The following is a 144,179-nucleotide window of genomic DNA, read 5'->3' on the forward strand; positions in this document are numbered from 1 at the left end:
GCAATAAAAGGCACAAAGGCAGGCAATCCACCTGGACAGTAATGCTTAACAAAAACATGATCCATCAGGAGTAGCAGAAGAAATAATCAACAGCCCATAAGCCAGTCCTCTTCACCTGATATCTGATTTCCAACCCTTCCCCCTGACTTGCATCAAATCAGTATTTTGAAGGGGACCAATGGATGCAGGAGTGAGCTGCAAGCTTTTTTGGTGTCTGCACTTACCACCGAGCCCTAAACAGGACTTGGCTACTGATTGCCCTCTCCTTCTAGGCTCAGTCCAGCTCCCACTGAAGTCAATGGTAAGCTTTCCATGCATTACACTAGTAGCAGGAGCAGACTGTTATTACTAAGCATTGTACATGGTCTGTGGAAGTGGGTATTCACCCACGAAAGCTCATGCTCCAAAACATGTTAGTCTATAAGGTGCCACAGGATTCTTTGCTGCTTTTACAGATCCAGACTAACACGGCTACCCCTCTGATACTAAGCATTATATTACTCAGGATCAGGTTAATACTAAACAGGGTTTGGATCAACAAATGGATCTCACCAACCCATGTATATTTATTTTTGAGCGGAAAGATGGCAGAGATGTAAAAATCAGGGAGCCTCAGGGAAAATGTGGAGTTGAAACTCCATTGGACATTTAAGGGATAAATCTATCATGGTATTTTGGGACTCACCGATCTATTCCATCCTCTTCTAGGAATAGATTCTGCTCCCGTTGATTTCAGTGAGAGTTTTATCATTGACTTCAGTGGTGGTAGGATCGACTGTTGATCCATGGCCGAACATAATCAGATTTAAGATTCTAGCTTCACCTTCCTGTGCTGGTTATAACTTGTTCCAGCTCACACTCTCAGCGGTAAAGACATTTTAATGGAAAACAATATCTGTACATCAGCCCAAGTTTCACAGATGTGATGGACGGACCTGTTTAGACAATTCCTTCATTTTTAATTACATTTTAATATATTTATATATAATGTTCTTTTATTTATATATATATATATAGATAAATTTAACACAGTATTCATCAGTATAGGTATTTTACAATCTAAAGAAAGAAAAGATTAAAAGATTTTGATTGCACTTTTTGGACTCTGGCTGGTAGAAACAGTTGCAAGCTTTGCTGCTAGTGTCTGCTGCAGACCTAACCTCCTCCAGAGCCCTAACATGCTGAAAGGCTGCATCAAAGAAATACTTTACCCTTTGTAAAATGAGCAAATGGGATGGACAGTCTAAGTTAATATAGTTTACAATGTACTGTACAGTCCTAGTTCCTGCTTGTCCCCAAGGACATAACTGCAGCCAGTCCCACACTCATCAATGTCCCTGCCACGGAACCAGGTGACTCTCCCCCTCCCCGCCCCCCCCCCCCCACAAGTCACAAAAGCTCCTCCCTTTCAGCCAGGTGACTCCCACCCACTCAACACCCCTCCCATCCAGCCAGGTAGTCCCTACATCCAGCACCCCTCCCCTTCAGCCAAGTGATCCACACACCACACCACCTATCCAGCTAGGTGAACCCTATCCCCACCTCCCCTTGATACAGGTGACTCCCCACCATCCAACACCACTCCCATTCAGCCAGGAGACCCCCATACCCACCAACATCCTGCAATTAATGGGAGCTGCATGCATCACCTCCTTGTACTCTATAATAGAGTACAAGGAAAGAATGGGAAGTGACCTATCTGGGTATTCCTTGTCTTGTCTTCTAGATCTCATAAACTAAAAGAAGTGCGATGGACAATCTCAGGATTAGGCCTGAGGGTATAAGAGCCCACCTGCAAACCCTAAATGAGAGGCCCTACACTTTTCACCGGATGGGGGGAACTGCAGCCTTGTGATCTAGTTAGGGAAAGTGTTTCCATGCTAATAAAACCAGGCAACAGGCACCTCTCCTACACTCAGGAAGACCCTCAGTTGTGGGATGGACCCGTTTCCCATAAATGCTACTCCAATGAGTGGAGGGCATGCTGCAAATGGACATGGGGCAGATGTGCACCCAAAAATGGGCTGGCTAATGTGAATGTGCTACACTATTACAACTTGCCCTGGTTCAGCTGCAGTGGTGCAAGTTGCAATGGTGCAGTTCTCTACTGTACACACGGTTCTACCAACTGCACCATGACCCGACAGCATAGCTCAGACCTCTTCTCTAGTCTAGTGGCAACAGGTCTGAAACCGATTCCCAGTTCCAAGCCCCATGAATTCTGGGAAAGTTTGTCTCCAGAGCTGAATTTGGTGCCTTGGGCCCAGCTCTACAATCAGCTGACATGGACCATTTAATCTAAATCCTCCCAACTCTGCAGAACTTGATTTCCTGATCCAAACTTTGTGGCACTGGTCCATCTCTAGTTGCTCTCTGGAGCAAATAATTAAGCAATCAATTTGCAAACACCTACAAGATAATAAGGTGATAAGCAACAGTCAGCATGGATTTGTCAAGAAGAAATCATGTCGAACCAATCTGATAGCTTTCTTTGACAGGGTAACAAGTCTTGTGGATGGGAGGAAGCGGTAGACATGGTATATCTGGACTTCAGTATGGCTTTTGATACTGTCTCACAAGACCTTCTCATAAACAAACTGGGGAAATGCAACCTAGATGGAGCTGCTATAAGGTGGGCGAATAACTGGTTGAAAAACCATTCCCAGAGGGTAGTTATCAGTGGTTCATAGTCAAACTGGAAAGTAAAAATGAGTGAGGTCCCACAGGAATCAGTTCTGGATCTAGTTCTCAATATCTTCATCAATTATTTAGATAATGGCATAGAGATCAAGTTGGGAGGAGCTGCAAGTGCTTTGGAGGATAGGATTAAAATTCAAAATGATCTGGACAAACTAGAGAAATGCTTTGAAGTAAATAAGTTGAAATTCAATAAGGACAAATGCAAAGTACTCCACTTAGGAAGAAACAATCAGTTGCACACACATAAAATGGGAAATGACTGCTTAGGAAGGAGTACTAGGAAAGGGATCTGGGGGTCATTGTGGATCACAAGCTAAACATGATTCAAGAGTGTAACACTTGCAAAAAAAAGTGAACATCGTTCTGGGATGTGTTAACGGGAATGTTGTAAGCAAGACACAAGAAATAATTCTTCCACTCTACTCCGCACTGTTTAGGCCTCAGCTGGAGCATTGTGTCCAGCTCTGGGCACCACATTTCAGAAAAAGATGTGGACAAATTGGAGAAAGTCCAGAGAAGAGCAACAAAACATAACGCAAGCAGTGTGATCTTTACAGGTCAGCTTTACCTTCTCACCTTCAGCTATCACCATTCTACTCTGCAGTTTGCTTATGCTATTCAGAGCAGTACAGTAGGGATGGCTGGACAGATGGTCCTGCATCATCGCCCAGTGGTGCAAGGGAGAAAAATGTACCTGTCTGGTCTTACCTCCTTCACATACATATCCATTGGACCATGTTATGTTTTTTCCAGACAGAGGGTGAGACTGAAGAAAACAAACTTCCTTGGGAATTTTTTTTCCATAGAGCAGATAATGTGGGGTTGCCCAAAAAGGAGAGAGACAAAGAGAATGAGAACATCAGTAGCAAAATGCTCTACAGGAGGATATAAAAGATTTGTGTCCCTTTTGCACAGAATATTTATAATCATAACAACAACAACAATAGCACAATTGGTCTCAAGGTGGGCACTCCCTTCTCATCCACCAGGGAAGAAGGGTGAGGTGAGCTGGCGTTATTCTATCTGCCTCCCGCTTCTCCCATCGAGAATCACTGACCTCCTCTGGGGCTGGTAAAAGCAGCTAGTGGAGGTCTCCAGTCTCTGCCCATTTTTGGGGATGGTCATTTTATTCCGCAGAGTGACCCCCTCAGGCGTTGTTTGCAGGTTCCCAGACAGATCGCCACAAATAGGGTTTGGAGAGTTGCTCTGAGAGGGGCTTCTTATGGGTGATAACAACACCCTGGAGTCTGCTGAAGAAGATGAATGGTCCATTATGGGGAAGGGCGGGCTGAAGAGGATAAGGCTCTGGGGCCTTCCTGGTCTGGATCTGTAGGAAGGCTTGGAAAACCCCGATGGCCTCTCCATTTTTGAGGATTGTGGGTTGTCTCCTGTGGTCTCCCCCTCTGAAGTGCGCTTTCGGCGCAGCACGGGCGCCTCCTGGGTGGAATTACGACTGGAAAGGGAGAGATCTGGCAGAGGGTTGAGGTTGCCATGCCTAGAAGAAGTTGAATCCATTTGAGTTGGGTCACTGTTTTCTTTCTCCTTTTTGGCTTTCTTTTCTACCCGAGGGCTCTTTGGGGGCTCCAGCTGTCCCCAAGCTGCTTGGGGGGCCTGCCTGCTGGCAGAGTGGGCTTCTGTTTCCTTCCTTCCCAGCAATGCAGAGATGTCACGGTCAGCATTCTGAGTCTGTAGTGGCTGTGGGACCTGTGTGTACTGGATCTTGGGTGGTATCACTGGCACAGCTCTGGCCTGGCACATCTTAATCATGAAGGAGGTCCTCACCGCCGACACACTCACAGGGGCAGAGTTACGACGGCCGGTGGCAGCGTGGGCCACTGCCATGTAATCCAGGTCTAGCTCTCGGAGATCGAAGCGAGATCCCCAGGAGTCGCCTTTGCTCCTGGCAGGGCAGGCAGCAGGCAATGACAGGACAGAATCGCTGCTCTTCCCTTCCTTCTGCGTACATAAGAGGTTTCCAGGTGAAGTGGGCACCGCCAGTCTCTCAAACTTGAAGAAATTGGGGGCAGGGAGGAGTGAATCCAAGTTAAGAGATGATGGCCTGGTTCTCACTTTACGGGGTGCGTCTTCGCCTTTGTTGTTACTTAGCTGTGACTCGCTGGTGGAACACAGCCCTTTGGTGATAGCTGCTCCAGTGGGGGCAGCATCCTGAGGCCTGGATGGATCTTCATCTATTTTCTTTACCTGCAAGAAACCATCTTGGGTATTACAGTGTGGAAAAGGCAACTCAGGTGTTAAGTCCTGAGGGTTTTCTTTACTGCCATCCACTACCTTCTCCCCTGGCTCTGAAAGAGAGGCAGGGTGCAGTTCCTCATGCCTGGCTAGCAGCCTCTCTGCTGCAGGCTCTGCCTCACTGCTCAGGGCATCACTTGATCCCTCAGGCTCTAAATAGTCCTCTCGAGGACTCAGACAGCTCTCAGCTCGCTCAACATGGTTCGGCCTGGGTGGTGAGGTTGACAGTGTTTCCAACAGGTCCCTGGTCCCTGATCTAGTGCAGCCATGTGGGAGCTCTTCAGCCGCACTTGTGAGAAGTGGCTGGATAGCCCACACACTCAGCACCATGTCTTTGCTATCCAGAGAAAGACTGCGACTGAACCGTGGCCGAGCAGAAAGGCCCCTCTCCACTCCATAGCTTTGTGACTGGAAATCCTGCATTGCCTTTTCCTGGAGGTTCTTGAGGGTGGGGGAATGGAGCGGGCTGGTGACCCACTGGTGATCCTCCCATGGCTCTACCAGCTCAAAGCCCTGGACATTGTCTGTCCATGCATCCTCCTCTTCATGGTCGAAAGAGTCCTGGGCTCTGTTAGCCATGCCGCCCTCTCTGGGTTTCTGGGCTCCAGTTCTACTTGCCCTCTTTGATGAGATCAGGCCATCTCCTGCAGCCTCTCTATCAGGTTTCTCCCTCTGGGTTAGGACTCCATCCTGGCCTACAGCAATGCCATCCTTTTCGCTATGCAGCAGGCCAGGGTTTCCTTTCTCCTTGGTTTGGTCTGGACACAACCCTTTGGTATCTGAGACATCTTCTTTAAAAGGACCCTCAATGAGCTGCTTCTCATCATAAAGCTTCTGGTCTTGGTGGGGAGCTGGAAGATCACTGCTGACGTTGTCCAGCACTAGATGGTTCTTTGGAGAAGCTGTCCCAGACAGGACAGTATCCAGTTCGGGTATGTTAGGAGAGCAGTCACGCTGTGCTACCATTTCAGGTTTACCACCCTGGAGGCTGCCAGGCTCCTTTGAACTTTCTTTGGAGGAGGCACCAAATAAAGGCAACTGTGATGTGGCCTGTGGGGTTCCGGATGGAGTTTCCTGGTCAGTCAGTGTCACAGCAAGCACAGAAACAGAACAGAAGCTGTCTGTCTGTGGTGAAGCAGAGGACGCAGGCTGGAGTGAGCCTGTCTTGGGGACATCTGTAGGCAAGAATGAGAGCTCCTCTTCAGATTCAATAATTTTGAGTTCCTGTTGAATCTCTGGCCACAGTGGTTCCATCAGGGCATTGGCAGCATCATCTTCAGCCTGAAAAACACCAGAAATGTCATAACTTGACAGCAATCACTCCACATGCCCATCTGCCTTCTGCCCATAATTCTGCCTGTAGCAGTCTGCAGGGAATACTATCAGGCTAGTGCAATGGTTCTCAAACTTTTCTACTGGTGACCCCTTTCACATAGCAAGCTTCTGAGGGATACCCCCCTTATAAATTAAAAACACTTTAAAATATATTTAACACCATTATAAATGCTGGCAGCAAATCAGAGTTTGGGATGGAGGCTGACGGCTCGCGACTCCCCACGTAATTACCTTGCAACCCCCTGAGGGGTCCCAACCCCCAGTTTGAGACCCCCTGGGCTAGTGGGAATGCTGGCGCACACACACATGCCACTAGAAATCTGGCTAAATAAAATAAAATAGTAATAATATCTCACTCTAATGTAGCAGTTTCATCAGTGGATCTCAAAGTGTTTTACAAAGGAGCTCAATATCACAATCCCCAGTTTAGAGATGGGGAAACTGAGGCACGGGGTGGTGAAGTGACTTGCCCATGGTTACTCAGCAGGCCATTGACAGAGCCAGGGATAGAATCCAGATCTCCTGAGCTCCAGTCCAGTGCTTTATTCACTAGGCCACACTGCCTCCCTTGCATATGCCTGTAAACAAATGGGTTTACAGGGGAGATCATCAGAGGTGGAGCTAGGACTCAGGTCTGGTGGCAAGTGCCCAAAGTGAATTAGCTGAGAAACAATAGCTACAATTCCTCAGACTGCCTCTCAACCTGCCCCATGAAATAGACTCACCTATCCCAGCAGGGGACACTACAAACCCCATAAAGAAATGTTGCCAAATGCAAGTTCATGCACACTAGAAGGAATAATTGGAACTACTCATACACATCTCTTCGATTCTTCCTGTCAAAGGTAGGGGCCCGGGCAGAGACAGATGCATCATGGAGGTGAATGCCTGGCTGCGAAGATGGTGTTGCCAGGAGGGCTTTGGCTTCCTCGACCATGGGATGCTATTCGAGGAAGGACTGCTAGGGAGATGGCGTTCACCTTTCACGGAGGGGAAAGACCCTATTTGCACACAGACTGGCTAACCTAGTGAGGAGGGCTTTAAACTAGGTTTGACGGGGACAGGTGAGCAAAGCCCACAGGTAAGTGGGGAACATGAAGACCTGGGAGATGGGTCAGAAGCAAGAGGGAGCGTGGGCTATAATGGCAGAGAGAAAGGAGGGTCAGGGCAAAATTGGGAGGCAAGATCAAACCAGTATCTTAGATGCCTATATACAAATGTGAGAAGTATGGATAATAAGCAGGAAGAACTGGAAGTGCTAATAAATAAATACAACTATGACATTGTTGGCATCACTGAAACTTGGTGGGATAATACACACGACTGGAATGTTGGTGTGGATGGGTATAGTTTGCTCAGGAAGGATAGACAGGGGAAAAAGGGAGGAGGTATTGCCTTATATATTAAAAATGTACACACTTGGACTGAGGCGGAGATGGACATAGGAGACAGAAGTGTTGAGAGTCTCTGGGTTAGGATAAAAGGGGGTGAAAAACAAGGGTGATGTCGTGCTAGGAGTCTACTACAGGCCACCTAATCAGGTGAAAGAGGCTTTCTTTAAACAACTAACAAAATCATCCAAAGCCCAAGATTTGGTGGTGATGGGGGACTTCAACTATCCAGATATATGTTGGGAAACTAACACCGCGGGGCACAGACTATCCAATAAGTTCCTGGACTGCATTGCAGACATCTTTTTATTTCAGAAGGTTGAAAAAGCTACTTGGGAGAAGCTGTTCTAGACTTGATTTTAACAAATAGGGAGGAACTCGTTGAGAATTTGAAAGTAGAAGGAAGCTTGGGTGAATGTGATCATGAAATCATAGAGTTTGCAATTCTAAGGAGGGGTAGAAGGGAGTACAGCAAAATAGAGACAATGGATTTCAGGAAGACGGATTTTGGTAAGCTCAGAGAGCTGATAGGTAAGGTCCCATGGGAATCAAGACTGAGGGGAAAAACAACTGAGGAGAGTTGGCAGTTTTTCAAAGGGACACTATTAAGGGCCCAAAAGCAAGCTATTCCGATGGGTAGGAAAGATAGAAAATGTGGCAAAAGACCACCTTGGCTTAACCACAAGGTCTTGCATGACCTACAAAATAAAAAGGAGTCATATAAAAAATGGAAACGAGGTCAGATTACAAAGGATGAATATAGGCAAATAACACAGGAATGCAGGGGCAAGATTAGAAAGGCAAAGGCACAAAAAGAGCTCAAACTAGCTATGGGAATAAAGGGAAACAAGACGACTTTTATCAATACATTAGAAGCAAGAGGAAGACCAAGGACAGGGTAGGCCCACCACTCAGTGAGGAGGGAGAAACAGTAACAGGAAACTTGGAAATGGCAGAGAAGCTCCATGACTTCTTTGTTTCGGTCTTCACTGAGAAGTCTGAAGGAATGTCAGCATGGATTTGTAAAGAACAAATCGTGTCAAACCAATCTGATAGCTTTCTTTGATAGGATAACGAGCCTTACGGATAAGGGAGAAGCGGTGGATGTGGTATACCTAGACTTTAGTAAGGCATTTGATACAGTCTCGCATGGTATCCTTATCGCTAAACTAGGCAAATACAATTTAGATGGGGCTACTATAAGGTGGGTGCATAACTGGCTGGATAACCGTACTCAGAGAGTAGTTATTAATGGCTCCCAATCCTGCTGGAAAGGTATAGCAAGTGGGGTTCCGCAAGGATCTGTTTTGGGACCGGCTCTGTTCAATATCTTCATCAATCACTTAGATGTTGGCATAGAAAGTACGCTTATTAAGTTTGGAGACGATATCAAACTGGGAGGGATTGCAACTGCTTTGGAGGACAGGGTCAAAATTCAAAATGATCTGGACAAATTGGAGAAATGGACTGAGGTAAACTGGATGAAGTTCAATAAAGACAAATTAAAAGTGCTCCACTTAGGAAGGAACAATCAGTTTCACACATACAGAATGGGAAGAGACTGTCTAGGAGTATGGCAGAAAGAGATCTAGGGGTCACAGTGGACCACAAGCTAAATATGAGTCAACAGTGTGATACAGTTGCAAAAAAAACAAACATGATTCTGGGATGCATTAACAGGTGTGTTGTAAACAAGACACGAGAAGTCATTGTTCCGCTCTACTCTGCGCTGGTTACTTCTCAACTGGAGAATTGTGTCCAGTTCTGGGCACGGCATTTCAAGAAAGATGTGGAGAAATTGGAGAGGGTCCAGAGAAGAGCAACAAGAATGATTAAAGGTCTTGACAATATGACCTATGAAGGAAGGCTGAAAGAATTGGGTTTATTTAGTTTGGAAAAGAGAAGACTGAGAGGGGACATGATAACAGTTTTCAGTTATCTAAAAAGGTGTCATCAGGAGGAGGGAGAAAACTTGTTCACCTTAGCCTCTAATGACAGAACAAGAAGCAATGGGCTTAAACTGCAGCAAGGGAGATTTAGGTTGGACATTAGGAAAAAGTTCCTAACTGTCAGGGTAGGTAAACACTGGAATAGATTGCCTAGGGAGGTTGTGGAATCTCCATCTCTGGAGATATTTAAGAGTAGGTTAGATAAATGTCTATCAGGGATGGTCTAGACAGTATTTGGTCCTGCCATGAGGGCAGGGGACTGGACTCAATGACCTCTCAAGGTCCCTTCCAGTCCTAGAGTCTATGAATCTATGAATCTATGAATTCCTGGGCTCCACTCATCTGTAATTACTCAGAGGGGTGACTGAGTGACTCAAATCAAAACTCCGCTCAGAGTGCAGCAGTGACCCTACAAAATGTTCAGATGATCAGGAATGGAATAAAAAAATCAGACTGAGAAAATCACAGTCCTGATAAAGGATGTGGCAGAAATAAGGGTAGAAGGGTCAGAGTTGGAGGGTCAAAGCGATGAGACATATGGAGAGGCTTCCAGAGACAGTACCAAGAGCAGGGTATAGTTAACAGAAGAGAAGAGTGAGAGAGGACATGACAGCTGTATACTGAATAGCGAAGGTCAACTAACACCTGGCCAAGCCTAACCCTGCTTAGCCTATATTCCATGTCAGGATCACAGCTTGAGGTTGCTCGGATGCAGACACACATGCAACAGTTCCCCAGTCCCCCGCAGCAGTCCCCAGCAAGATGGGGATACTTCCACCCCCCTCGGGTCCTTTGAGACAATGGATATTCCTTCTTTTCAAGGCTCCCTCCTTACCAGCTCTCTCGGGAACGAGGCCTCCTCTGCTTTAACCCTTGGTATCTCCTGCTGCTGGCTGCCTCTCTCAGAGGGGTTTTCCTGTGTCACAAGCTGGCCTTGTTCGATCTCACCTGCCGAGTGCAGGCCTCCTAGGCCCTCTGGTGCTGGTGTCTGTTTCAAGCCAGGGCTCTGCTCTGGGGCTTGCCTGCCACTGGTGCTGCTGCCACTGCCTAACAGCTCCCAGTTTTCTGTTGTTGGCTTTGAGGTTTCTGAGGACTCAGGCTTCTTGGCTGCCATCAGTTCCTCAGTGGTAAAACCTATATTAGAAACACGAATCACTCACAACACAGGGCCTGCAGCTGGCCCACAGCATTGAGATAAAGGACCTGTGTAGGTTCAACTCATCCTGATAAAACACAAAATCCTTCACTACACTGCTTGGCGTCTCCACCGTCACGGACAGGGCACTGCTGTCAGGAAGTTCACATGGTTTAAGTCCCCCATTCCCATGCCCCTGTGGAACAACCTTACTTCTCAACATCAATCCAGTGATTGTCCTCTCAATGCCCGCCCGCCCTCCCTCCCAAGGCTCCACTGGGGACCCCTGAGCTTCTCCCTGCCCCTGGTGTGCTCCTGGGAGCCCCTAATCTCTCCACTGCCTTGCACTGGATGGACTGGCCTTATTGGACCTGGGTCCCTAACAGGGGAAATTCCTCAGCCCTGCTTTAGCCCTGTATTCCTGGGGCTGTGCATTGCTCACCTCTACTAGTTTTACCTGGTGCAGCCTCAGCCCTGGGCTGCTTCTCCTCCCTGTCTGTGGCCTGCTCAGTCCTGGGCTGGCCACCCACTTCCGGCGCTGTGGGAGCAGCACCGCCCAGCCCCAGAGCGGATGATTCCTCCAGGCTGGAGAGGCCAGGCTTGTCCTTGACAGGCACACGGCATGGGGTGCTGTTGGTGCTGATGACTGCGGACACCCGAAGGGGCACGGAAACGGCGAAGGGCTCCGAGATATTCAGGACTTTCCGCTGGTGCCGGGGAGAAGCTTCCAGAGGAAAGAGGCTGCTGGGGAAGCCTGATTTGGAGGCTGTGTCGGAGGTGTAGAACATGCGACACGTCTTTGGGGAGGTCTGCTCACTTTCAGTGTCCTCCATGGCCCGGAACACCTTCAACTGCTCAGGGGGTGGCCTCGCCTGGGGGGCCCTAGTGCCAGCTTTATCCCTGCTGAGCTCTGAGCCTCCCTCGGCCCCTGCTGGGGACCCCTCACGGTCCCACTCACTCTCCTTGCTGAGGTCACCCGAGCTGCTTGTGCCTCCTGTCCGCGTTTTCATCACTGGGATGAAAAACCCTCCAGCAGCGACTGTGCGTTTGAACCGGCTTTTCTCATCCTCCCCTGAGGAGAGGAGACAAATGGAGAATTGGCAAAGAGAGCAGTGACAGCGGGAAGCCTTCCTCCATACCCAGGAGACAGGGCGGGCCCTGTTGGACAGCCCCAGCCCTTCAGAGTCTCTGATACAGGGGCAGGGAACAGGACCTACATCCCTCAGGATCCTCCCCAAGGGACTCTACCCAGAGATAGCAGCTCTCACAGGTAGCTGGAGCTAGACAGGATCCTCTCCACTGGAAACTGTGCAGGATCCTTACTGGCTCTGTGTATCGCTGTGTGCCCTTGCCAATCAGCCATGCCTGGGCCTTGCTGGCTTGTTGCAGGCACCAGGCAATGCCTCATCCTCTTCCCAGGCAGCCTTCCCACAAAGAGGGACCTCGTGCCCATTGGAATAATGCAGAGCTGAATGAAGCCCATTGTACTGGTAACAGATATCCGCACAAACACACATATATACATGCCCAGATGCATATGCCAACATACAAGCACACAGACAGAGGGAGAGCAGTGCATATACACAGGTATGGTAATGCATGGACATGTGTAAACATCTGGTGGGAGTACATGAGAACATGCAACACAGAGAGAAAAGTAAACACAGACATAGGTGTGTGAGCATGCACAGAAACAAAAACACCTGCCCACACATATGCACACACTCGTTAGAACTAAGAGCTCACAGCCCCATCCCACAGGTTGGCAGCCCTAGGTACAGGCTGTCAGGGTCTCACCTTCTACAGGCAGGGAGCACAGAGAGTCCATGCTTTTAGCTGGTCGAATAGTTGCTTTTTCTGTGAAAAAATAAGTTTAGAAACCTATGTCAGATCCTGTGACCTGTCAGTTTACAACCAGCTGGAGAGCACAACATAATTAAAGCCAATGCAATGATCGGAGGGTAGGTTAATGCAGTGAAAAGGCATTTAGTGTCCATTATTAACAAGAAACAGCCTGATCTCCCTCAGAACACTGTTTAGCATAGATCTGGGCCCAGAAAGAACCCCAGTCTCCAACACCCCTACATTTTGGGAGAGACCAGGCCTGGAAATGAGCACTGTAGCTCAGGTCCATGACTGGTTTGGGATGGTAGCATGATGAGAGGATTCCTTATCAGAGATGTAGGATGGTTGTGTGGTTAAAAAGGAGGCTATCACAGGCTTCCTGTGTGACCTCGCACTGCATATGCAAATCACATGGGTGGGTGTGATTGCAGGTGCGCAAGTACACTATCAGAGATGGGCTGGAGACACAAAGCTTGGATCAGGATCTCAACTCTCCCAGAATTAAAGGGGATTTGGCTCCAGGATTTTCATCCAACCTCGCCTCTAATTATTATACAGTACCAACCATACAAGTGATAATGCAATGTTGCCAACTCTAATGAGTTTATTGATATTTTTGTGGTATTAAGGTTTTTCTCGTAAAGTCTCAGCTCCTGGATTCATGAGATTATGTGACTCAATCCCATCTTTTTTAAAAAAAAGAAGAAGAAAAAGTAAGTTTCCAGCCCTCATGATTGCAGAGAAAAACTTGAACACATGAACCCTAAAGTCTCCAACACCAGAGAGCTAATTAAAAAAACCCCAAATGTACTTTTTTAGAGCTGTCAAGCGATTAAAAAAAATTAATCACGATTAATCACACAATAAAAAAATTAATTGTGATTAATTGTGCTGTTAATAATAGAATACCATTTATTTAAATAGTTTTGGATGTTTTCTACATTTTCAAATATATTGATTTCAGTTACAATACAGAATATAAAGTTTACAGTGCTCAATTTATATTTATTTTTTATTACAAATATATGCACTGTAAAAAACAAAAGAAATAGTATCTCTCAGTTCACATAACACAAGTACTGTAGCACATCATCAGCATGAAAGCATGTCTTCTGGAATGGTGGCCAAAGCTTGAAAGGGAATACAAACGTTTAGCATATCTGGCATGTAAATACCTTGCAACACCGGCTACAAAAGTGCCGTGTGAACACCTGTTCTCACTTTCAGGTGATGTAAATAAGAAGCAGGCAGCAATATCTCCCGTAAATGTAAACAAACTTGTTTGTCTTAGCAATTGGCTGAACAAGAAGTAGGACTGAGTGGACCTGTAGGCTCTAAACTTTTACATTGTTTTGTTTTTGAATGCAGTTACGGTAAGAAAAAAAAATCTACATTTGTAAGTTACACTTTCACAAAAACTGTACTACAGAACTTGTATGAAATGATTTGAAAAATACTATTTCTTTTGTTTATCATTTTTACAGTGCAAATATTTGTAATAAAAACAATAATATAAAGTGAGCACTGTTGTAATAGAAATCAATATATTTGAAAATGTAAAAAAAATCCAAATATATGTAATAAATTTCAGTTGGTATTCTATTGCTTAACAGTGTGATTAATCACAATTTTTTTGAGTTGAGTGAGTTAACTGCGATTAATTGACAGCCTTATTTTTTTTAAATCTCCTTATTTTTAAATCAAACTCATCGTTGGGGGTGGGCTGACTCATGATTTTTGAACCCAGAGGCTTGGCAATGCTCCTAGGAAGCAAAGCAATTGTTAGATTTCAATGCAGGAGAATCTAGAGTTTGGGATGCTGGCCATTAGGAAAAACATCTTTTTGCCTGTAAATTCTGCAGATGTGATCTTATTTATCCAAACACCAAGAGACAATAAACATGGGAACACATGATGCCAGTTTATATGACGACACTTTGGTTCTTTAATGCCCTGGAGGCATAGACCAGTTTCTGACTCAGTACCACATAGAGAGCGTTAACCTGGCCATGCACCATTTCCTATGAGGCATAATACTTCCAGGAGCGCAGCTTCCCTTAAACCCACTCTGGGTTAGCCAAACTATCAAATTCAAATACAACATGTAAGGCCCAAATCCTCTATGGTATTTAGGCTCCTAAGCCTAAAAAGCTTTGCAGAACTGGGGCTTAGTGCTTCCTAAACCCAGGGTAGGGTGCTGGGCAATGAAGCATATTCAACCCAACACCACAATGGATGTTCTGACTGCCTCTCATTGCCCACGTCCAGACTAACCCGCGGCATCGGCGGGTTAAAATCGATTGCTTGGGGATCGATATATTGCGTCTAGTCTGGACGCGATGTATCGATCCCCGAGCGCGCTTACATCGATTCCGGAACTCCATCAACCCGAACGGAGTTCTGGAATCGACACGGAGAGCAGTAGACATCGATGCCGCGCCGTCCAGACGGGTGAGTACCTCGATTTTAGAAATTCGACTTCAGCTACGTTATTCACGTAGCTGAAGTTGCGTTTCTAAAATCGATTTTAATACCCTAGTCTGGACGTGGCCATTGCCATACTCAAGTGAAAGGCCCATGATGGAAGGAGTTAACTATGTGACTCCTCCTGCCTCCCAACTCTAGAAGCCTAATCTGACTTTCATCCCAGATCTGAACTCTTGCAGCACTAACATCAACAGGATATCTGTTGTACCATTGCCATACCAGAGAGGGGTGATTAGGGGAAGCTGGCTGAGAGAGGAAATTAACTGACAAGCTGGTTCTTACCAGAGAGTTTCTGTCCTCTCACAAACACACTCCCATTTCGACTCAATTTTGATTTTGAATCTGATCCAGACCGGCCCAGGTTAAATATTGACTTCCATTTCTTGGATTTGGTGGACAATTTTCTCCTGGAAGAGAAAATGCACAGGAGATTAGCGCCAAGTACCTGGGGCTGAACACTAGTCCTGGTGTGCCACAGAAACATGTCTCCCCCACCCTCCTCAGCCTCTGTTCTTCTTTTACTCTCTCTCTCTCTCTCTTTAATTCTGGGGTTTGCAATGCAAACATTACAATAACCTTAAGGCAGAGGTTTTTAAAGAGTCTCAGGGGTTCAGGCCCACAAATCCCAGTGACTTTCAGTGGGAGTTGGGCGCTAACTCCTTTGAGCCCCTTTGAAAAGCTCTGTGTAAAACTGCAGGAGAAGCACCACATCTTTGTATACTGTATTGTGTGGATTTTTGTCTTCAACTCCCTGCCTCACTCCCTCTGTTCATCTAGCATCAGACTGGTCTTCTCCCTTCCCACACTCTCGCCTCTCTTGGTGCAAGAACCTTTTCTGCAGCTCCTGCTTTTGGACACAGTCTCCCTGCATCTCTGCCTTGCCCTCAACAACCCTTCCTATCAGTCTGGTACAGAGAAGAGGATGTTAGAGGTACAGAGTCCCCTCTCATTGTGTTACAGAGGGACCAGGGGATTAGAATAGGCCCGTTCTCCTGAAAGTGTGAGGAAAAGGACACTCTGGGGGTGGGGGGGAGGTGAGGTATCCTATTCTGGGAGTAGGCTGCCTCTGTACCTCTTCCCTTTGGTGTATAGTCCTTTGCTGTTACTATATGAAGTGTGTAGATACATCACTGCTAAGGTTCCTTATGGGTCACTAGTAAGTCTCCAGCTGTACAGGCTATTATCTCTGAGCCAGGGCAATTCAGTGCCCATATTTTACTTAGATTAGATTAGAATTCGATAGATATTACTATGTATCTATCTATCTATCTATCTAATCTATCTAGATATACACCTACCTGGCAAGTGCAGCAAGGTCATCTGATTTCGCACTCGTCTTCTCAGAACACGTGCCCTCTTGTCAATATCTTTTCAGCTATACCTACACTACTGACAGTGCTGGTGCACAGGGTACATGTAGATACACACGGCAGTGAAAGGCAGGCTGTGTCCACACTGTGGTATGTAGCTACACACATCAGCGAAAGGTTCTGGCAGGGAAGAGGCAATGGGGAAAGGCTTCTGCAGCTCTACGCTCTCTCCCCCCTTCAGAGCCTTTCCCTTTCTTACCATCTACACTGCTATTTATACCTATGCTTAGTGGGGTGTGCAGGGTATGTACTCTACACACTGCCATGAGGAGTGTGCAGTGCAGATGTACTCTTAGTGATACAGCAGGAGTGATATTTGCTCTAGTGGCTCTTCTCTCTGCATGAAGGAACACAGTGAATTATACAACTAAGTTAGGGCTTTTAAATGCTTTTTTCATTTGCAGGCTGCTAAAAATTTTCAAATGGAGCTGTGGAACCCGTTGGAAATCTTAGTCCGCAGACCAGAGGTTGAAAACTACTGAACTAGCCAGATGGATACCTCACTCTGCAGTTCAGGACAGCCACCAGCAGGTGGAGCTCTTACAACAAATGATTTCAAGATCTGTTTGACATTCAACCAGGTTGGGCGATTCAGGGAAGCCAAGGCAGCTGCCTTACAGCATGGGCCTGCCTGGTTCTGAGCAGGGCCACCCGGAAGGTGGTGGGAGGGCAAGTGTAGGGTGACCAGATAGCAAGTGTGAAAAACTGGGACAGGGAGTGGGGGGTAATAGGAGCCTATATAAGAAAAAGCCTCAAATATCAGGACTGTCCCTATAAAATCGGGACATCTGGTCACCCTAGGCAAGTGAGGCAATTTGCCCCAGGCCCCGAAGAGGCCCCCACGAAAATATAGTATCCTATAGTATTGCAACTTTTTTTTTATGGAAGGGGACCCTGAAATTGCTTTCCCCCATGCCCCCTGAATCCTCTGGGCGGCCCTGGCTCTGTACTGAGGAACAGTGGACACACGAGAACACAGAGACCTAGGGAAGTTGTAGGAACACATTTTCAATGCTTGCAAGGAGAGTCTGATCTCTTCTCCTTGGAGATGGGAGTCCATTAACCCTGATGGTGATGGTACGTTCATCAGTGGGTGGAGAAGGGGATCACAATGTGGGGAGTGGGGGTACAGCAGGAGCAGAAATATTCTCTCTGTCTTTCACATAACATTTCAAATGGCTAAAGTGGGACACAGCTGGTCACTGCCAACCCTTATGAAGCCATCCCAGCTGCAGGCACTGTTACCAGAGCATCATTTGCTGAGTGTGCCCCGCCCACCCCTCAGAAGCAGCATCATTCTCCATCCCTGTGCTCCCCTGCAGCCACTGAGCACGCCCAAGGGGGCTGAGCATGCCCGGGAGCAGCTGACGGCACTGCCCTCCCTAGCTTTGCCCAGCCAATGGTGTGTACAGCTGCAGGCGCAACTGAATGTGGGAAATGTTCTGCTTCAGTCAGGACAGGAGGTTTGGGGGGATCAAAGCGGGACAGTCCCACCAAACCCATGACCGTGAGGAGGTATGCTTTCATCAGTTAGTATTTCAGCTTTCTCTGGGCACCTACTTGCTATCAGGTAGGTCGACGACAGTGTGGAAGAAGGATCCAGTGACTGGGACAATTTCAGGCAAGCTGTTCTCTCTCCTCTCTTTCCGGGCAGGGTGGGAGGCTGACAGGCTCCGTGCCTGAGCTTCTTCCAGGCTCACCAGTTTCATAGGCAGGGAGGCAGAGGGCAGAGTCAGACTCTTCACAATGGGCATATTCTCTGAAAGGGAAAAAAAGAAGATTCCAACTCTGAATGGGGGACCTAAGAAGGGTTCACATGTGTTTCCTCCACAGGATCACCTCTTGCAGGGGGAAAAGCACTTGCACAGAGATGCACTTGTCCAATGTGTCCTCTGTCTCCACAACAATCTTCCTCATCAGACTTCAGGGCCTCCCAGCAAGGCTCTGCTCATTAGCCATGCTCTGTATTGCACTGTACTGGCTGCTGCTGAAACCTGAGTATGAAAGATGTGTGTCCCTCCAAAACACCTGGATCCCAATTCCCCTGAACTTTGAAGAAGTTCAGATCCAGATCCCAACTTTGTGGCTGGCCCTTGTCTCTACTCTGTAATCTTTCTCCCTGTTTGTTTAGGGAGGTTGTTTTGAACAGTGACATTACTTTTTCCTTCGTAATTAATTTTAGTTCTGACAAAAGGACAACCCTGGAGAGTGAAGGCCTCTGTTTGTGTGGGCAGTAGCAAGACTAGCTTCCCACACACTGCCTCACCAATGGGCCTACCTCCTCTCAGAGTGGGAGGGGAGCTCAGCCCCTACAGTCTAGTCAATTCTTGGCCTATCTGCTGAACAAGGGAACCAATGAGTGCCAGTGCTGGTGGGTTCTGTGATATGGGAACTTCCCCACTAAGAACTGGACTGAGACTGTCCATTTATTCCTCACAGGACTCCACACAGCTGTTAGCAGGCAACAATGTTCAGTCACTACCAAAACAGGCCAGATTCGAGCTGGTGATCTGGAGATCAAAGGCTCTGCAACACACCACCAACCCTTTATGTTGGTGAGTCACTACTCCATCATGATATTTGTGCCAGTTTGAAATAATCCTAGGGCAGAATTCTTCACTCTGCAGCCTCCAACCTCTGCCATAGGAGAACAGAAGGCCATAGGCATTGCATTAGCACTGGAAGAACAGGGGTGTCTACAGGTCAGGGCTGGAGCTCTGAGCAGGTGGTTTCCAGCAGAGGACTTTAAGGGGGCATTGCAGGTCAGGGTTGATGGATAGTGACAGAGCTGGGTGTGGGGAAGTTGCATAGCCACTGCCCACACTGTGTCTTTAGGTGGCATGGTAAGTCCCTCACTTCCTTAAGTGCTAAAAATTCCCTAAAGTTCAAATAAAAGGTGAAAAGAATTACAAACTTATAGGGGTGCACATGTTTGAGGTTACATGAGGCTAATCAGGACCAAGAGCCCCCATTAAAAGCATTTTCTCTACAAGCCTGTCACTGAGTAACAACAACAGTATTTCCCAACTCTGCTGAAGTCCAGGACAAATTCTCAGTTTATGAAATAATGCCCTTGGTTATAAAGCAGCAAATCCTTAGACAGATGCTCTGAATGCCATGCAAAGCACACGCTGTTGTTTTCGGCATGTTTTTTGATGGCAGGAAGGGCTAGGATAAGACATGATGAGCAAAGAAGGAGAAGGCTGTGGACAGAGATGGGGATAAGGGTGTGCAGAGCTATGATTGGAGAAGGCCTGACATTATAAGAAGATTTTAGGCGGGGCTCAGGCTGTTCGTGGGAAGTTTTAGGGTTCTGGGCATTGGTAAGAAGGGCTAAGTGGCGTGGCTGTGGGAAAGGTTAGGATGGGTTGGGATATCAAGGGTAGATCTGTGAGGGTCGATGGGAAAGCTTAGTGTTGGGATTGGGAGTACTGTCATGCTGGTGAGAAGGGCATTGATGAAAAGTGTCATGATTAGTCAGGTCAGGCATTGGTGGGAAGGTTTAGAGTGGGTTTGCGTTTTGGTAGGGACGATCGGGGATGTTGAGGAGAAGGATTTGGGGTGTGGGTGAGAAGTGTTAGGGTCAATGAGGGGTTGGGGTACTGGTAAAAAGGTTTCGGAGTGTCTATGAGAAAGGACGGGGTTGAAATTGGAGTGTTGGTGGGAGGAGATGGGACAAGGGTTAGAACGGCCGGCAGTTAGCATATGTGGCAGGGGAGGTAGTTACCATCATGCTCCATGGAGCTGGTGGTTATGTTGTTGCTGAAGATCTGATCCACGTGATTCAAGATAAACTCAATCACCAACTGCTGGACTCGCACCTCCAGGAAAGCTGCATCCCCATTGCAGCCGACAGCCTCGATCTCCTTTGACCTGTACCACAGGGGGAGTGGCCATAAATACAATAAAACCCCTGCATCCTAAGATACAGTATGTGAGGGAAAGAATTGCTTTGACCTTCCCCAGTGGGTCATGGATCGAACCTTTCCCTGATACAGCAGGAATGTCCTGGAATAGAAATTTTTTATGTACTGTTGCTCTGAGTCTCGTTCTTTTCACTCTTCCAGTCCTTTACTCTCTCTTAACTTTCCATTCTTTCTTTATTCTTTCCCCATGTCCTCTCCCGTCTCTCCTTTTTTCTTCTGTGTTGCTTTCTGCATTTCCTCTCTCTCCTTTTTATTTTCACTAGTTTTATTCATCAGAAGTTTTCTTTTTCCTATTTCCACCATTCTATTTTTCCTTTCTGATCTTCTCTCTGTCCTCTTTCTCTATTCCTTTTAGAGATTAAACCAGAACACTGGGCCCAGCTCCCCCTCAGACTCTTGATTCGGCTCCAAACTTTGTAGTTTGGGCTTATCTCTGTAAGGTGGATTTGAAGTCAAACCACCAGAACTGAATCCAATCAAATCTGAGGGAAGACCAGATTTGAATTCCACGTCTCAGGTTCTTCTTTTTCCTGCTATTTTTTTATGACTGTCTTTATGTCCCTGTCCCTTCCTTCACTCCACCCAGCACTCTTGCATTCTCACTCTCTCAGCAGAAAAACCTTCCTTATCTTGACATGCCAAAGTGTTACTGAAGAAATTATCTCTGGGCAATGGATCCTTTGTAAAGTTAATGAGTGGTTTGTTAGATAACGGCTTGGAGCATTGCCAACTGGATAACCATGTAAAGAGACTGCAGTTGCATTGCCTGCCTCTTTCTTGTCATCCCAGAGACTTGCATTACAAAGGAAACAGACTTCAGGTCATTTGACAAGAAGGACAGAAGCTGGAATGGAAATGTATGAATAGTAAATGTCCACTTTGCAATGTTCAATAGTTTCAACATTTGATCCAATCACAAGACTGGCTCTCAGCAGAGATTTTCAGGCAGGGTAAATTATGAAAAAACGCTTGGTGATCTTGTGATACCAGCAAATGTCCACTAGCAACTATCTTAAGATCTTCAAACTCATTTCACTTGCGACCAAAATGGATTTGGATTCAAGTTGTCTATAACATGTACCACCATCTCCCCTTCCCTAGTCACTCATTGCTCTATCCTATCAAACTTTACCACCCATATTTTGAAAACAGTTGCTTCAATCCCATAGTGATGAGCAAACGCCTCATTTTTAAACGGACACTGTCAAAAAGAATATAGTTTTTAGAAATCCATAGATTTCCTTCCCTGGATATTAGTAGTAAAACCTCAGGTTATCCAATTTGGGAGAATTTTTTAAATCATATTTACTTTGCACTATTTTTTATGCTGTTTATTTCTTTGCATTTTTCTCAGCAGGATCAGTCTGTGATTGACTGATCAGTCTCTGTTTACTGTCTGGTCAGTTTCACTCTCAGATGCTCCAGCAGTAGCTCAGCAGCACTGCCCTAAGAGTGAAGTGAAAAGAGGTCCTTACTGTACCTGAGGAGATTAGGTGCCCACACTAGGGCCAGGTTCCTGGTGTGCATGTTGGTCATGTTGCTGAAGGAGGCCAGGTGACTCAGATGCTTGATCAGGTATTCCAAAGTCCTGCAAGCATTTGGTTTGGATAAAGAAAAAGTCTTCAGCTCCTGCACATGTGATCAAGTCTCCCGTTAGTTGCTAGCCCCCACAAGTACAGCAGTCTGCCATATAAGATCTGCTAACAGAATTCTCCTTTAGCCCAAGAGGTAGAGAGGCCTGTGTTTTGGTGATGATGGTACTGGTTTCAGTCTCCCGCAGTGACTGTGGTGTCTGTATATATGAGACTGGCAAAATGGGCACCATGGCTCAAAGCCAGAGCAGTGATTTGTTATGTCACAGTTTTTGAGCAGTGGTGCAGAACACTATGGATGTTGTTATTGTGGATGGCTTCATGTGGTACAACCCAAATGAATTTGAGGAGGATGGACAGTGGGAAGCAGGAAGAGGGGGGCTACTGATGCATATGGTGGCTACGGAAGCTCAGATCACATTGTATGCTTAAATGCATGGCTTAATTGCCTTCTCCCACTTGGACAGGACTGCGCAACTGGCCAAGTACGTTATGGCAGCTGGGAGGGAGACTCGGGTTGACAGAAGCTGGAGAGGGCTGGTTGCTCTTTCAGACACTTAATGCAATGATCTGTTCAATTTTATTTAGAGGACAGGTGAATTGCTCTTGAATTTGGTGGCAATGAATGAACCCACCTCTCAGCTCCTCCTCGAAGCAGAAGCCATTTCAGAGAATCGTTCCACAGCTAAGAGCCACCGCATGGATCCCCACAGTTTCAACAGCTGAGTTCTTACCTGTAATGTGATGGTGGAAGTTCCTGGATGACATTTTGAATACGGGCCAATTGCTCCTCCTCCGGGCAGCGAGATATTGCCTCCTGTGGAGAGAGAGGAAAGTCTGTTGAAGTGACAGATTTAGAGGGAGTGAGAGAGTGACAGAGAGAGACACGTACAGAGGCCTGGCAAGTGTCAGAGGGAGCACTGTCTCATTACATTACAGAGCTATGAGTAAGAAGTCCTGCCACTGACTTTCTGTGAGACCTTAAGCAAGTCACTTCACCTCCCTGTAAGGATAACCATACTTACTCATCTCGCTGTGGGGCATAGAGCCCTAGTCTCCTTAAGTTCACGGCTGAAAGTCTGGGCCTTAATTCATTAAACACTTTGAGATCTTCAGCTGTGAGATGTATTTCCTTTTTCTTCTTTTTGACTCTTTCCTTCCCCCTCCCCACTTCTCCCACTCATTTTTGAAAATTGATTTCTCCCACACACATACAATGACTGGGGGGAAAATGGAAAGAAAAAAAAATATTGAGAGGGCTGGAGGAAAAGAGGGAAGAGAAATGAAAGGAAAACAGGAGGAAATGATAAATAACAAAATGAAAAATATTGAAACTTTTTCCAAATTTTTTTTAAAAACAAATAAAAAATGGGTCCTTTTTATACTCTGTGAAATGAAAACAGCTTGGGGCTTATGGGGTGAAAGGCAAAGTAATTTATAAATAAAAACAAGCATTATTATCTACCATATATAGATATAGCAGCTCCTGTAATGATGAGGTATTTTAGAGTAGCTACAATGAAATGCCTAGAAATACAATTACATAGAGTAACAAAAGTCTACATTAGCGATTCGAGTGGAATAGCATAGATAAAACTGAGCCTATGCACCTCCCCACCACCACAGCCCAGCAGTTCTCTGCAGAGTAGAGCTGAGAGGGATATAAGAACCTATTGTCTCAGTTCCTGGGAGTTCTTCTCTGCATTGTTAGTCTTCTTTCAGCTTCCCTTTCAACATTGCAATTGGAGAGGACAATCCACTAGGAACTTTAAACAATGTGAGGTTATGTAGGATCCATCTGCCCACACTTCTACTTCTGGGGATTGGAGTGAGTTCCAAGAAAGATACTGTGACCACGCCTGCCAATTGGAGTTTTGCCTATGTAAGGATGTGAGCAAAGCTAGAGCTGAGATAAAGAAAACAATCCATTCCTAACCATCAGTTGCTTAAATATTATTAATCTGAAATCACCAACCACAGCCACAGAAACACCTTCCTGTGTTTTCACTGTCACTACTACATTTCCATTATTTATTCTGCTGTCACTACTCTTGTCACTATTCTTTTCGCTATAAGCCATCCTTTATGCAATACCACATGTAAATTGCAATCATCAATTTTGCTACCAGAGATGGGCATGCACTGCATGCCAGGATCCAAGCAGCCCCCACTTTCAGAACCCAGATTTGAATTCTGTGGCTTGAACCTATTTCTGGCCTTTGTTGTCAGCCCACAACCACAGGTGCATAGTAGACACCACCACCACCACCACAGTTACCACATCAAGCAGCAAAATCATCAACAAAACCTTTGACGTCATCAGTCAATAACTTCACCACTGTTACCAATGATCTCACCAATAAGAGCATAACCAGGATCACCAACGCCAGTCCTTTAACATCACTGACATGGTACACGTGTGCTGACAAACTTAAATACCATTAATCAGGCATCCATCAAGGAGAGGATTTTGCATCAATAATGAACATACAGAGAGAGATCAGGTGTTCATATTCCACCAGCCTGCCTCCAACATCAAAACATCTGATGGACGGAGAGACAGACACCTTATTTGGATTAAATAAGATCTGACCTTAATCTTCATTCAAAGCAGGAACTGAGCCTTTTCTGAGGGTCAAAGAAATTAGTAGGGTGGAAGTTAACCAGTAATTTATTTATTTATTTATTTTTTATCTCCACAAGCCTCAGCTCCAGAGACAGTCCCAGCTAAAAAGACAGCTCTGATACCTCTGAACTTGGGAAATTCACATCTGAGCTTTGTGCCTGACCCCATCTCTCCTATGGCTGAACTGAAAACGCAGAGCTAAAAACTCCTGAATTGGGGGAAGTTCTGCTCCAGATCTAAATCTTACAACTCAGACCCATCTCAGCTGATTATTTTTTGTTTCAATCCACCAGTGGAAGTACTGACCTATAAAAAAGACCTGTTTCCACCATTTCAGAGACAAGAAGCACGATAAATCCAACGCTTCTCGTGTGGGATTTCCAGGCCATTGTTTCTGACCAAAGATGGATCAGGAGAAGCATCCAAACATTTGGATGCAAATCTGAAACATCAGATATCAGCTAGGCTGCATGGCTGTAAATCTGTGCAGATTTTGGCTCATACATTTCATTTCTAGATTCTAGGAAAGGAAGCTGAAACAGACAGCAAGCAAATGCTGATTTGTGTGATGTCATGACTGACTCAGACCCAACAGCCTTACTTCTCAGCCAACTGAGCTAGAAACCCATGGCATGTCTTACAAAACCAGGGGGGATCATCTTCAACATGTGGAATTATAGATTCAGAACAGCAAGAAGCAGAGGATACAGAATCCCAAGAAAAACCAATTGCTTTTATTTAATGTCTTTTTTTTTCAAATTTAGCATTAATTACTGATTGTTTCACCTTGGGAATGGGAAGAAAAAATTAGAAGGAGACAGGGTGTTTCAGATGCACAGTCAAGGATACACGTGATCTATTACCCTTCTACTCCAGTGACCACACTGGGTGTGCTCAGCTGGTAGCCTCTGGCTAGCAAATGGAGTAAAACTGAGGGAGGAAGAAGGTGTGTGGCCTTCTGTTATTGAATTGGTTTGATGAAGCAATCAGTCCCTTTACACTAGTGTTAGAATGAGTCTGCCAGTGCCAGAGTCACCAACTCAATCAGAACTGGATTATGAGCTGGTGAAGGACCAGAGCAGGAGGGAGTGTCATACTGCAAAGATAAATATGCAGCAATGCCATGGCAGGGTCATGATATATATAAACTTGATACGGTTGAAGCCGAAAGGCTAATCCCTCTCTAGTCATTAAGAATTTCCCTATCCTGAGACACTAATGGCTGAATCACTGTGGTGACTCAAAGCTGTGCCTATCCTTCCTCAGACACAGTGCTGAGTGAGGCAGACAGGGTAGGATTAGCAGGCATCCCTGCCTCCCACCCGCACACTGCTGTCTAGACACTGGGGCACCCATCCTACATTCAACCAGACTCCCCTTCTGGTGGTTTTCGCCAGACTCTGGGGAATAGTTTCTTTTTCTTGGCTTCTGTTAGTATTTCTAGCCAAATCGGTTACCCACTGTAAGTAGCAATGTCTATAGTTAAGGCTGCCCAACAATTCCCATTATAAGAACTAGAGCTCTATGAATAATGATTTTTCCGTGTGCTTGCAACTCTGACTTTTTTTTTTTTTTTAATTGTTTCAGGTCAACCTCAAGCCAACATTTTTCAAAATGTTCAGCGGATCAAAGTGTTGAAAAAAAATTGTTTTGGGTCAAACAAAACATTTCATTTGACCTGAAACAAAATGTTTCATTTTGATTTTGAGTGTTTTTTCACATTTTAATTCTAAAAAAATTAATGTGAAGGAAATTTCCAAACAAAAAGTTATTAGTGCTGAAAAAATGAAACATTTCCTTTAAAAAAAAGTCATAATGAAACATTTTCATGTTTGGATTTTTAAAAATTATTTTACCCAAAAAAATTGGCAAAACCAACACGAATTCACAAACCGTTCCAATGTCACCCAATCTTGCATTTTTTGCCAAAAACAGGTTTTGGCTGAACAATTTCACACAGCTGTAATAAGAACCTGTTTTCAGTTGCTTTTGACTTTGCCAAATCTTAATCATCGCAGTCCTTCATCCCCTCTACTCCTTATCCCAGTCCCCTCCCTCACTACCCCCCAGAACCGGCTCCTCACCTCTTTGCATTCCCATCAGCTTTTTCCTCCTTCTTGTCCTTCTGCCTGGGCCCAGCAGTGAAAACACAAGAGAGACCATCTTCCTGCTCTCAGTTCCTATGTTGGGCATGATAGTTGTCCCTGGGCAGCCAGGAGCAGTAATTGCAGGGAAAGTCCTGTTCAGCCCCTGCACCCCTTAGTTGGAGCATGCTAAATATAGATGGAACCTTTGGAGAATTTAGCTGCCAAACTCTAACAAGTCTCTAGTGAGCAAGTGCAAACTGAGATTGTTCAGAGACTTAAAACTCGGCCAACTTGCGCATATTTTCAAGGGGAAAACAAAAGGCTATTCTGTTCTATATAAATTTATATACCATGCTCATCACCATGGTATCTAACCTTCCTGACACCAGGGTGATCCCTCTGTCAATTTTCTAGTCCCTGCTTCAGATCTAAAGAAGGACATCAGAGCTTCTCAACGAAACAGTTGTATGAATCTTCGAACATGGGCAATATGATGCATTTTTCCCTAATATCATTCTGAGAAATGGCTGAACTGTTTTAGCTGAAACTTTCCAAAAACATTCAATATGAGAGACAGACAGACAGACAGTATGAAAAATTTCAGCCAAAATGGTTAAAGATTGGCAAAGTCATAACCAAATGAATGCAGGAGTTTATAGTGGAAAGCATCAGGTAACCTTAACTACAGGTGTTCCTATCTGCACTGCTAATAATAAAATATTATTTGTCATCAAATTGTCCAGCCCTTTTAGAAGTCCAGCTATGGTCCCCAGGACAGACTTAAGGAGGCTCAGCAGCAAGGGTTACAGTCTTTTTTTCTGCCCCCAGCAGTCTGCTCCCAGACTCCTACTTGTATCCACACATAAACTATATTCATGTTGCAAAATGGAATTATTACTTTAAATGAGGTTACAGATTTCTGCTTGAACAGTTTCCACTTTCACCTGCTCTTTGTATCCAGGACATGCTCATTATGGCCTGATTTTCCATTGCCCTCTACCTTGTGTCACAATTTACCTCAATGCAAATGGAGTGAAAAACACTAGCACATCAGCAAGAAGTAGTATTTTACACCCACTGTGCACTCACTGTGAACAGGTGTAAATGACTGCACAGTGCATCAGACAATCAGGCCCTGTGTATTCACATGTTATAAAAATTACAAGCAAAGGACAGCAATGGAGGAAAGAAACAGAATTAGGGAGGGAGTGGAGGGAGGGAGGAAGGAAGGAAGGAAAGGTTCAGTGAGACAAAGAGAAAAAGGGAAAGAAAAGTGAGTAAGGGAAAGAATGATAAAAAACAGAACGAGAGAGGGAGATATGGAAGAGAAGGAGACAGTGTAACACAAGGATAGAGGGATGGAAATAGCGAAGAGAAAGAATGAGGGAAACAAGGAAGGGACAGAGAGAAACAAAGTGAGAGAGAGAGACAGCAACAGACAAAATGAAGAGACAGAACAAGTGTGCCACACACACACAACTCTGACACAGGGTCATCAGAGTGAGACTAAAACACAAACAACTACCTTTACCAAAACACATGTGCATGCCGGGCTGTGAACAAGAATAAAAGGCTCACCGTAAATTTCTTGTAGAGCTCATAAGTGAGGAGGGGGTTTGGCAGCTCCCTGAAGTACAGCTTGCAGAGTGACCCCACACAGTGAATGTCCTGAAGGTAAACTTCCCTTGTCAGGTCTGGACATTGATCAGAGCTAAACTCCTGCCTGAAACAACACAGACAGGGACATAACAGCCTGGAAGAACAGGAGCTGGAAACAGTCCATGCCTAGTTATCTGTCACAGACAGAGGGAAAAGAGAAATGTTATAGAATGGAAAGCAGAGATCTGCCTCTTTTACCTGCAACCTGGCCCAGATCCTCTCCTGAAGCTCAGACTCCAGATTCATTCATCTCTGGTTTCCCTCACAAAGCTCCACTTATGGGTCCTAAAACTGACATACAGCGACTATCCTCTCCTGAGGTTAGATACTCCTGGGCTGCCCCTAAGGTACTCTGTTAATGGATCCAGAGGGAGGTGCTTTTGGGGGGACAAAAATTAGTCTCCGTAAAGTAGTGTGTTTGGTCTTTACCAGTGTTAGGAACTAAGGTTGTCTCTAAACCTGGTCTCCTCTGTACCAGGGTTGGGATATGCTGCCCTCATTACACCACCGAGAAACCACATTCAACAAGTCTATGCCTCGACTAGCCCCACACAATGGTACTGAGCAATGTCACTGAACTCCCACTTTGCAGTCAGATCCCTGCCCTTACCTCAGCTTCTGTATGTTGGATGTCACTCCAGAGAGCCGGTAGATTCCATCCACAATGCCGTGGGTCTCAATGAACTTGGCACAGCTCCTCAGCACGTAAGGGACTAATAAAGGAAAGGAAGATGAGGTCAGCAGTGACTAGGCAGAGAGAAGATCTTTCATGAGGGTCCTCAAGAAGACAATCTCATTAAACGATGGCAGAGCCTCTCTGCAGTGACCAGGAAAGGATATTGTAATGGGTGAGATCAAGAATAGCAAAATAAAATCCTTTAAGTGGCCACAAATTGATTTACAGAGCTAGACAGCAGGTCACACGACAGTTCTGCAGCAGCCATAGCCATCATCTGCTCTGACAATAACGGCCTGTAATCACAAAGGCTGCTCTAGCCATACCTTGAAATGCAAAAAAAGGCTTTTTCCAGAGGGGAAAGTGATTCAATCGTAACTGGGAACATGAAGTACCAGGAATCCTCCAAGCAAGCTGTTCTCATGAGATCTCCAGCCTACCTGTGTTCATAGAATATCAGAGCTGGAAGGGACCTCAGGAGCTCATCTAGTCCAATCCCCTTGCTCAAAGCAGAACCAGTCCGCAACTAAATCATCCCAGCCAGGGCTTTGTCAAGTCTGACCTTAAAAAACCTCTAAGGAAGAAGATTCCACCACCTCCCTAGGTAACCCATTCCAGTGCTTCACCACCCTCCTAGTGAAAAAGTTTTTCTTAATATTCAACCTAAACCTTCCCAAATGCAACTTGAGACCATTACTCCTTGTTCTGTCATCTGGTACTGCTGAGTACAGTCTAGATCCATCCTCTTTGGAACCCCCTTTCAGGTAGTTGAAAGCAGTTGTGCCAATCGGTCTAATTAATTTGGATAAAAATCAGAGAAGCATCTACTCTTGTGTGTGAGACTAGTGCCCAGTGACTAGGGCTTAGAAATACCTAGAGAGATCAGATTAGAAAGAAATATAGGCCAGATCCTCAAATCGACATAGCTCCATGGGCTTCAAAAGAGCTCCACCAATTTATACCAGCTAAGATTTAGAAAAGAGCCCAAACCACTAAATTCATATCCAGATCTGGAGTTTAAGTGTGTTTCAATCTGAGGTTTTGCTTTCTCTCATTACACATGTATAGGAGCCAGTCATCCTTTTGGTTCAGATCCAATCCCCTTCTGTCCCCAGCACACTCCGCTGGCAGAGTCTTTTCCTATTAAATGCAAATCACTACATTAATGCAGTGTGAAGGCTGCACAGTTATAATCCCAAGACAGTCAGGAAATACAGACGTTAAGGTTCCTCACAGCAGCATTAACTCGGCCACATTGTGTGTCCCATACACTCTGTAGGACAAACAGTAATAGATTAAGCTATACATTTAACCAGAAAAGCAGGCATAGCCATTGCTGCAGTGTCATGAAGCGAGGCTAAAGGCTGAACCTTTCCTGGGTTCTAGTGGTAATAATTTGCAGCAGTAAGGTCATACCAGCCGGGATTTTGACTTTTAGGACCCAAGTCCAGCAGATCAAGGAGGGTCTGAATGTAGCATAACTGGTGCAGTTCCATTGCACAATGGAGAAGGCAAGTGGGAGCCTTCCCGGGGGGCTGTACCTCTTATGTGACATGCGGCACAGCACCACTGGGGCTATAACATGGAGCAATGCATTGGGGAGGGACGGGAAGCGGTTATTGGATCCATTTCCTACACCAACCCACCAGTGCCATTTTTTCTTGTCCTGGCCATTAAGGGAAAGGTTTTTGTTTTTTTCCTGGAGGGTTTTGCTACTTAATGTAGCATGACACTTACATGTCCCCTCATGTCCACTCTCTCCCAGCAATAGGATCCTGCTCAGGTCAGCAAGACAGAATGTGTGGAGATGTCATAAGAGGAGTGGACATCTTTGTACTCCACTAAAAGTCTTAGCAGATGCCGTGAGGTCAGTCAGAAGTGATTGTTCAAACTTTTATAATATTTTCATGCCTGTCCTTGCAAGCCAAGCCAAGGCACCAGTCCTTAGTGAGGTCTCTGCCCATATCAAGGATCAGTTTCAAACTTCAGTCACTGTCACTGTATTCCCATTCAGAACACAATGGGCCAGATGTATTGGGGACAACTTTTTGTTTCAGAAAGCGGTGGAGTTAACCAGGGAGACAGATATTTTAGACTTGATTCTAACCAGCAGGGAGAAGTTGGTAGGGAATCTGAAGATGGAAGGCAATTTGGATGAAAGTAGCCATGAAATGATAGATTTCATGATTCTAAGGAAAGAAAGGAGCAACAGCAGCAGAATAAGGACAATGGACTTCAAACAAGCAGACTGTAACAGACTCAGAGAACTGGTAGGCATGGAGCCATGCAAAGAAAATCTGAGGAAACAAGGAGTTCAAGGAGAGCTGGCAGTTTCTCAAAGAGCCAGTATTAAAGGTGCAACAGCAAACTATCCCAGTGCAGAGGAAAGATAGGAAGAATAGTGAGAAGGCAGCATGGCTCCCTCAGGAGCTCTTTAATGACCTGAAAATCAAAAAGGAATCCTATAAGAAATGGAAACATGAACAAATTGCTAAGGGTGAGAACAAAAGAATAGCTCAAGCATGTAGGGACAACACCAGAAAGGCTAAGGCAAAAATGAGTTATACATAACAAGGGACATAAAAGGCAATAAGAACTGGTTCTTTAAATAATTTAAGAGCAAGAAAAGATGAAGGAAAGTATAGGTACTCTCCTTAGAAGGGAAGCGGAGCTAATAACTGATGATATCAAGAAGGATGAGGTGTTTAATGCCTATTTTACTTCAATCTTCACTAAAAAGGTTAATGGTGACCAGATACTCAACATAATTAATATTAACAACCATTAGGAAGAAATGCAACCAAAACAGAAAAAGAACAGGTTAAACAATGTTTAGATAATTTAGATGTATTAAAGTCACCAGGGCCTGATGAAATACACCCTAGGGTACTGAAGAAACTAGCTGAAACAATCTCACAATCATTAATGATTATCTCTGAGAAATGGAGAACAGGTGAGGTCCCACAAGACTGGAGAAGGGGAAACATAGTACCTGTCCTTAAAAAGAGAAAAAAAGAATTGGAGAATTATGGATCAAACAGCCTAACTTCGATACTTGGAAAGATACTGGAACAAACTACTAAACTCCTAGAGGACAACAGTTATAAGGAATAGCCAACATGGATTTGTCAAGAACAAATCATGGCAAACAAACCTAATTCCCTTCTTTGTCAGTGTTATTGTCCTGTTGGATGGGGAAAGCTGTAGATGTGATATATCTTGATTTTAGTAAGGCTTTTGACACTGTCCCACGTGACATTCTCATAAACCAGCTAGGGAAATGTGGTCTAAATGAAATTACTATAAAATAGATGCAAAATGGTTTTAAAGACCATATTCAAAGAGTAGTTATCAATGGTTTTCTGTCAAAGTGGGGGGATATATATACCAAGGTACTGCAGGGGTCTGTCCTTGATCTGGTGCTATTCAATATTTTCATTAATGACTTGCATAATGGACTGGAAAGTATGCTTATAAAATTCAGAGAAGACACCAAAGTAGGAATGGTTTCAAGCACTTTGGAGGACATGATTAGAATTCAAAGTGACCTTGACAAATTGGAGAATTGGTCTGAAATCAACAAGATGAAATTCAATAAAGATAAGTGCAAAATACTACACACTCAGGAAGAAAAAAAATCACATGCATAGCTACTGAAAAGAGGTTATAGTGGATCACAAATTGAATACGAGTCAACAACATGAGGCAGTTGCTGAAAAAGCTAATATCATTCTGGGGTGTATTAACAGGAGTGTCATACATAAAACATGGGAGGTAATTGTCCCCAGTCTACTCGGCCTGGTGAGACCTCAGCTGAAGCACTGTGTCCGGTTCTGGGTGCCGCACTTTAGGAAAGATGTTTGCAAATTGGAGGTAGTCCAGAGAAGAGCAACAAAAATGATACAAGGGTTAGAAAACCTGACCTATGAGGAAAGGTTAATAAAACAGGGCATATTTAGTCTTGAGAAAAGAAGGCTGATGGAAAGCCTGATAACAGTACTTCAAATATGGTAAGGGCTTTTATAGAGAGGATGGTGATCAACTGTTCTCTATGGCCACTGAAGGTAGGACAAGAAGTAATGGGCTTAATCTGTGGCAAGTGAGATTTAGGTCAGATATTAAGAAAAACTTTCTAACTATGAGGGTAGTTAAGCACTGGAATAGGTTTCTCAGGGAGGTTGTAGAATCCCTGTCACTGGAGGTTTTTCAGTATAGGTTGGACAAACACTTGTCAGGGATGGTCCAGATTTACATGGTCCTTCCTCAGTGCAGGGGGCTGGACAAGAAGAGCTCTTGAGGTCCCTTCCAGCCCCCCATTTCTATGATTTGGTGCTCCTGGCTAAGTGGCTCACTGCGGTTTCCTCAGCAGAACGGAATCTTCGGGTGGTGTTGAGCCAGCTTTATGCCACCTCTGTTACTGACCCCCGGAGCCCACCCACAGTGTAAAAGATAGGGCCAAGAGAAAGGAAGCATGGCCAGAGCACTGTTACACTCTAGCAATCCCTAGCTGCAGGAATGGCCCCTTAAGGCTGTTCAAAGTTGCTCTGCAAGACCAGCAACCTGAGGATCAAATTGCCCCAAAGGTGACTAACAACAACCCTGGTGGCTCCCCACACCTCTGAACTGCACTGGCCTAATGTGGTTAGATATGTTTGTTTGACCATTTTTGCAATGAGAAATATTAATTTTAATCAATTTTTCATAACTCAAAAATGGGGGAAGAAAAGGGTTTTCCTCAAACTCTCCTCCTCCTCCTCATAATCTAATACACCTTTGGGGAAGGCACCAAGTATGAAAAACTTCAGGCCAAATGTTGAGTGTTATGAAAGGTTGTGAACATGCTGGAACAGAATTATCCCAAGCTATATATGTACTGGGTGCTCACGGGCATCTCCTTTCATGTGTGTTCATTTGGCAGTGTAAAAATGGCACCCATCATTTCAGCAGCAAATGAGCAAGTCGTGCAAATTAAACCAATAAGAGAGCATGACGACTTGTCACCCCTCCCTCTGCCGTGTTTCACAGATCCCATCCCATCCCTCCTTAGCCTACCTACAGTCTCCCTAAGCTACTCCCTTGTCAAAAGCCAGGGTACAGAAAGACTATGTGACATGGCTTGATAATCAACAGGTTAAAGCTGTGTCAGAACTGTCTCTACAGCACTCAGCTAGGAAGCCCTCCCTATAGAATTATTTCTATGTGGAGTTTCGCCTGGGTGATTACATCAATGATCCCAATGGTGATTCATTGCAGCACCCACTACAGTCATTTTGGGAATTCTTGACCGTTAGTCTCCCGTGCCTTAGCTTGGGAAGGCCCTCTTTGCACATCCCTTTTGCTCTCTGCTTGCTTCCATACAAACACACACAAACGGGGGGAGGGATAACTCAGTGGTCGGAGCATTGGCCTGCTAAACCCAGGGTTGTGAGTTCTCTCCTTGAGGGGGCCATTTAGAGATCTGGGGCAAAAGTCTGTTTGGGGATTGGTCCTGCTTTGAGCAGGGGGTTTATTAGATGACCTCCTAAAGTTCCTTCCAACCCTGATATTCTATGAACCCCAGCAATGCATAGATCTCATATATCTGCCAGCAAGTACTCTCAAAGTCACATGATCCAAATTAAATAACTCTCCTCTCTGGAAATTTCAAAGTTGTTGCACTAAAGTAACAGAGAGGAGAATTTGTCTTGTGTCTTTAGAGCACAGGGCTCACTGTACTGTCTCACTATCCAATACCGGATCAAACTCAAGGACCTTGTGCTGATTTAAGAACCACAAGAGTCAGGACTAACCCAGAGATGTGACTTCTGTCTCTGTAGCCTTTACCTGTCATAATAGCTGTGCTCATTAGAAACCATGAAACTGTCTACAAAACAGGCAAGATGCAAAGCAAGAGACAGAACTTTCTCAGCAGCACAACTCCATCCTGAAGGATTAATTCAAACAGGAATTATTCTAGTTCAAACAGAAATTATTTCTGTAAAGTTTATGACCCGTGCCATGCAGGAAGTCACACTAGATAGTCAGACACATCCCTTCTGGCCTTCAAAACTATGAATCTATGGTTCTTCCATGATGTCACTGCCTTCAAGATGAAATGTGAGACTCATCCTTTCACAGTAACAGCATCCTCCTCCCAGCAATGGCAACTACACTAATAAATCACATGGAAGAACACTGATGGGAGGAGAGGAAAGAAGAAAATTTCTCCCACCTCTTTCCTGAAAAGCCAAATGTTCTTTTGAGACATGCCCCTGGAGAGGAGAGAGAGAGAGAGAAACATTTCCATCTCTGACTACAACCGATAGCTGCTTATCTGTAACATGGTTAGGCACTCAGACACTGTGATGAGGAGCATAATATGAATGATTAGCTGGAAAGACAAGCTAAATAGAATTCTCCCCTCCCCCAATCACCCTTGCCTGTTTAGACTGTTAGCTCTCTCTGACAGTGACTGTGTGTGCCTAACGCAATGAGGCATATTCCAGAAGTCTTGAGGTCCTTCTGAGTGTAGCCTTCATTGACTTGAGATCTACCATACCATTCTTTCACTAAAAGGGAAAACCTATAATGGCAGCAGGCCGTAAAAGAGACCTAGTTTGGGAATATTTTAATGAAGTTCCTCTACTCATGGGTAAGACAGGCATGCATGCAAAATTCAAACAGTGCAACAAAGGATTGCAAGCCCTGGCTGCCCGAATGAAACAACATCATGAGAAGTGTTCCTTCTCAGGAGGAAGCTGCGTTGAAGATGATGAAAGGAACAGGTCTGAACATGCAGGATCTTCAGGTTGGTAAACTTTTTTTATTTCATACTTCTTTCTTAAAGACTGCCTGTCTTCTTTCTGGACTATTCTTGAATTCTCATGTCTGAGCAAAAAATATAGTTGTTACTCTATGGTCCTATCATTTTAGATGCAGTTGTGATAAAAAATAAATAGCTGAAATAGGCAGATCTTCCTTTTACAATTTCACCTTTAAAGTAATACTGAGTGTCAGTTAATGCAATGAGTAATACTAAATGAGCAGTATCACAATAATAATTAAATTACTGCATTGACTGATTTTGTTTAGGAGAATCCATCCTCAACATATAGGATTCTGAAGACTATCCACCTTCAAGATCACCATCATTTTCTATAGTTTCAGAGTTATCTGCCAATTATAGTGTTTCAGTCAGATCATGTATGTCACACAGCCACAGAATATTTATCAAAAAGAAAAAAAAATCTCCATCATCCAGAAATAACCATAGATAAGTTTGTGATAAGAACCAGGAGATTACAAAAAGAGGTAACTGATGAAAAAATTGCCCAGTTTGTTTATGCAACAAACTCTCCTTTCTGTATGATTGAGAACCCACACTTCATTAACATGGTTCAGTCATTAAGACCAGGATACAGTCCACCCAACAGAGCAGATGTTGCAGTCAAATTGCTGGATAAAGTGTAAGAGAAATTGAGTAGTGTGCAAAAGGTCTAGAGGGTTAAAATTGTTAACCTGAGTCTTGATGGGTGGAGCAATGTTCACAATGATCCTGTTGTATGTGCTTGTGTGACAACAGAAGAAGGGAATGTCTTCCTTACAGAAACAATTGATAGATCAGGAAATGCACACACAGCAGAATACCTATAAGAAGTAGCAATAACAGCTATAACAAACTGTGAAAAAAAATTCAAATGTCTAGTATGCAGCTTGGTCACAGACAATACTGCAAATGTATCCAGGATGAGAAGAAATGATTTAGAAGAGAGTGAAGAGAGTCTCAAGCTAATAACATATGGTTGCAGCGCTCATTTGATGCACCTCCTTGCGAAAACTTCAGTGTTCCAGAAATAAAGGCTAATCTTGTTGAAATTGCAAAATACTTCTATAACAGCCACTTTGCAACAGCTGCTCGGAAAAAAGTGGGAGAAGCCAAGCTAACTCTCCCACAAGACGTGCCATGGAACTCAGTAGTGGACTGTTTTGAGCACTATATCAAGAACTGGCCTAATCTGATGACAGTTTGTGAACAAAATAGTGAAAAATAGATGGCTCTGTCACAGCCAAAGTTCTTAACATTGGGTTTAAGAGAACTACTGAACACATGCTGAGTACCCTGAAGCCTATTTCTGTAGCCTTGAACAAAATACAGGGAAATAGCTGTTTTATTGCTGATGCTGTTAAAATTTGGAAGGAACAGTGAGATCTTAAAAAGAGAAATATGCAATGATAAAATTAAAATATAAGCATTAAAAAAACCGAATAAGACAAGCACTATCTCCAGCTCATTTTCTTGCAAATATTCTCAATACTCGGTACCAGGGTCAAACCTTAATTGCTGAAGAGGAGGAGGTGGCTATGACATGGACATCCAGCAATCCGTAATGCAAATTATAATAAACTTCAAAGCTAAGGGTGAACCATTCAAGAAATATGTTTGCTGATGATGTTTTAAAGAAATTCACTCCAGTGAACTGGTAGAAGTCACTTAAGCACTTGGATTCAGAGACTGTTGAAGTGATAATCTCACTTTTAACAGCAGTACATAAGAACATAAGAACGGCCATATTGGGTCAGACCAAAGGTCCATCCAGCCCAGTATCTTGTCTACCAACAGTGGCCAATGCCAGGTGCCCTAGAGGGAGTGAACCTAACAAGTAATGATCAAGTGATCTCTCTCCTGCCATTCATCTCCACCCTCTGACAAACAGAGGCTAGGGACACCATTCCTTACCCATCCTGGCTAATAGCCATTAATGGACTTAACCTCCATAAATTTATCTAGCTCTCTTTTAAATGCTGTTATAGTTCTAGCCTTCACAACCTCCTCAGGCAAGGAGTTCCACAGATTGACTGTGCGCTGTTTGAAGAAGAACTTCCTTTTATTTGTTTTAAACCTGTTGCCCATTAAATTCATTTGGTGGCCCATAGTTGTTACATTACGGGAACAAGTAAATAACTTTTCCTTATTCAGTAGCTTCTTCTGTCAGTGTAGAAAGAATATTTTCTTCTTTTGAACTAATTCATTCCAAACTGAGAAATCGTTTGGGACCGGAAAAGGCAGGAAAGCTTGCTTTTCTTTTCCAAAATATGAACAAACAGGAAAATGAAGGTGAAAACCATTGCATTATCTGTAGAAGCCAATATTTTAAGTTCCTCATGCTGACCTAGATGACAGTCAATTTAATTTTTGTTTTTTAAATATTTCATTTAACTATTTTAATTAAAAACAATTTTAACAAAAACAAACCCTGATTTAAAAAAAACTTGAATGTTTAACTAAATTAAAAAATTCATATGCTTGTTTTTTTTTAAATATTATATGTTTGCTGCTGAAGAAAAAAATCCAGACTATATAATGTTGTTGTTTTAGTTAAATAAAACAATTTAAAAGTCCGTCTGGTGATGTTCTCCTCCTAATACAGCATGGCAAGAAAATCGTCCAAATATTAATGATTAACCTGTTGAAATGGAGATAGTTCATCTCCCAATGACTTCATAAGTATCTGCTTCAATAATCTTTGGTAAATGAAATAACCAAACAATCATTCATTTTCTGATATAGCTGTAAAACTAACCTGAAAGGTTTTCAGAATAAATCTCTTAAAAACGTATAGTGTGTACCTTCTAAAAATGAAAGCTACATCTATTTCTGAGTTGTGAAGAATATGTATTAAGGTTATAACAACCAACAAGAATGCACTTTTATGTAGATTTACTTTTATGTAGAAATCCATGATTAAATCGAGTCTTCCTGACTAGTGATTTAAATCAATTTGATTTAAATCAAATCTACCCTGTTATGCACCAATTGAGGGAGGCTAGCCCAATCCACAGGCAAGCAACAGAAGGGACCTGAGGGAATACAGGTCAGCAGCAAACCTCTTCTATACTTTTACCGAGTTTAAACATTTGTGTGAATTTAGCATTCATGGAAGTGAGAGGCAGATAACTACAGAGACAGCCTAACATGGCATAAACAGTGTGACAAAGATCCTCCTCTACCTTGGTGGGTCCTGCGCTTATTGGCAGATTTGCTCATCTCAGTGATCTTCCCCCACAATCTGGATCAACTCCTCCTGTGTCTGATCAGGAGTTGGGAGTTTGAGGGGAACCCGGGCCCACCCTCTACTCCAGGTTCCAGCACAGGGCCCTGTGTATTGCAGCTGTCTATAGTGCCTCTTGTAACAGCTGCATGACAGCTACAACTCCCTGGGCTACTTCCCCATGGCCTCCTCCAAACACCTTCTTTATCCTCACCACAGGACCTTCCTCCTGGTGTCTGATAATGCTTGTACTCCTTAGTCCTCAAGCAGCACACCTTCTCACTCTCAGCTCCTTGTGCCTCTTGCCCCCAACTCCTCACACACACTTCCTCTTCTCTGGCTCCTCCTCGCCTGACTGGAGGTTCCCCTCAAACCTCCCAACTCCTGATCAGACACAGGAGGAGTTGATCCAGACTGTGGGGGAAGATCACTGAGATGAGCAAATCTGCCAATAAGCTCCTTTTTAAACCCAGGTGCCGTGATTAGCCTGTCTTGATTGGCTGCAGGTGATCTAATCAGCCTGTCTGTCTTAATTGGTTCTAGCAGGTTCCTGATTACTCTAGTGCAGCCCCTGCTCTGGTCACTCAGGGAACAGAGAACTACTCATGCAGTGACCAGTATATTTGCCCTCTACCAGACTCCTGTACCCCACTTGTTTGGGTCTGTCACATAACCCTCCCCCCTGCTTAACACCAAGGGGTTGGGCAGCTTGGGAAGCCAGACAATGCACACGTGACAAGCCATCGGCATTGCCGTGATGGCTCCCTGCTCTGTGTTGCACACGGAACTGGAAAGGTTGGAAGGATAAGAATCACCTGGTCACCCTTGTGTTCTTGTTCCGCTGCATCCATTGAAGAGGGGCATGGTCGGTCACGAGGACAAATCTGCGCCCGAGCAAGTAGTAGCGCAATGCTTCCATGGCCCATTTTACAGCGAGGCACTCTCTCTCCACCACTGCATATTTTTGTTCCCTCGGAAGGAGTTTCCTACTGAGGTAGAGAATTGGGTGTTCCTCCTCCCCGACCATCTGTGATAGAACGGCCCCCAAGCTTACTTCTGATCCATCTTTCTGCAGGATAAATTATCCTTGGTGAAATCAGGGGCTATCAGTGCGGGGTTACTGCAGAGGGCAGTCCGTAGGTCTGTGAATGCTTCCTCTGCTGCGTCAGACCATCTCACCAGATCAGGTCCATGGGCTTTCACTAGGTCTGTCAGGGGGCTTGCCCTTGTGGCAAAATGGGGGATAAATCGTTGGTAATACCCCACTACACCTAGGAATGCCCGGACTTGTTTCTTGTGACGTGGTTGGGGCCAATTTTGGATGGCCTCCAACTTGTTCACTTGGGGATTTACCAGACCTTTTCCCACTATGTAGCCAAGATATTTGGCCTCTGTAAACCCTACAGCGCACTTGGCAGGATTTGCTGTAAGGCCAGCTCGCCTGAAGGTATCAAGGACTGCCTCCACCTTCTCTAGGTGGGTTTCCAAGTCTGGGGTATGAATGACCACATCATCCAAGTAGGCAGCAGCATAACTGTTATGCGGGCGTAATACCTTGTCCATGAGACGCTGGAAAGTAGCTGGGGACCCATGTAGTCCAAAAGGGAGGACAGTAGGACAGTATATTGAAAAAGACCCTCTGGTGTAGAGAACGCAGTCTTTTCCTTTGCATCTTCTGCAAGGGAAATCTGCCAGTACCCCTTTGTCAAGTCTAGAGTAGTCAAATACCGGGCATTACTCAGACGGTCCACTAGCTCATCTATGCGAGGTATGGGGTATGAGTCTAACTGGGATACTTCGTTTAGTCGCTGGAAGTTGTTGCAAAACCTTGTGGTGCCATCAGGTTTGCGCATCAGCATGATTGGGCTGGACCACTGACTGTGGGATTCTTCGATGGTAACCAACTCCAGCATTTTTTTCACTTCTGCTTTTATTTCCTCCCTTTTGGCCGCTGGCACCCGATAGGGCCTCATTGTTATTCTGGCCCCAGGGTTCGTGACAATGTGGTGATATGTCTCAGTGGTTCAACCTGGTTTTGTCAAGAACACATCTTGGTTCTGGAAGATCATCTCAGACACCTCATTCTTCTGGTCTGGTGTTAAATAGGGAGACACTCTCACCGGTTTGCAAGGCTTGTTTTCCTGGATTATGTCTTTTTGGACAGTTATGCATGCCTCTTGTGCATGCCAGGGTTTCAGAAGGTTGTGATAAATCTGTTCTTGTTTTCGGCGTTCTGGCTGCCGCACCTTGTAGGTTACTTCCCCCACGGGTTCAACCACCTCATAGGGTCTCTGCCATTGGGCCAGAAGCTTTCTTTCTACTGTGGGTACCAACACCATCAACCGATCCCCTGGTTGGAACTGTCGGACTTTTGCCTGGTGATTGTAATGAGTTCTCTGGGCTTCCTGTGCCTTTTCCAAATGTTCCCGTACAATAGGGTTGACCCGGGCTATCCGGTCTCGCATCTGTAATACATGTTCTTTTAGATTTCTCCCCTCATTGGGTTCCTCTTCCCAGATCTCTTTGGCGATATCTAGCATGCCACAGGGGTGACACCCTTATAATAACTCGAAGGGGGAAAACCCAGTTGAGGCATGAGGTACCTCCTAGATAGCGAACATAAGATAGGGTAGTAGGGTGTCCCAATCCTTCCCATCCCGACTTATCACCTTCCGTATCATAGCCTTGAGGGTTCGGTAAAACTTTTCTATCAACCCATCAGTCTGAGGATGATAGACTGAAGTTCTCAGGGTATGTATATGGAGCAGCGTACAAAAGTCCTTCATTAGCTTTGACATAAATGGGGTTCCTTGGTCTGTTAATATCTCTATCTCCTTTGGTAGCCCCACTCAGGCAAAGATCCCCACCAGCTCTTTGGCTATCGTTTTAGAGGCTGTGTTTCGCAGGGGGACAGCTTCTGGGTAGCAAGCAGCATAGTCCAAAACAACAAGTATATATTGGTGGCCCTGAGCCATCTTCTCCAGGAGTCCCACTAGGTCCATGGCTATTCGCTCAAAGGGGACTTCTATGTTGGGAAGGGGTACTAAAGGTGCCCTCAGGTGGGGACAGGGACTGTGCAGCTGACACTCTGGGCAGGATGCACAGTACCTCCACACTTCTTCATGTACTCTGGGCCAGAAGAACCATCATAGGACTCGTGCTAGGGTCTTCTCTTCCCTCAAATGTCCCTCAAAAAGATGACTATGAGCAAGACTTAATACAGCGTTCTGGTGGTTTTGAGGTACTAGGATCTGCTGTACCTTCTGCCCCTGTACTGGTGCAACCCGGTATATGAGATTCTTCTTCATTATGAAGTAGGGTCCTGGTCCCTGGGTTTTCCCTTCCACAGGGATCCCATCTATTTCAGTCACCTCCTTCCTAATGTCGTACCTTGGGTCTTCAGCCTGGTTCCGTCCAAAATTTCCTCTCCTGGGGCTAATCTGCCCAAGATCTAGGGGCCATCTCTGTTGCCTCTACTGGTTCAGAAGCATTAGGGTGGGGGTCAGACTTGGGTGCTTCTCCCTCCTGGGTGGTCTCCTTTTCAGCTGCTCGGGTCCGCCTACCTACGAGAGCGACTCTCTGGCTTTGAGTTAGTATTCGGGTTCCCAAGGCCTTAGCTGCCCTCCTTTCCCTTTTTGACTTTCTACCCTGTCTGGGAATGGAAAATAAATCTGGGGATATTTCAGAGAAGACTGGGGATTGACAGTCTACTGTGGATGCCTCACTAACTTCAGGGTTCCCCTTTTCCTCCAATCCTCCTACTAGGAGTAGGTTTCCAAACCCTGGGAAGTCCCTTCCTATGAGCACTGGGTATGGGAGTTTAGAGACTACACCTGCTGCTACCTCAGTAGTGTTCCCCTGAATCTCAAGTTTTACTGGGATGGTGGGGTAATAACCAACTGTCCCATGGACGCATGTTATCCCTGTATGCTTAGCCCACAGCAGATGACTACACTTGATGAGTTTCCCCGAGACAAGCGTGATAGCACTCCCCAAATCAACCAGTGCCGTGGTCTTTACCCCATTTAGTTTCACTGGTCTGGTGTACATATGTGGGGTTAGTGAGACCCCCACAAGGTGGATTAGAGAGCATGGGTCTGCCCAGTTCCACAGGTTGCACTGCATCGGCTCCTCAGCATTGGGACACTGTGCAGCTATATGTCCCCACTCCCCGCAGGCATAACATCTGTATGGAGCCCTAGGGATTCCCTGGTCTCTTGGTTTGGGCAATCTAACATCATGATCCTCTTCTCCCTCCATGTTCTGACTCTTTGTGGCCTCTGGTGGGCCTTCAGCCCCTCTCTTTTTCCACCTGGGCCCTCCTGGTGGCCCAGTCACCCGAGCTCTAGGACTTGGTGCTGCTAGTTTAACCCGGGGTGCCTCTTCCTTAACTGGTTGGGTCAGCTCCCTCGCCGTCCTTGACCTTTCTACCAGTGCAACAACCTCATCATAGGTGGAGGGTTCGTTCTGGCTTACCCAGGCATGAAGGTCTGGGGGTGGTTCCCTCATGTATCGGTCGATGACCAGAACCTCTAGTATCTCTTCTGGACTCCGGTCGCAACCACTTTTGTGCTAGATGGATGAGGTCATATAATTGGGACCGTAGGGTTTTGTTTTCCTGGTACCTCCACTCGTGATACCGTTGGGCCCCGCACTGCGGTTATTACGCCAGATCTGGCCCGGATCTCTGCTTTCAGCTGGGGGAAGTCTGCTGCAGCCTCTTCAGGCAGATCATAGTAAGCCTTCTGGGTCTCCCCACACAGGAATGGGGCAAGGATGCCAGACCACTGATCTCGAGGCCAGGCCTCCCGCAGGGCTGTCCTCTCAAAGGCCAGAAGGTATGCCTCTACATCATCCTCCCAAGTCATTTTTGCAGCCAATGGCTGGCCTGTATGTTCTGCGTCCCATCATGGCCGCGGTTCAGTTCTGTAAGGGTCTTTACCTGGTTTACCAGTTCCCGCAACATAGCCCGGTCTTGAGAAGCCTGGTCCATCAGCAGGCGATTAGTCTCTTGCTGCAGTCGCACTGCCTCCTGTTGGGCAGCTGCCTGGACACGGGTAGCCTCTTGCAGGGCCACTGTAGCTTGTATCAATGCCCGTACTAAGTCATCCATTGCGGTGAAAAAAAATAAACCCTCTACCTTTTTTTTTTTAAATCACCTTTCTTCTTCTGCCGCGCTGTGCACACCAAATCCCACTCCTGACACCAGCTGTGACAAAGGTCCTCCTCTACCTGCTCTTATTGGCAGATTTGCTCACCTCAGTGATCTTCCCCCACAGACTGGATCAACTCCTCCTGTGTCTGATCAGGAGTTGGGAGGTTTGGGGGGAACCCGGGCCCGCCCTCTACTCCGGGTTCCAGCCCAGGGCCCTGTGTACTGCAGCTGTCTATAGTGCCTCTTGTAACAGCTGCATGACAGCTACAACTCCCTGGGCTACTTCCCCATGGCCTCCTCCAAACACCTTCTTTATCCTCAACACAGGACCTTCCTCCTGGTGTCTGATAACACTTGTACTCCTTAGTCCTCCAGCAGCACAGCCTCTCACTCTCAGCTCCTTGTGCCTCTTGCCCCCAACTCCTCACACACACTTCCTCTTCTCTGGCTCCTCCTCGTCTGACTGGAGTGAGCTCCTTTTTAAACCCAGGTGCCCAGATTAGCCTGCCTTGATTGGCTGCAGGTGATCTAATCAGCCTGTCTGTCTTAATTGGTTCTAGCAGGTTCCTGATTACTTTAGGGCAGCCCCTGCTCTGGACACTCAGGGAACAGAAAACTACTCATTCAGTGATCAGTATATTTGTCCTCTACCAGACGCCTGTACCCCACTGGTCTGAGTCTGTCACAACAGGCAATATACAAACAGAGCCCCTGCTATTCCAGTGCTGGGCTCCCCACACAGCTCTGCCAGTGCCCCTTAATCATCATGCACCGTGATTTCCTTTTATTCCAGTCCTTGGATTCTAGAAATACCCAGCCGTGCCAAATTGAGTGGTGGTTTTGTGATGTCAAAAATTTTTCACATGGGACTCATTTCTCTTGTGGCCAGAAATTATAGACTTGACCTCAGGTCCCTGGAGGTGAAAGGACTGTATCAATTTCCTGCAAAGCAAGCCCCTAAATGCAGCATTTGTGTGAAACTAGAGCACAATAAATGTTCTGTTTCAGCAGAATCTGCAGCACTGAAATCCCTTAGCAGTGCTGATCTCCTACCGAGCAGATTAGGGCATTAGAAGGAGGGAATGGGAGAGTGATAGTGGGCAGCTGACCCTCATTCTGTGCCAGTCTGAGATCATTTCATTCTGGTTTAGCTGTTTTTCTATTTCAGAGATGAGTCAGAACCAAAACAATGGGTCTAATGGGGCAGTGGGGGCAAGTTCAGATCCAAAAGTGAACTTTACAACAGGATTCTAGCTCCATAACAGGCCAATGGGAAATCTTGGATCTGAACATTCTGGGGTTCTGAGGAAGTTCAGATTTGGATATGAACTTTACAGCAATGTGTGTGTGTGTGTGTGTGTGTGTGTGTGTGTGTGTGTGTGTGTGTGTGTGTGTGTGTGTGTGTGTGTGTGTCATGTGTGCATGAGAGAGAGACAGACAGAAAGAGAGAGAGAGAGAGAGAGATGGGGGTAGATGTCCCAGTCCTCATGAGTTTCTATAATTAAAAGCATGCTGGAGGCTTGGAAGCTGGAAGAGGCAGCTGGTGTCACACAAACCCCCGCTTGTTCTGCCAGACAGCCAAACTGTCCTCATTTGAAACTACAATAGAAACCAGATGGAGAAGAAGAGGAGTGTGTGGAACCAGGCATCAATCAGAAAGGAAACTGAGTTATAAACATAACACGGAGAGAGAAATTGATGCTTCTCTTCCCCTTAGACAAAAACAAAACAAAAGACCAGTTTAAGTGATTAACACCATTCTCGCTGAATGCCGATGGTGGGGCCCTACGGTATGGGACTATGTACCTTTATCATAGACTCATTCCATGAACATGTGCCATGTCATATTCCTGTCCAAGTCACACTCCTCATACAGCAGTTATATATCATGTCTCCCTTCTATCCTGATCAATATCCCTCTGATGAAAGCCATGCATGGTCATGGTTTCTTACCTCCCACCAGGCTCCTGACTAAAGCTGGGAATTAAATGATTTTCCCATCCCATGAATATTCCTAGATATAGAACAATATTCACATCCCAAAACAACACAAGAAATTTGAGATTTCAAGTTCTGTCAACTGAAAATCTGAAAAAAAAAATCAGTTTTGGGTCAATCAAAATGTATTTTGATTTTGACCAATTTTTTTTTTAAAAAAGGCTCCATATTCCTTCTAAATTGTTTAATCCTAGCTAATGCAACTGTGGATGTTCATATTATCCATGTCTAATCCTTCTAAGCTCTTGGCTTCCGTGAAATCTTGTGGCAGTGAGTTCCACATGTTATATATACACAACATGCAAATTAATTATTCCCTTTGTCAGTTTTTGCTTGCTTTTTAATTTAATTTTATACCTCTTTGTTCTGAGATTAGAAGAGAGGGTAAAGAAGAGCACCTGATTTACCTCCATTCTATCACCCATTATTTGACACATTATACAGCCAGTGCACACATTTTATCACATAAACAGTAATATATTAATCTGCCTTCATACCACAAAAAAGGAATAGCCATTATTATATATTGCAGCACAACTGAGTTAATGTCTCTGCTGGAACTTTTATTTTTGCATTTCCTTACTTTTAGTGACTTTAACTTTCCAATCTTAATGCTCCATTAGCACTGCATTTTGCATTTATTTTTAGGTAAACAGAGAGCATGAGAAAAGAAAGAGACTCAGTAGAATATTAGTATTGAAATATATGTATAGTATCAGTACATAAATACAGTCAATAATGCTTTGCATTTATAGAACTGCTTTCAACTGAGGATTTCAAAGCACATGGCAATGGTGGGATTATTATCCCTCATTTACAGATAAGGAATCTGAGATCCAGAGGGGAAGTGATCCTCCCAGAATCACACAGCAAATCAGCGGCAGAGCAGGGAATAGAATCCATGGCTTTTGTATCAGTATAGCTATTTCTGGAAGGAGTGTGATTCTTTACTCCCTTTATACTATTAAAAGACCTCATGTGGATGAGGTTGTACCAGTGTAAAGGTGCCTTCCCCTCACCCTGCAAGAATAGTTATACCAACAGAAACATATTTATACCTGCATAACTGCATTCACATGAGGAGGGTTGTACCACTTTATCTATACTAGTGTATAACTAAAGTGTTACAACTTTTTTGTGTAGACATCCCCTTACCAACATAACTATGCCAGCAAAACCTCCGCTGTAGACACGGCTATGTGACAGAGGAATGCTTTTGTTGGCATGGCTAACGTTTGGATAGCTGATGTAGCTATGCCAGCAGAATTCCTACTGTTTGCTTATTCTGCATCTACACTAGGGGGCTCTGCCCTCCTATTAAACTCAGCTGTTAATGTTCCAACTTGCCTTCAGATTCTTAATTGCAATATGTGACTATTCCAAACACAACCTGAATCCCCCACCCGCACCAATCTCATTGCATTGGCACTAAATGGGCCTCCTGTTGGCAGCCTCAGACTGAATGGACCATGGAGCCTGAATTCCCCTCTTTCCCTCCAACTCAGGGATAAGGCCCATTGGTGTGGAGCAGCATGGGGGAAAGTATCCCCATAGCTATGCAGGGCAGAGACAGAGAGCTTCAGTCTCCAGGGCTGTCAATGCAACACCTTTCACCAGCACTAGTTTCACTTTACAGAAGAAAAAAAAATAAACTGCCTCACCATCAGATTCCAGTGTTGGTTTTGGCAGTGATGGCTGTGCTACCGGAACCCCCACACACCTGTGTTTAAATAGTAAGAGACAACTAAACAGCATCAAATAAGTTTAAAAATGAATCATCTTATTGGAGCCCTCCTTCCCTCTTCCCCCTGGCTGCCATCAATTCAGTTAAAAAGATGAATCGTTGGCACTGCTCGGATCCTGTCTGCAGGAGCCAGAGCAACTAAATCATCCAACAACCAACACACTGTCTTTTTGTCGTTTGTGAGAACCGTTGCTGCACTGGCACTGGGGTTTCCACAAAAATACCTGGAGCAATCTATCCCAGTGACTAAAGCACAGCCCCATGTTATCATTTTGACTGGCAAATACATACACAAAATGAGCCTGATCCTGCAAATCACTGAGCACTCTCAGCTCCCACAGACTACATTGGTTCTAGCCCTTTGATTCTAAGCTAATGCAAATCAACATGGCATTCAATACTTTGGGCCAAACTTGAGTTCCATCAAAGGCAAAGGCAAAATTCATTGAACTTAAAACAAAACAGGATTTTGCTCCTTGATACTGTACCCATCTTGTGTTCAGTACACTCTTTGAGGGAGCTAAAATGAGGGCTCTGGCTGGGGATGAGGGCTCTGCGGTGGGGCTGAAGATGAGAGGTTTGGGGTGCAGGAGGGTGCTCCAGGCTGGGACCGAGAGATCCAGAGGGTGGGAGGTGGATCAAGGCTGTGGCAGGGGGTTAGAGTGCAGGAGGAGATCAGAGGTGAAGGCTCTGGGCAGTGCTTACCTCAAGCAGCTCCCAGCAGCAGCGGCATCCCCTCCCCAACCACCAGCTTCTATGCAGAGGCATGGCCAGGCGGCTCTCCATGCTGCCTATCCACAGGTGCCGCTCCTGCAGCTCCCTTGGCCATGGTTCCCGGCAAATGGGAGCTGCGGTGGGGGGGGCACTTAGGATGGGGGCAGCGTGCGGAGCCCCCTGGCTGTCCCTATGCATAGGAGCTGGAGGAAGGACATGCTGCTGCTTCCGGGAGCTGCGCGGAGCCATGGCACACATGGAGCAAGGCAAGCCCCAGACCCCACTCCCCAGTGGAAGCTCGAGGGCCAGATTAAACATCTGACGGGCTGGATGCAGCCTGCGGGCTGTAGTTGCCCACCCCTGGTGTAATGTAATGCTCTCCCTGGTAGTAAAGGCTTAGGTATATGAAAATGAGCAGGGCTGTGATGCTGGGTGTTACAGAAGTTTCACCATTAACCTTGCTTCTGGTGACACCTGGCGAAAAGGATGCTTAGTTTAAGTGCTGTATCAAAAGCTGATTGAATACTGAAGCAAGCGGGTGCCATATACAGATGGGACATTCAAGGGAGCTGAGGGAAGGGGTCAGCAGGAGAATAACAAAAGTGCAAAGAGTTTTCTGTTAATGAAGACTCCCCAGTTGATGCCTCCTGAGGACTCACTGATTTCAGTTAAAATCAGTAAACAGGTCCACAGCCTGTGGATGTGACATTATGTCAGCTTCTTTCTCTCTCTACCCCATCATACCCTCATCTCCCTTTTTTTTCTCCGTTCTCTTCCTCTGTTAAAAGGAATAGACAAGGACATAAGCCACATTAGCTCATCTTCGGGTTGTTAGGCAAACAGGAAAATATATAGTTTTTGTATATTTCTCATTCACTCTCAGCATGAGAGTTACAACCCATAAAGGCATCAGCAGCAGGTATATGATGAACAGCAAGCCTGCTTCCCTTTGCTGTCTCTACTCTCCTGCTGAAATACATTTGCCCAGTCACAATCAGTCCTCTTGAGGTGCCAGCAGAGCCCCATCAGCCATTACTTTAAGAGACCATGGGAAACAGTATCTCCCATAAAGAATGGGAACAGTTGCAAAGGATTCCTAGAATCACTGAATCTAGTGGTGAAGTTAAAAACAGCTTGGTCCCTTCTAGTCCAACTCCCTGGTGGCCAGTGCAGAACTGTTCCTTGCTATAGTGTTTTTTTCAGTCTAGTTTTAACTATGACAACCAATGCGGCTTCTTCCCTCACTTTTTTTAGGGGGGAGTGTGGGGGAATGTGGTAAGAAAGTCCCATAGGTCTCACTGTTAGAAAACTCTTCTGGGTGCAGAGTTTCTGGGGTATACCTGAAGAGGACCAGCAGATACTATACGTTAGACAGTTTTAGAACCCCAGTGCTATGTTCCTCTTTTATCCCAGTTGCTCTCTCTCTCTCTCTCTTTTCTCTCTCACACAATTTAGCCTATAGTATTTTCTAGAAGATATAGAATTCTTCCTCATTTTCTGCCCTATACTGTAATGCTTTGCCTTGGTAATGCTATGTTGCTGTGTAGTTCTCAACAGCTGCCGTATTCCACACCAGAGATAACTGCATTTCAGTGGTGGGCAAAGCGATGTCTGTATACAGTTAGTGAAGTGTTTTAGGACCCCTCAGGATTAAAGTGATCCATCTAAGTTATTACTATCATTATATAACCTGAAGAGATGCTAAAAGGAAGAAAGCAGATGGGCAGTGCTGCAGGTCTGCTCTCCTCAGGCCTGGCTCTAGGTTTTGCTGGGTCCTGTTTGAAGTAAAGCATGACTGGATCTTGACAGACTTCAGTGACTCTCTCACAGCACCTCAGAATGGCTGTGCTAGGCAAGTAGAGGGAGGGAGGGTTTCAGCAGTTGGCAGGGGCTGACTCCTTGTCACTGTTGGGCCATAGAGGGTCGAGGCCCTAAGGCTCTTTCAAGCTTAGGGAGAAAAGGACAGGGAAATTGAATGTGTGAGTTGGGAGAGGATGCTGACAAAGTGGGAACCCCAAAAGATCAGTGCTCTGTATGGTCACATACTGGGCACATATCTAGGGCTGGCCCTGAGTCTCACCTCCTCCAGAACATATTGCTGAAGAATAGGGATGGGCTTAACCTGAAACCCTGAATCTGAATATCCGTGATACTCAAATTCAGAGAAGTCTGGATCTAGGACAAACTTTGGACCAGAACTAGCCAGGCATCCTGGAGGGAGAATGCTGGACCCCCTCCAGGTGTGTAACTGGTGGTGTGCTCCCCCTGCACACCAATGAGCTGCCTGGGGTGAAAACATCCCAGGGGTACTACATCTCCACTCTGCCCCCAGCGACTGGCCCAGTCTCTACCACAGTTCAAACCAAAACCACAAAGCTGAACATCTGCAGATAGTGTGAGGAAGGCAAGAACTGGATCCGGATCTGAACTTCACAGCTCAGGCCCGCCTCCAGATCGCTCAAGTAGGCAGCTATTCCCTTGCACAGGCAGAGGAATCTTTTCATTATAAATGTTTTCCTAGTAGTCACACAGATTTGTAGTCTGGAAAGCAGAGAACTGAACCCTGGAAGTGACAGGCCTGATTCCCCAGCACCTGGCACCTTGCATCATTATTTGTATCTGCGCCAAGTGGGCATGAAAGGATTTGGAAGAATTTTACACCCATTTAGTGCAGATGTAAATGTCAACATGGTGCAAGTGGAGAATCAGACCTGGTATACCTGCTTCTTTGTGGGCAGAGGAGTGTTTGGCTGCACCCCATGTAGTACATCTTCGGCAGTAGGTCGGTAATTAGGGGTTTTTTTTAAGTTGCCCTTGGTCCATTGATACAAACTGACACTTTCACTCACGCTTTTCACTGATCCACTGATAAAGAGCAGGCACAGCAATATTCAGATGTTACCTTAATGGGCTACTTTAAAGATAGCCCATGATTTAGGGCAAACAGCTACAAAACCTTTTAAGAAGCACTATGCATCACGGAAAGACAGCTGAAGAGCTCAAACTTAGCCTCCTTACAGCCTGCACATGAGAACTGAAAAGTGAATGCAAACAGGAGCCTGGGAAAAAAGGAAATAAGGATTTAAGATCTCAAATCGGTAAGAGAAAATATGTGCAAGTGAATTAGAAATAATAAAGAAACTTAAAACAAGTTAAAAGGAGTTCCATCTTTGCTCACCCACCATGGCATATATTTAGGGTTTGGTATTACCCTTGCAAGAATTGCTCCTGTTTGGCCTCTTCCAGGAGACTTCACACATGCACAACTCCCTCTGACTTCAGCAGGCCTTTGTAAACTAGGAAAATAACCTATTTGTGCCAATCCTCTGCTGCCTTACACTTTGTCATTCACACCTAGTCTAAGTGAGTATACAAGGTAACCAAATTTGACTGAAGGAAGAATTTAGATTCATTTTCTACAGGTGTAATTAACGACACAAGGTGCAAGGGAGAGTGGAGAGTAAGACATATTGCTGACAACGGGCGTCAGCCAGGCATTACTTTCAGCCCCACTCAAATGAGGCTGAAAACAGTTTACCTACTAAGTTCCCTGTAAGCTGCATGGGCGTGTGGCCACTCAGCAGTCTATTAAGTGCAGGCGCTCAGGGAACCCAGCCCCAGTGGACCTGCTGCAGCCGGGGGACAGGAGTTCCTCCCCACAGCCCAAACCCAGGCCTGGCCTGGACCAGACCTGTCACAGCCAGGGGACAAGTGCCCCAGCCCCAACGCAGTCCCCGACCTGCTGCAGCTGGGGAAGAGGCGCTTATCCTGTGGCCCCAGTCAAAGAGCGGTCGTGGGGGGGAGAGGCACCTCTCACCCCCCAGCCCAGGTGCTGCTACAGGGAGAGAGAGCTGGGGGGAGTCCTCTCTCCCCACCATAGCCCTGGGGCAGTCTGCACCCTAAACCCCTCATCCCCAGCCCCACCCCAGTGCCCACACCCCCAGCCGGAGCCCGCCCCCTCTCCCCCTCGCCAACCCTCTGCTCCAGCCCAGAGTCCACACCACCAGCCGAAGCCCTCACATCCCTACACTCCAACTCTCTGCCCCAGGCCAGAGCCCCCTCCACACATCACCTCCATCCTGGTGCACGCTACAAAATTCATTCCACACGTGTGGGAAAAATTAGAGGAAACACTGTCTACCACTATAAGAGGGTGAAGTCATTTTAACTCAGAAAGCTGACGCTTCCCTGGTAGAATGAGGGGCTAGACCCTTGATGAAACCTGCTCCTGTTATACCAAAGTGTTACGCTTCTGGTGAAATTCCTGGTGCAATAAAATTGCTAGACTTCTGGGAGAAAACCTGTAAAAGCCGGGAGCTAGAAATACTGTGGACGTTCAAGTGGAACAACTTGTCTAGCAACCAAAACGTTTTCAATCTTAGCGGAGAAAAAGACCCCTTGGATTCATAGTTGCCACATGTTGTGAACAAGTCATTTCCCTAATTTCAGCACACCCAATGGGAGTTACATACATGTAAGAGTTAAAAGATGGGGCCAGTCAAAAGCATGCAAATCACCTGCACTAGCATGGGAGGAGCACCGATGTAGATCATGCCTGGTTGTTTTTATCCTCAGGGTGTCTAACGCTGAGCAGTAACCTGCCCACCCAAGGACATGGACTCTGTATCTGGGCAGCATGGAGAAAACACTGCCAATGAAAGCAGGACAAATATCTGAAGTTTCAGATAAGTTCATAACTGAACTCAGCTTCACTCAGTAGACTAGTCTACAGATGCAGCCATTAGCTGATGGATGCTCGGTGACCTCAGACATATCTTTTAATCCACCGGGCTGCAGTCTTCTCAGATACACCAGCCCTGATCTCAAGGGTCCCTTTAATTATCCTTTCCATGTAATAAAGAGGACAGAAATGGGGGAGTGGTGTGTTCTGTAAGACTCCTAACTGGTGTGGCTCCAGCATCTGGATGCATGCCGTGCGCCCAGCGTCTCTTCCAAAGTCAGCAGCAAATACTATTGCAGGGGTAGCGAAACTGTGGCTCGTGAGCCACATGTGGTTCTTTTACAGTTAAAATGTTGCTCACAGAGCTCCTCATGCCCTCCCCCCATTCTCCACCTACCACACTGGGGGGGGAGCTCAGAGCTTCTTCCCTGTGGCAGGGTGGTGGGGGCGGAGGGGGTCTCAGGACTTCAGTCCTGCGGGAGGTGCCTGCCAAGGCCCCGGTCTTCAGCAGGAACATTACTGAAGCCCTGAGCCCTGGCAAGTGCCTCCCACAGAGGTGAACCCTCAGCCCCAGCAGGTGCGCCCAGCTCTCAAACTTCTAAAGATTATTGTATGCAGTTCGGAGGATCAGTAAGTTTGGCCACCCCTGTGCTATTGTGTTCCACCTGCTGTCCTTGTCAGATCAGTACTCTGCACTGCTCCAAGTGACAGTTGTTTTCCACAACACTCTGCAAAGGTCAGAGGTGACAGACAGGAAGGCACGACTGCATTTGCAGTTAGCAATGTGCAGGAATGCTGCTGGCAGTCATTGCTGCAGCATAGTCTCCAAGCATGTTCATTGCCTCCTTTTTCAAAGGGAGAATAGATAGCCTCACTGTGCACCGTGTTCCAACCTGGCTCAGTCAAGCAGCCAAAGGGCTCTCAGCTGGGACATTAAATTACATCAGTGTAAAAGAGGGATTGGACAGGGCAAAACTTTGGTCAGTTTTTAAGAGTTCACAAACATAGTGTTGTGGCAGGTGTCACTAGGTGTTGTTTTAACACATAGTATTTCAAGGTCTTTCACTTAGTGTGGGAGCAAATACTCAGTCTTGGGAAAACTTTTGTTATGCAATGTTCTCAGTAAGGGGAGCCATCTAAGCAGCAGGAGAGTTTGCACCCTCTATTGGTCTATTATTAATGTCAATTCTTGAGACAGAGTTGCTACCTGGGAATCAGGCACTGGTGCTGAGCTGAGATTTCTGGAAGAAAGGATTGCCTCTATGTGCTGTTTGTGACCACCTCTGTTTCCAGACTGGTATATATGTATAGATAAAGCAAGGTACACTTAAAATACACCCAGACCCCACATTACCAATTTCTCCTCCACTGGGAAGCTGACCTACAAGGTCCCAGATGTCTGCTACTGTTGGTGGAAGAGCAACACTTGTTGTCAGAACAGGAAACTGAAGTTGGAAGAAGGGGCAACAATATAATGAGGCTGAACTTGTGGTCACCCTCACAGTCAGTCATAAAGGGGCAGCCCCTCTGAACTGGAACAGAGTTGAGTTGAACACTGCAGAATAAGTCTGCTCCCTCATCCACTAAGAGAAAAACCTGTAAAGGAGGTACAGGTCTGTCGCATCTTAGGCGGGGGTTCCGTTCCGCGGTTATCGCGTAAAGCGAAAACCGCGTATTGTCAGAACCCCAAGCCCTTTAAATCCTGCCCGCAGCTCTGGCGGCAGAATGCAGGGGGGAGCATTTAAAGGGCCAGAAGCTCCACGGTGGCTGGAGCCTCGGGCCCTTTAATTCGCCCCAGGGGCTACCAGCCGCCTCTGCAGCTGGGAGCCCCCTGAGTGATTTAAAGGCCCTGGGACTCCCAGCCACAGCTGGTGCCCCAGAACCTTTAAATCTTGAGGCCACGCCCCCTCCGGGACTCCAGGCCTTTCAGTGTAAAGCTGAAATCGCGCATGTTAAATGTACGTAAGTTGCAAAAGACCTGTATTACAGTCAGTATTTCTCTTAAATTCCAGAGTTTCTTTTCCTTGGCTTTAGGAGGAGGGTTGTTCAGCAGTGTTATCTATATTTCTGTATCCTCATTCCTCTTTCTATCCCATGGTCCCCTCTGTCCCAGACTGTGAGGGGCTGTCTCTATGCTTCTCCCTTTACCTCCTCCCTCACCCCCAGCCGGCTCTATGTATTTTGCAGCCCCAAACACGGCAGTCAGGCGGCTTTTGGCAGCATTCCTGCAGGAGGTCCGCCGGTCCCGCAAATTCGGCGTACCTGCCACCAAATTGCCCTTGAAGCCGCGGGACCATTGGACCTCCCACAGGCATGCCGCCAAAGGCAGCCTGACTGCCGCTCTCACAGTGACCGGCAGGCTGCTCCCCACGGCTTGCCACTCCAGGCACGCGCTTGGTGCTCTGGTGCCTGGAGCCGCCCCTGCCCCTACCCATTCCCCTAGAGTCCCCTTTTCTCCCACCCTAGGGAAGTTAAGCCTTCATATCCCTTCAGTCGCTCAATAGATATGCATGTGTGGTCAAGTGGAGGGGTATCTTCAATGCTAGCACTGGGGAGAAGCCAGCACCCCACAACTGTTACAGGAGTAATAAATACAGCCTCTTCTCAACTGTAGTCCCTAGCTTCCATACTCCCCAGTATGGATTTCTGGCATATTCCATATTTTGTCCCTTATTTTGTTTTCCGTTTGACAAATGACAGGCTCCAAACTAACATAAAAAAACCCACCTTTTTCCCCCCCGCTGTGCTATCTCTGCTCCAAGTCAGAGCAGGTAGCGCTTATCATTTCCTCTCTACCACACACACCAGCGTGCATTCATTTCCTGCCAGCTACTCCTAAACTACAGGCCGACATTGTTTTTGAGGCCTCTCACACTTGGAAGCAGCAGTAGCTATGCTGCACAGGGCTTCCTGTTGATGTCAGGCCCCACTTCCTCCTAAAGCAAATGGACTTCCTGTCAGCATATGTAACCTTTTCCATGAAGACTGTAAGGAGCCATTTTCCTACACAGGAGATGAAAAAAAATGTGGGGATGGGACTAATGGGGAGGCTGCCAGGATTGTTTTATTCTTGCATTCATGTGTTCAGTCAAGATGAATCTAGAGCCCTTATCTCTAACAAGAAAGAGAGAAGCCGAGACAATACAATTATATCTCAGCGCCGCCCGTGTTTGTGAATACCAGAGAAATAATTTATTGCACAGAACATCAGAGACTGATTAGGCTCCCAGATTTCCCACTGACGAATTTAGTCTTAAAAAAGACAAGCTACAGCAATAGCCACTTTGGCCTCCTACATGGCTAATGAGTGGATGGCAAGCCAGGATGTGAATCTACAGTGTGCCAGCCTGCTAGTTAGGAGCTCACCACGTGAACACTGCTACAATGCAGTAAGAGTCCCACAGTGCAGTTTAGCGAACTCAAAGAAGTCAAAGTTACTCCAGATTTACACAAATATAAATGAGAGCAGATTTGGTCCCCAAGTCTCATCACTGTCTGCCCTGCAGAGTCAGCACCATTGCATGTGAATAAACTGGATTGAATTTCATCTTGTGCATCATCAGCAAAATTGTCAGCTTGTGTACAATTGTGACATCTTTATCACTGGAGAGGGCAGCAGGGGTAGAAGAAGTCCAGTTGTGGTCTCATACCAGGGATAACGTGCAGGGCCCTGGTGAAGTCTGCAGCACTGACAATTAGAAAATCAAACTAACAACCTCACTCAGCAGACTGGATCTGAAATCACTGATGGCCAGGGATTTCCCTATACGCTCCCTGAATTTCCCCAAAGCTCCCCACACCCAGTTTTGTGAATTAGTTACATGCAGTGTTGCCAATTTAGTGATTGTTTGGAAATCTGAATTGAAATTAAAACATTAATACATATTTTAAAAGCATATAAAGTGTACGATAAAATACGTGTATTTGAAAAGTATGAAAATAGACTAGATTCCTTATACAGCTGTTGTTTTCTATGATGTCAGTGCATTCATTTCGGTGATGTTGGCCAAATTATGATTTGTAAGCAAAGTCTAAATGAGCTCTGCCTGAGAGCTACTGATGAGATGGAGGTTGAGGGGAAAGGCTTCAGGACCAGATTATATTTACAGTCACACCTAATCTACCTAGGTATCCAGCAAACAGAGCTGTGTTGCCCAAGTGATAGATTTTGGCTACAAAACACTTGAATGCGGAGTGGAGGGGAATGAAATGTTATTCTTATTATAGGAGTAAAGGGCAGTCAAACTGTATTTAGCCTGTGCTGATTGAGGACATCAAGAGAGAGGGTGGGGACAGGTGTTTTGCTTGATGGTCTGCCTGAGTCACAAGTACTATTTGACCTGCCCCTCTCCACTGTTTAAAGACAGAGCTGATTAGGCTCCATAAATAGTCTTTGATTAAGTAACTACTACAGCTGAAATCACTGATAATCAGGTCTAAGTGGAAGACAGGGTCCAGTCTGCACTAGCAGCAAGGTTCCCTCACTGAGAGCTCAGCTGAAACCACTGTGGGCTGGGTGGAACCTCAAGAGACATGCAAACAAACATGGGTGTGGCATCATACATTCTATTTAAGTAAGAGATACCACACACTACAAATTGGAGGCTAATGTTAAGTGCATTGCCACTTGTTCATCTTGAAGTTGAACACTGGTTCCAAACAAGACCAGCAAAATGTTCACTATCTTTCTGCAAGAAACTTAACAGACTGGCTAGACGCATGTGGTGCAACACTGAAAGACTCAACAGTTGAAAAAGTGAAGAACTCTCATCACATTCAAAAAATTTGCATACATGGCTGATGAATGCACCAATGCAAATGGGCAAGTCATTGTGTACGTTATCTTGATGTCAGTGGTAGGCCAGTAGACGCATTTCTTGATGTTCAAGTTATAGAAGACACATCGGCTGCATCTGTGACATCTTAGAAGAGTTTGCAGCTTGTCAACTGCACCTCAAACAGATGGCTGTTTGTGCATTTGATGGAGCTGCAAACTTCTCTGGAAGACATGGTGGAGTATAAACTTTGCTCAGAAAAAAGTGTAACCCTAATCTCTCCCATACACACTGCAGAGGCCATCTACTCCAGCTAGCGTAGTACAAGCTGCAGACTCTTCAAAAGACATTTAAAAAGCTATAAATGTAATGCCTTCATTATAGTCTTTTTCAGCAAGAGTCCAAAAAGACTGAATATCTTGGAAAATATAGATGATACACTGGTACTGAAGTTCAAATTAGTCCAACCTAGGAAAACCCTCTGGCTTTCTCATGAGCAATCCTTGGCTGTTGTCTTAAAATTGTTCCAGCCATTATTACTAACTTTGGAAAGTATCTATCAAGATGGGATGGATCTAAGTAGTGAGGCTGGTGGATTACTTTTGCTACTACATTCATAGAAGACTATTGCCATTCTCTCTCTTGTAAGTCTACCATTGAAACCACTGGGTCATTAAACAATGCCATCCATGCATCTGCTACAACAGTAGTAGATCTTTGTCCAGCAAAAGAAGCTACATTTGAATAAGAGAGCTATCCATTGAAAAAGTACTTGAAGAAGCAAAGACTTCAGTCCAGAAGTTAACTAATGAAGGCATTTATATTGAATCCTTAAGTGAAGAGGACAAGAAGTGTTAAGGACACAGACTTTATTCTTAAAAATCTACAACAGCAACTTCTAGATTCTACTCAGCCTCTACGTAGTTGAGTGAAGTGAGGTACTACCAGCAATGGGGCTGCCATGTGCTCAGGACAGAATAGAGAATTTGAACACAGAGTGGAATATCATACGACGAATGAATGAAGATTTGACTTCAATTTCTTTTTTCTTTCTTTTTTTTTTTTTAATCATCATTAGTGGCTCGACCCGATCTTTACGTTCTGTTTCCTGGGATGAAAGAAGTAGGAAATCATCTCTTGCTACTCCCAGTCACGACAGGTACAGTTGAGTGTTCTTTTTCATCATTGTGTTCTGAAAGAAGTCACCTTCTGCCTGATCATGTAAATGAACTAATGAGAATATCAACTGAAGGAATGGAATACTGGACACATGAGAAGCCACCAAAGATGAACGCATTGCTTTCAAGAAGTTCATTAACAGAGTTGTGCAAAATTATAACAAGAAACCAAGAAGGATGTAGACGTAGTGCTTCACAGAATGCTTGAGTAGCCAACTTTAATTTGTGTGATGATTCCAAAACATGAGTTAAATCTAATAAAATGGTCATGAAACAGTTTTCAGTTTTTACTATGGTGCCAGACAGTCCACCTTCACCCTCATGGTCTCACCTCTCATTGGCCTTGACCCCCCTCCCTGTAAATTTGAACACTCCCCCCCCCCCCGCCAATTTCAGTTCCTGGGGAAAACACTGCTGATGGCCCAATCCCTGCACAATCCAAGTCACGCTCTAAATAACGAGCTCTCTACAGAAATGGATCAGAGATTCCACAGAAAGTCACATTTTCCTTTTGCACCTCCTCTCTCTCTCTTTTAGTAGCTTTCTGTTCGTGAATGAATTACTTCAGCCCTTCTTAAGCACTGCACTGACCAGGAAAAGGGTGTGGGGATTATTAATGGAAAAATCCTTGAATCCTTCAGCCTCATGCATGACTGTAGTTACAAGTAAAAGCAAACAGGATACCACACTGTATGTGCAGAAAGAGAACAGAAACTCAGACGATCTCCAGTGACTGACTTATGAGGGACAAACAACACACCTACGGCAAACAGGCATAGCTGGCCGAAATTATGATGTATGGGGAGGTGGGCACATAAACATCTGGCCATGGGTGTAAACATCAAGAACGGAGAGGGATTGTTTAGGTTGATCAAGGAGGTGTAACTATGCAGAATTTATGCTGAACTGTAGAAAAAATGTCTTAATGGTGAGAGATTATTATGCTGTGGAATAGTCTGCTCAAAAGAAGTGGTGGGAATGCCATCACTTTAAATATTTAAAACTTGGCTGAAGAACACACTGTAGGGAACAGCTTGCATTGCCCTCTGGGAGACAGACAAAATCATCCTGCTGGTCTTTTCTGTCTCTATTATCAGGTGAGACTTTCAGACAAAAGATCTGGCAAGTCCACTTGGAGAGTTTATTACAGAGCAATAATAAATGAAAGTATATACAGCACGTACTCCATACAGCCAAATTCAGCTTAATTTTTAACTGGATCCTGAACAACAGGGGAAGCAGAGCTGATTGAAAAATTTTCTGATGGCAGTTTTATTTGGAAAATGCTGATTCAACTAAATTAAGATGTTGCATGAGAAGGTATTGGTTTTGTTGAATTTTTCAATGAAAAATATTGAAACTTTGTTTTGAAAATGCTGATGGGCTTTATTTTGACATTTATTATAAAAATCAAACCAATAAATATATGATATTTATTTTTTCAGAAATTTCATTTTGCAGGAAGTTTCCACCTTTTGTTCCAAGTAGGGATAAAATTCCAAGTTTTGACCAACTCTAGTGGGAAGCTAGTGACGTTGACTGAGCATGGAAATAATGTGCTTGCTCTTCTTTGCACATGTGAAAAGAGGGGCAGCAATGTTCTGCATGGACAGAAGTCTAGGCAACAGATTTACTCAGGGCAAGACTACACCACAAAATTCAATTGCCCTAAGTTACATCAACGTACAGCCACCACAGTAATTGAATCAGTTTTGCACATCCACACTACAGTCCCTGTATCGGCAGTGCGCGTCCTCACCAACAGAGCTTGCACCAATTTAACTACCAGTGCGGGGCATTGTGGGTTGGCTTCTGAAAGGCAACAACAATCAACGTAAGCAATGCAGTGTCTACACCGAAACTGTCAACCTAGCTACACCGACCTAAAGGCTACGCCTCTCATGGAAGTGGAGTTATTAAATTGGGGTAGTGAGTGAGTTACATCCGTGGGAACTGCATTTTAATGTAAATAACCTTACAGGTTAGGTTGACATAAGCTGCCTCACTCTGTAATGTAGTCCAGGCTTTGGTCTGGGATACTGTGTGTGTGTTTCTAGGGCTTGTATATCAACACACACGATATAATTAACTCTCATTGAAATCAATGAGTTATTCAAATCCCCCAGTGAAAGGGTCAGGCTCCAGCACAGTCTTACAAAAATATATTTCACTTCCACCCGAGAAGCTCAAAGCTCTTGACAAACAGTAATGAATTCAGCCTCACAATGTCCCTATAAAGAGGGCAATTCTCATCTTCATCTCATAGATGGGGTAAGTGACTTTATCCATGGTCAGATGGTGAGGTAGAGGCAGAGCTGGGAGTGGAACCCAAATCTTGTGACTTGCACTCCCTGAGTCTTAATCACAAGACCAGCCATCCTCCATATGAGCCTCACAGCAGTGAGTACAGAGGGTTGGTGACATACCCAGACATTTATATGAACTTACTAGAATCACTGGGTCTAGAAATCAGGCTGGAAATCTCACAAGGACAGGCTGTTCTGGGAGAGATCCTGTACTTCCAAGGCAGAAATAACTTTCTCACCCCAGATTTCCATCGCTATCTGAAACCTAGATGCAAACAGGCATATGCCATTTAAATAAATACATACACTGGAACCTCCTGAAAGGTTCTGGCCAGGGTTAGCAGGTTCAAGTTTGGGGCAAAGTTCTAGGCTGGTTCTTAGGAGAGATGGACTTGGACTAAAACCCCAGACCAAAACGCCTCCTTGGGAATGTTTAGAACTGAATTCAATCTTTATTGCTTGTTCCCACCTCTAGTCCTTATTTTTTCCCAGTTGGTTCCCCCATGACTAAATACCACAATAATGGCAAGAAGCTACCCAGAGGCCCTCTAGTGAGAAGCGACATTTCTAATTTTCTCAGAAGAGGCTAAAAGAGATGGGGGCTAAGTTCTCACTGGAAAAGAAGAACTTTCTGCCTGCTTCAAAGGCCAATCATGTCAGTCCTCAGGCATTCACTAAGGCCATGTCCATTTCTTTCTCTCATCTGATCTCTTCCACCTCTTTTCCTTTTTCATTCCTCTTCTTTTCACAGGACACTTGGTTTCTTATATTTTTTCTTCTCCATCTCGGCCTGGCAAAGCCGATAGTCCCAAGCCTCAAATTTTTGACCTGAATCCACATTTAAAACACACCAAAAAATAAGGATGTTTGGATCTGGGGTTTTGGTTCAGGCCCACCTCTTCTTATTGGAACTCTAAATTGTGTTGAAGTCAGACAACCTAGCCTTTGTTCAGCTCTCTGTTCCCTTGAAATGTCAGCAAACATCATGGTTTTGCTGATGCCATCATCTGGGTGGTCTGAACATCTCCCACACTGCATGCTGTGACAGTGTGGGTGTTCAACAGTCATAAAATCATAGGGATAGTTGCTTTAGGACATTATTGTTCCTCTCACCAAGGCAGCAGCCTGAAGCAACAACAATGCCATGAAATCTACACAGACACATCCACCTCCAGCTGTCCTGGCTGGCAAGGGACACACATACTGTTTGTTTCAAACCACTAACTGATTGTGCTGCTGGGAGCACAGGAAACCGCACTGGAATTCAGGACTCTCCTAGAACATTGGGATGGGTGGCTAGACTACCCCTTTCCTTAACACATGCCCTCCTCTTTAGCCTGGGAGAGAAATGAGAACAGAATACTTGCTTGCCTGCATCACTGCTGTTTCAGCCCCCCGGGCTGGCACACAGCTGTGGGGCAATCTGAGTTCCTCACTGCTGCTCTAGCGCCAGCCTGCCTGGGTGCTAGTTTATCTGTTTAATCTGTCGGGGGGTGGGGGATCCCACCTGTGGCCCAGAGCCACATGTAGCCCATAAGGCTCTGAATTGTGGCCCTCAAGGATGTCTGTGTTCAGAAACTGCGTTTGATTGGGAATGGAAAACGTGCTCCCTGAACCATGTCTTGTGATTTTAAACCCAGGCGTTTCAGTCTGGCCAGATACTCTGAGGGAGAGATAGGGGGCAACTCCTCCCCAGCTGCCTCCCACTGCTTCCTCTGCAGGCCTGGTGTGAGTAGGGTGACCAGATGTCCCGATTTTATAGGAACAGCCCCAATATTTGAGGCTTTTTCTTATAAAGAAGCTCCCTCGTCCCAATTTTTCACACTTGCTGTCTGGTAACCCTAAGTGTGAGTTCGGTGCTCTGAACAGCTGCTGTCCCTTCTCTGCTCAGCAGTTCCCCACCGACTACCTGCTGCACCTCAGGGGAGGGAGGAGAGAGCTGCTCTGACTGCTCTGTAGTCTGATTCTAAGCTGGGCTGTAGGAGCCCCAGGGAGAGAAGGATCAGAGCTCACAGGGCTCTACCTAAGTGTAGGGGAGTGCTAATAAAGGGTGTCCCCCTCTCCCACAGCCTCCCCGGGCAGCCCAGGAGAAGGGGAAAGGGAGACATGGAGAATCACAGCCCCTGATTCACTGCCCAGCCTGTGGGTTGCTCTAACCTGCACCATCTGGTAATGGTCCCCTCAGCATCCTACTGCACCTGGGAGAGAGCTGGAGTGCGATCTGCACCAGCTACCACCACTCCACAGCCGTCTCAAGATGCCCCTCCATCAGGGGCTGTGAGGAGGGAGGCACAGGAGCCCAGCATAGCCCACAGTCAAGGAATCCCCAGCAAGGGACTTGTGAGTTTCTCCTTGTGAGTCGACTCCCTCTGCACTACCTGAGAATCTGCCCCCGAGTATCGATTGTGATCTTTCAGAAATTAAACCTTGGGCCCTCAGTCTGAAAAGGTTGGGCATCATGGCTCTGTCATATTCCTAAGATGTTCACTGTACTGTGTGAGCATTTACAGTACTCGAGGGTCATATGGAGTTCTCCTTAGTCTCTGATCTGCACCTCTCCCAAGCCCAACAGCTTTTGCTTTACTGCAATTTTTCTGTTTCGTGCTTGTTTGGCTCCTTGTCTCCAATTATTGTGGAGAAGGTTTGGCCAAATGGTGAGGTTTGCTTCATGCTCTGAAGGTGGTCACTCTTATCCTCTCCTTTAGGACATTCCCTACTCAACTGCTCTCAGTGGTCAACGCCTGGGTCTCTGATTTTACACACCTTGGGCAATGTCAGCTCCAGTGTCATTCTGACACAACCATATCCCAACTCACTGAGGGCTCCAAAGAATTTTTAAGACTAGGGGCGTGGGGTGCCTCCATCAGTGGAAGGTGCAGAGGATAGGCATGATGTGTTCTCAGCAGTTTGTCCTGCTAAACAGGTGCACAAGTTCTGCACAAGTTGCAGTTTGTGCTGCCTCTATCTTTAACTCCAGATGCAGTTCCAATACAATACCTTGGCAGTGACAAATGCATACCAGACCTGATTATCCTCTCACTTACATAATATACTTCATTGGAGTTACTCCAGGCTCACAATGGCAGTAACTGGGAGAAGAATCTGTGTTCAGTCCAGAAGCAGCCTGTCACTGTGCTCTCTCCTGGAGACTTTACTTTTGTTCTTTCTTGTTGCTTCACTTAGACTACACGAAAAGTCACTGAAACTTTTAAGTTCATGTTGCTCTTTGCATATGGAAAACAGCATGCCGGAATAAATCCAAAGTAATTCCACACGAGTCAATGGAGGCACCCTGGATTTATACCAGTGTAATTGAGATCAGAATTAGGCCCAGTGCCATGCAGTCTCTGCATATGGAGTAACTCAGTGGTAAAAGGTAGCTTGTGAGAACACTCAAATGCTGATACCAAGACCAGTGCTCCCTCTCATTGCATTCTCTCCTCTGTGGGAAGGAGTGAGGTATCACAGTGATATGTGGTACAAGAACAGCCATAAACTTTGCAGAACCAAGCACAGTAATATACTGAAGAGGCCTTTTCCTTGCCAGCACTTCAGACTGGGCTTGAAACTGCAGTTCCAATGCCTGATCCTGTATTCCTTGCACAATCAAATCTCCTATCAGTTTTTGGGGAAGTCTTGAGTGTGCAAGGAATGCAGGATCAGGCACCAAGTCAGGAAGCCTGGGGAATGGGTAATTCATTGTGGACTCAGGATAGATTGAGATACAGTGCACCATGGAATTGATGTCCAGAACAGCCATACTGACTAGGTGTTTGGCAAGCCAGGTGCTATGTCAGAGCGGTGCTACCAGTGAACAAAAACATCCCATATCAGTGTAAAACTGGAATAAGAATCAAGGAAAATCTTGTAAAAGATCATAAAATGTCTGAGGAAATCCAAGGACTTTATGAATCTGGCTTGCCTGCAAGTGACCTGAATCTACTTTATAAATCACATCAACAAGTCAGTGTTGGCTGGTGGAACACAACAGTTAATCATAAAATCCAAATAACATCTGTTATATGCTCAACAGGTGAAATTTAAAGCCTGTAAATGTTTGCATCTGCTTTATGCATACATCCTGATCCTGTGCTCCTGACTGGTGATTGCCTCCCCACCACACACACACAGAGCAGAGAGAGACTCATAGACTCATAGGTCAGAAGGGACCAATATGATCATCTAGTCTGACCTCCTGCACAAGGCAGGCCACAGAACCCTACCCATCCACTTTTATACAACCCCTAATCCAGGACTGAGTTATTGAAATCCTCAAAACTGGTTTGAAGACCTCAAACTGCAGAGAATCCACCAGCAAATGACCCATGCCCCACGCTGCAGAGGAAGGCGAAAAACCTCCAGGGCCCCTTCCAATCCGCCCTGGAGGAATATTCCTTCCCAACCCCAAATATGGCGATCAGCTAAACCCTGAGCATGTGGGCAAGACTCACCAGCCAGCACCCAAGAAGGAATTCTCTGCAGTAACTCAGTTCCCATCCCATCCAACAGCTCCCCGCAGACCATTGAGCAGACTTATCTGGTGATAATCCAAGATCAATTGCCCAAATTAAACTATCCTATCATAGCATCCCCTCCATATACTTGTCAAGCTTAATCTTCAAGCCAGATAAGTCTTTTGCCCCCACTACTTCCCTCGGAAGGCTGTTCCAAAACTTCACTCCCCTAATGGTTAGAAACCTTCGTCTAATTTCAAGTCTAAACTTCCTAATATCCAGTTTGTACCCATTCGTCCTCGTGCCTACATTAGAACTAAACTTAAATAATTCCTCTCCCTCCCTAACGTTAACCCCCCTGATATATTTATATAGAGCAAGCATATCCCCCCGCAGCCTTCTTTTGGCCAGGCTAAACAAGCCAAGCTCTTTGAGTCTCCTTTCATAAGGCAGGTTTTCCATTCCTCGGATCATCCTAGTAGCCCGTCTCTGGACCTGTTCCAGTTTGAATTCATCCTTCTTGAACATGGGACACCAGAACTGCACACAATATTCCAGATGGGGTCTCACCAGCGCCTTATATAACGGTACTAACACCTCCTTATCCTTGCTGGAAATACCTCGCCTAATGTATCCTAAAATCGCATTTGCTTTTTTAACAGCTGTATCACATTGGCGGCTCATAGTCATCCTGCTATCGACCAATACCCCAAGGTCCTTCTCCTCCTCTGTCGCTTCCAACTGATGCGTCCCCAACATATATCTAAAATTCTTATTATTAATCCCTAAGTGCATGACCTTGCACTTTTCACTATTGTATTTCATCCTATTACTCTTACTCCAGTTTACAAGGTGGTCCAGATCTTCCTGAATAGTATCCCTGTCCTTCTCCGTGTTACCAATACCCCCCAACTTTGTGTCATCCGCGAACTTTATTAGCACATTCCCGCTCTTTGTGCCAAGGTCAGTAATAAAAAGGTTAAATAAGATCGGTCCCAAAACTGATCCTTGAGGGACTCCACTAGTAACCTCCTTCCAGCCTGACAGTTCACCCTTCAATATGACCCGCTGGAGTCTGCCCTTTAACCAGTTCCTTATCCACCTTACAACTTTCATATTCATCCCCATCTTTTCCAATTTAACTAACAGTTCCCCATGCGGAACCATGTCAAACGCCTTACTGAAATCGAGGTAAATTAGATCTACTGCATTTCCTTTATCTAAGTAATCCGTCACCTTCTCAAAGAAGGAGATCAGATTGGTTTGGCACGATCTACCTTTAGTAAATCCATGTTGCAATTCGTCCCAGTTACCATTGACCTCTATGTCCTTGATTACTTTCTCCCTTAAAATCTTTTCCAAGACCTTACATACTACAGACGTCAAGCTAACAGGCCTATAATTACCCGGATCACTTTTATTCCCTTTCTTAAAAATAGGGACTACATTAGCAATCCTCCAGTCGTACAGCACAACCCCCGAGTTTATCGATTGCTTAAAAATTCTCGCTAACGGGCTCGCAATTTCAAGCACCAGTTCCTTTAATATCCTCAGATGGAGATTGTCTGGGTTCTCTGATTTTGTCCCATCAAGCTGTTCAAGTTTGGCCTCTACCTCAGTTGCGGTAATATCCACCTCCATATCCACATTCCCGCTTATCATCCCTCCATCATTGCTAAACTCCTCACTGGTCTTATTAAAAACTGAGGCAAAGTATTTATTTAGATATTGGGCCATGCCTAGGTTGTCCTTAACCTCCATTCCATCCTCAGTGTATAGCGGCCCCACTTCTTCTTTCTTTGTTTTCTTCTTATTTATGTGGCTGTAGAACCTTTTACTATTGGTTTTGATTCCCTTTGCAAGGTCCAGTTCCATGCGGCTTTTAGCCTTCCTCACTTTATCCCTACATGTTCTGACCTCACCAAGATAGCTTCCCTTGCTAATCCCGCCTTTCTTCCACTCCCTGTAAACTTTCTGCTTTCTCCTAATCCCCTCTCTGAGTTGCTTGCTCATCCAGCTTGGCCTACAACTCCTGCCCATGTTTTTTTTTTCCCCTTTTTTGGGCTCTGAACAAGAGATGGAGTCAGATAGCTAACAAAATCATCCAAAGCACAGGACTTGGTGGTGATGGGGGACTTCAACTACACAGACATCTGTTGGGAAAATAACACATCAGGGCACAGATTAGCCAATAAATTCTTGAAATGTATTGGAGACAATTTTTTGTTTCAGAAGGTGAAGACAGCTGTTCTAGATTTGATTTTGACAGATCAGGAAGAACTGGTTGAGAATTTGAAAGTGGAAGGCAGCTTGGGTGAAAGTGATCACTGAAATGGTAGAGTTCATGATTCTAAGGAATGGTAGGAGGGAGAACAGCAAATAAAGACAATGGATTTCAAGAAGGCAGACTTTAGCAAACTCGAGGAGTTGGTAGGTAAGATCCCATGGGAAGCAAGCCTAAGGGGAAAAACAACAGAAGACAGTTGGCAGTTTTTCAAAGAGACATTATTAAGGGCATAAAAGGAAATTATCCCCTGCATAGGAAAGCTAGGAAGTGTGGCAAGAGACCACCCTGGCTTAACCAGGAGATCTCCAGTGATCTAAAAATCAAAAATAGAGTCCTATAAAAAGTGGAAATTAGGTCAAATTACAAAGGATGAATATAAACAAATAACACATGTATGTAGGGACAAAATAGAAAGGCCAAGGCACAAAATGAGATCGAACTAGCTAGAGACAAAGGCAGTGGTGAGCTGGAGCCGGTTCCCACCAGTTTGCGGGAACTGATTGTTATATTTAGAAACCCTCTTAGAACCGGTTGTAAAGGGCTTTTAAATTTAACAAAAGCTCCAGCAGCTGCCTGCCCTTCCCCCGGCCCCAGCTCACCTGGCTCCAGCTCTGCCTCTGCCTCCTCCCCTGAATGCTCCCCCTCCGGGTTTCCTGCGAATCAGCTGTTAGCGCGGGAACTGGGAGGGCTGAGAAGGAAGCAGCAGCTTCCTGCAGGTGAGTTGGGGCGGGGGGCAGGAGGAGGGCTCTAGGCGCCGCGCGACTGCGGGCGGCACCAGCCGGCCGGGTGACGTGGCTCCGGGCCAGCCCCCGGTCTCCGGCTCCGGGCCAGCCCTAACTCCGGCCGGCCGGGCAGTGCGGCTCCAGGCCGGCTTCCGACTCCGGGCCGGCCCTAACTCTGGCCAGCTGGGAAACGCAGCTCTGGGCCAGACCCTGGCTTTGGGCCAGCGCCCAGTCCCTGGCTCCGGGGCAGCATCCAGTCCCCGGCCCCAGCCTGGCCAGTAGCTCCATGCCGGCCCCCAGCCCCAACTTCAGGCTGGCCCCCGACTCCAGGCCCGCCGGTGGCTCTGGCCAACTCCAGGCCAGCCAGCGGCTCCAGCTCCCCGCTCTGGGCTGGCCCCCGTCCCGATGACGGGCCGGCCTTCGATTTCGGGCTGACCAGCGGCTCTGGCCTGGTTCCCAACTCTGGCCCAGCACCCGCAGCTCCCAGCCCCGACTCTGGGTGGCGCGGCCCCCATCTCCAGGCAGCACGGTAAGGGGGACAGGGAGCAGGGAGGGCGTGTTGGATAGAGGGCAGGAGGTGGATTAGGGTCGGGACTTGGGGCGGTCAGAGGGCAGGGAACAGGGGAACTGAAAGGGGGCAAGGGTCCTGGGGGGGGCAGTCAGGAAGGGCCAGGGGTTGGAGGAGGCAGTGGGAGGCAGTCAGGGGCAGGGGTTCCAGGGGCAGTCAGGACAGAGAGAAGGGGTGGTTGGACGGGGCAGGGGTCCCAGGGGGCCATCAGGAATAAGAGGAGGGGTTGGATGGAGCGGCAGGGGGCAGTTAGGAGACAGGGAAGGGGGATCGACGAGGTAGGGCTCCTGGGGGTGAGGTGTCAAGGAACGTGGGGGGTTGGATGGGGCAGGAGTCCTGGGGGATGGGGGGACACAACCCCCTCGTGGGGTGAGGAGGAGGGAACCAGTTGTTAATATTTTAGCAGCTCATCACTGCATAAAGGGTAACAAGAAAACATTCTACAAATACATTAGAAGCAAGAGGAAGACCAAGGACAGGGTAGGTCCGTTACTCAGTGGGGTGTGGGGGGGAGGGAGAATAACAGAAAATGCGGAAATGGGAGAGGTGCTTAATGACTTCTTTGCTTTGGTTTTCACCAAGAAGGTTGGTGGTGATTGGACGTCTCACGTACTGAATGCCAGTGAAAATGAGGTTGGATCAGAAGAGGCTAAAATAGAGAAAGAACAAGTTAAAAATTACATGGACAAATTAGATGTCTTCAAGTCACAAGGGCCTGATGAAATGCATCCTAGAATACTCAAGGAGCGGACTGAGGAGATATCTGAGCCACTAGCGATTCTTTTTGAGAAGTCATGGAAGATGGGAGAGACTCCAGAAGACTGGAAAAGGGCAAATATAGTGCCAATCTATCAAACGGGAAATAAGGACAACCCAGGAAATTACAGACCAGTCAGCTTAACCACTGTACCCAGAAAGAAAATGGAGCAAATAATTAATCAATTTGCAAACATCTAGAAGATAATAAGGTTATAAGTAACAGTCACCATGGACTGGTCAAAAACAAATCATGTCAAACCAACCTGATAGCTTTCTTTGACAGAGAAAGAGGACTTGTGGGTGGGAAGGAAGTGGTAGATGTGGTATATCTTGACTTTAGTAATGCTTTTGATACTATCTCGCATGACCTTCTCATAAATAAACTATGGAAATGCAGCCTAGGTGGAGCTACTATAAGATGGGTGCATAACTCGTTGGGAAAGTTATAAGTGGTTCACAGTCAAGCTGGAAGGGCATGACAAGTGGGGTCCCACAGGGATCAGTTCTAGGTCCAGTTCTCTTCAATATCTTCATCAATTATTGAGATTATGGCATAGAAAGTACACTTATCAAATCTGAGGACAATACCAAGCTGGGAGGGGTTGCAAGTCTGAAGTAAATAGGATGAAATTCAATAAGGAAAAATGTGAAGTACTTCACTTAGGAAGGAACAATCAATTGCACACATACAAAATGGGAAATGACTGCCTAGGAAGGAGTACTGCAGAAAGGGATCTGGGGGTCATAGTGAATCACAAGCTAAATATGAGTCAACAGTGTAACACTTGCAAAAAACAGAGAACATCATTCTGGGATGTATTAGCAGAAGTGTTGTAAGCAAGACACACGAAGTAATTCTTCCACTCTACTCTGCTCTGATTAGGCCTCAACTGGAGTATTGTGTCCAGTTCTCGGAGCCACATTCAGGAACTTCCTAATTGTCAGGATGGCTAAATAATGTAATAAATTGCCTAGGGAGGTTGTAGAATCTCCATCCTTGGAGATTTTTAAGAGCACGTTAGACAAGCAGCTGTCAGGAACGGTCAAGATAATTAGTCCTGCCACAAGTTCAGGGGACTGGACTAGATGACCTCTCAAGGACCCTTCAAGTTCTATGGTGCTATGATTCTAATTCTATGAATCTATGAAAAACATGGGCCCCCGAACATTGGGGATATTCAGATCCATAATTTGCTTCTCTGTCTCAACTCTCTTCAGAATTACTTGAAAAGAACAGACCTGGAATCAGAAAAGTGCCTAGTGGGGCCTTTCTCACTATTCACCTTAGCCTGATAAATAACTAGAAGTTCTGTATTGGGATTCCAGAAATATAGCCCAAGGAGGATTCAAGATGGGAAGCTGTATATATTTCCTCCCTCTAGGCCAGGACCTGGAATATCCCAGGACCTGGATACAATCCAATCCAGCTTCACAGATTCATAGATTGCAAGGCGAGAAGGGACCATCCCTTGGCTTCTCACAGGGATATGCCATCACTGAAGCCAGCCTTTTGAAGGTGAAGCTTTGTTTCTCAGTTTATTCTGGAATTCATAGAACCATAGGGTTAGAAGGGACCGCAAGGGTCATCTAGTCTAATCCCCTGCCAAGATGCAGGATTTGTTATGTCTAAACCATCTAAGACAGATGGCTACCCAGCCTCCTTTTGAAAATCTACAGTGAAGGAGCTTCTACAACCTCCCAAGGCAGTCTGTTCCATTGTCCTACTGTTTTTACAGATAGATTAAATCTCAGAAAAAACTTCCTAAATCTGCTCTGCTGTGGTTTGAACCCATTGCCTCTTGTTCCTGCTCTCTGTGGTAAGGGAGAACAATTTTTCTCCATCTTTTTTATGTCAGCCTTTCAAGTATTTGAAGATTGCTATCACATGCCCCCCCTTAATCTCCTCTTTTCCAAACTAAACATATCCATTTCCTTCAGCCTTTGCTCATATGGCTTGCATTCCATCCCTTTGATCATCTTTGTCACTCGCCTCTAGATTATTATTGTACCTGTGTCTTTTATATTACAGATGGGGCGGAGACAGATTCACCAGCTTTTCTGACATTAGCAGGCCAGTTCCAGTATCATTGGTCTGAGCCTGGTTTACAGAACATTTAAATAGTTCTGTATTTATTTCCAGTTTCAAGGCTTCACACAGCAAGGAGAGGATGGCAAATATTCACATCCTGAAACATCTGTGATGCACAATGTCAGCATGACACCATGGGGACCCAAATATTACAATAAAGTATATGATGCAGTGTCATACTGTGGCAATCCAGATGCTGCAATATCATGATGCAATGTCAAGCCATGGTGAAATGATTATACTGTTCCACAGGACAAATATATTCAGGCAACCACTGTGACTGGGTGAGACATAGCAGTTTTAGGTCACAGGAACCTTTTATTTTCAGTTTTTCTTCACAAAACCACAAACTGACAGCAAAACTCAACCAAGATTCCCAAGTTTCACCTGGCTTCTACTCATATGGCCCAGCTTAAACCCAAAATGCCACCAAAGTTTGCCTCAAAAATGCTCTAGATTTGGCCAAAGGGTTTGCAAACCAAGCTCCAGTTTTAGTTCATAACAAAACCTAAGTCCAGACAGGTTTCCCCTACTTTCAGACTTAGTTATGGAAGTTTCGTACATTTTGATTGGTCATTTTAGTAGAGTTTGTGCAACCTAACTCCCCTGTCACACAATAGCATGGGGGGAATCTTTAGAGATGGCTTTAAAATGGAGGATTGGAAAACAAGAACTCAGGGAACAGTACAGCCATGATCCTAATAACCTGAGGGCAACAGGCACCCATAAACCCCTCTGCATATGCACTGAAACTTGGAAGCAGCAACAGCAAAATCCTGTGAAGGAAAGCAGCATTGATTTTCATTATTGCCTTAGAGGACTTCAGAAAAATTCAGTCAGTGAGAAAGTTAAAACAAGGAAATTACAAAGCTGTATTTAAAAACACTTGAAAATGTTTCAAAATCTCCTTTGAGATGAATTGGGCATCTGTGTAACCCCGGGAGTTTGCCAAATTCATCAGGAAACACAGACTGATGGAATGTATCAAGACAGGAAGGCTCAGGGCTGCAGTCGGAGAGATAGGGAACAGCAGGAGATTCCCACAGTTCCTTTTTGGTAAGAAATATTAGTGCTATATGGATGTGCACACTAAACAAAAAGAAAAAAAAACAGAACTAAAAAGTCCTCTTGGAATCTCCTGCTGGTGTTTGTCTCTCTTTCTTTGCTCTTACCTTCCCAACTTGATTCATGTGACCAGGTTGACCACAGGGCTGCTTCCTGCTTTGATATGTCATATTTAGATGCTTTTTCTATATACAAAAATTAAAGGAGATAATTATTAGTAACTTGGCTGCATTGGATCAAGGGATTGGAAACTATTTTATTACCCATTGCAGGTTTTCTTTAAGAGACAAGTTGGCCACTTTCCTAAACACTTCCCAAGTCAGGGCTGTTCACAGCTGACATGAAGAGGGCAACCCAGTTCAGGCCCTAAATAAAGAGGCTCTCACATGGGCATGCTGGTACCTGGGGTCACTACAGGCAATGTGTTCCCAGCTGAATTCTATTTCACAGAGACTGCTGCAGCATGAAAATGCCCCAGAGGGAAAAGATCTGTGCTCATTCCCCAGCAGTTTCTGAAAGAATCAACTGTTCTGCCTTTTGAATTCTGAGAATCCCCTGGCCAATAGTGTCCGCTGCAAGTGCCCTGATTAAAGCCCCATTGTTAGACCATTTCCAATAGTGCTACTAAATCTCTCCCTGATGAAGAATCCATCTGCCCAGTAATTTGGGAGGGGGAAAACCTGGGTAGCTGCTGGGAATGAAGAGGAACAAGGGATGGAACAAGAAAGGAGGGAATAGAGAACAAGAAAGAAGAGGGCATGAAGAACAAAAGAAAATCTCCAATTAGCCTACAACACTGGGGTTCTGAACATACCAATGCCAAAGGCTTGTTTTCTGGGCCCTGTTTCCTTTGTGTGTCTTCTAGATAGATCCCCAAATGCCTTGTCCTGCAAGTAGAGTTTGTTGTGCCACTGACTTTAAGATGCTAATTATGCAGCAGAAACCACAAGTTGCAATATAAGGAAGGTTGTTGCGGGAAAAGGGTGTTGAGCTCATGTTTAATCAAACTTCCTTACATTTTGATGGCTTGCTGCATGGTAAATCAATTATCCCTCTCATTTCTAGGACACTATGAAATCTAAGCACTTTCAGATCATTACACTATGACACATGCTTCCAGAATCAAGGAAGCTGATGCACTCTCAGAAGGCAATTTTTAAATGTCTATGACTTTACTTCAAAGCCAAATTTCTTCAAGTGAAGCACACCTGGTGATCATGGAACACTCCATGGACACATCAAATTTGGCATTGTTCTGAGAATGAAGCTTGGTGTTTTGGTTTTTTCTAAATTATCCAAGCACTAAAAGAAGAGTGGGCAAATTTCTTTAGCTGGTGAAAAGCTTAATTGCTCATGTTCCAGTCACACAGAAAACAGATGAATGGCATTTTCTCAAACTTTCCAAAACCAGATTTGTTTCTTGGACTGAAAACAACCAGGAGCAATTTCATCACAAAGGTCAATGTTTTTCAGTGTCCGGAAATAGGGGATTAGGATAATAAAAAGAATTCTTTGCACTTCTAGTCTATATTCTCTCTCTCTTTCTGTTGCCTCTCCTGAGCACTACATCTGCTGGCAGTGTAATTGTCTTGTACCTACCTAAACAGGAGAGTCTTTCTATTGGCTCTATCCCTAGCACTAAATCTGCCATGACTTTCAGTCCTGTTCAGAAAGCTCTGCACCTGCTCTTATTCTTCTGCCTATGGCAGAATAGTTCTTTCTCTTCTACTACTGCATGTCACTCTTCAGTTCTCCCTTCATGCCTTCCCCATGGCCATCCGCTCTCACTCAGCACCGTGTGCCTTGCAGATTCCTCACACAGTTTCTCTCTGCCACCTTCACCTGTCTCATTTCCGCCACTCTGCTCCACCACGCGATTTTTTTCATCTCTCATTCACACTCTGCCCCTTTCAGCCATTTCTTTAGCCAGCTGCTCCACTGGCTGCGATATCAGCTGCGACAAATTAATTAGGGCTGGACATGGCCAGTACTTGGATAGGAGATCTTCAGGATAAACCTAGATGGTGGTGGCAGTCTTTGCTATACCCCTTCAATTGTTTCTGTATTTTAGATAGATCAATAGACTGATAAATGGATGAAGTATTTTCAGATTTAAGGTCCTTCAGGAAGCTAAAGTGTTGTTATTACTGGACTATATCTGTTAAACTGCCCACAGAAAAAGAAAACAACTTGAGACTCCAAAGACTCATTTCACATATGAATTTTTATGCCGCTAAGCATTCAAGTAATTAGTGGCTTCTTCCATTCTGTGCATTCCTCAATGGGTTGGTGGTGGGAGCGAAGTCATTCCTAATATTTCAGATAACTATGTTGCTGGTAGCTCGGAAAAGTGCTCGGCTAAAACTGCTGACACATCTCAAATTCCCCAAGCAGTGTTACTGGCCCTAGCCAAGTCAGTTTAAGGAGCCATCTGGCTGGGGTTGTGACGTCCACGTGCCAGCAGCCTGCCTCTCGCTCCCTGAGCTGGGATAATTGGACATTGTTCAGTCACTGAATCACATCTCTGTAGGGCTGCAAGCTTGTCTGGTACAGATGAGCTAATTAACATGCAAACTGCCAGTGGAAGGAGGGAGTCAGTCAGTCAGAGATAGCCCTTACCCCTTCCCTTCCCAGATAATAAACAGAAGGTTTATGTGTAAGCAGGATGCATAATGACACTGGGGGAGGGGAGGAGGAGAGAAGGAGCCCCCTTCTTAATGTTTAATATCTGAGCCCTGCATGTAACACACAGCCTTCCTTGGGTTTGGGCGTGGGATTCTTCCACAGCCTTGTTCCCATGTGAAAGCAAGTGTTCTGAACTCCCAAGTAAGGCCCAAAGCAGCCTGGATTCCTGCAGCATGTGCTGTGGCACTTGCCACTTGATTTCTGGGGGTTGCAGTATGAGATAAATAACTCTTTGCCTTCTCCATCACCCTCACCTGCGAGGATCTCAAAGTGCTTAATGAACAGGAACAAACTAAGCTTTGCAAGCTCCACCTGCCCATTTCTGTGAGGTACCATAAGCCAGTACTATCATTTATGGTCAACACCTTAATTTCTGACATCTCCAAACAAAATCTAAGATCATGAGAATTGACATTACTGATCCTTCAGTATGAAGATAACTAAGTCATTCTTGCACACACAGAGACCAACCTGCCAAGTACCCTAAATCTTTTTGCAGATGCCTATCACAGCCTGGGACTCTCTCTCAACGTTGGGAAAACCAAGGTAGTCTACCAGCCCTCATCCACACAAACTACTCTTCGTACTCCACAAATCACCATAACTGGAGAACCCCTGGAAAATGTGGACCATTTTCCATACCTTGGCAGCCACCTCTCCCAAACAGCCCGCACTGACACAGAAATTGAATACAGGATCTGCAACACCAACTCTGCTGGGCTGGCCACTGTGTACGTATGCCTGACACTTGACTCCAAAAGCAAGTACTCTTCTTTCAGTTAAGTCAGGGAAGCAGGGCTAACGGAGGGCAGCAGAAGCACCTCAAAGACGTACTGAAAGTACACCCTAAAACGGGAGGCATCAACCCAGCAAACTGGGAGGACTCCGTGCCGAACAGAACACAGTAGTGCCACCCATACACCAAGCCACAGCTCACTTTGAGGAGAACAGACACATTCATGAGACAGAGAAGAGACAAGGGAGGAAAGAAAGGGCACAACAGTCCAGCCAACAACTATATTTCCTCCAAGATTACATCTGTCACTTCTGTGGGAAAACCCGCAGGGCAAGAATTGGGCTCCTCAGCCACTTAAAATCCCACCAATGAACCCCCTTGGCACATGTCATCCTTGCATCGAGGGATAGCCAAAGATTATCAGCCTCATTTAACAGGTGTGGAAACTGAGGCACAATGCAGCAAAAGAGACTTTCTAAAAGCACCGTGCAGGGCATCAAGGACACTATTTGTCTGCCCTAGGTTGTGAGTGGCATCCTTTTTAATGTTCTACAGTGAGGCTCTAGAAGAGGGCAGGAACCCCATGAACAATGGGTTATTCTCAGTTTTCCCCAACTCAGCCACAGGTGTTTAGCAGACGGGTTATAACCCAGGGAGGACAAGGGGCAGGGTGCCTTTGGAGAGGCTGAGTGCCACACTCAGGGTCATAATTCTGAGCTGAATCCCAAACGGGGAGCAGTTTTCTCTTTGCTTATCTATGCTTACTTAATTTTCTTCCCTTAAGGAGGAGACTCTGCTGGCTGGCTGGCTACCAGTGTATTTTCTTCTGCTAAATCATTCCACCACCTTACAAAGATTTAACCTCTATAATAAAAGATGCACTAAAATCAGACGCAGGGAACCATTATTATTTCTCTTCTAGGCTGGGATGCGGCAGCTGTTTCATAGGGTACAGCAACACTACACAACAGCTCAGGACAGGAAGTGAAGACAAATCATGGATCCAACTGAAACTGTAAAAAGGGAATTGAGGGATGCAGAAAGTACATCTGCAAATGATAATCTGATAACATAATCACCACAAACTTCTCTATCCTGGGGGAAAAAAGAAAAACAGCATTTTTGATGGAGCTCAAGCAGTCAGGTGCCCTTTGTTTTACAAAGGGCAGTACCTCCTCACACCATGCTGTTGCATTCAGTGTGTTGTCTGAGAAGGAAGGCTATCATCTATATATTGAATCATCAACACCACTTCCTGCAACAGATTTCCTTGGAAGACTCCAGCCTAGCGTATATGAAAGTGCTTCAAGCAAAGTTTAAGGGTGTAGGTTTAGGTCTGCCATGTTTAGAACTCTACATCCACTTAATCTTCTTAATTAGTGCAGCAGAATGACAGATGGATATTTAACAAGGATACAGTTGTGGGCTAATTGGAACTCGTCACCCTTCTCTGAGCTGATTAGATGCTTCCTCCTCTCCCTTTGAAGCAGGTTCATTAACAATGCCAGAAACTGGGTCTCCACTGGAAATCTCTCCTCACTGTTGATTTGGACACTGCCCCAGAATGAAGTGTTAGACCAAGTTCTAGTGACTGGACTGGATCAGAGCTTCCCCCCTCACTACTGTTCCTGCAAGCCTAAACCGGAACCCACATCCAAAGCTTCGGCAGCATCTAAACTTCACTGCTCACTGTTTCACTGCTCAGACCTCTCTTGCCTTGCACGGCAAAGCTCAAAGCCACAATACTGGCAAGCCGCCACCACCAAGTCAGAAATAACAACAACAGATATCATATATCAAACACAGCTCTCCCGTTATTACTGTTAAGCCTGCCCTGGGCACAGGCACTTAATGTATTGACTTTGGCAACATTCGCATATCTTGTCACGCCAATGAAGTTATTGAAATGGAAACAGAAACAACGAGGGATGGATAAGTGAACCGGTTCAGATAAAATAAGAATCCTTTTTCCCCTCCCCACAATCCCAACCTTTGCCTCAAACCAAACCCCAAACCTTTTCTGAGGTTCCAAACCATTTGGTTTGACTTTTTTGTTTCATTCCTCTGCCCTGTTGTACTTCTGGGTTCCAGCTGGGATTGAAAGGAAAAGTACTAAAATATAAATGAGTGTTGTTCTGTATTTCTGGCCTGATCAGAACCAGGAGGTACAAGAAGTATCATGAGAGAGCCTGTTTTCATTTGCTCTTTAGCCCAGATGGGAAGGAAGGTGTAGTTAAAGCTAACTGAACACAGGAGGGAGAAGATAAAATACCCGCTTAAGAGCACTAGAGGAAAACAGGATAGGAGAGAGAAGGGAGGCAAATGAAGTGTAATATGGTTCAAAGCTGTTAACATCTGTGATTTAAGCTTGTCCAAAGAAACCAATTTGATTGTGCTGATTGCTTGTTTATTTCGTTCAAATTACAACACAGATCCAAGAGGTTTGGATACCCATCCAGAACGAATGATCATCCTCCCTGATCAAAACACTGAAACTTCTAAGGTTTAACCATCCTTACTATAAGCAAAGCAACCCATTAACGAGGAGGTTCAAAAAGGAAATCAGTGCAGGCCTCACATGAGACTCTCAGAGTCCCCAACATCTTGTTTAACACACTTGCTCTGCCAGCCTCTCTTGGTGTAAGCCAACAACAAGATACTGAATAGCACACACTGCCAGAGACAGCACATGCAAAACATTATTGTTCTGAAATACAGATAGGCTCAAACATCACAATTTGGATCCAGATTTTCAAACATCCACAATCTAAGTTTTAGGGGCGCTCAAATCAGTGGTTTTGATTTAGCTTATTATAAAGACAGGAGCCATTTACTCAATTCTGATCTGGATCTCACCTTAGGTTTTGAAGATGACCTTATTTAAAAAAAAAAAAAAAAAAAAAAAAAAGTATTACAGTATCAGTCCCAAACAATATACAGTACAGATACTGCCGTGTTTGTGGCAATCACGGTGGTAATTTTTAAATAAGGATTGGATCTGAGAGTTTGGTTGGGGCTTTACTAAAGTTTGGTTGCCTGCCTTTACTAAAATTAGAAACAAATCAAGGGACCCAATTACAACATGACTATCCTCTGTCCACTTGGACCATCCAGGTTTTTAACCCCGTTTCAGAGAGACACAACGCAACAACCTTTAGCTATATCACAAGCCATGTCCAAACCCAGCTGTAATTGGGAGAATGTGAAGTAGGGCCTAAGATGTAGGTCTGTCTGATTTTTTTTTAAACGGTTCTGTATTTGTAGAAACAGACATAGCCTCCTGTTCCAAATGATAAGTCTTTGAGCTGCTCCTGGGCTTGGGGAGCATGTGGGATATTAGCATCTCTGAAGGCATTCAGTTAGTCAAGCTCTAAACATGGAAGGAACAGTAGCGGAAAATGAATGGCTGCAACCCTGCTCAGCTGCTAGAGTAGAATTCCAAGAGTAGCAGCAGGCAGCTGAGAATCTGGCAGCAAGACATGCATTCCCCATCCTCTTGCCTGTTCCCCACTCCAGGGAGGGGCATGCAACAAAGCCTCTGTGAAAGAATCTGGGCATGTGTCAGGTGCTGATACACATGGGATCGCTTTACAACAGCGTGTGCAGACCAAGAATTATCAGGGGAGGGAGGCCATTGCAGGCACCATGCATTGCTGCCCCAGAATTTTATTTGTATGCTCTTATTTAGGCAAAGGTCCTGCAGAGATTTCATAATAGGTCTCACGCATCTGTGTGTTAATAAAGCATCTCTGTTTGTTGTTCAAGCTCAGCAGCAGTGGGACTGCAGAACTAGCTAGACACAGAGGATCTAACCACAGCACCGTAGAAGACTCTCAGCACTAGTGTGGTCTGAAGCTATCACTAACCAAACACCAAATTTCCCTGCTTTCTTGCTTAGTTACAGACTCAAAGTCCAACCCTAGGTTTGCAAACCTGGCCTGAGTTTCAAGCAAACTTGAGGCCAATTTATGATAGGAATTGTCTCACATGTTCATTTTGTAATGCTAAACACTAAGCTACTTCTGTTAGTGTCTCCAACCTGCCTATATGTATGCCTGAATTGGGGCACTGTTTGGAACTTCTGCTATGATGCTGAGGCACACATCATCAGTTGTTGGTGATGGGGGGAGGAAAGAGGTTGGACTCCTAGTAGAGTCAAGGGTGTTTTCTCCAAATATGATTTTTTTTTCCTCTCACCCAATTACTATTATGTAGACATGGGTGCCCGACTCCCCTCTGCAATCAGTACAGTAACCTCTGTATTATTTAATTTGACACTAAATTCAATTTGTGCTACAATGTCCTCTGTCCATTTCAGCCTTTGACTGCTGTAGCTTTTTGTGTTGACAATGTATAACTGGACAGCAGAAGTTGTCAAGGGAGAAGCTGAAGGTTTTGGCAGCAGGATTGAGAGCAATTGGGGCTTTTGGCACTGGGAAGGCCTGGGAAGCTGTTTGGGATCATAGGACAGATAGGTTAGCAAGATGAGTCTTCCAAATGATCAGCAGTGAACCAATTAGCAATGGTTTACATTTACGTTATCATCTTTAGGCTTCAGAGTCAACACCCCAAATAAGATGAATCAAGCAGTTCATTCTGTTAAAGGTATTGTTTCAGGATGGCTGCTGACTCAAACAGACATCACTGCATTATTCACCCTCAGCTCATAGTTTCAAGTTTTACTTCACAATTAATCTGGAGAAGAGAAGACTGAGGGAACGTGATAACAGTTTTCAAGTACTTAAAAGGTTGTTACAAGGAGGAGGGAGAAAAATTGTTCTCCTTAACCTCTGAGGATAGGACAAGAAGCAATGGGCTTAAATTGCAGCAAGGGCGCTTTAGGTTGGACATTAGGAAAAGTTTTCTAATTGTCAGGGTGGCTAAACACTGTAATAAATTGCCCAAGGAGATTATGGAATCTCCAACATTGTCTAACCCACTCTTAAAAATCTCCAAACAGCTGTCCGTGATTGTCCAGAGAATACTTAGCCCTGCCATGAGTGCAGGGGAATGGACTAGATGACCTCTCAAGGTCACTTCCAGTCCTATGATCCCATGATTCTATGATTAAGAGGACTACAATTTTTTTTAATGAGAACTTAGATACTGAAGCAGAAATCCGTGGCACAGTGTATACTCTGCAGCAAATATGGTGGCTGTAGAATTATACATAAGGCCATAGTTACAGATTAACCTTTCTGGTACTGTGTCTGAATCATGAGAGCTCCAGTCTAGAGCTAGGCCTGACCCAAAATTTAGTTCCAAAATCAAAAGCTCCTGAAATTTGGGAAAAATCAAATCTGGATAAGAGCTCTGAAGTATCTCTACTTCCAGGGGTGGCTCCAGGCACCAGCACGCCAAGCGCGTACCTGGGGCGGCAAGCCACGGGGGGCGCTCTGCTGGTCGCCGCGAGGGCGGCAGACAGGCTGCCTCTGGCAGCATGCCTGCGGAGGGCCCGCTGGTCCCACGGCTTCGGCGGACCTCCCGCAGGCGTGCCGCCGAATCCTCCTGCCTGCCATGCTTAGGGTGGCAAAATGCCTACAACTGCCCCTGCCAACTTCAGCTGTTGCCTTCATATCATGTTAGCATCTCACCCGGTAAGGATATCTCCTGTGCCTTTAGAGCTATGAAATCCTGCATACTGCAGCCCGCAGCAGTTTGTGACCAAGTCTAGATAAAATCTGCTGTTACCAATAAAGAGAAAATGTATGCTAATTCAGAATGTCTCTTCTGTAAAATCTAGTTCAGATTATGCAGCCAGGACATGTGATTCATGCTGCTTGCAAGGGAAATACAGGATCAAAGCAGAGTGAGGCATGCAAACAACATGTGTGTCTCATGCAGTGGTTGATGAGGTAAATGTAAAGCAGGATGCAGCCTGGACCCAGAATATGTGATTCACGCAGGAGTTAGCTAGGGAAATAATAGCTACAAAGCAGGAAGAGCTGTGCTTGCAACACAAATCTTCAACTGCTGTTACACCAAGCTACAGAGATATGAAAACCCAGCTCCCAGAAACCAACAAACAGACTGTGGAAGTAATACAAACAACATTCAAAACAAGGAAGGACAGGAAAGTAACTGCAAACAGATAGCTTCTGCTCCCATTGTTTCCAGTGTTAAAACCCAGCTCAGATTTGCCTTCTTGTTGCTTTCACAGTGCTGATGTCTGGGACCCGCAATATGACGCACTGCTAGTGAAAGTGGGTATAGAGAAAGCAACCTCGGAATTATTACATATTCGCACACACTGTCCATTGTGGCTGCACACATCTATGTAGGAATCTACAGAAGCACCCCTTCACCTATGTTCACCTATGTAGATCCAGGTGCTCCATGCTACCATCCCTCTTCTCCCTCCATACGTATGTGCCCCACAGTGCATACATTCAACCTTTGACTCCCTATGCAGCAACTGTCTTTGAAAAATGTCCTGTTTGCATTTTGGTCTCACACTCACTGGGAGGGGTTCCATTTACTTATCCATTCCTCAAAGAGTCAAATCACATCATCTTGAAAGTGACTCCAGTTCTCAGAGCCTGCAGTCTCTGCCCACCGCAAGACCATGGATACACAGATCTGAGGAGAAACAGTACACATAAACCTATATACACCACAAGTCAACAGCCTGCAACATGTTCCACATAGTATAGTGAAATTACTTGCTTCAGTATATTGGTGACATGCATTTTAATGTTGCCCAGCTGGTACCTAGCTAAGGAGATGACTTAAAAGTCTAAACATCAAGGCTGAACTCCTTGGCATTGCACATTCAAACCGCAGAAGGGTGAATCTAGCCTTTCATCCTTCTGCAGTAGATGTGCATTGGGTCTTTTCAATGGGACCTTAAGAAGCACCCTCTTATATCTTCTGCATGGACATTAATGATTCTTCAGCACTTTTCATAAAAGTGAGGGTTTGTGCATGCATTCTTACACACAAATATAGGCCTGCGAGTATACACTCATAAAGGCAAACACATACCCAAGTACCCACATTTTCATTTTCAGGCAAACATACTTAAAAAGGAGCAAAGATTTCTGTGGCACCTTACCGACTAACAAACGTATTGGAGCATGAGCTTTCGTGGGTGAATACCCACTTCGTCGGATGCTTATGCTCCAATACGTTTGTTAGTCTATAACAGTGGTCCTCTACCTTTTCGTCTGGTTGGTGCCAGATGAAGGACCGTGGGAGCGATGGAGCATCCGCTGAAATGCCACCGAATTTCTGCAGTGTTTCGACGGCGACGCCTCTCGATGACGTCACTTGCCGCCGACAGGCAATGTCTTTGAGCGGCGTCGCCGCCGAAACATTGCAGAAATTCGGCAGCATTTCGGCGGATGCTCCACCGCCAGCCAGGACGCAGGCGGATTTAGATGCCCTCGCGGACACTATGGTGCCCACAGGCACCGCATTGGGGACCCCTGGTCTATAAGGTGCCACAGAACTCTTGGCCACTTTTGCAGATCCAGACCCCAATGCATCTTTATGAACATACAAACATAAAACTAACTTACACAGACCTAAGTGTTTACTGTATATAATCATCATAGAATATCAGGGTTGGAGGTGATGTCAGGAGGTCAGTTAGTCCAATCCCCCTTGCTCAAAGCAGGACCAATCCCCAGACAGATTTTTGCCCCAAAAACCTAAATAGCCCTCTTAAGGACTGAACTCACAACCCTGGGTTTAGCAGGTCAATGTGCAAATCATTGAGCCATCCGTCCCCCCATATGTCCCTATGCACAGAAACACTCACGAGTATACAAATACATTTGCACACACAAAGCAATGAATTAAAACATACCACACAAACAAATGCTCATATACCTGTGCATGGATACACGTGCATTCATTCATACACACACGTCCATGCATGATAACACAGCACACAGACATGCAAACATATGCTTGAGCATGCTTATGCGTGAGGCTGCAAGGCCACATGGCCTGGAGAAGCCGGCTTCACATCTGCACAGCAGGTTTCAAACTTGGCTCCAACTGGAGCATCTCCTTAGAGCAAATCACATGCTGCCTGCAAGGTAGGTCTCCCTGCTCATCAGAGCAAGGGCAGCAGTATGATTGTAATATAAATGGCATAAAACTCTGTTTCCCTAGCACATGGTTGTGATGGCTGATCTGGTGACAAGATACTGTCCCAAGATCAGAAGTCAGTGAACGGAGAACTGGATAGTGCTCTGTGTTTTCTTTCTTCTGTGCAAAGTATTTATTACTTTACCTCCTTAAAAAAATACTGATCTCTCCTATAGTAATGCTCTGAAACATTGCAATTCACACAGTGCTACTGCAATGCTATGGGAGAGCTATTAGGGTCCAAAACTGCAGTAATTTTTTTTATTAGGGCCCTAACACTAAATGAGCCCTGTTTTAATGCTCACTCAATGTCATCCTGATGCTTCTTCTATAGGAATAGTGAGTGTGAAGAGATGGGTGTTGAGAGAGGAATGTTAGAACGGTGTTATTAGTTTTGGTAGAGAGGCTACTGGAGATGATGGAGACTGGAAATGGAAAGATGGTGGATACTGTAGGATGGGTACTGGAGACACCATTATTGGAGAAGGATTTATATTGGTAGATTAATTATAGGCATTGGGGAGAGATTTTTAGGGTTGTATGGTAGGGATTGGGGAGAGCAGTGAGGGATAAGTAACAGGAACAGGAGTAAGGGGTACTGTGAGAGCAGGTGATGTGTACTGGGAGATTGGGAAGAAGATCCATATTGAGGAAGTGGGTATTGGAAAGGGCAGGGTGATGGATATTAAGGATAGGTGTCAGTGGGGTGAGGAAGTAGGGAATGGCATTTTGGAGCCATTTCCACTCCCATGTCCTGGTGGGATACACATCCTCATCCCTTGCTTGTATCCTTTGCATGCCTGGCTTGAGTTCTTACATTCACAGACTCAAAGGCCAGAAGGGACCATTGTGATCATCGAGTCTGACCTCCTGTATAACGCAGGTCACAGAACTACCCCAAAATAATTCCTAGAGCAGATTCTCTAAAAAAAAAACATCCAATCTTGATTTTAAAATTGTTAGTGATGGAGAATCCACCATAATCCTGGTAAATTGTTCCAATGGCCAATTACCCTCACTGTCAAAAACGTACACCTTATTTCCAGTCTGAATTTGTCTAGCTTCACGTTCCAGCCACTGGACCGTGTTATACCTTTCTCTACTAGATTGAAGAGCCCATGATTAAATATTTGTTCTCCAGGTAGATACACTCAGTCTGTAATTAAATCATTCTTTAACCATCTTTTCGTTAAACTAAATAGATTGAGTTCCTTGAGACTATAACTATAAGGCAGGTTTTCTAATCTTTTAATCATTCTTGTGGCTCTTCTCTGAATCCTGTGAAAATTGTGGGCACCAGAACTAGACATAGTATTCCAGCAGCAGTCACACAAATACAAACTTCTCTACTACTAAAATAACCTTTACTCCTACTAGAGAGTCCCCTGTTCATGCATCACAAGTTCTCATTAGCTCTTTTCATCACAGCATCACATTGTTCAGCTAGGGCCAGCAGTTGATTTTCCACCATGACCCCCAAATCCTCTTCAGAATCTCTGCTTCCCAGGATAGAGTCACTATCCTGTAATATGGCCAACCTCTTTGCTCCAAAATGCATACATTTATGTTTAACCATACCAAATTGCATATTGTTTGCTTGCACCCAGTTTACCAAGTGACCCAGATCACTCTCAACCAGTGACCTGTTCTCTTCATTATTTACCACTCCCTCCAATCATTGTATCATCTGCAAACTTTATGTTAAATAATATAGCACCAAGAACTAATCCCTGCGGGTCCCCACTGGAAACGAACCTACATGGTGATGATTTCCTATTTACAATTACATTTTGAGGCCTATAAATTATCCAACTTTGAATCCATTTAATGTGTGAAATGTGAACTTCACATCATTCTAGATTTTTAATCAAAATGTCATGTGGTACCAACTTAAGGGTATGTTTTCACTACCCACTGGATCGGTGAGCAGTGAGCAAGCCAGTTGTGGTCGATTTATCGCATCTAGTCTAGACATGATAAATCGACCCCCGGGCGCTCTCCCATCGGCTCCTGTACTCCAGCTTGGACAGAGGTGCAGGCAGTCGACAGGGAAGCAGCAGCAGTTAACTCACTGCAGTGAAGACACCACAGTAAGTCGATCTAAGTACGTCAGCTTCAGCTACGTTATTCACATGTAGACCAGGCCTAAGTGTCTTACAGAAGTCTAAATATATTACGTCAACACTATTATCTTTATCAACTAAATCTTATAAGCTCATAAAAAAGATATGAAGTTAGTTTGACAGGATAATTTTCCATAAACCCATGTTGATTGGCATTAATTACATTACTCTCCTTTAATTCTTTATTAATCAAGTCCTATACAGCTGTTCCATTATCTTGCCCAGTATGTCAGACCAACAGGCCTGTAATTACCCGGGTTAGCCCATTTACCTGCTTTAAAAATTGGCACATTTGCTTTTTTCCAGTCTTCTGGAAGCACTGTCCAGTGCTCCAAGACTTACTGAAAATTAACAGTCCAGCAAGCTCCTCAGCCAGCTCTTTTAAAATTCTTACATGCAAGCTATCTGGACCTACTGTTTTAAAAACACCTAATTTTAGTAGCTTCTGTTTAACATCCTCCAGAGATAGTAGTGGAATGGAAAGAGTGTTTTCATAACCATATGATGAGACTACGTCATCTGTTTTCTCCACAAATACAGAACAGAAATATTTAATGAACATCTCTGCCTTTTCTGCATTATTATTGATAATTCTACCATTTCCATCTAGTAATGAAGCAATATCATTCTCAGGATTCTTTTTGTTCCTATTGTATTTTAAAAACTCCTTCTGGTTGTCCTTAACAAGATTTCTCCTTGTGTCCCTTTGCTGCCCTCATCAATTTTCTACAATTCCTAACTTCTGATGTATACTCATTACTATCAACTTTCCCTTTTTTCCATGTGTTATATATCATTTTTAATTTTTTTATACATGCCTTCACTTCCCCTCTAAATCAATTCAGTTTTTTAACCAGTATGGCCTTATTCCTCAACTCTGGGATTGTGGCTTTTGGGGCATCTAGTAAAGTCCTCTTAAATGATTCCCAATTATCATTCACACTTTTCTGTTTAAAATCTTCCTCCAAGCTGATCTGGCTCATAATTGTTTTCAGCTTTGTGAAATTGGCCCTATTAAAGCACCAAGTTTATATAGTACTGGTCTGGACTTTATTCTGCTTGCACATTATTAATGTGATCAAGCCCATTAATTCTTAGTTGTGTTATCAGTTCCTCTTTACCTGTTAGGACAACACATAATATAGAATTCTCCCATGTTGACTGCAACACATTTTGAGTTAGGAAATTGTCATCTATAAAGTTTAAAAGTTCCAAGGATGTTTTAGTACTGGCAATGTGAGACCTCCAGCATATGTTACTCAAACTGAAGTTCCCCATGATCATATACGATCCCCCCCGCCGTCATATTAGAGATACCAGGATGAAAGCCTCATTACATATTCTAGTGTGATTTGGTGGTCTGCAGCAGATACCAAATAATATCACATCTTGAGCTATATCTATTAGGATGTCGATCCATATACATTCAAGGTCATTTTCTGCTTCTTGCTCCAGCCAAACATTCCCACACAATAGAACAAGAAGTCCTGTCTTTGTGCCATTTTAAATCTTTTTTGAGGGTCATCAAGAAGACAGGCCCTGGTTGTGTGTGCTTTCCAAAACCCTATTGTGTGTCTGAGGCTGTCTGCAGGCTCAGGAAGATGCTGCTGAAGTGCTCACACTTGGATCACATTGTCAAGCTCTTCTATGTAACCAGGAGGGCTGGAGATTTACTTGAAATAAAATGAAATATGCGATTCTGACACAATCACCTGACTCTGGCAGCTGGGCACTACGCATATAAAAAATGCCTATGTCTTAATCCAACCTAGAGAGAGTAGGAGTACTTGTGCCTGGTTTCTCTTCCCGTGTGCAAACGTCACAGGGCTCCTCTGGAGTGTAGGAGAGTTGCCTCCTGATCCGTCAGCTGCCAGGTGAGCAATAACTGTTCTCAACAAGTCCTAGTTTCTATAAAAGCTGCCCTGTTGTTGAATCTTACCACAATGGCTGAGGCATAGGACTGGCTGCATCTACCTTATGAGAAATTAGCAGTGAGGGTTGATATTTCCCATAATGCAAACAATCTTGCGACCTGCTACCAAGTTTTCCTATTAATTAATGGGCAAATCCAGAAGTTCTAACGCAGACGAAATTCTCAGTGGAATTTGTGCCCAAGTCAAATGTCTGATTGGGATGCAGTGTTAGCCTGGGTAAATATGGCTGGCTGGATGAACTGACTAAATACCCCGCAGGCCTGAGAGAAGGTTTAGAGATTAACAATGTGATCAAGTCCCACCTGGGGGCTGTGCCACAGTGATGAGGAGGAGCTACAAAGAGCATCATGTCATATTGTGTCTAGAGCACAGGGACCGCCTTCCTCCAACCCTGCTCTGATTCAGCCTCCACTGGGGCAAGCCCTGCCCACTCTAGCCCAGGCCCAGCACCCCCACTATTAAACTCAATGGCTGTCTCCCCACAGTCAATACTATTCCAGGGCTTGCAGGAGGATGAGCAGAATGTTACATTGGCAGCAGTCACAGAACACTGACCCCATTTTCCTCTCCAGAGGGCACTGCTAGCAGGCCCCGCTTCACAGCCACTCAGAGTCCTCTGCTCATGGAAAGAAGGAGCCTCAACTGCTGAGCACAAGAGGGCCGTTTGTTTCAAAGGCCATTAACGAAGCAGACCCACTTTTTCAGCCAGAGAACAAAACCAATAATTGAAATCAAACAAAGGAATGTAAAGAGCTCCGGGTGCTACTGGTGAATACTTCAGCCATTGAGGGAACTGCAAAGAGTGGGTGGGGGGTAGTATGGGGAAAATCTGAGGTCACTGCATCCCAATCAGACAGCATCATGCAGGAAACAGATGTGCAACAAACCACAGAAGGGTACAGCTGTGGTAGAATTAACTCTGCTGCAAAGGGGACAAGCTGGAACACAGAGCAGCTCCTCCAGTCTTGGAACAAGGGGGTTATCTGAAGCTTTTCTGTTTAGTTTTTGAGAGAAAAAGTTTCTGGCTCTCCCGGTTGCAGAGAAAAGCTGGACAACATGAGCCGAGTGCACCCCAAAGGCTCAGAAACCAGAATGCAAAGAAAAAAAACCATATTTGCTATTTTAGAAAAATCTCATGATTTTTAAACCAATCTCATGATTTGGAGGGGCTGACTCTGATTATTGAATGCTTGGGACTGGCAGTACTGATCTACCCCCACAAAAGGCACGGTGCCCTCTGCCACCCTCCATTCAACCAACATGCTTCATTTCTGCCCCAGAAGGATCACCTCTAAGGGTAAAAAGGGAGTTCAGACTCCCTGCCCACTCAATTGAGACTGTCAAGGAAGTCAGCGAGGACAAATTGCGGTGATGACAGGAACTGGAGTGAGACCCAGCAAATACATTTCACACAAGCAGAGGTGAAAGTAAGCCGGTATGGGCTGATACAGTGTACCGGTAAGAAAGTGGCTGCTGGTACACAGCCAACATTCAAGCGCTGCCGCAGCAGTGCTTTAAGCACTGTACCGGCAGGGCTGCTGACGGGCGGGAGGGGGGCAGGGGGGAAAAAAAGGGGCAGCTGTCCCAGGGCCCAGCAATTTAAAAGGGCTCGTGGCTCCCAGCAGCAGCCAGAGCCCCGGGCCTTTAAATCACCGCCAGAGCCCTGGTGGCACGGGCTGGACAGCACTGAAGGGCTGGCTGGGAGAGTCTGGCCCCAGCCCCACCCATTCTGCTCAAGACCCTGCCCCTTCCAGGGGCCCAGAGCCTCTCCCCCAACCTTGCCCAGGACCTCAGCTGCCCTGCATACTGGCAAGTCCTTTAAGTTGCTTTCACCCCTGCACACAAGCAACTAACCAGCCATCAGATAGCAACAACTTTCAGTCGTTGCTGACCCATGCTGGACTTGAAGAATCATCCTAGAAGACAAACGCGCTGTATCCCATTATCAATGCCCTGAGCCATCCATTGTACCTTCTAACGTATTTTGAGTCTCGGCCCCTATTTAATAATAATACTTTGTACTTTTACACCAACTTTCATCCTATTATTGTAAAGCACTTTACAAGCAATTGTTAATTAAGCGTTAGGTCAGTGTTTCTCAAACTGGGGGCACCGCTTGTGTAGGGAAAGCCCCTGGTGGGCCAGGCCAGTTTGTTTACCTGCCCCATCCACAGGTCTGGCCAATCGCAGCTCCCACTGGCTGTGATTCGCCGCTGCAGGCCAATGGGAGCTGCTGGAAGCGGCATGGGCCGAGGGACTTACTGGCCGCTGCTTCCAGCAGCTCCCATTGGCCTGCAGCGGCGAATCACAGCCAGTGGGAGCCGCGATTGGCCAGACCTGCGGATGGGGCAGGTAAACAATCCGGCCCGCCAAGGGCTTTCCCTACACAAGCGGCGACCCCAGTTTGAGAAAAACTGCCTTAAGTATAGTAGGTGAGGAATACAGAAGCATCTTCTCATCCACTATTAAAATATAACCATCTCTGGGGTGGAATGTAGTAGCTGTTTAACAGTTACAGACAAAAAATTATAGAAGGAGAAAATTTAATACCTTAAGCAGAATAGAATTCTCTCCACGGGAATTTGGTAAGGACTAAAGCCCTTACAAAAAAACATCACTGGCTCGTAAATGAATTGACCACAAGAATTCAAGAGCTCAATTTTATCTCTCATCTGAAAAGGGCACCCCATGATTTGAGGACTTTAGTAACTCAGACAGAAGTTAGGGGTCTATTATAGGAGGGGGTTGGTAAAGTGCTGTGGCCTCGATATGCAGGAGGTCAGACTACCTGATCACGATGGTCCCTTCTGGCCTTAAAGTCTATGAGCACAGCACCCCTGAAGAACTTGCTGAATTAATGATTATGTACTGACCCAAAGGGAAGAAAACCATAAAGAATTGCCAGCTCTACATCCTGCAGCACCCAGATCTTCCTTAGAGATCTCCCTCCCAAGCACAGAGCTGGTCTAACACTCACTGGTTTATGAGAGCTTGTGGAATCACTGCACAAGGCAGCTTTGCAAGCTGGGAAAAAGCCACTCTGTGTGAAGTAGAACCACATTGAGTCGGCTCCAGTCCCTTCTACACCCTTGCCTGCTGTTCCAATTAATCCTTCTGAGTGCATTTGAAACTCTGCTTTCACAAAGTTCCACATTAGAAAGTCTTTTCTGGACATCAGTCAAAGTGCTCTATCCCTATGTTGTGACTACCAGGTGCTTTGAACCAGTACCTCAGTCCCATATTGCTTCTGAATAGGCAATAGCTAGAGCCAGCATCACTCCCCCAAAAAACTTACTCACGCCCTCCAGCATCCTGCTTGCACAGGAGAGAAAGTTATCTCCTATTACCTCTACAAAGCCTCTGCCTGCAGGGATACTGGCTGGTTCCTGCAGCCAGCTGATTTTTGATTAGTTAAATTGTCCCACTGACAATTATCTTCCACGCTGTCGCAGCCCTTCGAATTTCATCTCATAGTTCCAATTAGAGGAGAGCTGCAGGCTTGTAAACCCATCGGTGACATCTGGCCACCTCATTGCCCTCACGGTCACTCTGATAGATTTTATTTCATGAGTATTGATACTGCTAATAGAGGAATGAGTGCTCTCATGTCTCTTCCATCCTCCCCTAACCCCCTGATTTCACTTCTACTCTATGATCTAACTCATATTCTTCTAAATGAATATATAACAATTGGGTCTTTCTTTTCTGGATCATACAGCACTGGGCAATGTGACATGCTAGTCAGCAAATAACACAGTATTATATAAGGGAAAGGAATATCACAGTTTCTCACATTGCTTTTCAAGACAGACCATGTAAGTAGGTTGAATTGTGAACCATCCTACAAATGACACCTAAGACAAGGGCCTCACCCCTCATTGTCATAAAAAAACAACCCACTGTATATTTTGTAATAAACACTTGCTTTTTAGTCCAGCTGCCCTGGCCTAATTTCACCTGGGATAATGCTGTTCTTTCCTTCTAAATTGCCTCAGCAGTTTCCACTGAATATGCTTGTTCTTTCCTATCCTAAACTGTTATGCAGTGTTGCTTTGAGCTGCTGTAAACAGCTCCTCACCAGAGATGGCTGCTGTGGTGATGGACGGAATTCATTGGCACACATAATTCATGTATCAATGTGCTATGTTTGCAAAATTATTTGTTTTAAAATGTGCTATATTTGCTTGCTGTTTGGATCATTGGGGATTAAGGCACTGTACACGTGGAAGATATTGTAAGTACTTAATATTACTGCTGATGTGCATTGTAAACTGTCTTTTACAGTAACCAGAGAGATGCACATATGTAACATGCACATGTATATGAACAGCACACACACACACATATGGCACATCTTTCCTGCGTGATGAAAAAGACTTACTACATAATCTAGTCTACCTCTCTGCCAAGGCAGCCTTGTTCCCTCATCCTCATCATCATACAGTGGAAGACGCAATTGTAAGGCCCACCCTCCATGTAGCTGACGTTGCTGCAAGAGCTCTGTCACTCAGAGAAGCCCAAATCTGGGGAAAGTAACTCAGTAACTGGAACATTATGTTAACTTAGATGGAGGACTTGGAGCAGACACATACTTATTCTTTCCTCATCTACTCAGAAGCAGAGACTCTCTCTCAGAGGTTCTCAGAATTTTGTATTGGTGAACACTTTCACACAGCAAGCCCCTGAGTGTGACTCCCCTTATACATTAAAAACACTTTTTAATATATTTAACACCATTATAAAAGCTGGAGGAAACGCGGAATTTGGGGTGGAAGCTGACAGCTCATGACCCCCCCATGTAATAACCTCATGACCCCCGGAGGGGTCATGAGCCCCAGTTTGAGAACCCCTGCTCTATCTGTTGAGGACTTGGCTGCTTCTTCCATCATACCATCCCTCTTTTAAGAAATCAGCTCTTTTCCCTTCCTCATCCCAAACCAGTCATTTCAAAACCAAAGCCCTCTGACTTTACTGCAGCCACCCCCAGTCTGATCCACAATATGCTCATCTGAAAGCCCGAAGGAAAGGAGGCGAGGAGAGAGAGAGAGAACAAGCAAAGATGTGGTTAGATTATCTCAGCTGCCCCCTTAAACCCCACACACGTCCCTCCCTCATCCTTCGCCTTGCCCAGATCCAACGTCCCTTACCCAGCACTACAACAGAAAGAGGAGATGGGAGCCTTATTGGACATAGGGAGGGGCAGCTGAGGAGCACTCCGGGTTCCTCTTTACAGACCCTGTCCTGTGGGTGCTGAGTGCCCTCTCCCCCCATGCTTCATCTGGAATGAAAGAGTTGCCCAGGCTCAAACAATTAGGCACCCGGTTCCAAGCAATTTTTTTACAGTCACAGCTGATGTGGCAAGCCCAGAGGTGCCAGGGCTATAAAGTGCCAAGTGTAGAGGTGCCTGCCGGGGGGGGGGGGGGCTCAGCCCTGGCACAAATTAAGCACTGACCCATGGACTTCAGTGGCAATTCGGGGGCTTCAGCGCCTGGACGGAGCAGACTCTAGGCACGAGGCTGGCTTGCCAACCTGGAGCCCTTGGAAAGCAGGATCAGCCCCTTCTCCCCCGACACCCCCAGCCTCCCCTGCCCGGCTGGCCCCACCCTGCAGGAGGTCAGGCAGCAGCGAGCCGCCCGTGCCCGGGGATCCCACATGCCCCCGCAGGCCCGGCCCGGCCCCTCCCGAGGGGCTGAGGAGGCGATTACCGTCCTGCCCCGAGCTCTCCAGGTGCTCCGTCAGGTCACAGCCGAAGGCGCCCGCGGCTCCCTTCCTCTTCGGCTTCGCTCCCTTGTTCTTCATGAGTTAGTCCCGCCAGCGGCTCGCCCCGCTCCTGCCGCTGCCCCGCGCGCTGCCCCTCACTCCGCCGCCCCTGCCCCGCGCTCGGGGCGCCACATGGGGGCTCCCGCCGCAGCGCTCCGCCGGCAGGGCCGAGCCAGAGGGGGCTGCCCGGCAGGCAGGCGGCCGCGGCGCGCACAGCCCGGGCCCGGCAGGCTTCTCATCAGCGGGGGGGCGCCGGAGCGGTGCCCGCGGCGGAGCTGGACGATGGCTGGGGGGCGGGGGGTTGTCCCGGGCCCCGCTCCCCGAGCAAACCCCGCCTGGTTCCTCGGCGCTCCGCTAGCGTGGGACACGGACCGCACCCCGGGCAGAGGCCGAGCGAGCCGCCGGCCCCGCTCTCTTGCCTCCGGGAGCGCGGTGAGGAGCCCGCTTCCTGTCCTGGCTCCTCCGGCTGCCTCCTTCCCCCCGCGCCGCCGCTGCGGGGAGGCTGCAGCCAGGAAAGGCTGGAAGGAAGTTGGCCGGGGAGGGGGCGGAGGGCTTGGCAGCGCCGGGGAGGGGGTGTGCAGGGCTGGCGGGGCGGAGAGAGGAGGGTGTCCTGACAGATAACGGGCCGGCCTGAGAGCGGGCGCTGCCTCGGCCACCAGCGCTCCGCCTCGGAGGGGCCCGGAGGGAGGAGGGACCAGACATGGCTTCGATCGGTGCCCGGCTCTGGTCACTGGTTCCTCTCTCCGGAGCCCTCTCCCCGCCGGGACGCTTCTCTCCCCGAGACGCCAATGCTAGAGCTCTGAAGGGGGGATCCCTTCCGCCCAGAGAGCAGAAACAGATGCACTTTGGAGTCAGTTGCCAGGAAAAGCTCCTTTGGGGCTTCCCAGTGAAGGGAGTTGGAGGCAAGAAACCGAAATCTCCCCAGTGGCTGGGGAGCAGACAGCTGTGGGCATGGCGTTCAGCTGAGAGTGCCATCCAGCCCAGTGCTGGTGGGGCTGCCTGGCACGCACGCACAGTCTTGCCAACAGAAGTTGGGCATAGGTGCTGGAGCTGGAACTAGGGGTGCTGGAGGTGCTGCTGCACCCCCTGGATTGAAGTGGTTTTCGTCATATCCAGGGTTTACAGTTTGGTTCAACGGCTGTCAGCACCCCCACTATACAAATTGTTATACTGGCACTAGAAAAGGTTCAGAAAAAGGCAACTAAGATGATTAGGGGGTTGGAACGGGTCCCATATGAGGAGAGATTAAAGAGACTAGGACTCTTCAGCTTGGAAAAGAGGAGACTGAGGGGGGATTTGATAGAGATATAAAATCATGAGTGATGTGGAGATAGTAGATAAGGAAAAGTTATTTACTTATTCCCATTATACAAGAACTAGGGGCCACCAAATGAAATTAATGGGCAGCAGGTTTAAAACAAAAGGAAGTTCTTCTTCACACAGTGCACAGTCAACTTGTGGAACTCCTTGCCTGAGGAGGTTGTGAAGGCTAGGACTATAACAATGTTTAAGAGGGAACTGGATAAATTCATGGTGGTTAAGTCCATAAATGGCTATTAGCCAGGATGGGTAAGGAATGGTGTCCCTAGCCTCTGTTAGTCAGAGGGTGGAGATGGATGGCAGGAGAGAGATCACTTGATCTTTACCTGTTAGGTCCACTCCTTCTGGGGCACTTGGCATTGGCCACTGTCGGTAGACAGGATACTGGGCTAGATGGACCCTTGGTCTGATCCGGTACAGCCATTCTTATGTTCCAGCACCCCTGACGTTGGGCCAATAAAAAAATATGATTTCACTCATGCACCTCGTCTCTCCCCCAAATAATCATGCCAATAAGAAGAACAGCCATACTATGTCAGACCAAAAGGCCCATCTAGCCCAGTATCCTTTCTTCCAGCAGTGACCAATGCCAGGTCCCAGAGGGAATGAACAGAACAGGTAATCATCAAGTGCTCAACCCCCTGTCGCTCATTCCCAGCTTCTGGTGAACAGAGGCTAGGGACACCATCCCTGCCCATCATGGCTAATAGCCATTGATGGACCTATCCCCCATGAACTTATCTAGTTCTTTTTTTAACCCTGTTATAGTCTTGGCCTTCACAACTTCCTGTGGCAAGGAGTTCCACAGGTTGACTGTGCATTGTGTGAAGAAATCTGCACTTCCGTTGCACCTTTCTGCCCAGGATCTCCAAACACTTTACGTAGGGGGTAAACTAGAGGATCAGCGTGCTTTGTTGCTTATGTAGATCCAGCTATACACCCAGCCTGACCTCCTTCCCCCAACTCTGCTCGGTTTGATTAAAACTGGAAAAGCCTATTTTCCATTAAAATCAGGGTTTTCTGGTTTCCTCATTTTTACCAAAACCAATAGGGCTCTGAGCTTGGGGGGAGGAGTGATCATGAGTGGCTCAGCTAGAGTGGGACCTGATTGGAGCTGGGGGGTCAAGGGGTCCAGCTGGGCGGGGGGGGGGGGGACTGGCCATAATATGGTGAGGGGCTCACCTTCCCTAATCTAGTATTCACCCATATTCAAAGTGACTCTGTTGCCCTCCCACAAGCTTCTGTGGGTATGTGTACACTGAAATTAAACACCCGAGGCTGGCCCATGTCAGTGGACTTGGGCTCACAGGGCTTGAGCTGCAGGGCTATAAAACTGCCGTGTAGATGCAAGGCTTGGGCTGGAGCCCGTGCTCTGGGAGCGTGCAAGGGGGGAGGGTCCCAGAGCCCAGGGTCCAACCCAACCCTAAATGTCTACACTACATTTTTATAGCCCTTTAGCCTGAGCCCTGCAAGCCTGAGTCAGCTGACAAACACCAACCGTGGGTGTTTTATTACAAAGTAGAGACATACCCTGTGAGGCCATTGACTCATCTCTTATACTGAGTGACCAATTAGTGATTTTAGTGGAAATCAGACCTTTCTGGTCTTTTAATTGTCACCAAAATCAATAGGGTTCTGCCCATTGATGCCTAGACTATTCCCTGAAATATTAGAACTGATCAGCTGTAGCTTTAAAAAGTTATCCTGTTACATATGGTTAGACAGAAAAACATCATCATGTTGAGTATAGGAGCTTACTTTGGTCACCCAATTAATCTCTTTCCCATTTTACAGCTAGAGAACCTGAGGCACAGAAAGAGGAAATGACTGCTCCACAGACAAACAGGAAGTCAGTTTCGGAGCTGAGAATGATACTCAACTCTCTTGACTCCCAGCCCCGTGCTCTCACCACGAGATCACACTGCTTCCAGAGCCAGAATCTGGAACTCCTGACTTTCCACTTCCTGCTCTCACTACTAGCCTCCTCTCTGTTCCCTTAGTGCTAGCCTGGCTTGTAGAACATTTAAACATCCTGAATTTATTCTGGGCTGCTTGCAACACCTTGATGTTGAGTCAATACATGAGGATCTATCTGCTCTATAACATAATGTCGCAAACACGTCACATGCCACAGCAACATCTTGCTGCAAAAATTCATATGTTGTGACTGATGAGAGGCAAACTTCAAAAGGGTCCAGTGGCTGATTCAGACAAAAAGGCACTAAGATGCAGATGTTTCTCTGTATCTCATTCAAACCAGCTGCTGGCTGACTTCTATAGGAAGAGAAAGCCCATGTGGGTGGCTTCAAAAGAAGCATTTCCTTCCACACATAACAGCTTCTTGAGGGGCTGAGGAGCTCTGACACTATTCCAGAAGGCTGGACTTATGCACAACATGTTTCATTTGCCTGTATCTTACACTATGTCCAGTGATCCAATTCTGAGAGGTATCGCCACCTGCCTTCACTCAAGACCTTTGCTAGACTCTTATGCCAGATTGATGATGATTGTGTAATATCAACCCCCATGGTACAGACATAGGGCTTGTCTACATCAGAAAGTTGCAGCGCTGGTGAGGGAGTTACAGCGCTGCAACTTTGAAGGTGTACACATCTGCAGGGCATCACCAGCGCTGCAACTCCCTGTTTGCAGCGCTGGCCGTACTCCTGTTTTGTCTCGGGTGTAGAGGATCCAGCGCTGGTGATCCAGCGCTGGTAATCCAATGTAGACACTTACCAGCGCTTTTCTTGACCTGCGTGGAAGGAGGAAGCCTCTGGTAATCAAGCTGGTCTCCTTTCCCGGTTTGCTCTCTAGTTCCCGGAACCCCGAGCAAGCAGGTCTCCTTCCCTGCGGTTTGCAGGGTGGCTCCGGGAACGCGAGAGCAAACCGCGGGGAAGCTGGTCTCCTTTCCCGGTTTGCTCTCTAGTTCCCCGAACCGCCGAGCAAGCGGTTCTCCTTCCCTGCGGTTTGCAGGGTGGCTCCGGGAACGCGAGAGCAAACCGCGGCAAAGCTGGTCTCCTTCCCCGGTTTGCTCTCGCGTTCCCCGAACCCCCCTTGAAGCCGCCCAACAGCGCTGCAGTGTGGCCACATCTAACACCACTTGCAGCGCTGGTTGCTGAAAGTGTGGCCACTCTGCAGCGCTGGCCCTATACAGCTGTACTAATACAGCTGTAACAACCAGCGCTGCAAAATTTTAGATGTAGACATGGCCATAGTTTAGTACCTGCTGCCTGCTAATCTGTTGCCCAAAACATGGCTACATTCCCTACACACAGAAGAGAGGTGGAGGAGAATGATGGGAAAAAGACTGAGGAGTTCTTGGGCTTCCTTACAGAGGGCCAGATCCTGAAGGTCAGAACTGTTACTGAGTCCTTATTCTGTCCTAATCTCAGTGGACTCTTTAGGGGTTTCATCTGGGTAAAAACTGACTGAGGTCACCAGAATTTGGGCCAGAGGGAGAAGTTCCTCTGATCACTCAGATTTTGATACTTGTGCTAGTATTCCGTCATTCTTGAATAGTGCCTTAATCCACAGCCTAGCCCCAGTGAAGTCAAATGGGGCTAATGGTGGAGTAAAGGCAGTGGTTTTCAACCAGGGGTCTGGGGCCGTCTGGGGAGCCACAAGCAGGTTTCAGTGGGGCCTCCAAGCAGGGGCCAGGGTTAGACTTGATGGGGCCCCAGGGAAGAAAGCCAAAGCCCCATTGCATGGGCTGAAGCTCAGGTCCCTGAGCCCTGCCACTCAGGGCTAGGGCTAAAGCTGAACCTAAGCAACTTAGCTTCAAGGGGGCCCCTGTGGCGTGGGGCTCAGAGCAATTGCCCTGCTTGCTACCCTCTAATGCCAGCCCTGGGTTTTATATGCAGAAAACCAGTTGCTGTAGCACAGGTGGCCTGTGGAGTTTTTATAGCATGTTGGGGGAGGCTCGGAAAGGAAAGGTTGAGAACCCCTGGAGAAAGATATTACTCATTGTGAGCAAGGATATCATAGTTTGGCACTCAGTGATTATGGTAACCAGCAGGAACCCATTCCCCAAAGGAAAGATTTATATTTTAAACAAGAAGTGGGAGGAAGGCGAGGGAGGCCTGTAGTGGCCCAAGGAAGGAGCCCAGGTTACTTGCTATTTTTATTAGTCTATTAAGACACTGCTGATTTCTCTCTCCTCCTGCACACACAGCTGTCACACTGGCTTCAGTGCATGTTCTGCATTCATTGAGCTTGCAGAATGGAGTCTTCCGTCTGTAATTCTGACTCCCTCCCTCTGTCTTTCTCTTCTCTAATGTACAGTACTTTCCTTCTTTCTATCACCTAAGGGCTTCCTGGAGCTTCTGCCCCTTGGTGCTAAGCAGCCCTGCTGCTCTCTCTCATATCCAATTCAATGCACTTCAGTTTGTATAGCATCTTCCAGTCTATCCCAGAATGCTTCACTGAGATGAACAAAACAATGAAAGAAAGGAGTAGCAGGGAAGAAGAATGAATAGGTATAACATGCAAAGAGGAAAGATCTGTTTTCAGATGAGACTTGGTATGTGGCAGAGCATTGAGCCAAGTAGTGCAATAACTGATTTTTCAGTGTGCTGACCAAAAACACCATGAAATTACGAAAAAAAATTTGGGTCAATGGAGGCAAATTGAAAAAGTTGTTTAAAGAATTGTTTTGGGTCAAATAAAAGATTTTGTTTGACCTGAAATTAAATGTTTCATTTTAGTTTCATGTTGTTTTTTAACCTTTTTTAAAAAATAAAATTGAAGTCAAATACTAAACAAAAATTGAAACGTTTCATTTAAAAAATGTCCAAACAAAATGTTATGACTTTGAGGAGCTTTTCTTTCGGTTGGTTGGTGGGTTTGATTTTCTTCCAGCTGAAACCATCTGGTGAAGTCAACACAAATTTGCTCAATGTTTCAACCAACCCATATCTGCAATTTTCTATGAAAAAATGTTTGTCCAAAAATTTTTACCCAGCTCTAGTGTAGAGGAAACAGAGCAGCACAGGAAGCCCTGTCAGGCAGCAGGAGCTTCAGAGGAGAAGGCTTTCACACCAGCACTGACACGGTTCTGTGAAAGGACAGAGGGGAGGTCATTGCTAGATCACCCGACGGACTGAGGGGCTGAATAGAGACAGACAAGGTCAGTGAGATAGGCTGGAGCAGAACAATAGAGGCTTTTCAAAACTACGACATTTTTTTATTGGAACCTGAAATAACAGTGGAGCCAGTAGGTCCTATTTCTTTGTGTATCTTAGAAAGTGAGCACTGTGAGGAGGAGCTATAGATACGTGCTGGAGTCTAGGATACCTACTGGAGTCAGGAGAGCATGTAGAGAAAAGAGCTGCCCTAGTTAAGGTTAGAGCAGATGATGGCAGGAATAAGGGTTCCACAAAGAGATAGAGTCAAGCAAGTGTCATTCATGGAAGAGTTTGTGAACATAAGAACATAAGAACAGCCGTACTGGGTCAGACCAAGGGTCCATCCAGCCCAGTATCCTGTCTTCCGACAGTGTCCAATGCCAGGTGCCCCAGAGGGAGTGAACCTAATAGCTAATGATCAAGTGATCTCTCTCCTGCCATCCATCTCCACCCTCTGAAAAACAGAGGCTAGGGACACCATTCCTTACCCATCCTGGCTAATACCCATTAATGGATTTAACCTCCATGAATTTATCCAGTTCTCTTTTAAGCGAAGGTGAGGATGGGCAAAGTGGGAGGAGACAAGTTCAGGCCCAAAGTACAGACAGTGGAAACAAAACAGAGTTCAGAATTGAAGCTGGAGATGGAAGCTGAAAGCGGGGAGGGAAATCATCCCTCCTGAAAATGAGACTGCAGAATAAAAGCAGCACAAAATCAGGTTGGTAACCTCACAGGAACAAGCTTTCTCAGAAGACCCTCATTGCTTCCTGGTCTCAGCTCGGATGGAAACACCATGAAAACAGCTTGTTCCACAGTACCTCAGCCCAACCCAGGAAGTCAAAGCCCGTAACATTAATTTTATACCTTCACTTTGAACCTTTTCAGGATTTGGAGTTAGCGGAGATTTGGTTTGGTTAGTACATTATTTAACCAGTTTGCCCTCCCTGACTCTTTGTGCTGAAGAATAGGTTATGATGTTGCAGTATATGCCGCTGGCAGTAATATTAGAGTATTAGCCTGCTGTACAATATGTGACAGAGGCTGACCACAGCACAAGCACATGCCGTCACAAAAGCACTATTGTTAGAAGGGGCTGACCCACCAATGCAGGCAGTGAGGTGGACTTTGTGACAGAAGGTTGACCCAACACATCCAGTTTCTCTAGGAATTTAGGGTGTCTCACAAATTTGATACTGCAGGCAGGTTTGTGTGACTGAATATGGGACAGTTAATGACTCTGTAATTTCTTCCAAGATGGGACATTTGTGTCCTGGAAACAGAGAAAGGGCCCCAGGAAAAACTTTGGCCATAATGCCTAGGTATGGTATCCTCCCCTTCTGAGACCCAGAGACTGTGGGGGAGGCGCCACTTGGGGGCTATTTCTGGAAGCATGTCCCTGCCCTCCCTGTTGTGTTTCCGTCATTGTGTTGAACTCTTTCCCATCCATGGCTTTTAAATCTCCAGCAATCTTCCAGGCGCCGCTCAGCACAAAAGGCAGGGTGGGGACAAGGGGGCGGGGAAGAGCTGAGGAAAAAAATGAACCCCTAAAAATAGCTCTGCCGAGTAAGATTGTTTTCCTGACACAGACGGTTCATTGTTAGGCCCTGACACGTCAGTTCAACCTCCCTCCCCATCCTTGCTTTTTTCTCCCACCCCTCTCCGGCCCAGCTTCCTGTCTACTCCCATCCACAGAGCTGGAGTGTATTGTGGAGTTGCATGGCTGTCTTTGTTTTTATGGGTGAACGATAGGATCAGGCATTGGGGACAACTCTCACCCTGCATGGGTTTCCCACCACATTTATCCCTTAGCTCTCCCTTCCACAATAAGACCTCCTCCCACTCCCATCTTCCTCTCCTTCTGCCATGGGATACCCACCATTCCCACCAACCCCTCTGCTATGGGACACCCACCACCCTCAACTCGTTCCTCCTCCCCTGCCTTGGGAGGCCCTCCATCCTTACCTCTCTCTCCCTCACCATGGGATACCCTCCACTCTCACAACCCTCCTCTGCCCTCCCACCCCACACCATGGCATTCCCACCACTCTTATCTTTTTCCTCCTTCTTCCTGTTAAAAAATAAAGCCTTACTTTATGGCATGGCTCAGAGCCCCAGTGCTTCTGACTCTTAAGGACACCATGGATGAAAGGGGCACCTCATACTTGCATGCTGTTGTACAGCCCTACCACTGGCCCTGTGCTAGGGACAGATTAACCACTAGACACAATAAGCCCATACCTAGGGCTGTACCTGTGAATTCATGTAATGATGTCACTGCTGTCATTGTGTGCCGTCAGAGGAGAGCAGGTGGAGCAGACTGCATGCAGCATGAGATCACCAGGCTCCACTCCTTTGCCGATATTTGAATGGTTGGGGTCAGGTCTGAGATGATGTTGCCTTTTCTTCTCTTTGAACAGCGGAGCACAAGTGCAGCCTGGGCCATCACCGATGGCTATGGATATGTCAACACTACAGTTAGATATTGGTGGCTGGTCTGTACCAGCTGACTCAGGCTTGCAGGGCTCAGGCTAAGGGGCTGTTTAATTGCAGTGTAAGCATTTGGGTTCAGTCCCTGGGGACACTACCACCACCTGTCACTTAGGCTTGTAACTTGAGTACTCTCTTTGACTCAGCCCTCTCTCTTGACCCTCACCTCCAGGCCCTGCCTAAGTCTTATGCTTCTTTCTTCACAACATCTTTAAGGGCTGGTCCATACCGCACTTCCATGTGCAGCAAGCTGGGATGTAACTCTACAGCATACAGCCTACCGCACATTAAGTTGTTGTGTGACCTCTGCTGCTGTGAATCAAAAGTTTTGTAGTGCACTTTGGTCTACTGTTGTTTGAAATGAGAGTATGTGAAAACACATGACAGGACTTATCGTGCACAGCAGCAAGGTCCACACAGCAGCTCAGTGCCCGGCAGGCTGATATGCTGTAGATTTACACCCCACCTTGCCACGCAATAAGTTTCCCTATAGAGAAGCCCTTAGATCAGGGGGGTTGGCAAACTTTTTGGCCCAAGGGCCACATCAGGGTTGCGCAACTGAATGGAGGTCCGGGTAGGGAAGGTTGTGCATCCCCAAACAGCTTGGCCCCCGTCCCCTTTCTGACCCCCTCCCACTTCCTGCCCCCTGACTGCCCCCTTCAGAACTCCCAACCCATCCAACCCCCCTGCTTCTTGTCCCCTGACTGCCCTGCTCCCTATCCACAGCCCTGCCCCCATCCAACTGTCCTCTGCTCCTCATCCCCTGACCACCCCCTTCCAGGATCTCCGCCCCCATCCAGCCCCCCTGCTCCCTATCCCCTGACTGGCCCGTCCTCTATCCACACCCTTGACCCCTGACAGCCCCCCCGGGACTCTCACCCCCTATCCAACCACTCTCTGCTTGTCATCCTCTGACCACCCCCTCCTGGGACCCCCCACCCCTAACTGACCCCCAAGATCCCACCCCCTTATCCAACCCTCCCTGCTCCCTGTCCTGACCCCTATCCACATCCCCTGGCAGGCCCCCTGGGACTCCTACTCCCAACTCTTCCTGTTCCCCATCCCCTGACCACCACCCCCAGAACCTCCACCCCATCCAACCATCCCCTCCTCCCTGACTGCCCCCCAGGACTCCCTGCTCCCTTACCCAACCCCCCTGCTCCCCTCCCCCTTACCAGCAGCAGGAGCTCACAGCCGCAACACCCAGCCAGAGCCAGCTGCGCTCCTCACTCTGCCCAGTGGGAATGGTGGGCCCGAGAGCAGCCCATGTGGTGGTGTGGCTGGGGGGAGGGAGACAGCAGGGGAGGGGTCAGGGACTAGGCTTCCTGTCCGGGAGCTCAGGGGCCAGCCAGGACAGTCCCACGGGCCACAGTTTGTCCACGTCTACCATAGATCCATCCATCCCTTTCTCTTCATTCACAAAGCTAAAACTCATGCCCACGCTCTGATCATCTTAATCACTATAAACTCCTCTCTGGCCTTCTTATAGCTGGCAATTGCCCCATCTACTTCAATTCAAAATGCTGCTTGTGACAGAATACTGGAAGCTAACACTATTGAAATCCTGGGGGTGGGTGGGCATAAGCCCACCTGCATCTGAAAGCCTAAAGGGAGGAGCTACTGAACCCAGGGTTCAAGTAAGGTCAGGGGGGCAACAAATGAGAAAACAGGAATGGGCATGGGGGTCACAGGGTCATAAGCAGGGAGCCAGAGGGAGACACCAAGCAGACAACCCCAGATGGCACCCACCTCTCCTTGAAGGTGTCCAAGGGGCCAATGGACATGGCCCAGAGGAACTCTCCCAGATGCTTGATCAAAGGGAGGGGTAGAAATAGGCCCCACAATTACAGAGCACCTCCCCATCCAGCATCCACCTCCTGGTATGGTGGGCGGCCAACTTGGCCAGCACCAGGAGGTGGTTGATAAGGAGATCACACAACTTTGTGAGGCAATGGATGGGGAGTGCATAAATCAGGAGGTATTGTGAAAAGTACAGCCAGAACCTTAGGAAAACATCTTTCTCCTCTGGTCTAGCAATGCTGGTCTGAAATGAAATTTCTAGTCAGTTGAGGAACTGTACTACCGAACGGATGCTTTAATACCCTTAAGATTTCATTTGCCAACAATGATGTCAATCCACTATGGAAAATAAAATCCTCATATGAACAATTTTTAATTGGATGAGAGCACTGCCATTCGAAGATTGCCCTTCCACTGCTCCCTTCTTGAACACAGGATGTCCTACCGTCACTGTGTGTCCTACCCTCACTGTGTGATTGGCTGATACTGCCTCTATCACATCATCTGAGAAGAACGGAATATTAGGTTAACTTGGCACTATAAAAATAGCAGTGTGCCAGTGCAATAGAGTGATTCAGGTGGTAGGAGTGTTGGTTAAGGGAATTATTTGGTGGATGTTTGTGAGTGGTGGTAGGCTGGTGGATGATATATGTTCTTTATATACATGGGTAGGAAGGAAGGATAGACAGTCAGTCTAACTAACTAGGATATAGGAGTGTGTGGTGTCTTAGAATCATAGACTATCAGGGTTGGAAGGGACATCAGGACGTCATCTAGTGTCCAACCCCCTGCTCAAAGCAGGAGCAATTCCCAGCTAAATCATCCCAGCCAGAGCTTTGTCAAGCCTGACCTTTAAAACTTCTAAAGAAGGAGATTCCACCATCTCCATATGTAACCCATTCCAGTGCTTCACCACCCTCCTAGTGAAAAAGTTTTTCCTAATATCCAACCTAAACCTCCCCCACTGCAACTTGAGGCCATTACTCCTTGTTCTATCATTTGGTATCACCGAGAACAGTCTAGATCCAGCCTCTTTGGAACCCCCTTTCAGGCAGTTGAAAGCAGCTATCAAATCCCTCCTCATTCTTCTCTTCTGCAGACCTAACAATCCCAGTTCACTCAGCCTCTCCTCATAAGACATGTGTTCCAGCCCCCTAATCATTTTTGTTGCTCTCTGCAGGACTCTTTCCAATTTTTCCACATCCTTCTTGTAGTGTGGGGCCCAAAACTGGACACAGCACTCCAGATGAGGCCTCATCAATGTCAAATAGAGGGGAATGATCACCTCCCTCTATCTGCTGGCAATGCCCCTACTTATACAGCCCAAAATGCCGTTAGCCTTGGCAACAAGGGCACACTGTTGACTCATACCCATCCACCCATTCATGCCCATACACACTCCTCCAGCCACACATCCTTCCATCCACCCATATACAGACCCCTCCTGCCACTCATTCATCCCTATTCACATCCCTCCGTCTACCCATCCCTCGCCATACACGCTCCTCCAGTCACCCTTCCATCCATCCCCATACACATCCGTCCATCTACATATCCATCCATCAGCATACACACCCATCCAGCCACCCATCCTTTCATTCCCAAACACACCCCTCCTTTCACCTATTCTTCCATTCCCACACATGCCCCTCCAACTACCCATCCATCCCCATACACAGAGCTCCATCCCCATAAATACCCCACCAGCCACTCCTCCATTCATCCCCATACACATCCCTTCAGCCACCCATACTTCCATCTCCATATACACCCCTCCAGCCAACCACCCATGACCTGGGCCGTCTGTCACTGTGCCTCTCTCCCATCCCATGCTTCAGTTTCCCCATCTGCGGGGATAACAATAGTGACTGTTGGAAGGCACTTTGAGGTCTACAAATGGAAAGCACTAAAGATGACCTAGGTAGTGTTACAATCTACCTGTCTAGCCTGACACACCTAGCTCCATTTTCATGCTGTGCCCCTCATCATGGCTCCTGTGCAGCTCAGCCCCTAGAACTTGCACCCCAGCAGATTCTCCCAGGCTCCAAGCCTCTCCAAGTCTCTCAGATGAGACAACCTCCCCCCCTCACACACACATTGTTATGATGAGTAGGCTTGCCTAAAAGGCAGGAATGAGTTTTATCCACTTAGTCTCTCAAACAGAATTCTCCTTCTATCAGGATTACCTCCTATGGAAGATGGGAACTGTTTTGAAAAGATCCCACTGAATTTTTAAATAAGTAAATTATTTAAAGAGATGTTCGTTATTTCTCTGTCACCCATTGTTCTCGGAGTTGTGGGATTTTTGTTTTATTCATGAATCTTCCCCAACTACCAGTTGGGGGAGGGGTTCCCATGGAAAGCTTTTACCTTCTCCTAGCATCAATTTTAATTTAGGGATCTCTAAAAAACTGTTTCTAAACTGCCCTAAACCTCGAGGCAGTGGCATTTGGTTTTGCTGCCATGACTACTTAGCCATGACTGTGAAGCCAGTGCTGTCCCCAATCCTCACAGCCCCAGTTGCTATTTCCCCTCCCCCACCAACACAAAAAAAACCTTAAACTGGATTTAAAAGAATCAAACTCCTGAATACTAATCTTTCCCTCCTTCCCCTGCCATCAGCTGTGAGCAGTAGCACCCACTAGCAGCTGCAGACATAGGCTGTAGCTGAGAGAACCAGGTGCTATTGCAACTGGCAGGTCCTGCTCTTGTTTATTGCCCTAACATTGTACAATGTTATAGGAAACCCTGCTAGGAAAAAAGTCAGTTCCTCTCCCCCGTATGCTCTCCTTGCCTGCCATGAAGGCATTTCCCTCGCCATGGCCAGACCCATCGCCTCGTTTTCTGGATAAATACCTGTCCTTCTGATCTGCTTTCCAACCACTGAAGTCCCCATTGACATTCTTCCTAATGTAGGGGACACTGAGCAGGGAAATAAGCTATGAAGGGCACCCCTCATGCTCCAGGGAGTCCTTCCCTACCACGATGCTGGTGCTCCAAACTGAGAAAATTCCTCCTCCTTCTCTTCTCTTCCTTTCCCTCCCCCCCAAGAATCTTGGTCATGTGTGTAGTTGCTGTCTCTGCTGCTGATCTGTGCTCTGGGATGCCTCTGGCTGCAGCACTTCCTCTCTCCAGGCATCTTCTTACCCTGACAAGTGCCAGGGTGTGGGTGGAGAGCAGCAGCTGATGCCACAGCACTGATCCCACTTCAGCTGATACAATGCTACTATAATCTATTTGTGCCACTTCTGAATTACTTATAATATTGACTCCAAAAGAAGTTACAAAGGTGAATATCCCTAGTAGTGCATCGTTGAGTTCACCATTTTGCAGAGTTAGGGGTCTACCAGCTGCAGCAACCAGGCAGTGGGGAATAGGGCCTAAAATCTCCAAGCAAGGAGGGAGAAAAACATTCGTTCATCATGCCAGGCTTGCACTGGCTCTTTCACCCTAGCAGCGACAGGTTCAAGTTCTTTCCTGACACTCTGGAGTGGTGTAGATTGTGAGTTACAGCAGGAGTCGGTCCAAAGACTTTAGGGCAGAGTCAGAAGTGCATCAAGAAGCTGTCAACTCAGCATATCTGGCTTGTTAGGCCAGGCCTGATGACTACAGCTGAGAGCAGTCAGAGCATGGCCCTGTGTAGTAGTGGTGGCAGTAGCAAACTAGCCTCCTGACAGAGCAAGAGGGTTTGTTCTCTTTGCAGTAGATTATGACCAAGAACCCTGGCCCCCGGAGCTGCCCTTCTATTTTTAGAGCCTCTCATGTGCCCACCCAGTGCTGTTCCCCCTGTTTGCTTCCTACCGAACAATGAGACCTGAAAGAATTGTTTGGAAAGGGGCCAACACTTGCTAATGAAACTGTCAGGCGTCCAAGCCACATGCAGCCCTTTGTAGCCTACTGCTAAAGTGGGAAAAAGAAACAATTGCCCCTCTCACTTCAGGCCTCTCTAGAAAGAAACACCACTTGTACCACAGTGTTGTCAAACCCATAGGGTAATCAGGCTAGTCCACAGCACAGAAGGGATGAGCTAGGGCACAGGGGAAGAGCTTGGATCTGCCTCCCACTCTTCACCCCACACTGTTCTCCTGCCAGGACATGTTTTAGCAGCTGGATGTTCCTGGAAAGACTTTCCTACGTGCTCGCCCACCATGACAGCCCCTAATGTAGCAGAAGCCACTCACACATATTGGGCTGCAGGTGCAAACAACAACCTGCAACTTCTCCTCTGTGTTGTGTGCCCCCAGTGGACGACTCCTTCCACAGCCCAAGACTTATTGCAAGAAAAGCAAAAAAGCACAGGTGTTAAAACATTGTTTTTCAAACTGGGGTCCCTGCTTGTGCAGGGAAAGCCCCTGGCAGGCCGGGCCAGTTTGTTTACCTGCCCTGTCCACAGGTCCGGCTGATCATGACTCCCACTGGCCACTGTTCACCACTGCAGACCAGTATGTCCCTTGGCCTGCACCACTTCCAGCAGCTCCCATTGGCCTGCAGTGGCAAACCGTGGCCAGTGGGAGCTACGATTGGCCAGACCTGCGGACAGGGCAGGAAAACAAACCGGTCCAGCCCACCAGGGGCTTTCCCTACACAAGCGGTGACCCTAGTTTGAGAAATACTGTGTTAAAAATACAGAACATAGAAAAAAGAGGTGAGGGGAGAAGAATTCCAACGAAAAGAAGGGAAAGAAAGAAAAGGAAAAAAAGAATAGACAGAAAAGTCATAGATGGAGGTGTCTATCTGCCAATCCATCAGTCTCTAAAATGAAAGTTAGGAATCTCAGTAGCACATCTGAACACAGTGCAATTCCAACTCTGCTACTTCCGCTAGGGCAGGCCTCCGAAACCAACCCCGTCTATACACAAAAGGGCATGACCCTCACCTAGGGGAAATTACAGGAACAGCCTTCAACTAGGCTGTGTTGGGTTCTACTGGAAGTCCAGAAGCCTGGGGTGTCAATAATATCTATTCCAAAACCTAGATGCCATATAACATTGGCATTTCCATTGGGGAAGGAAAAAATGAGCCAAAGAGTGGGCACAAGGAGGTGAGCACATTATGCCACTGACCTTTCTGAGAAGCCTAATGCATGCTGTATGAAATCCAAAGCAGTGAGCCATAAACATGCAGGATTTGTTTTTCAAGAAATGCTGAGCACTTGCAATACCCATTGCTGTTTGAAAATCAGACCCACACTATTCTGCGGGAGGGTATTAAAAGCAGTCCCACATGTTGGCCAGCAGAAATCCCACAGGAAGGGAAATAATCTGTAGGTAACCAGCTACACTTCTGCTGCTATGGAGCACAAACCACCAGGTGACAGGCAGTGCAGAACAGTGACCATGAGCAGAAATCAGTGTGAGCGAGTGGCAGAGTTGGGGAAGCAGTATGTACACTGCAAAATGCAGATTCTAAAGGGGAGATAGAAATGAGACTGCACATTTCACACTGAACCACTGCAGGACACAGGGAACAGGGTCCTGCACAGCTGTACTTTAACATGTTTTGGAAGGCAGGGTAGAGTTCAAACAATTTCAGTCATTACTTAACTCTTAAGAGTAGCTCCTGGAGTCAGTGGTTACTGGCCCCAGCCATGGCAGAAGAGGCCAGGAACTAAAGAGGAGTTTCCTGTGTACCACACTTCCTGTGTTGCCAACTACTCATGAGTCTTGGCATTTTTTAAAAGGCTTAGCATCTGAAGTCAGATGATTTTTGTGAGATTCTCAGCTTTCCTTTTAAAAATAAAAGTTTCTAGCCCTCCTAATTGTGGAGAAAAGCTTTAAAACACAAACGGAAAAGCTCAAAAAACAGAAGATAGAATACGATTTGGAGCCTTTTTATTTATCTTTTAAAATCTTATGATTTGGGGGAGGCTTGACTCATGAATGTTGAAACCCTGGAGCTGGCAGCACTGCTCATTACATGGTCCCCAGTGATGATTGTGGCAATAACAAAGAGAGGTTTTTATTTCATACTTGCTGTTACAGTAGAGCACATAGGTCAGCTCTGCCCAGTGACTGAGTGACTGAAGATCATTCGAGGAGCTTTAGAGTCAACAAAAAGTTATATTTTTCATTGACAGTTCACCTGAAGTAAAGACGGCTTATCTGTGTTCATGATTACTTAGCATTGTCTGCAAGGAATTAGGTGGCAGTCACCTCCTTCCCCTGCTCCCCCTAGACAAAGCTTAAGCCCTTTCTGTCCCCCTTACCTGTGAGAGACAGTCTTGTGAGACACGTGGCCTTGGTGCTGTCCTGAATCACAAAGCATCTTCACTCCCTACCTCCTTTTCTGACCTTTTAAGTACAACAAGGCCAGATGCAGGCAACCCTGAACTCCAGCTGAAAGGGCAACTGAATAGTTCACAGGCTTTATGTTCATCACAATCCAGCTGTCTCTTCTCTGTCCCAAGGGACACTGAACTGTTGAGGGATTATTATAAACGTATTTGAGCTAGCTACCTGAGCTCTAATATGCTGTTATGTCCCAATGCAGTGTTGTTGTAGTCATGTCGGTCCTGGGATCTTAAAGACAAGGTGAGTGAGGTGCAGAGCCATAACTAGCTATTTTTGCACCCGAGGCAATAATATAAAATTGCACCCTCCCCCCACCAGCTCCTCCGGCAGTGCTGAGGCTATGCTGCACCCCTCCTCACTTCTCCAGCCATGCCACCCCTCCTTGGGTCCTCCAGCTGCGCTGCAGCTATGCTGCAACCCCACCTCGCCCCTTGCCCCTCTGGCTGCACTGCCCCCTGTCGCACCTCACTCCTCCGGCCGCACTGCGGCAGCGCCACTTTTTTTTTTTTTTTTGCTTGGAGCCGCGGCAAAAAAGTTTGAGCCAGCCCTGCGCTTCCCGCCCCAGCTCACCTCCCCTCTGCCTTCCTGGGGCTGAGCGCGCCTCTGGTTGCTTCTCTGCCCTCACAGGCTTCCCACATGAACAGCTGATTCACGGGAAGCCGGGGGGCAGAGAAGCAGAGCAGGGCGTTCAGGGAAGGAGGTGGAGCGGAGGTGAGCCCTTGTGCCCCTCAGCTTTGGGTGCCCAAGGCAAGTGCCTCACTCTTGTTAAGAGGCTGGTGAGATGATATCACTTATTTAAACAATTGCTGTTTGGTGAGAGAAACAAGCTTTTGAGCCATCGTGACAGGTTCTCTGTCACACCCCTCTTCCAGAGCCTGCTGGCTGTCCCAATAAAGTGCAGAGAGGCTTTCAGTTATGCAGCACCCATGGCTTTATTTACACATAAACTGTTCTCCCACCACCAGTGTTGATCTATATACAAGGCTTACTGGCTTAGTTCCCTCTTTTCCTGCAGTCAGCCCACAGCTAGGAGTCTGACCTTTCCCTGGCTGGCTTTTCTTCTGGCTCCCAGCCCTTATAACTGCTGGCTTGTTAGGCCCACAGGTGGAGCCAGTCCCCAGGCCAGGCATCAGGTCTGTTTCACCAGTCCCAATCTATTTCCCTTGATTGGAGCTGACTGAGCAGGGGTAATTAGGTGCTTTTGCACCAGCACCCTGCTACAGCCACACAGAGCTCTTCTTCAGATCTGGGAAAGGAATGCAGAGGGTATGTCTAAACTTTAATTTAAAACTTGCAACTGGTCTGTACCAGCTGACTTTGGCTCATGAGACTCGGGGCTAACAGTCTATTTAATTGTGGTGTAGACAATGGGGCTTGGGCTGCAGCCTTGGTTCTGGGACCCTCCCACCTTGGCGGGTCCTAGAGCCTGGGCTGCAGCCCAAGCCTGAATGTCTACGCCACAATTAAACAGACCCTTAGCCTGAGCCCCATGAGCCTGAGTCAGCTAGCACTGGCCAGCCATGGATGTCCAATTGTAGTCATAGGCGCCGACTGCTGCTCCCGCCGGTGGGTACTCGAGCCCCCTCGGGCTCTGGCCCTGCCCCACCCCCACCCCCCTTCCATGAGGCTCCACCCCTGCCCCATTCTGACTCCTTCCTCAAATCCCTGCCCAAGGCCCGCCTTTTCCCCACCTCCCCCCCTGAGCACACCACATTCCCGCTCCTCCCCCTCAGCTGGGGGTAAGAACTGGGATGGAAAGTAGGTGGAGGAGCGGTGACATGGCGCACTCAGGGGGAGGATGAGGTGGGGCGGGGGGGAAGGGGAGTTTGGCTGCCGGTGGGTGCAGGGCACCCACTAATTTTTCCCCATGGATGCTCACCCCCGGAACACCCATGGGTTCGGCGCCTATGAGTGCACTGTAGACATATCCAGACTGTTACAGCTAAATACAAAGTGGAACAGATTGTTTAAACACAATGTTTCTCAAACTGGGGCCGCCACTTGTGTAGGGAAAGCCCCTGGCAGGCCAAGCCGGTTTGTTTACCTGCCCCGTCTGCAGATCTGGCCGATTGCAGCTCCCACTGGCCGTGGTTTGCCACTACGGGCCAATGCAGGCTGCCCTCAGCCTGTGCAGGTAAACAAACCAGCCCGGCCCACCAGAGGCTTTCCCTACACAAGTGGTGGCCCCAGTTTGAGAAACACTGGTTTAACATAAATAGTTAACACATTGTTCAAAGGACTATTCAAGGTGAAGTGGCCATTACCCCTCAGGTCATAGGGAGGAAAGGAGGCATGGGGGAGAAAGCCAATTGGAGGTTGTTAGTGGGTTATAGATTGTTGAAATAATTCATAAATCCAGTGTCTCTATTCAGTCAATGATTTGTAGTATATAGAAGAGTTATGAATTTAAGCTGCCAGGCTCGTCTTTTGAAGGTGCTGTGCAGGTTTCTTGTGAGGATACCTCTGTGTCAAGTGTTCAGCCACAGGTAATAGAGTGCTTCTGTCTTTTATCATTTTTTCGTACGAGTTCATTCAAGAGCGTGTGTGGGTAAAACCAGACAGTGTAGCCAGCATGTAGGCTGCAGATCAACAGCATCTGCTAAAAATGTAGCCCCCTCCCCTGAGGCATGGCTCAAGCCTCCGCCCTTGTGCATGCTACTTGGAGTGGCTTCCTCCCTCTCCTCGCCTGAGCTCGGTCTTTATGTGACGCCTGGTGCCTACACCTCACTGTGCTCAGGACACAAGGTGTCCTGTCCCTTCAGAAACTGAATGGTGCTACCACTGCTGGCAAAGAAAATAAAGCCCAGTATACAAGAAACAATAAAGTACTGTTAAACCTTATTCCCAGATTCTGGACCTTAGCGTCCAAAATATGGGGGTTAGCATGAAAACCTCCAAGCTTAGTTACCAGCTTGGACCTGGTACTGCTGCCACCACCCAAAAAATTAGAGTGTTTTGGGGCACTCTGGTCCCACTGAAAAACCTTCCCTGGGGACCCAAGACCCAAATCCCTTGAGTCTCACAACAAAGGGAAATAATCCTTTTTCCCTTCCCCCCTCCAGATGCTCCTGGAGAGATACCCAGACACAAGCTCTGTGAAACTACGCAGAGTGATTCCCCCTCTCCGTTCCCAATCCTGGAACAAAAGCACTTTCCTCTTCACCCAGAGGAAATGCCAAATCAGGCTAGCAATCCAACACACAGCTCTCCCCTTGATTTCTTCCTCCCACCAATTCCCTGGTGAGTACAGACTCAATTTCCCTGAAGTAAAGAAAAACTCCAACAGGTCTTAAAAGAAAGCTTTATATAAAAAAAAAAGAAAGAAAAAATACAAATGTTCTCTCTGTATTAAGATGATACAACACAGGGTCAATTGCTTAAAAGAATATTGAATAAACAGCCTTATTCAAAAAGAATACAAATCAAAGCATTCCAGCACTGATATTCATGCAAATACCAAAGAAAAGAAACCATAGAACTTACTATCTGATCTCTTTGTCCTTACACTTAGAAACAGAAGACTAGAAAATAGAACTACTTCTCCAAAGCTCAGAGGAAACAGGCAGACAGACAAAAGACTCAGAGACACACTTCCCTCCACCCAAGGTTGAAAAAAATCCGGTTTCCTGATTGGTTCTCTGGTCAGGTGTTTCAGGTGAAAGAGACATTAACCCTTAGCTATCTGTTTATGACACGCCCCCCAAATTGCAGACAGTGGGGAAGCTCACTGGCGGCAATTTCCTTCTAGAACTTGAAAATAAACAGATTAATACAACACATGCACCTTTACATATACTACTAAGTATATAACTAACAGACTTTTACATTTTAAGAACACTTTTTAACTACTGGATTCTGGGAAACTCTCACGGGAGAGTGCATCAGCAACTTTGTTAGAAGCTCCTGTGATGTGTTGAATTTCAAAATCAAAATCTTGGAGAGCTAAACTCCAACGAAGAAGTTTCTTGTTGTTCCCCTTGGCAGTATGAAGCCACTTTAGTGCAGCATGGTCAGTTTGTAGTTGGAACCGCCGTCCCCAAACATATGGGCGTAGCTTCTCCAGGGCGTACACAATGGCATAGCATTCCTTTTCACTGACTGACCAGTGACTTTCCCTCTCAGACAGTTTCTTGCTGAGAAACACGACAGGATGGAAGTTGTGATCTGTTGCTTCCTGCATGAGCACTGCTCCTATACCACGCTCAGATGCATCTGTGGTTACTAGGAATGGTTTGTCAAAATCCGGGGCCCTGAGTACAGGGTCAGACATGAGCGTTGCCTTAAGCTGGGTAAAGGCTTTTTGACACTCATTAGTCCACTTAACGGCATTTGGCTGGGTCTTTTTGGTTAGGTCGGTCAATGGGGCAGCGATTTGGCTGTAGTGTGGTACAAATCGCCTGTAGTATCCGGCCAAGCCTAAGAAGGATTGGACCTGTTTCTTTGACCTTGGGACAGGCCACTTTTGGATAGCATCCACCTTGGCCTGTAGGGGGTTTATGGTTCCTCGACCCACCTGGTGCCCCAGGTAAGTCACTCTGTTTTGGCCTATTTGACACTTTTTGGCCTTAACAGTTAGTCCTGCCTGCCTGATGCGCTCAAAGACCTTTTCCAGGTGTAGTAGGTGTTCGGGCCAGGAGTCTGAAAAAATGGCCACATCATCGAGGTAGGCAACTGCGAATTCTCCCAGTCCAGCTAGTAGACCATCTACCAGCCTCTGGAAGGTGGCGGGTGCATTTCGAAGGCCGAAAGGAAGGACATTGAATTCATACACCCCCGCATGGGTGACGAATGCTGACCTCTCCTTGGCAGGTTCATCTAGCGGTACTTGCCAGTACCCCTTGGTTAAGTCTATTGTAGAGATGAACTGGGCACGTCCCAACTTTTCCAATAGCTCATCGGTACGTGGCATTGGATAGTTGTCCGGACGAGTTACAGCATTTAGCTTACGGTAGTCCACGCAAAAGCGTATTTCCCCATCTGGTTTGGGTACCAGAACCACTGGAGATGCCCATGCACTGGTAGATGGGCGGATTATACCCATCTGTAGCATGTTCTGGATCTCCCGTTCTATAGCAGCTTGGGCATGAGGAGACACCCGGTAGGGTGGGGTTCTGATTGGGTGAGCATTACCTGTATCAATGGAGTGGTATGCCCGTTCAGTCCGTCCTGGGGTGGCTGAGAACAATGGGGCGAAGCTAGTGCACAGCTCCTTGATTTGTTGCCGCTGCAGACGTTCCAGGGTGGTTGAGAGGTTCACCTCTTCCACGCCACCGTCTTTTTTCCCGTCGTAGTAGACACCGTCAGGCCACTCAGCATCATCTCCCTGGACTGTAAACTGACAAACCTGTAAGTCTCTGGAATAGAAAGGCTTGAGAGAATTAACATGGTACACTTTAGGCTTTAGTGAGGAATTGGGAAATGCTATGAGGTAGTTTACAGCTCCCAGGCGCTCTTGGACCATGAATGGCCCTTCCCATGATGCTTCCATCTTATGGGCCTGTTGCGCCTTCAAGACCATAACCTGGTCTCCTACCTTGAAGGAACGTTCTCTGGCATGTCTGTCATACCAGGCCTTTTGCTCTTCTTGAGCATCCTTTAGGTTCTCTCTAGCAAGGGCTAAAGAGTGTCGGAGGGTGCTTTGTAGGTTGCTTACAAAGTCCAGAATGTTAGTTCCTGGAGAAGGCGTAAACCCCTCCCATTGCTGCTTCACCAACTGTAATGGCCCCTTAACCTCGTGACCATACACAAGTTCAAATGGTGAAAACCCTAAACTGGGATGTGGTACAGCCCTGTAGGCAAACAGCAACTGCTGCAACACTAGGTCCCAATTATTGGAGAATTCGTTGATGAATTTTCTTATCATGGCCCCCAAAGTTCCATTGAACCTTTCCACCAGGCCATTGGTTTGATGGTGGTACGGGGTGGCAACCAAGTGATTCACCCCATGAGTTTCCCACAGTTTTTCCATGGTCCCTGCCAGGAAATTAGACCCTGAATCTGTAAGGATGTCGGAGGGCCAACCTACCCTGGCAAAGATGTCTGTTAGGGCCAGGCATACAGTGTTAGCCCTGGTGTTGCCTAGAGCTACTGCTTCTGGCCATCGGGTAGCAAAGTCCACTAAAGTCAGTACATACTGCTTTCCTCTGGGCGTCTTTTTTGGGAAAGGGCCCAGAATATCCACAGCTACTCGCTGAAATGGGACCTCAATTATGGGGAGTGGCTGGAGAGGGGCCTTGACCTGGTCTTGAGGCTTACCTACTCTTTGGCATACCTCACAAGACCGGACATACTTGGCAACATCCTTGCCCATCCCCTCCCAGTGGAAGGACTTCCCCAACCGGTCCTTGGTTCTGTTCACCCCAGCATGGCCACTGGGATGATCATGGGCTAAGCTTAAGAGCTTCTCCCGGTACTTAGTTGGAACCACCAACTGTTTTTGCGGCTGCCATTCTTCCCGGTGTCCACCAGAAAGAATTTCCTTGTATAAAAGTCCTTGGTCTATAACAAACCGGGATCGATTTGAAGAGCTGAGAGGCGGTGGGGTGCTCCGTGCCGCCGCCCACGCTTTCTGAAGGCTGTCATCTGCTTCCTGCTCAGCCTGGAACTGTTCCCTTGAGGCTGGGGTCACCAGTTCCTCCTCAGACTGTGGACTTGGGCTTGGTCCCTCTGGAAGCGATGTAGGTGATGGGGTTGTTTCCGTTGCTGGTGAACCGCTCTCCGCTGGTGCATCTGAGGGTATTTCAGGCTCTGGCTGAGCCTTTTGGGTATGGCTGTCTTGTGCTTCTGCCAGTTTTGGCTCGCTGGCGCCCTCTGGCGTTGATTTTGAAGATGTGGTTGCACTTGCTGGTGCTGGTTGCTGTTCCAGTTCCGGGCCTGGTACTGGAGATGCTGTGGCTGTTTCAGTGGTAGGCATGGAATCCGGGTCCACTACCTCTGTCTGGGTCTCTGGTAACACAGACGGGGCCTCTGTGGACGGCTCAGGAACAGGAATGGGTCTGGAAGCTTGCCTGGTTTGGCTACGGGTAACCATTCCCACTCTCTTGGCCCGCCTCACCTGGTTGGCCAAGTCTTCCCCCAGTAGCATGGGGATAGGATAATTGTCATAGACTGCAAAAGTCCACATTCCTGACCAGCCTTTGTACTGGACAGGCAGTTCAGCTGTAGGCAAGTCTACAGCTTGTGACATGAAGGGGTAAATGGTAACTTTGGCCTTTGGGTTGATGAATTTGGGGTCAACGAAGGATTGGTGGATAGCTGACACTTGTGCCCCCGTGTCTCTCCACGCAGTAACCTTCTTTCCGCCCACTCTCAAATTTTCCCTTCGCTCCAAGGGTATTTGAGAGGCATCTGGGCCTGGGGATCTTTGGGGTGATGGTGGTGTAATGAATTGCACTCGCATGGTGTTCTTGGGACAGTTGGCCTTGATATGTCCCAGTTCATTACACTTAAAGCATCTTCCATCTGATGGGTCACTGGGCCGAGGTGAGTTACTGGAGACTGGTGAGGTTGAAGAGTAGGGTATCTGTGGCTTTACTTGGGTGGTATGTAGGGTCTTTGGCTGTCCTCGGTTGTAGGGTTTATGGTCTGTGTGCCCCCTGGGGTAATCGTTCCCCTTGACAGTAGCTTTTTTGCTTTCTGCCAGTTCCATCCATTTGGCTCCAATCTCCCCCGCCTCAGCGATAGTTTTGGGATTTCTATCTTGTATGTACCGTGTGATGTCTTCAGGAACACCATCCAAGAACTGCTCCATTTGTATGAGGAGGTTCACTTCTTCCAAGGTTTGAATGTTGTTTCCTGTTAACCAGGCCTCATAGTTTTTTGCAATGTAGTAGGCGTGTTTGGGAAATGACACCTCTGGTTTCCATTTTTGGGTTCTGAAGCGCCGACGGGCATGATCTGGGGTTATCCCCATCCGGTATCTGGCCTTGGTTTGAAAAAGTTTATAGTCATTCATTTGCGGCTTGGGCATTTCAGCTGCCACCTCTGCTAAAGGTCCACTGAGGTGTGGCCTTAATTCTACCATGTACTGGTCTTCGGGGATGCTGTACCCAAGACAGGCTCTTTCAAAATTTTCCAGGAAGGCCTCGGTGTCATCACCTGCCTTGTAGGTGGGAAATTTCCTGTGCTGTGGAGCAATAATTGGCGCCGGGTTGTTAGGGTTGGCTGGCACATGCAGCCCAGCTTTTGCCAAATCCAGTTCATGTTTTCTCTGTTTTTCCTTCTCTTCATTTTCTTTTTCCATTTGTTTTTGTTGTTTTTCCATGTCTCGGCGGTGGGCCGCCTCTTCTTCTTCTTGCTTCCTTCTGTGGGCCAACTCATCTTCTGCTTGTTTCCTTCGGTAGGCTACCTCTTCTTCTTCTAGTTTTCTTTTGTGTGCTGCCTCTTGGGCTGCCTGTTCTCTTTGGAAGGCTGCCAGTTTGAGGCTTTCTTCCTTTTCTTTCATCTCCATCTGTCGCCTGTGTTCAGCGTCTTTGATTTGTTCTTCGGCGTCAATCTTTGCCTTAGAAGTCATGGTTCCTGTTTTCTTGTGTTGGGGTGCCCTCCGGTGTTTATTTTCTGAACTGCAGGCTCTCTGTTGCCTCCTGAAGTCTGCCTAGCAACAGTGCTTTTTTCCTTTTCTCTCTCTAGCTAATGTTCAATTAAGGGAAACCAGAAAAACCACTTTATTTGCATGCATATAAGTGCTGGTACTTGCCACCTAATGGGAGGGCTATTGCATGACAAAAGACCCTTAACAGTCTTCTCGCTTAACATGCAAACCACAAACTGCTAGAGAGAGCAGAAAAAAAAACTTCTCTCTGGTTCCCTTTTAAAACCAAACTGTTTCTCTCTGCTAAAAAGCCCTTAGCAGAGAAAAGAAAAATATAATATTCCTACTGGCTTCTGGATTCTGTCTATATCCCGCCGCTGCCACCATGTTATAACCTTATTCCCAGATTCTGGACCTTAGCGTCCAAAATATGGGGGTTAGCATGAAAACCTCCAAGCTTAGTTACCAGCTTGGACCTGGTACTGCTGCCACCACCCAAAAAATTAGAGTGTTTTGGGGCACTCTGGTCCCACTGAAAAACCTTCCCTGGGGACCCAAGACCCAAATCCCTTGAGTCTCACAACAAAGGGAAATAATCCTTTTTCCCTTCCCCCCTCCAGATGCTCCTGGAGAAATACCCAGACACAAGCTCTGTGAAACTACGCAGAGTGATTCCCCCTCTCCGTTCCCAATCCTGGAACAAAAGCACTTTCCTCTTCACCCAGAGGAAATGCCAAATCAGGCTAGCAATCCAACACACAGCTCTCCCCTTGATTTCTTCCTCCCACCAATTCCCTGGTGAGTACAGACTCAATTTCCCTGAAGTAAAGAAAAACTCCAACAGGTCTTAAAAGAAAGCTTTATATAAAAAAAAAAGAAAGAAAAAATACAAATGTTCTCTCTGTATTAAGATGATACAACACAGGGTCAATTGCTTAAAAGAATATTGAATAAACAGCCTTATTCAAAAAGAATACAAATCAAAGCATTCCAGCACTGATATTCATGCAAATACCAAAGAAAAGAAACCATAGAACTTACTATCTGATCTCTTTGTCCTTACACTTAGAAACAGAAGACTAGAAAATAGAACTACTTCTCCAAAGCTCAGAGGAAACAGGCAGACAGACAAAAGACTCAGAGACACACTTCCCTCCACCCAAGGTTGAAAAAAATCCGGTTTCCTGATTGGTTCTCTGGTCAGGTGTTTCAGGTGAAAGAGACATTAACCCTTAGCTATCTGTTTATGACAAGTACATCAACACAAATCCCAGCAAAGAAATGACACGTCCAAAGCCAACAATATAACAAAGAGGAAACTTTACTGGGACCAGGAAAATAGGATCTGGAGAAGAAAAGGGTTTGGGTTTCATAAGTACTAAACATTAACAAATCAACCAGTTTCCCACCTCCCCACACTTTCAGCTCTTCCCAAGCCCCAGCTCCCTCCATCACAGCTTCCCACGCAGATGGCATGCTAAGGGTGAGTCCACAGACCAGTGCTGCAGAACTGTGAACACTGGTCAGCTTAAACAAACACGACCTTCTGACAGCATCTTCAGTGGGGCAGGGTCCTCTCCTGGCTCCTTGTCTGGAGTCCTGTGGAGGTCTCAGCTGGCTCTCAGTAGCTGGTGCTGGGTTAGGTCTCTGCCATTCTGGATGCTGGTCTCTGCAGAGCTATAACTGTCTGATCCAGATACTAGATCCAACAGTAGTTCAAAGACTCTCTTTGTGGGGAGGGGAATTAATCAGACACTCCCTGAGCTGTTCTGCTTCTCAGCTCCAACTTCAAACAGCCCAAACTGAAACTAAACCGAGTCACTTTGGGTATGTCAATGCTGCAAAGAAAAAACAGCAGCTGACCTGTACCAGCTGACTCGGGCTCTTGGGCTGCAGGGGCTGTTTCACTGCAGTGTAGACTTCTGGGCTCAGGTTGCAGCCCTGGGATCCTCCCATCCAGTGGTTTCCCTGAGAATTGAAATTAGGGGGGGTGTTCGAATTTACAGGGAGGGGTATCAGGACCAATGAGATATATAAAAGAGATATCAATAAAGTAAATGTTTTGTTAGGATGATGCAAATTTAACATAAGAATAATGCAAGTTACACCAAAATGCATAACAGGTCTAGATTTCTAAAAATATATAAATTAAAAAAAAATTAATTTAAATTGACTTTTGAAAAGTAAGCCATCGTGGGATAAGAGGGAAGTCTTCTCATGGAGCAGTAACTGGTTAAAAGATTGGAAACAAAGGGTAGGAATAAATTATCAGTTTTCAGAATGGAGGAAGATAAATAATGGTATCCTTGAGGGGTCAGTACTGGGACCAGTACCGTTCACCATATTCATCTGGAAAAATGGGTAAACAGTGAGGTGGCAAAATTTGCAGATGATACAAAACTATTCAAGATAGTTGAGTCCCAGGCAGATTGTGAAGAGTTACAAAGGGATCTCACAAAACTGGGTGACTGGGCAACAAAATGGCAAACGAAATTCAGTGTTGATAAATGCAAAGTAATGCACATTGGAAAACAATCTCAACTATACATACAAAATGATGACATCTGAATGAGCTGTTACCACTCAAGAAAGAGATCTTGGAGTCATTGTGGATAGTTCTCTGAAAACATCCACTCAATGTGCAGCGGCAATCAAAAAAGCAAACAGAATGTTGGGAATCATTAAGAAAGGGATAGATAATAAGACAGAAAATATCATATTGCCTCTGTATAAATCCATGGTATGTGTACACCTTGAATAATGTGTGCAGATCTGGTCACTCCATCCCAAAAGAGAGAGATTGGAATTGGAAAAGGTACAGAGATGGGCAACTAAAATGATCAGGGGTATGAAACAGGAGGAGAGATTAAAATGACTGGGACTTTTCAGCTTAGAAAAGAGGTGACTAAGGGGGATATGATAGAGGTCTATAAAATCTTGACTGGTGCGAAGAAAGTGAATAAGGAAATGTTATTTAATCCTTCACATAACACAAGAACTAGCAGTCACTCAATTAAATTAATAGGCAGCAGGTTTTAAAAAAACAAAAAGAGGTACTTCTTCACACAATATAAAGGCAACCCAGGGAACTCTTTGCCAGGGGATGCTGTGAAGACCAAAAGTATAACAGGATTAAAAAAAGAACCAGATAAATTCCTGGAGAGTAGGTCCATCAGTGGCTATTAGCCAGGATGGGAGGGATGCAACACCATGCTCTGAGTGTCCCTAGTCTGTTTGCCAGAAGCTGGGAATGGGCAACAGGGGATGGTCACTTGATGATTACTTGTTCTGTTCATTCCCTCTGAAGCACCTGGTCTTGACCACTGTCAGAAGACAGGATACTGGGCTATATGGGCCATTGGTCTGACTCAGTATGACCATTCTTATGTAAAAATTAATTATAGTAATAAAAATGTTTAGTACAGAAACTCCAACATAATGACCTCTCAAGATAGCAACAATGTGAGAGGACAACCTTGGCAAATAATGCATTTTAAAAATCTTGGCCTACTAGGAAACATATTTATATAAGTTTCCATTCCCAGTCACAAATCTAGCATTCTGGAGCAAAGTGACTAAAATATAGTCCAACAAACGTTTATTTAACCTGCCCCTCACTTTTCCCTTCCACCGCACCCCGCTCACTGGTGTTGTCTTTGGTCAGTGGAGACTCAGAGTTCAGAGGTGCTTTCACGCGAGTACACCTTCCATGTGGAGGACAAGAAGCCACCTTACTTGTTCCTCCAGCTGCTCACTGTTCGCTCTGGCCATGTCTGTTCGTTGTGCCACCGTTCACGCCACCGCTCTGTTGCCAATGGCCTGTGCAGTCACCTTCTGCTGCCACCTGCCGCTGTGACCTCTGCGAGTTGGTCTCTTGAGGTTCCACCAGCTCTCAGTGATCTCAGATGAGCTCTCAGTGTGGGAACCTCGCTCCCTGCTAGTGCAGTCTGGGCTATCTCTTACACAAAAACATTGAACCCACAGGAACACTGTCCCCACAACAGGACTAAGCACTTTGACCTGATTGTCAGTGATTTCAACTGCAGTGGTCACTTAACAGAACAAAAGACTATCTATGGAGCCTAGTCAGCTCTCCTCTGTCTTTAAACAGTGGAGAGGGACAGGCCTCTACCCTCTCTCTTGATGCCTTCAAATCATCACAGACTAGGTACAGTTCTATTGCCCTTTACTCATACAATAAGAACAACATTTCATCCCCCTTTTCCCCCACATTCAAGTGGTTTGTAACCCAACCCCAGCCAAAATCTATCACTTGGACAACACAGCTCTGTTTGCTGGATACCTAGGTAGATTAGGTGTGAATGTAAATATAATCTGGCCCTGAAGCCTTTCCCCGCAGCCCCAGCTCATCAGTAGCTGTCAGGGAGAGCTCATTTAGGCCAGGTCCAGACTAGAGCTTTAAATCGATTTTAAGAGCTTTAAATCGATTTTAAGCTGTAACCGTCCACACTACAGAGTGCATAAAATCGATTTTAAGGGTCCCTAAAATCGATTTTGGAACTCCATCAAAACGAGAGGAGTAACCCCAAAATCGATTTTTTAAAATCGATTTTATGATAGTGTGGACGGCCATCGAAGTTAATGGCCTCCGGGACGTATCCCACAGTGCTCTAGTGGCCGCTCTACACAGGTAAAGGTACTCTTCTGCTGGCCAGGTAAACAGGAAAAGCCCCGGGAACTTTGAAATTCCATTTCCTGCTTGCACAGCATGGAGCTCTCAGCAGCAGAGAGAACAATGCAGTCTCCTGAAAATAGGAAAAGAGCTCCAGCATGGAGCACACAGGAGTTACAGGATCTGATAGCTGTATGGGGAGAAGAGTCGGTGCTTTCAGAACTGCGCTCGAGCAGAAGAAATGAGAAAACCTTTGAAAAAATTTCTAATGCCATGCGGGAGAGGGGACATACCAGGGACTCGTTACAGTGCCGAGTGAAAGTGAAAGAGCTCAGACAGGCGTATCAGAAGACCAAAGCAGCAAAGGGCAGGTCAGGCTCTGCCCCCAAAACATGCCGGTTCTACGACGAGCTTAACGCAATATTGGGGAACAGCGCAACGACGAACCCCCCCTTGTCTGTTGATTCAGAGGTGGGCGTCGTGATTCCTGCAACTACGGAAGATTTATTTGATGGCGATGATCAGGATGATGAGGACCAAGAGGAGGGGGCTCCAGCAGAGAGCACAGAGCATTTTATCCCCCCAAACAGCCAGGATCTTTTCCTCACCCTTACTGAGGTTCCCTGCCAGCCATCTCAAGGCATTACTCCAGAAAATGAAGCTGAGGGACCGTCCTCTGGTGAGTGTAATTTTTCTTACCTTTCCTAAAACACTGACCCATGAGGTGGTTTTTAGAAAAGTCTCCATCCTGCTTGTTCGGGGAATGCGAGAGCAAAGCAGGGAAGGAGAGCAGCCTCGCCGCGGTTTGCTCTCCCGTTCCACGAACCACCCAGCAAACCGCAGGCAAGGAGACCTGCTTGTTCGGGGAATGCGAGAGCAAAGCAGGGAAGGAGAGCAGCCTCGCCGCGGTTTGCTCTCCGGTTCCCCGAACCAACCAGCAAACCGCAGGCAAGGAGACCTGCTTGTTCGGGGAATGCGAGAGCAAAGCAGGGAAGGAGAGCAGCCTCGCCGCGGTTTGCTCTCCGGTTCCCCGAACCAACCAGCAAACCGCAGGCAAGGAGACCTGCTTGTTCGGGGAATGCGAGAGCAAAGCAGGGAAGGAGAGCAGCCTTGCCGCGGTTTGCTCTCCCGTTCCACGAACCACCCAGCAAACCGCAGGCAAGGAGACCTGCTTGTTCGGGGAATGCGAGAGCAAAGCAGGGAAGGAGAGCAGCCTCGCCGCGGTTTGCTCTCCGGTTCCCCGAACCTACCAGCAAACCGCAGGCAAGGAGACCTGCTTGTTCGGGGAATGCGAGAGCAAAGCAGGGAAGGAGAGCAGCCTTGCCGCAGTTTGCTCTCCCGTTCCACGAACCACCCAGCAAACCGCAGGCAAGGAGACCTGCTTGTTCGGGGAATGCGAGAGCAAAGCAGGGAAGGAGAGCAGCCTTGCCGCGGTTTGCTCTCCCGTTCCACGAACCACCCAGCAAACCGCAGGCAAGGAGACCTGCTTGTTCGGGGAACGCGAGAGCAAAGCAGGGAAGGACAGTAGCTTGATTACCAGTACAATCTACTACAGGGATTACTAGCCATTATTAACTTCCCATTTTCTCCGGACAAGGTCTGTGTGCTTCCCTGACCTGCGTCTGAGCAGAACTCTCTGTCCTCAGCCACAAGCAATAAGTATTAAAGGAATCCTAAGGTGACCTTGTGGTAAAGTAAAATGTTCAAGGTTCGGTAACAGGCACAGGTCAGTGAGGAGAAAGACTGTATGAATGGTTGTGTGAAATGTGTCTCATGATTCTTTTATCACTCTTTCCAAACCCCACCCCCCCCACACACAGCTGCACATTTCTCCAGCCTCCCTCTCGCTTCTCATCCACGTGGGGGGGGTATCATAAGAAGATTGAGGAAAAGGAGGACGCGTGAGGACATGTTCACCGAAATTATGGCAGTGACCCGTACAGAGAGAGCTCAGCAGGGAGACTGGAAGCAATTGGTCGCAAAGTACAGGGAGGCTGCCAGTCAACGCGAAGACAGGAGGGACGCCAAAAATGATGTCAGGTGGCAGGAAGATCAGCGCTGGCGAGCAGCAACTCTGGATCTTCTTCGTGATCAGACTGACATCCTCCGTGATATGCTGCAAGAGCTCCGTGGTTTCAGAATGCCCCTACAGCCCGTGTATAACCTCCCTCAGTACTCACCCTGTCCCACACCTTCCAGAACCAGGCGTGTAAGAACGCGTGGGGGAAGGCTCTCTACACCAGCCCCCTCCACTGCTGCGGACACTCCAACCAGAAGGCTTTCATTAGATTGAAAAGCCCTTTGTGTCCTGTTTTTTCCCTCCTCTAATGATCCAAACTTCTCCCATGGCACCTTTGCCTATTTTTACTCTCAGGTCATGCTATTAAGGAAGTGTGACTGTAGTTTGGTAATGAACTGAAGCAAGCAGCTTTGGAAAGCTGCACGGAAGCTAGTTATCAGCATCAGGATTTGACAATTGGGGATATGGGTAATAAAGGGAAAACAAAGAAAGCAGCCATACCGTACCCTGGTCCATGAGAATTCTTGTTCTGTCTACTGTGATGCACTTTCTTCTTTCAAACCTCCCTCCCCCTTCCTCCAAACCTCCCTCGCTCCGTCCCCCATAGAACGCTGAGTTATGAAATTTCAAGCACAGTATTGTAACAACAAGCTTGATGCTTGATTGATGAAAGGATCTGATTTTAAATAAAGAACACAATTCTTGTAACACATAGTAGTAACTTTATTTTCAATAAAAAAGCAGTTAAGGAAGGTTGCAGGTCCTGTGCCTAGCAGCAGACGGAAGCAGCTAATGGTGGAGGTAGGTAATAATTGGGAAATACAGAATTATATGTTTTCCAATGGACAGCTCTCGCAAGTAACCTAAGCAAGCAATTGAGGAATGCTGCAGGCAAAGTATCTTGCAGCAGCAACACCGCATAGCCGGGGAGGGCAGCAATCAATTGAAAGGAAAATCAGCATTCAAACTGTACCCTGGCCCATGAGGAAGCTACTTTTCAGTGCTTCTCTGATGCGCACAGCATCCTGGTGAGATCTTCTAATTGCCCTGGTGTCCGGCTGCGCATAATCAGCGGCCAGGTGGTTTACCTCAGTCTCCCACCCCGCTATAAAGGCCTCCCCCTTGCTCTCACAGAGATTGTGGAGCACACAGCAAGCAGCAATGACAAAGGGGATATTGGTTTGGCTAAGATCTGAGCGAGTGAGAAGCGTTCGCCATCTCGCCTTAAGCCTGCCAAATGCACATTCTACCACCATTCTGCACTTGCTCAGCCTGTAATTAAACAACTCCTGAGCACTGTCAAGGCTGCCTGTGTATGGCTTCATTAGCCAGGGCATCAAGGGGTAGGCTGGGTCCCCAAGGATAACTATAGGCATTTGGACATCTCCAACTGTTATTCTCTGATCAGGGAAGTAGGTCCCTTGCTGCAGCCGTTTAAACAGTGTAGTGCTCCTGAAGACACGTGCGTCGTGAACCCTTCCTGGCCATCCCACGTGGATGTTGGTGAAACGTCCCTTGTGATCCACCAGGGCTTGCAGAACCATCGAAAAGTACCCCTTGCGGTTAATGTACTGGGCACCCTGGTGTTCCGGTGCCAAAATAGGGATGTGGGTTCCATCTATGGCCCCCCCACAGTTAGGGAATCCCATTGCAGCAAAGCCATCCACAATGGCCTGCACGTTTCCCAGAGTCACAACCTTTCGAAGCAGCAGCTTAATGATTGCTTTGGATACTTCCAGCACAGCAGCCCCCACAGTAGATTTGCCCACTCCAAATTGATTCCCGACTGACCGGTAGCTGTCTGGCGTTGCAAGCTTCCATATGGCTATTGCCACTCGCTTTTCCACTGTGAGGGCTGGTCTCATCCTGGTGTTATGCCGCTTCAGGACAGGAGAAAGCGAGTCACAAAGTTCAAAGAAAGTGCTCTTACGCATGCGAAAGTTCCGCAGCCACTGCGAATCGTCCCACACCTGCAGGACTATGCGGTCCCACCAGTCAGTGCTTGTTTCCCGTGCCCAAAAGTGGCGCGGAACGGGTAGAACCTCACCCATAACCGTCAGGAGCTCCAACGTGCAGGGGCCCGGGGTGTCAGAAAACTCGTTCTCCAGTTCGTCATCGCTGTCGTCCCCGCATTCAAGCATTCTCTCTTGCACTTCTGCATCATGGGTCAGCAGTGATAGAACGAGAATGCGTGAATTATTTACAGCATTCGCGATCAAGGACAAGAGCAGACCTGGATCCATGCTTGCTGCAAAATGGCGTTTCCCTCACTGCAGCCAGTAAAAACAGCGCGAACTGACTGTGTGCCGTTTACAGGAAGGGGGGGGGGGCTGTACCCAGAACCACCCAGGACGGGGACTTTGATCCCATCATGCACTGGGCTAGTAACCCATAATTCCAAAGGGCAGGGACCCGTGCAGGAACTGTGGGATAGGTACCCAGAGTGCAACGCTCAGGGAAAACATGGACGCCAGGGAACATGGACGCTCAACATCGATGTAAGTAGCTCTAGTGTGGACGCGCAAAATCGATTTTATAAAGCCTGCTTTATAAAATCGATTTTAATAACATCGATTTTACCCTGTAGTGTGGACGTGGGCTTAGACTTTGCTTACAAATCATCATTTGAAATTATTAGGTTGGCCAACATCACCAAAATGAATGCACTGACATCATTAAAAAAAACCAGCTGTATAAGGAAGCAAGGAAGCTAGTCTATGTTCATACTTTTCAAATCTATTATACTTTTTCAGATAAAATATGTGTATCATACACTGTATAAGCTTTTAAAGTGTGTATTAATGTTTCAGTTTAAATTCAGATTTCCAAACAGTCACTAAATTGGTATGTAACTAGCTCACAAAACTAGGGGGGGTGTTGGGGAAATTCAGGGGAGGTGTAGGGAAATCACTGCTCCCATCTCACAAGGTCCTAGAGCCTGGGCTCCAGCCCAAGCCTGCAATGAAACATTCCCTTAGCCCAAGCCCCACCAGCCTGAGTCAGTTGTCATGGGCCAGCCATGCATGTCTAATCACTGTGTAGACATAGCCTTTGTTTCTGAGTCAGGCTGTCCCCTCCCACTGTGGGGTTAAACAGTCCTGGCCCATCACTGACCCAGCAAATGGCCTGTCCCTGTCACCCCATGCAATAGCCTACTGGCCTCAGCAGGTATTTCTGGTCTATTCTGTCCCCACTCCTGACTCCAAGCATGCTGGGAACTGGTGTCAGAGGCAGAGGTGAAAGCAAGCCGGTACGGGTCGGTTCGGCATACTGGCAAGAAAGTGCCTGCCGGTTCAGGCTGGCACACAGCCGACATTAAAGAGCTGCCGTGGCAGTATTTCAAGGACTGTACCAGCAAGTCCACTGACAAGGGGGGCAAAAGGGGCAGCTGCCCCAAGGCCAGGTGATTTAAAAGGGCCCAGGGCTCCTGGCTGCCACCACTACAGCCAGGGCAGCAGCCTGACCCCGCACCCTTTAAATTGCTGCTGGAGCCCGAGGCCCTTTAAATCGCCACCAGAGCCCTAGGCGGCATGGGCCGGGCACTACTGAAGGGCTGGCTTGGGAAGTCTGGCCTCATCCGTTCCCCTTCCACCTGAGGCCCTAGCACTTCCAGGAGCCCAGAATCACCCCCACCACCACCTTGCCCAGAAGCCCGACCACCCTGCATACTAGTAAATCCTTTAAGTTACTTTCACCCCTGGTCAGAGGACTCTGGTGTGCCTTTATGGTTGTAGTCGTAGGCGCTGACTTCCTCTCTACCTGGGAGGTGCTCAGTACCCTCTCTGTCCCAGGCCCCGACCCCACTCCACCCCTTCCCCAAGCCCCCACCCTTCCCCGCCTCTTCCCATCCCTGCCATACCCCATCCCCACCCCCCTGCCCCTTCCCCCAGGCCCCACTCTCACCCCACCTTGCCTCTTCCCCACCTCTTTCCGCCCTCCTCCCCAAACGTGCCCCCTCCCTGCTCCTTCCCCTTCCTCCCAGCACCTCCTCATGCTGTGGAACAGCAAATCGTGGTGGATGGGAGGCCCTGGGAGGAAGGGTGGGAGCTTGACTGCCAGAGAGTGCTAAGCACCCACAAATTTTTAACATGGGTGCTCCAGCCCTGGAGCACCCACGGAGTTGGCACTCATGGTTGTAGTTCATAAGGCAGGACTGACTCCTCTACTGGCTCGGTCCAGGAGCTGGCAAACTCCATGTGGGGGTTACAAAAATAAGAAATGGAAAAAACATCCTAGCAAAATGCTCATACACACCAGCAATGAAAGTAAACATAAGATTATGATCTCTGGGCTGCAGAAAAAAACCTGCTTCTATTTTTCTTCCATAGCCTCATGTCTGAGTGACGTAAATAGGAAACCAGATCCTCCTACTGTCACCACTCATGGGTAACAACAGGATCATCTCCTGCTGATAAAATCATCACACCTCATAGTCTCTCTCTCTGGGTCAAAAAACTTGGGAAATAATTTTCAGTGAATGACGTATTAAGCAAATGTAGCTCTTTTTCCATTTGTGGACTATCCTGGAGCAGAGTGCAGTGTCCTCAGATTTATCATTATCTGAAATTATCTGGCAGTTTTTGTGTGCATGTCCATTTTTTCCAGCACTCTGTGGGTTGATTGCAAACAGTTCTGATATTTGGGATTTGGCTATTTCCTGTTCCAGCTTTGTTGGTTAGTTTTGACTGATTAGATCACCTTGCGTGGTTTCTATTGGATTAAGTAGGCAAGCACCAATACTTGAGTGTGCAAATTTGTTGTTGCGTTTCTACGGATCTTTTCACAACACCACTTTGAAATTCTGATATTTCCCTGAGAGTAGAGAGACAACTATTGATCAGAAAGTGCTGTTTGCAAGATTTCACAAGAGCTACTTCATCATGCTGCTAACCTGCAGTGCCCTAGGGCTTCCATGTCCCCTTCCTGGCCCCTCATCCCCTGTGAACCCTCTGGATTCTTGCTGTTTGTTGTGGGAGGGGACTGGGGAGGAAAATTGGTATGGTTGCTCTAAAGACTAGATAGGCCTTTGTTGCCATAGTAAGGAAACCCATAGGGTGTCCCTTAATGAATGTAGCAAGCGAGAGGACCTTGTGGGGAAGGGCCTGGCTGCCATCCTGGGACCGTGCTGTGACCACATCCCGTTGTAATGAGAGCATTAGCGGGAAGCACAGAGATGCTGCCGTCTCCCATACTCCCCTGAATTCCTTAATCTCTCTGTCACTTGGTCTGCATTACAGAGTTAGGTTGACGTAAGGCAGCTTACGTCCAGGGCCGGCTCCAGGCACCAGCTCAGCAAGTAGGTGCTTGGGGCAGCCAAGGGGAAGGGGTGGCACATCGGGCTCTTCAGTGGCAATTCGGTGATGGGTCCCTCAATCCTTCTCGAAGGAAAGGACCTGCAGCCGAATTGCTGCCAAAGAAGAAAGTGGAGCAGTGGAGCAGGCGCTGATAGCGATTGCGGCTTTTTTTTTTTTTTCACCACTTGGGACGACAACAATTCTGGAGCTGGTCCTGCTTACGTCAACCTAAATATGTCAGTGTACACGCTACGGCCTTTCTCCCATGAATGTAAGTGCCCTACTATACCAACACAATAACTCCACCTCCATGAGCAGCTTGGTGTAGTTAGGGCAATGCAGTGCCCATGTAGACACTGCGTTACTTACATCGGCTGTTGACTAAAATTCTTGTCCATGCTGGAACCAGGAAATTGGCAAGAAATCCAGGCTGTTACTGAGGTGGGTGAAGGACACCAGCAAGAGCCATGCTGCCCCTGGGCTCCCCACTTTGAACCAGGCTGCGCCAGCCCCGCTCCCCACTTAGAACCCAGCTACTCCCTGGGTCCTCACTCCCAGCTGAGCTGCTGCCCAAAGGCTCCCTGCTCCCCACTCTGGGAGCCTGGCTGCTCCCCTGGGCTCTCGGTTCCCTGCTGCAGAGAGCAGTAACAGCTACAGGGGTCCTCTCACTTTTTCATTTTGTGGGCTACTTTGTAAGGAGGAAACCTTCTTACAGATGCACTCCAAGGCATGCAAACAGGGCCCTCAGGAAAGGCTCCAGTGATCACAGCTGGGCTCTGCAGCATCCTTTCACACCTAGATCCCAGGTTTGCAAAGACAGCTTTAGGCTTAAGCTAACAGCCCTGCTCATTCACAAACTCTCTGGACCTGCCAGCCAAAGCACAATCCTGCATTCCCAGCCCCCTCTTATTTGGGTGCCAGTGGGTAGCCCAAGAGACCAAATTCCATACTCCCTTCTCCCCATAGAAAGCGGGGCTTCAGTGCCCCTTTCTGACTGCAGAGGTCCAGGAGTGGGTCAAGTGCACAAATAGACAGGGGAAGGCTGGCACCCAGCTATGAGCATCATGCTTTTTAGCACGTTCAGGCAGCTGAGCTTGTCTTTCTTGTGAGTGTGCTGCAGCCACAGCATTTCCGGAATCCAGAGTGAGAGCAGCAGGGGTATAAAGTTTAAGCCACAACTCTGTTTATTAGATACATGACAAGATGGCGCCTGGAGGCCCAGAGTGTGTCTGGTCCCTTACAGTGGGAGGCTCTCTGGTAATTACACAAGGCTAATGTTAGAGACAGTACCACAATTAGAGGGGATGCAGGCAGACAAGAGGCCAGCTGCATCACAGGTACGCAACTTGTGCGTGGGATGAAGGGGAAGGGAGTTGTGATCACAGATGCAGAGGGAGCTGAATGAGGTGCCACACGGTTATTCACAGATGGCCCTGCCAAATCTATAGGGCCTATATCTTCCCTCTGATGGCAGTGAACATAGGCTGTTCCCATCTGATACTTTGTCTGTGATTGTGTGAAATGAGCTGGCTCCCAGTGGCCACCACTCTTGTTGATATGGGTATGGAAGGTTTCAGGAGTTCTAATGCTGCCTGCCCCCTTGGGAGGTGTAATACAGGGCTGTTAAACACCCCTCGTGGGGCTGTCAGGAAGGCCAGATTAAGGTGCCCAGCATCAACCAGGTCAATGCCAGCCCATGCTGGGATGGGAACATACCATAGCTTCATCTGGTAGCAATTGATTCCACAGGAAAGGGAAGGGAGATAGGAGGGGGCTGGCCACTTCCCCCACAAAGAAGGCCTGTACAGATCTCAGCTTGTGTCATGCTGGGATGGTGCATCCCTGTGGTGATGTGACATGTCATGATGTCCAATGTGACAAAACCGAAAGAGACTGAAAGTACCAGAGAAGAAAGACTCGAGTGTGTTATTTTTGGAGAGAATTATCATGACCCTGGATAAGCTGTTTGTGAGGGAAAAACCAGAGCGGTACACTCTCAGTCCATGACAAGCAAATTGTGTACTTTCTTCTGCACATTAATGACAAGAACTTATGTTTTACATAGCATCTGTCATAGACTCATAGACTTTAAGGCCAGAAGGGACCATTATGACCATCTAGTCTGGCCTCATGCACATCTCAGACCACAGCATCTTACCTACTCCTGACTCTTGTAATAGATCCCTAACCTCTGTCTGAGTTCCTGAAGTCCTCAAATCATGGTTTAAAGACTTCAAGTTACAGAAAATTCACCATTTACACTCATTTAAATCTGCAAGTGACCCATGGCCCATGCTGCAGAGAAAGACAGAATCCTCCTCCTCCCACCAGGGGGGAAATTCCTTCCTAACCCCAAATATCAGTTGAACCCTTAGCCTGTTGGCAAGACCCACTAGGTAGCCACCTGGGAAAGAATTCTCTGTGTTAACTGAAAGCCCTCCCCCTCTAGTGCCCCATTTCTGGCTGTTGGGGATACTGGCTGCTAGCAGTCACAGATCAGCTATGTGCCGTTGTAGGCAGTCCTATCATACCATCCCCTCCATAAACTTATCAAGCTCAGTCTTTGAGCCAGTTAGGGCTTTTGCCTTCACTGCTCCCCTTGCTCCCAGAGTTTCTTACGTAGTGGAATCACTTCACCTGCCACTGTAATACAAACCCTTCTGGGGTGGAACCCTGGCTCTGTTTAACAGCACAGGGCACAGAATGAAGAAGAGCATATCTGAGAAATCAGACAGACGGGACGTACTGACTTGGAATTTGGCCAGAGCACTAGTGCTGCACACTTACCCTTGCAGGCTGTGTCTAGGGATTTTCAATAACCGCATGTCTTTGATTTTACAGTTCAGCCAAAAAAGACAGTGAGTGCCTCACCAACTAAGAACAAACAAAGCCAACTATGGAATCACCAGCTGCACTTGTGTGTGTGGGGGGGCATTTATACGCAAGGAGGTCTCTCGTTCAAGTATTGACACGTCCCAACCCTACTTAGGTTATGAAAGCTACCAAGACTGCAGCTCCTCTGTCTGGCTCTCTGGTCTTTGTTTTGGGGAGAGGGGTTGCAGCGGTTGACAAAATATCTGCTTGCTCCCTCTCAGTCAGTAGGAGGTCCTATGGAATAGAAGCCCTAGTATTTCATGCCTCTTCTACAATTCATGGCAAGGAAGGTGAGTTTATTTTTTGGAGGAGGGCGACAAGGTTAACTGGCATCAGTAACACCTGACTGTGGCTATGGGGAAAAGCAGCTTATTCTCCTGATTGGAAAGGACTCTGACTGTGGTAACTAACGCTGTTAAACCAAGTCAGTCCTTTCCCATTGAGAAAAATAAAATCAACCCTGTTGCTGAGACGGCTGCAGCCGTGGCATGATGGACTTCTGACTTGGTACCAGAGGACTTCTGGATATTGAGGCTTGGGTTGACATCTAATGGTAAAAAGTGGTACAACACCACGACTCACATGGAGAAAAGTGCAAGCGTCACACATGGATGATGCAAGATGTATTGGAAGCATTATTCAAAGATCATGCCTATTTAAGGACACACGTGCATATTGTTTGCATAATCCATGCACTTTAGTATTATGGGAATTCACGCACTTATGGCCAGATGGAATTTCCTTAGATACGATCCTATTCAGAAAAGTAATATCTTCACAGGGTTTGTTGCTGGTATGCATCCTTAAATGTCTAGCATCTTTAATGTATGTTTGATCCATTTAATTGGGTGATATTGTGTGGGGTGCTGTGCCAAAGCAAGTGTCTTGAGAAATGGGGCTGAGACTGAGTTTTGTAAAGGTCTGGTGAATGACCACAGCCAATACATCTATCAGTATTAAAAATTAGGGAAAAGTCACTGGCTAACAATGTATCAATTTGGTCCCCATGCCCTATGATTTCGTGGCACCAGAGCTACGGGGAACCTTGGAAATGCTTCATAAACCCCCCAGGCCCATGGCCACTAGGCATGCTTTACTAATGAAGAGGAACTCCATTGTTCTGAAGTTCGTTGTGAAACCTTGAGAAGGGGAGTTATCACAGCCCATGCCGCTTCCAGCAGCTCCCATGGGCCTGAAGCGGCGAACCACGGCCAGTGGGAGCTGTGATCAGCCAGATCTGCGGACAGGGCAGGTAAACAAAGTGGCCTGGCCCACCAGGGGCTTTCCCTACACAAGCGGCAGCCTCAGTTTGAGAAACACTGTGGTAAAAGAACCCCAATGGCACAGCCTATTACTAAATGTTAAAAATGCTTCTGTGGATCTCCGGCTATGCCTGATAGAGCAAAAGATTCTATTTAAAATGTATTGGCTGCAGCAGAAGTTGTGCAAGATGGCGGCTGTGTCTTCTGATATTTGCTGGCACTGTAATAGAAAAGGGAACTCTGATGCATATAGACTCATAGACTCTAGGACTGGAAGGGACCTCAAGAGGTCATCGAGTCCAGTCCCCTGCCCTCATGGCAGGACCAAATACTTCTAGACCATCCCTAATAGACATTTATCTAACCTACTCTTAAATATCTCCAGAGATGGAGATTCCACAACTTCCCTAGGCAATCTATTCCAGTGTTTACCTACTCTGACAGTTAGGAACTTTTTCCTAATGTCCAACCTAAATCTCCCTTGCTGCAGTTTAAGGCCATTGCTTCTTGTTCTATCATTGGAGGCTAAGGTGAATAAGTTTTCTCCCTCCTCCTGATGACACCCTTTTAGATACCTGAAAACTGCTATCATGTCCCCTCTCAGTCTTCTCTTTTCCAAACTAAACAAACCCAATTCCTTCAGCCTTCCTTCATAGGTCATGTTCTCAAGACCTTTAATCATTCTTGTTGCTCTTCTCTGGACCCTCTCCAATTTCTCCACATCTTTCTTGAAATGCGGTGCCCAGAACTGGACACAATACTCCAGTTGAGGCCTAACCAGCGCAGAGTAAAGCGGAAGAATGACTTCTCGTGTCCTGTTTACAACACACCTGTTAATGCATCCCAGAATCACGTTTGCTTTTTTTGCAACGGTATCACACTGTTGACTCATATTAAGCTTGTGGTCTACTATGACCCCTAGATCTCTTTCTTCCATACTCCTTCCTAGACAGTCTCTTCCCATTCTGTATGTGTGAAACTGATTGTTCCTTCCTAAGTGGAGCACTTTGCATTTATCTTTATTGAACTTCATCCTGTTTACCTCAGACCATTTCTCCAATTTGTCCAGATCATTTTGGGACTGTCCAACAGTCAGGCAGCTGTGGAAAGAGGTGGAAACAAGAGTGAAAATAGTGCTTGGCTTTAGCAACCAAACCTCAGCTGAAAATTATATCCTAGGTTATGTACCTACTACGCCAGGTTTAACTTCACCACAAAGACTTTAGTTCTTGAGGGCCACAAGTGCGTGATTTTACAAAAATGGAGGAGTAGGCTTGTGCCCAGAATAGAGCAGTGGTATTTGAACTAGTCTGAATTATCAGTGAAAGAAAGAAAAGCTTATCAAGATAGGACAATTATATGAATTCAGACAAACTTGGACCCCATTTCTTGATACATTTGGATAAAGAATGCTGAAATAGGTCAAATAATGCCAGACTTCCATTCCACCTGATCTCCCCACTTTTTCTCTTGCTCTTCCCACCCCCTCCTCCAGCCTGGTCCTTGCCTTCTCTTTTTGGTTTATTTGTATGTCTCAGTGGAAATCCTGTTCTATTGAAAAGTCTGCTCTGCTTTCCAGATCAGAGATGCTCAACTTGAAACTTTTGGGTGCTTATTTAAATAGATCCACTGAAATTGCATGATCTACTTGTTACCAATACAATCTATCTGCACACACGGCTGCTGCTAATTACTCACAGCACCTGCAATGTCAGCCATTCCTACCCCAGCAAGAACATTGTAACCAGTACACTTTAAAATTGTTCAGGCTAGTATGACCTGCAGGTTTCCAGACAACAATTTTCCTGAGAGCCCTAGCCTCAGAGACAGCTGCTTTCTGCAACAATAGTTTGTATACAGAAGCTGCAATGAAGTCACACAGGGATATAGTGTTCTGCATGCCTTCTGGTGGTCACTCTTATGACACGGCTTGGTACAGGAACTGTCTGTTGAACTACACTGCCCAACAGCCTGGACAGGGAGTTGGGAATGTCTGTGGTGTTCCCTACAGTATATCCTCCATTGCCTTGCCTAGTTTTAAATAAACCCCAAACAGCAGCACTTAAAAAATTCCTTCTGACTTTTGATAGGACTTAGAGACCTAAATCGCTTAGCCATAGGTGGCAGGTGGCTAGGGCTAAAGCAGACTCAGCCACACTGTAATGGGGTGTTCACCACACCTGGAGAAGAAGGGGTTAATAGAGGCCTCATGGTCCTGCAACACCCTGTCCCAGAAAGGAGCAGTGGAGATGGATCTTCCAAGCAGCCTAGGGAGGCTGCACAGGAAGCAACCAATTGGAGGGAGGCTGCATGGAGCAGCCAATAAGGGCATAGAAGGATCACATAAAAGGAGCTGCAGGGCCAGAAACAGTCAGTTGCTGCTGGGAGCCCAAGATGAGGATTGTGTCCCTAGCAGGCTGAAAGACAGCTAGCACCGTGGACAGGTCAGTTGCTGGAGGGGACCGGAGGAGTAAGAGAGAGCTCCTAGCAGGCTGCAGGGACTAAGCAGCCAAGTGCCCTGAGACAAGGATGAAGAAGGTGCTGGGGCCTGGGAAGTGCCTAGGCTTGGGGATCATAGCTATGGTGAGAGGAACTAGAAGCACAGTAAGAGGCTTCTATCCACAGGGTCCCCCTGGGTCCCATCCCCCCACTCACCACTGAGGAAATGGCATGATTATTGGACTGCAACGCTAACCCCTGGAAGGGGAAACATGGATGGTGACACACTAAGTGAGCTGCGAAGCGGGCACTGCAGGTGGATGCAGAGACTGAGTGATGATGTGCAGACTGTGAACGGGGGTGTCAGCCTCGAGCTAATCCCCAGAGTGACCAGGAGGAGGTGCCAGTCTGGCAGTGAGTAATGCACACCATGACACAGCCCAGTGCAACAGGCCAAACTATGCCTCTGGTGGTGCAGAACCAAGCTGGTGCTAAACCACCCCTTATATGTCAATGTAGAGCAGAGGACTTATGTTTCAAAGTCTGGTCTAAAAGAGACATGTGGCCTGCATAGTGCTTGATTACCAGCCTTGTAAGGATGAAACTGATCTTGCTAAGTTTAACCCTGTGATTGCAGGGAGCCTAGTGCTTCAGATCTGTTAGTCCTTTCTGGTAGTTTTGAGTGTTCAGTTATCCCTTTCCCAAATAGCTGCTTCTCTCTGAATAAATGCAAGCTTGTCCCCCTCCTAGTTCTCCTGGGAAGCAGGATTCATCTCTCTCATGTGTGGCATGTATGGTTCCTATGAGCCTACGGCTGTATTAGGCTCCATTACGCAACTGAAGAGGGCTTGGAGTGATTTTCCTGCATCTGAATGACTCAGTCCTCTTTGGATATAACTGAATCCTCCCTGGCAGAGACAATATATCCCTGGGGCTCCTAAACACACTTTGAAAAGACACTCTTTTCTGTCTATAGAAAAGACCAGACTGCACCAACTGAGAAGTAATAAATCTCTCAAGGTGAAGACCCTTTGGCCCTTTTATATAGACTTCACCCCTCTTCAGATGACCCCAGCTGGCCCCTGTGCTTCCCTAGCAACAGGCCCAGGAGGATTTCCAGGGCCAAAGTATAAACCTTTCCAGCAAAGTGTGGGTGAAGAGCAGTTGGTTTGCCTGTCAGAGCTGCTTCCCTGCCTGGTGGCTGGGATAGGAGGGAGTTTTTTGTTGAAATGGGATAATAAATAAATAGATATCCCACCCATTACTCCTCCTCTCTGCAGTATATTCACCCTGCTGGGACATAGGGCTCATCAGAATCCAAAGGGAGGATTTTCATGGGATTCCATGGTTAAAATATTGTCCACACAGTTATTGTCTCTCCCCTTCTCCTGCTGCTTCTCATGCAACTGATAATCCCCATAACTTTCCACCATGGCTTAGAGGAAAGGCTCCTTTAGCTGCTATTCCAAGAGGTTGCTAGCTGGGAATGGGTTCCAAAGGCAGAAGGAGGGAGGCACTGAAAATATAATGGGCACAGTTGAGTTGAGCACAGCACACAGGGCCGGTGCAAGGAAGTTTCGTGCCCTAGGCGAAACTTCCACCTTGCATCCCCCGCAGCCCTGCAGCAGCTCCCCGCCTCCCCCCCCCCGCCTCCCTGAAGTGTGCTGCCCGCCCCCGTGGCAGCTCCCCGTGGCAGCTCCCCACCCCCTGGCCTGAGGAGCCCTGCGGTACCTTCCCACCCCAGCTCACCTCTGCTCCGCATCCTCTCAAAGCAGGACTGCGCAGTGGAACCCCTGGGCTGGTGGCTGCTGGCAGCGGCGTGCTGACCCAGGGGACCTCCCTGGGTTGCCAGTGGCGTGCCAGGGCAGCCCAGAGGATTCCTGGGGTCTTCGGCGGCGGGGGGCCCCCGCTTTGGTGGTAATTCAGAGGCGAGGGGCCCTTCTGCTCCGGGACCTGCCACCGAAGTGCCCCAGAGACCCGCCGCGGGGCCCCCCCACCGCTGAATTGCCGCCGAAGCGAGACCAGCTGCCAAAGTGCAGCCGGGTCTGCAGCGGTAATTCTGTGGTGGAGGGCCCCCACTGCGGGTCTCCGGAGCACTTCGGCGACTGGTCCCAGAGTGGAAGGGCCCCCCGCCACCAAATTACCGCTGAAGACCGGGCTGCATGTCAGCAGCAGGTCCCGCTTCGGCGGTAATTCACCGGCGGGGGGTCCTTCCGCCCCGGAGCGGAAGGACCCCCTGCTAGCGAGGACCGGGAGCAAAAGAAGCTCCAGGGGCCCGGACCCCATGAAAGTTTTCCGGGGCTCCCAGAGAGAGTGAAGGACCCCGCTCCAGGGGCCTTGAAAAACTCTCGTGGGGGCCCCTGAGGGGCCTGGGGCAAATTGCCCCTCTTGCCCCCCCTCTCTGGGCGGCCCTGCTGGGGCGCTGACCCAGAGGAAGCGCTGGGCTGCTGGCTGCCACGGCAGCGCACTGACCCAGAGGAAGCCCTGGGCTGCCGGCAATGGCGCCCTGAGCCGGGGGACCCCCTGGGCTGCGGGCTGCCATGGCGGCGCCCTGACTCGGGGGACTCCCTGGGACCCCGCCGGCAGCTCAGATACCCTCTCTGTCCCAGCAGCAGCGGCTGCTCAACCATTTTTTAAAAATTGGGGGGGTGCTTTTTGGCACCCCCAAATCTCGGCGCCCTAGGCAACCACTTAGTCCGCCTAAATAATTGCACCGGCCCTTACAGCACAGCTTCTGCTAGTTGGGTCAGGCAGGGATTGGTTCACTTCCAGACCATGGTAGAGGGTTTGGGTTCTGACAGAAGAACTCGGGAGGGTCCTGGTTCTAGTCACGTTTGCATCGATGTGCAGGACTCCTGGGCACAGCATATCTAACCAAGATAGGGGACTTAGCTAACAGATTGACTGAGCTCTGGCCACCAGGTGGCAGACACAGTCCAAAGGGACGTCTGCACCTTTGTCATCACTACAAAGGCAGGAGTATATAAAGATGAACACAAGACAAATGTCAGCCTCCGATTCAGGATTGGGCCAGACTGCTGAACTCTTTTTAAAGTAGCAGAGGGTAGGGTGGCCCCAGCTCCCTCCTCTCCACCTCTGTATAGCCGTGACCCCCACTGCCCTCAGCCTGGTGGTCTCCTGCTTGCCTATGATCTCCTCCCTCAGCTGTCATCGAGGCTCTGCGTCCTCTGCTGACTCCACTTGCACAAGGAAGCCAAGAGATGAAGTTAAAACCCAACTGCCCAAGGAAAAGGACAGTGCGGGAGTTCAGTCTCTGTCACCAGTATCTGAGTCAAACCGGCCAGCAGAGGTACCATGCTAGCTGACAAGTAAAGTGAGTGGCGTTGGGATCCCTCTAAATACAGTCCCTATATCTCCATGTAAGTTGCATAGGCTCATGGTTGCATAGGTCCTAGAAGGTAGCATTTAAACTGTGGCATCCCTGGATCATCTCTTACATCTCAAGAGCTGGAGGTGGGAGCAGAGACCCTAACTGCGGAAGCTTCTTCCAGGATAGAAATAACGTCCCCTTATGTTTCAAAATAATGACTCATTTTCTCACCACCGGAACTTTATTTCTTTAAAATGAAGTGAGTAGCTGCTCTAGTTCCAGTGCTCTGCTCATTTTCAAAGTGATTTCAGCATCCCTTTGATCTGCATCCGAGGACCACTGGGAATAGCATAGGCTGTGATCAAACAGACACAGCCAAGAGAGGCGAGGGTTCTGCGCCAATGCAGGCATTGTGCTTCCTGGGCCTTCACCTGGCCCACCTTGCACACAAGTAAGTTTCTACTCTCTAGGGAAAGTGTTTTCCACTGGCCATGCCAGTATAGCACACAGGGTTTAGTGTTGTCATGAACATTTTTCCTCCCTGGAGAATCCTGTATCCAGCCTCTAATTAGAGCTGGCTGATTATTTTCACAAATAAATTATCTGACTAATTTAGCCCTTTATCCTGGTCATGAATCATTCGTAAACAGACTTTGATTTTTATTCAGTATTTGTAATTATTTGGTGAATGGTTTATGCAAATAAATTGCAGGCCATCGGGTTGTCTGCAGTCTGGTCTTGGTGTCCGATTGGTCACCAGTGTCACATGGTGTTATTTCTGATCTTGGATTTGAGGACTGATTTCTTTTATTTAGAAGAATTACAAATAATGAGTACCAAATCCTCTTCCTCATACACAAATACCCTGGTAACAGCTGTGCAACAAACATTCCTGCCAAACAAAAACCCATTCACGCAAATGTTCATGAATAAGAAATTTAAATGGGATGAACAAGAGGGAGCTGAACAGCTGTGCAGACTATGAACCAGTATTTGCTAACACTGTTTTTGTAGCACCTTACTAGCTCTGCTGTCAATTTATGATGCCCTCTCATGCTCCCTAATTCATATGTCCAAACTAAAACATAGTGCATGACAAAGAATGTTTTGGTGTACCATGCTTTTGGCTGATCCACGTAATAACATCTAGTTCCTACCTAGCACTTGCCATCAGTAGATCTCAAAGTGTTTCATAATCTTTAATATATTTATCTTCAACACTTCCATGAAATAGAACTGTGCTGTTGTACAGATGAGGGAAGAAAGACACAAAGTAGCAAAGTGATTTTATCCAAGATCACAAACGAAGTCTGTGGTAGAGCAGGGAATTGAAATTGGATATTCCAAGTACTAGGCCAACCTTCCTCTTAGAAGTTCGTCTATTTGCAGATACAGATATCCCTATACATGCTATTTTCCCCCATTGCTGGGTCTGAGCCCCATTTACACTAATATTCAAAATATATTCTCTTAGGTTGGGTTGATTAACAAAGGTTGAGTGCTATAATTCTATGTGCACAGGAACATAGCTTTGGCATTCCAAAATGGGACCGCTGGAAAGGTAGGATCCATTCCTCATATATTACAGTAGCCTATAACAGTCAACAAGGCCTTTCCTGGGAAAGGAGTAAAACCTCCATGATGCAACTACATATTGAGTAATATACCTGTGGAGAAAATTCCTTCCTGGCCTCAGCTGGTGATCAGTTTGTGCCCTGAAGCATGAGAATTGATGGCCAGGGTTATTTTTATCCATGGTAGGAGCACTGCAGATGCTATACTGATTTGTATCTCTCTCTGAAATTTCCCATTTAATCCTTGTTGCCCATTACCCTCTACTGAATTTACAACCTTTCTGCCTGCTCTCATGTAGCCCTGATGCAAAATAAA

General features: G+C 46.7%; 1 protein-coding gene across 5 annotated transcripts; it reads right to left on the reverse strand.

The window, feature by feature from the left end:
- Positions 1–3,153: 3,153 nt before the first annotated feature.
- On the reverse strand, positions 3,154–94,957 carry ARHGAP31 (Rho GTPase activating protein 31). 5 transcript variants are annotated; one of them, XM_030533497.1, is made up of 12 exons: positions 94,832–94,957; positions 28,963–29,065; positions 28,272–28,416; positions 22,715–22,797; positions 21,869–21,976; positions 20,190–20,335; positions 18,023–18,221; positions 15,375–15,499; positions 12,558–12,617; positions 11,218–11,832; positions 10,461–10,759; positions 3,154–6,231 (listed from the first exon to the last, which is right to left on the reverse strand). In XM_030533497.1, the coding sequence occupies exons 1-12, from the start codon at positions 94,923–94,925 to the stop codon at positions 3,715–3,717; spliced, it is 4,494 nt and encodes a 1,497-aa protein (XP_030389357.1). In that variant the 5' UTR covers positions 94,926–94,957; the 3' UTR covers positions 3,154–3,714. The 5 variants fall into 5 exon arrangements, with proteins under 5 accessions (XP_030389357.1, XP_030389349.1, XP_030389366.1 ...); XM_030533489.1 differs by having other exon boundaries at positions 11,203–11,832; XM_030533506.1 differs by lacking the exon at positions 21,869–21,976 and having other exon boundaries at positions 11,203–11,832.
- Between the last annotated feature and the right edge of the window lie 49,222 nt (positions 94,958–144,179).

This window comes from Gopherus evgoodei, chromosome 1 (assembly GCF_007399415.2).
Source record: "Gopherus evgoodei ecotype Sinaloan lineage chromosome 1, rGopEvg1_v1.p, whole genome shotgun sequence".
Lineage (NCBI taxonomy): Eukaryota > Metazoa > Chordata > Testudines > Testudinidae > Gopherus > Gopherus evgoodei.

Excerpts from the sequence above, each read along its gene's own strand:
- ARHGAP31 (XM_030533489.1), bottom strand. The coding sequence starts at position 94,925 with ATGAAGAACAAGGGAGCGAAGCCGAAGAGGAAGGGAGCCGCGGGCGCC. Across the intron at positions 21,977-22,714 it reads CTTCCACCATCACATTACAG|GACTTTGGAATACCTGATCA; the intron begins GTAAGAACTCAG and ends AAATGCTTGCAG. Across the intron at positions 11,833-12,557 it reads GTGCTCCCTGCCTGTAGAAG|GGGAGGATGAGAAAAGCCGG; the intron begins GTGAGACCCTGA and ends TCCTCTCCTCAG.